We start from the raw sequence: 141,449 nt of genomic DNA, 5'->3' as shown, positions 1-141,449 counted from the left end.
TATATATTTATTTATTTATTAAGGATCTCGTACAGTCTGTATATTATATACAAGGTACAAAAGAACAATAAAAAAGTGGGAACAATTACAGATTTCACACTCATTTATTATGAATGCAGGAGGAGAGGGGAAAAATAATTAATTTCTAAAAAAGTAAAAATATGAATATTAAATAAAAAGTACATAAAAGAGAGAAGACATTGTATAGCTCCAACTCTACTTTCTTCCCTCTCTCTCTGCTTCTATGAACATTTTTATTTCTTTGTAAAGATTCAAAACCAACAATAATTAATTATATGCAGGTAGTAGATGTACATGTGAATAAGTATAAATTAAGAGTTGAAATTGAATGTTTGAATTAAAATTAAAGCTTAAATTAAAAGTTAAAATTTAAAGATAAAATTAAAAGTCAAATTAAAATTTAAAAGTCAAAAGGAGATAAATTTAAAATGTCTTTAACAGATCTGATAAAAATATGGTATTTACAATGTAATATGTCGATGTCACTAAAACTGTCATTATAGGTAATCTGTATTATTCGAAGAGTGCTATTTTTCATATATTTAGTCATTGAGTTAGGAATGTCAAAGAGTACAGATTGACGAATTCTACGGACAGGGACTCGATATGAAATGCCTCTTACAATTTCTGGGCTATCAATTAGGTTATTAACAATTTTGTAGAGAAAGCTCATATCCAATATGGTACGCAGAGTTGCGAGATTTTGAACCTTGTGAAAATTAGCGGACTCAGTCCTACTTGAAAATGAAACATTATTTTTGGAATCTAATTGTATAAGAAAATAGTTTTGAATATGTTCTATACGATTTTTGTAAGTATTGTATTGAGGATTCCAAATTGGCGAACCAAACTCTAGGACACTACGTACATACGAAAAAAAAGTTTTCTTGATGCGTCAGTTTTTGTGAATGGTTTGGTTGATCGTATGACAAACCCTAACATTTTGTAAGCTTTTTCAACAGTACTTTCCATATGTTTGTTAAATGTAAGTTTACTATCAAGTACAACACCAAGGTCACGGACTTCCGTATATGTTTATTATCTTATTACGCGTCCAGATAGCTAAAGAATTATACATTTTTTCCTTAGCAAATAGTATTTTCAGCATTTTTTGAGTGCCAATTTCCACTTACTGATTTCACATATTTGACTTCAAAGTCAAATAAAATGTCTTTTGTAAAATTTGCAAAATGGTCTACTGAACAAACAAAAACAATCTCAGCGAAGTGGTGTTGTCGATTTTGTGATTTCTAATAAACGGAACAATATACACATAAAATTTACACAGTTTACATCTTACAACATGTGAATATACTTAACATAATTTATGTTTACTGAACTTATAGATATGAGAGCCAAAATAATGTTTAAGTAAATAATTATGTATTATATTCCGTTTTTTTTTTTACATTTCAGATACAAATTCAATGTGATCAACTGCCTGGCGGGTTCGTTGCTATCGACAATTTGGTCATAAAAACTATAAAAGATGAAGACTGTCCTTTAAAAGTGACTACAGTTTCGCCAACCTTTAGTTCCCCAACTGTAACACCCGTCATAACTCCGACTGGTCCATCAGTAACAACTCCACATTCAATAACTCCAACAATAGCTCCACCCACAACTCTCTCAACAGGAACTCCGACTGGTCCATCAGTAACAACTCCACATTCAATAACTCCAACAATAGCTCCTCCTACAACTCTCGCAACAGGAACTCCGACTGGTCCATCAGTAACAACTCCACATTCAATAACTCCCACAATAGATCCTCTTACAACTTTCTCAACAGGAACTCCGACTGGAACACCTCCTACGAATCCAGTTCCACCTGTAAACCCAACCACATTGCCACCGTCTACCTCCGAAGATTATGAAAAGTGGAGGATTATATCTATCATTGCAATATCACTCGCATCGTGTGCTTTAGCTTTTTTACTAGTTCTGACCATCATTGTATTTTCGAGAGAAAATGGCGTCATTGAAAACACATCAATCATATACGATAACCGTAATCCAGATTACGATAATACTATTATGAGTGATAAAAACCAGGGGCCACTTCCAAGACTTCAAGTAATAAGAGGTACTTCTAAAACTGGTGAATCATTCGTTGAAATCACAGGAAATAGTTGATAATATAAAAAAATGCTTCTGCGCGATCAAAACAAAAATAACTGATGTTAGTAAATATTAGTATAAAATCACTTGTCGACTTTTCATGTCTACCGGTTTCGATACGTACCCGTCTCCTCATCAGGACACTTACTACACCAACATGCAAATACTAAAATGCACATTCAACTTTACCATCACCATAATATGCACCGTATTTACAAAAAAATACATAAACTTATAATATTATAAATCAAACACTGATTTGAGTCTACTGAACACTTTATTTTATTTTTACAAATATAAAAAATATAAAACAAAAATTTCGTGACAATTGTTTCACCTTGTTAAGGCATTTTTAAACTTTTACCATTATTTATTCCCTCAATTATAATTACTGTACATGCTATAGTTCATAAGATTATTTTTATTTTCTACTTAGGTACCTTGAATTAAATAACTATTGTTCCGGATGCGTAGTGTAAATTGATAAAATATAATCAAATAACTAGCTAGAATCCCAGGTATATGTACGACTGAGCGCTAGGCTCCCAATAAAGATAAATTATTCACTTTCGAGCCTGGCCTCAGTAATACCGGGGCAAAATATAACCGTAGAATATTTAAATAATGTTAAATATATATTTGTAATAATCGACTCATTTACGCCACCTGCGGCCGGCGGCATGTAGCGAGTGGTGGGGGTGAGCTACCCCCACCTCTCCCAGGCAGCCGGAGCGGGTGGGACGGCTGACTTACGGAGCCCGACGCGCATCGCTTTATAAGGCGTGAATTTTGTATCATTAAATTAGTCAGAGTTCCTAACTCTGAACAGTTCAGACGTGTTTCATTGTTCTCCGCCCTGTTCGCCCTCCTGCACTTCGCTCTTCACTCCTCTCTGCCATCTGACTGCCTTCGCCTCTCTACACCACTTGGACCGGGTGGAAAGTTCTTTTCAGGTCTATTGAGGTTGACTAGCGGTCGGTGCACTTTTGCCTACCTTTACACTTTGTGACTCTGTCTGGGAGGGCGGCTTCTCGTTTACGCCGGGAAGCCTGACTGCGGCAGACGCGGGTGATGAACCAGCGCACACACGTGGTAACGCGTACGTTACAACTATATAAGGACATTTAATCCATCTAATCTTCACATTCGTTTGAAAATGCCCCAACTAGGCGAAACAACTGTCACGTAATTTTTGTTTTAATATTTTTTTTTATTTGTAAAAATAAAATAAAGTGTTCAGTAGACTCAAATCAGTGTTTGATTTTTAATATGATAAGTTTGAATAATGAGTTCTACAATATATACACCAAATCAATCAATAAAAAATACATAAATAACATGCAGTTTACCAGGAGATGCAATCAGTACCGTGTCCGAAAAGCACTAAATTTCTTTTTAAAAATAATAAGTGTTATGTTGGAGAAAATGTGTGGGGGTTTGGGAAGGAGAGGGATTAAGAGGTTTAAAAATACATAAAAAGTCGGTAATAGGTTAAGTAGTAATATTTATTAACATTAGACCACAAAGTTAATTCTTTAAACATAAACACTAAAAAACACTGTTTTAAATTTATCTTATTACTTTTTTATTAAGCTTAATTTTAATTTATTTAATATAACAGTTATTTTGTGTTTTTGTGTATTTCCTAAGATAATGTTTTACTGTTTAAGCAATTGGTTTAGTTTTATGAATATTTTTTTACGTTACGTGTATTTTTAAATTATATTGTAATGAACTTTTATATTGAAAATATTTTGAGTTTGTCCAAATTTTTTGTAGACAATAATTGGATTTCACCCCCCGGGAAATTATCAACATAAACATACTAAACCAGAGATGGGTAATATTTTAGAGAATAAAATATTTTCCATCTCTGTTGTAATGTGTAAACTTTTATGTTTTTAATATTTCAAACACGGGCTATTTTCTATTTCTGTTTCATGTTTTAAAGAATTCAATAAATTACAAAACTTTCTCCCAACTTACACATACTCTATAGCTAAGCGCAAAAAAAGAATCTTGCATTGAAAAAAAATAGTTTTAAATTTTCTAAAATAAGTCTTAAACAAAAATCAGAGTAAAGAGATGTTTTAAAGTAAGTTTTAACTGAGAACATAAAATTATACGGTTTAAGCTAATATTATTTGGAGCAGTATTCTCAGAGATTCTAAGTACATATTTTTCTCTGATTTTGAACTTAATAATCAAACTTCTATAAATATTTTCCGTTAAAATTTGAATTCAAAAGTATGAATGGCACATTTTTGCTGTCGGTGTGCAAGTTATAACGACTTGTATGATATACATATTTTAAAAGAAAATGTACTCAATATGATAGGTTTTAATTATCATTTTGATAATTAAAGTCACATACTGTAGGAGAGACTGGAGCTTATGAACCCATTTTTAACTTAGTGACTAGAAAAAGGGAAAAACCCTCTTACTGATGGAATATTAATCGAATATTGTAAAACATACATTTGATTATGTTATCATACAATAAAAAATTTAAATCATCTGCCTATAAGCAAGCAATTTCGTTTGCAGAAAACGCTGTTCGGTGAGTCAAACAACCCCGGGAGTGGAGCTATTAGACTCATTGTATTGGATCAGTTGGCTCATTCCAAAATAAAAGGATAATGTTAGATGAATCACGTAAAAACTATTAAAGTGCATGATTTATATGTCGATCATTTATTCAATAAAAATTATATACTCACAGGGTGACAGTAAGATAAAAAAAAAAAAAAATTTACACGTAAATAATTTTTTAAAAAACCTCCTTTTTGGATTTTTAGAAAATGGTTATTGTTAAAATTTTATGCTTAAAAAAATAAACATCAGATATTGGTTGGAAAAGGATATTTCAATTAGTAGTTATTATGATTAGCCACTAGTTGTAAATAGCGTTCGCAAATTAGGTGAGTTAAGTAACCCCAATGCCACTAAGTCGACTAGCCCAAGTCATATTTTTCATTTGAAAGCATTTTTTTCAGTAAACGACTGGTCCGACGAAAAAAACAACTACCGCTGTTTACTCAAGAAAGATGCAAAATTAGCATATGCTATACGTATATTTGATATTGTTTACTTAGGATGGTAAAAAAAGATGAAAGAGAAGTAAAAAAGTTACTCAATGAGGTAAAATATTAAAAATCAGCTCTAAGTTAACCGATTTATGCATTGCAATACAAAAAAAACACAAATACTAATCTGCACCGACCACGTTTTAGACGGGAAAGATTTAGAACACCTATGTTGAGAACCGCAAGAGTTATCACCGATGAGTCTACTAAGGCCTTTAGTCTACTAACCCCGGTCTTCCCTATGTATGTTTTTTAAAATTTTATGAAAAACGTAACTAAGGTCAGAAAATAAGAATCAAAAGCCAAACAAAATATTCAAATGCATGTATTAATGACGTATCTCATAATGTACTTTATGTTTCATTAAGGTTGTATGTGCAAGCCTTATTATCTCCCCATTAAAGACAGCTGTTATTTTCAATTCATTTGGTTAATTCATATGAATTTTTAATCTGCTCTTCTTTTGACCAGTCTCTTTTTTGGTCGGCTGGAAGACATTACTTTTAGCAATAAGTCCGCCTCAGTACTTATTCTTTGTGATTGAAGATTTAAATACATATATAAATAAAATAGGATCAATTTAAAAAGTAGTCCTTTTTTACTCTCTATTCAAGATGGTTTACAATCAGAATATACATTTATTATTTACCAAGTACTTACGATTTACTTAACACATAGTTTATGTATAAATAAACTCTAATAAAAACCATGGAAAAGTTTTTTATTTATCATAATTATCCATCAGCATCATCTCTCACGCCCGATGGTGCATAGGGCAATGCATCGGTCATCCGTTACACGAAAGTCAGGTGATTAACCTTACACTTCAGGTGCCAGTCCAGAAACATAAAATATTGCAGAAAAAGCACTCCCTCCACATACCCGAAAACCGTTCTAAAGACCAAAAATCTTCGTATCGGTTTCGTACGTACAAAAAAAAATAGTCAAAATCGATTTTTGTCGAAAAGATTTTCAATTTTATTTTGGAAAACCAATATTTTAATTAAATTTAACTCTACCGCTTTCATTGCCCTTTCACTGTGAGTTTGACAAATATATAGAGGCTTATGTCGGATAGTGCTATTTTTTATCATGACCAAATTGTAAATGTTTTTTTTCGATGTAGAACTACCATTTTCATCTTTATTTCATGTCGACCTTCACAAGAATCAAACCCGGGACTTCGAGCATGGTAGGCAAACGTTTCACTCGATTTCCTTATTTAGGACTTTTATCTAAGAGTGGACATTAGGTTGAAAGCACTAGTTCGAAATTCGGGTTCTATTTACCATAGAACTGTATTTTTCATCCGCCCGGATACAGATAATACTTGGTAGAAGAAATTTTACGATATTTATCATTTCAAATTTATAATTGAAACTTGCGTAAGTATTTTACTGACTGTCAATAATTATTAAGTATCCGATTGGGGTATTCGAAATAAATTAAGTTTTGCTCCTCAAAAAACTCAATTCTCACTTTTAAAAGGTAATTTTGTGTGTCCTCCTTCAATCAAATTTCTGGGCACTTCTATTCGAGGGTCGGATTCGGTTTCAAACCTTGGTGTAATCCTTGAAAGAAATTTGTCTTACACTTCCCATGCTAGGAAAGCCGTGAATTTGGGAAAGATGGGTTTCCACAAAGTTGCACGCTAGGCCAGAGCCAGCTGGGGATTGTCTTTTGAAACTTCAACGGTCTAACATAAATCCATTTTCCTATGTATCGTATGCTATGCAACTGGCTGCTGGGCACACCGATGTGAGTTGCAATATTTCAGGCGAATTATTTTAAGCGGACAAAGGCAACCTCTTCTGGCTCTTTCTAGAGCATATAGGACATGCTCAACGGATGCACTCCCGGTTCTAACGGGCTTGTTTCCTTTAGATCTGGAGGTTCAGCGACGATCTGCAAATTTTCACCTAAAAAGAAGGCGTTCCTCTGGAATTGGTGGCGTCCGTCTACTCCCAACTGAACTAATGTCTTAATCAAATATTTAAAAAATGACTTTAAATGCTCTTCTTAATGCTTGGCAATCGCGATGGGAATCTTCCTCTTCAGGGTTACCTTTCTTTTTTTTCCTTCAATCCGTCAGCGCTTAGAATCTTCTTGGGTTATCCCCGATCACTGGACTACGCAGTTTTTATCAGGTTATGGTAAATTTAATCAAAAATGATTTGTTTTTAATATTGTTGACTCCCCTTCGTGCTGCTGCGGATATCCTAACCAATCTTCTGAACACATCCTGTGGTCTTGTCCCTTTCCCCTTCTCTATTATTACCGAATGGAGCTTCTCGCTACTATCCGTGGCCCTGTTATAGGTACAGATCTGGTGGCTTCTAAAAAGAATTTCAAGGCTTTTAAAAAGTTTTGTAATCATTTCGGCGAATTGATTATGTCCAATCAATTTAACCCCAGTCAGTGAAGAATTCACTTCCCTCTCTTCTCAATCCAATGAAGTACATATTATGTACTTCTGGATTACTTTCTTTCAGCACAAAGATGCTAAGGCTACCAGATATCAGAGAGCTCCTTCGGGCAGCTTTTCTCGTTTGACAACGAGCAAATTTTCCGTGTATGTGGGCACCGCCAAGGAGACTTATGTCCTCAGATGCGGTGTGCGGTATGTGGTGGGTAAGCTGTCAATAATTATGGAATCCTTATTATTTTTGCTTTCTAAAAGCTATTTTCCTATTACTTATTTTTGGCTATCAAAAGATCTTGTTCAGAGTGATCATCATGATTATCAGCTGTCTTTGATCCAACGGTAAACATAAAACAGTTAGCCACTGACATAAAAAAAAATGTAATTAACATGGACATAACATCAGAAAAAGAATATCAGAACAATATTACATACAATATTCCAAAATGAGACAAGGACAATCGAGATTATAAAAATTATTATTATCAACAACAGAGTATGAATAAAAAAATTATAAATTATTTTTGTAAAATTAATATAAAAATCCGTAAGGGTAAATAAATAAATGATCAAATAAAAAAAAAGGGTAAAAAATTAATTTAAAAAATTCTCCCCATTAAGTTTCCACATCACCCTATCCTGAGCCAACCGCATCCGACCACCTGTTTTATGTCATAAGACCACTTGTCTGAGGTCTGCCTGTTCTGGGTCGCCATTCCAGGACTTTTTTAGTCCATCTATAGTCTGCGGTTCTGGCTATATGACCAGCCCAGCTCCATTTTTGGTTGGCAACTCTGAGGACCACATCGGTGACCTTTGATCTCACTCTTATCCATGCGTTGGTTCTTCCGTCTCTCAATAAAGTACCCAGCGTTGTCCTTTCCATAGCTCTTTGCGTCACAGATTATTTGTAAAATTGTTTATTGAACACAAAAATTTCACAGCCATATGTCAGTACAGGGAGAAAACAAGCATTGAAAAGTATCTTCTTTATGTAATGTGGGTACTTTGGAGACTTCGAGATATACTAAATATGAAAGTTTACCAATGGCATCCCATACTAGACCTTTTCTTCTTTTTGTGTCCACCTGTCGATTGTCTTTCCGGAGCTGTATTTGTGACCAAGGTATTGGTATATTATATGCATGGCCTTACTTATTAGATATCCTTATACCAGGTTTACATTAAGAAATAACTATTCTCAGTTTAACTATTTATAACCCATATTATAAAAATATTTATTACCTGGAATAACAATTCACAGGTTACTTTATGCTTATTTTTTTAAACAGTCAATACTGATATGTGCGCGTGCGCAGTAACTTTTATAACAACAAACAAACGTCAAAGTAAAATCGACACTACTGTTGGTGTAATGGAGAACATGGAGAAAACCGTTGTAAAAACAAATAAAATTGAGAAGAAGAGGAAAACGTCAAACTAGTTCTTAAGTTTATTCGTGTTTCTTTTTTTATCACAATTAATTAAAATACAAACAAACATATACTATTAAAAATCACTTGAATCGCATTGAAAGGTCCCAAGACTTCAAAATTGTTTAAAATTAAAAAATTACTGATAAACAATTTATTTTGACTACCGAAAAATATTACTTTTGACAGATCGCGTGTTTATTTCAGCGTTCTACCATATAATGTGTAGGTATAATTTTCTATGGTCGCTATCCCAGATTTAAACTGAATTAAACTCTTTGCGAGGTTTATAAGTAATACTTTTTGCCATACCATCATTATTCTACCACTATTCTCAAGCTTAACTTTATTCCCGATTTGTAAGTAAGGCTCGTAGAGTGATACTATTAGGTGATTCGAAATTTTGTATTAAAATTCAATAATTTATAATAAATATTTCTCGAAAATATTCTAAATAAAATATTTAGTTCGTTTTTACTCTAAGCATTGACGATCCGATTAAAAATGTTAGGGATTAAAAAGATAATTAATAAACCTTAAATGATGATTGTAGTAAGATAAAGAAGTAGTATAATATAAACTATATCAGTCGAAACTGCGTATACTAAGCTCCACACTAGGCCATGATAGTGTTTAATTTTTTAAATAAAGTGGATATTTTTTTTATGAAAAAACCAAAACATTTTATTATTTATTCAAAATCATTTTTTTGTGATAACAATTAAAATGTTCTGTTTAAAAACAATTGTGGGTGTGATAACTATTCTGTTAATCAGAACTAAATGGTGTAGTTGCGCTCTGGAAGAATGTTATAAAGAAGATTTTGATGATGGAACTCTTGGAATATTTGATGGAGAGTGTTTCGGTAATGCGTTATTTGAAGTCAAAAAGTACGCAGATTTTCTCAACATCGAAAAGCCTCCAGGAGCCAATGATTTTTTCATCACGTCCAAACGTGAAGTTGACAATTGTATCGAAATAAGTAACTTGGATGTCGAAAACGGGACAGAGGTGCAAATGTCAGTTTTTACCATAAATCCGTCAGATTCAATCATTGCCATATTAATGGTTCTGGAAAGTTCTTCCGGTATCATCATAGGCCAAGATATTGTTAAAATTGACGACTCTAAAATATGGAAAACCGCCAAAATAGAAATTGCTAAATCTACAAATGCCAAGGTAACTAAATTACTTTTATTTATTTTTTTGATTGATATTGAATATGCGCAACTGAAACACGATTTCTTTATAAACAATTTCGGGAAAGAGGTGGGTGCTTTAATTGAATATTACTTTTATGAATTCATGAGAAGGGAAAAAATTTAAATAAATAAAACCATAAAAACAATAGGGACTCGAACACAAAATGGCTAAATGACGATTGAGGTACATATATTACTAATAAATCACTAATTGTCCTTCTACTAGATAATATTCGAAAGTTTAATTTAAAACATTAAAGAATTAAAATCAATTTGCTCAAGAGGGTTCAATAGTTTAACATTTATGAATCTTAAGAATTCACGTTGAACTGTTTCTAATTTATAAGGGCGAGACATACAAAATGGAGACCAAATTGTGGAATTATATTCTAAGTTACTAAAACTTAATGCAACAAACAGCATGTTTAATGAATTTGGTGAACTGAAATCTTTTGCTGTTCGTAATATAAAACTCACGGCTTTATTAGTAATTTCAATAGTATGAGGAATAAAAGTAAGACTTTCATCAAAGAGAATTCCAAGATTTTAAACTTGTGATATCTCTGTAATATCAACATTATTAATATTATACTGGTATAAGATAGGAGTTTAAGCTCTATAGAATGATATAAAATGACACTTATCAACATTTAAAAAGCGTAGATTTTCATTTTCATCCAATTTATTTAGATTTGACTGGAGAACATAACAATCATTTAAAGAAGTATTTTTTTTTGAAATTTTGAAGACATCAGCAAATAAAAGTATATCAACTCCTTCAAGTTCTGAGACAATATCATTTATAAATAATAAGAATAAAATTGGTCCCATATGGGAACCTTGTAGTACACCATTTGATGTTTCAAACTGAGAAGAAATAAAATTACCGATTTTTGGTGAAAATTTATATCTGTGAGATAACACTTGAACCATTTAAAGATGCTACCTGTGATTCCGACAGCATTTAATTTTAAATAGGTATTTTATGAAATATTTTATCGAATGCCTTGCCGAAGTCCGTATAAACAGTACCCGTTTAACAACGCTCGTCCATAGCTTCCACAATATTATGTTGATGCAGCAATAAATTTGTAAGGGTGGACCTGCTAGAAATAAATCCATGTTAAAACACAGACACTGCTCCACATTTTTATTTATTTTTAAAGACTGATTCAAATAACTTTGGAATGAATGATTGCAAACATATAGGCCTTTAATTTGTAGCGTTAGAAATATCAAGATTTCAAAGAATTGGAGATAGAAAACTAGTTTTCCAAAACAATATGTTTCTTTTTTGGGTGATACCGTGTGTGTTGGATTTGTCGACGTTTCGTCGACCATTGCAGGAGCCATTTTCAGGGTAAACTGAGTGTTTTGTAGAAAAAAGTATGTGTTTAACTACTAGTTATTTATACCGTGTCGTAGTCGGCAGTAGGCACACTTATATTCGTTTTTGTAGTAAGTAGTGCTGGGAACCATGTTATTGTCGATATAATATTATGTCATATTGTACCGATCTGAATTTTTCTATTTTTACTAAAAACCTTGTAATTTTGATCATCTGGCCAAAAACGATTAGGTGTAAGTACATGTTATTTTGATTGAATTGTTTGCATTCGATTATTTCGATAGTTACGAGTACTAACTTTGAAAATGAAATTCTTATAAATTCCTGAATATAATATTCATTAAAGGTCGTGAGTTCGATTTCTAGGAGGCCCAATATGAAATACTTTTACTAACGTGACGATACTTGCTATCTCCGCTGGTCAATCCCTGTTCTTTAGGGATGACTTTTTAGCTCGAATTAGTATAGAGTGTTATCTCTTTATATTATATCTCAATGCTTGCAATGCATTTTTTATGTGCCCATTGTTTACATGAAACACACTGAATCCACTCTTCTCCTGGCAAACTTTCATAATATGGATCATCATAACATTTCAAATAATTATTTATCTTCTGCCCACGAGGAACTAGAAATCATCCTTTCTTGTAGGATTTTTTTCTTCATAGGCGGATTGTTTTTCTAATAGTTGCAAAAATTCTTTATTCTTTTATTGCTTTTGTTCGAGAGCTGACTTTTCCGGAGTATCAGTCGAGATAGCATTTCAATGATGCTTTCTTTCTCTAGTTGTCACCTTTAGGGTGAGGTTTCACTTCCTCAGCAGAAAACTGATGATCTGATGTGAATGTACGCGGCACAGATTTGCAGCACGTTTTACTATACATATCTAATGTTGCACTGCCATGCTCGACGATAATATTCCAGAATAATATTTTATTACGTTTTATTGGAAAAAATGTAATATGTGCCTAATGCAACTTTTCACCCAAGGAAGGCTTTGAATATTAACATTTAAAATATTTAAATCTTTCTTAATTTGAAGTATTCAAAGAAGTACTAGCTTAAATATAATCAAATAAGCTATTTGATTATATTTATTATAACGCTTTTAAACTTGAAATCTATCCAAAATTCTTTGCTATCCAAAAAATATATTTTTAGGATAAAAAAATCTACACACTCGTGTGACCCTGACTACTAGAACCGATGAATTGTGACAAAATAAAAACAAGAGCCCTTGCGCATGTTGTAGTGTCGCATGAGAACAATGCATGTGCTTTGGAAGTGTACATTGGCCGAAATGCACAAGATGGCACTTCTAACCCACGCCAGTTTTCCACCCAACCTTTTGTTTTATGAGCAGGCTTGTTTGTTTCCAAAACAAATTATTTGTACCATTCAATACGTTCAAAAAATTATTTTGTTGTATTTTAAATCAAATCATTAGCGAGTATCTATAAAATTGTAGATTTATATGATCCAGTCAGTCCAGTCGTTAAATTTGTAAAATAGAATTATGAGATCAAATTATAACATTTTATTTTTTTCAGATCCGTTTTCAATGCGATGAACTTCTATCTAGAAATGCATTTATTGCTATAGATTACATTCGTATAAAAAAAGCAGACAGTATTGATTGTATAAACGTGACAGTTCCTCCACCATCACCTACTAATCCGGGAGTTACGGTACCACCATCACCTACTGATCCGGGAGTTACGGTACCACCATCACCTACTGATCCGGGAGTTACGGTACCACCATCACCTACTGATCCGGGAGTTACGGTACCACCATCACCTACTGATCCGGGAGTTACGGTACCACCATCACCTACTGATCCGGGAGTTACTGTACCACCATCACCTACTGATCCTAGTGTTACAAACCCACTACCAATTACAACTAAAACTACTACATTTGCTCCTACAACGAGCATTGGTTCAGATTGGGAAACGTGGAGAATAATTTCAATAATCGCTCTTTCGATTTCAATTTTTGTTTTGATATATTCGATAGTAATAACAACATTTATTTATAAAAATCAACCTTCAACAGGTTTGTACAAGAGTAAAAATGACAATGGAAGCATAGAAAGTGATTTACATTCGGTTGATTCGAAAATTCCAAGATTACAAAAAAGAACGTTGTTTATTGATGGTCAAAGTGTTGTTGATATTACTGGAAAAAGAGAATAAAAAAATCGAGACGTGCGAGCGGTTGAAGTAAGTCATTTTCTTGTTTAAAGTATGTTTTTACTTGTGAGGTTAATTTTGGCAAATAATGACAAAAAGGAAAATCAACAATTGTGTAACAATAATGACCATTTTGTTTTTTAACCAAAATTATGGGAATAAAATAATAATAGAACAAATCAGACACTTAACAGGTGTTTTAAAAGTCATAAATAACCTTTTTAAGCGAGGAAAACTGAAGTCTTTTACGAGACCTGTAGTTAAATCACATAAACTAGCAATAAAAGGTCTTCTTCTTTCTTCTTCTTTATTGGGATATTTGTCCGAAAATAATTTTATCAAAAACTTTTTTGGTCAATTAATTATTAATTAAGTCAATGGAGGAGCGATCTCGCAAATATATAATAACAATTATGTATCATTTAATCTTTAAATTGTTTGGTTAAATAAATAAATGATGTTTCATGGAAATGAATTAAACATTGATTTGAAATTTATTTTTGTATTCATTTTAATTGACATTGACAACATATTGAGAGTGTTTAATATTTTGGAAGAACGTATTAAGCTCTCAAGGACAAAAATTATTTTTAAGAAAGGAGTTAAGGACTGGATTTTTCTTAGTGGGAGGCATTTGAGTAGGAAACTCCTCAATGATTTTCCGAATGCTTGAGTTTACTGTTTACCATATTGATGTGCCATAAAAATGTTTTTTTAATTTTTTTTTTATGTTTTTAATTTTTCTTTTGTGGTGATATACTCATATGTCTGTGTCATATAATTGCTCGTCCTTTCACAGCACATAACTTTTTGTCCCATGGAGTTGGGACTTATTGCCTCAAATAATGTAAAATGAACTTATTTATGTAAATAAATAAATTAACATTTTTTTGTCGTTGTTGTGGCATTTTTGCTTTAGCATATTCTTTTTTTAAACGTTCCATAAAAAGATAAATAAATGTATAAATTTTACCAAAATTTTTTTTTTTTTTTATATAGTGGGGCGCAGTGCTATATAAGCTTCTGATGTTCCCGTGAATGAGTAATTTCAGCCCTACGGGAAATTGATTTATTAATGCGCAAAGGGATTTTACATATACAGAGATTATAAACAATTTACAAATACAAAAATTCAATTTAAAATTAAAATAATAAATAAATAAAAATACTAGAATCTCAATTTCAAAAAGTTTTACGAATAATTGGCTCTTGTTCTTTGATAAAAAAATAAAGCAAATACATTTATTTTTTGTTCATTAGTGTATTCGTAAATTGGATACAATAAATGTTTTCTTGCGCGCGGTAAAAATTGGAACATTAAATTGTATTGCAGTTTCTTGAAAATGTACCAAAAAAATAATTTAAAATATATTAATAAAAATGAACTACTTTGAATGACGTCACTAGTTCATATGAATCAACCAATGATAAGAGAGTTATTGAAGATTTCCGGTTTGCTAACTGTCAACGGACCAATGGGCCGACCTGATCGAGAATAAGCGGAAGGGAACCTCTGATGTCGCACGCTGAGTTATTTCAGATTTTTTAAAAAATTTTATTCAGATAACCAATATAAATACAATATTACTATTAAATACAATTTTTACATGAATTAAATACATTTATTTACATTAACGTTCCCCATAACGTAAAATAAAAAAACAATTCTTGTGTACATAATGGGGAATGACGTCTTACAATAGTTAGTTTAGAGTCAAGTTTATTTATATTTTATATCCCTGTATATTTTTTATGTTCAACTTCCCGTAGTGAACTTCCTCATTATGATATTGAATAATAATGATATTGTCCTCTCTCTTATGCATATGTAATGCTAAATAGGAGGACGTTTATTCTTCATATTTTAAGATAAGAAAAATAATATCGAAATCCAGAATAGGTACACAAATTTTACTTTACAAATAAGGTCTGAAAATGTTCATTGAAAGATTGAGTAAAATACAAATACGTCATTAAAAAGAATAAAAGAGATATATTAAGTCTTGTATTGCATGTAGACTAGTGTGACATTACAGCCACACAAGAGGAAAAAGCGTTTGTTTTATCTATCTTCTTCGGACGAAGTTTATACAAATATGATTTAACCTACTGTTCTTAAAAAAAATATTAAAAAAATCTTTAAATATTGAAAAATATTTACGAGTACATAAAAATAACATTTTTATATGTAAAAACTTACATGTATTTATTTGATATGTAATATATTTTCTTTACTAACTTTGTATACTTTGTGGAAATCTGTTATTAGTTCTGAGTTTATACACTATATCTGTTTGTTTACTATAAATATGTATGTAGAACTGTTGATTTCCCAAATAAAATAAAATAACTTTGAAAAAAAACTTTCCGAAACACGAAATTTTTTTCTGATATTCATTTTTTAAAATTCAAAATCGGTTTAGTATTAGCGTACGGAAAACGGTAATGCGAGACGTCGACATTGTCAACTTTAGTAAGGCATAATCGCTTAATTGCTTAGGGCGCTTAATTGTATCGGTAAGTGTAGCAGTGTAGCATTAATTTGGGTACCTGGACACTCAAACATCGACAATAACGAGGCAGCTGATGAATTGGCAAGGCTGGCAGCTGAGACAGCCCCGATAGGCCCTTAGCCCTACTGTGGGTTGCCCAAATGTGCTCCTCGTAACGAGCTTAGGTCATGGGCCAGGAAGCAGAGCGTTATGCTCTGGCAAAACGTACGTGGTCAGCACCATGCGAACTGATAAAAAGGTAATTGCAAAGGTTTGCCTTCGGCCTCATAAATCTTATTCGAAATCAAGTGAGGGTTATCACTAGAGCCCTTACAGGGCACTGCAGATTAAACAAACACCTTACTAGAATAAAATTTTCCGAAACTTCTAGATGTAGGTTCTGCAGTGCAGATGAGGAAACACCTACACACATTATTTGTGAATTTGATGCTTTACATCATAAAAGGAACCTCATCTTCGGGGGCCGCTGATTAAACCTGAGGATATTAAAGAGCTCGCCCTTTACCTAATAGCCCGATACTTTACGGATCTGGGCTTCGAGGGGGAGATTTAGCAAAATTTAAACTCTCGCCGACCAGACAGTAGCCAGGCTCTTTATAGACCTGGGCTTGGAGGGCGAGAACTATTCACGGGGACCCGTCACAATAGATCTTTACAGGTCACAGTGACGTCAGGAGCTTGAATAGCACTGACCCCTACCTCTAAGAATAAGAAAAAGAATAAGGCATTATCATCTGCGGTGCAGTTGTCTTTTTCGAACAGTATTCGAAAAGGTATTTGCAAAAGAGTGACACAAAAACAATATTTTAATACCAGTTTTTCAAACCGTTCTTTGACCGCATATTCTATTAACATGCTGATACTAGTGATTAAAAATAATGAAATTTGTGCCACGATGCTACGTTACCAGGTGAAGCAGGTGATTATTTGAACTTTTGTTTTATAAACGAATTTTTTTACAAATAAATAAATTAATAATTACGATTTTTAACATATTTTTCTTTTTATTAACGATAATACTATTATTTTTTATATAATCTTTATTCAATAAAATACACATGTTATTTCATTATAAGAATAAAAACATAAAGTATTAAAACATATTTGTTCTGATGAACTATTAAATATTAGTTTGTAATCTGGTACTCAGACATGAGTTTTTATTAAGATTCAAATAAAAGAGTACAGACATAATATAACACGCATAATAGACATATATTTATTTGGCTTTTGATGCTTTGAAAAGATAAAAAATAGCATTTAGATGAAGGAAAGAATAAAACTATATTCAAAAGCAGAAAAACAGGGAAAAAACTGATTAATTAAAGAATAATCATATACTTGAATATATTTGTAACTTTGAAAAAAAATTAGCAGGTTATCAAAAATGCAACCAAAACAAGATAAAAAATAAAAATAATATAACAGAATAAACCAAAGATTTTCATTTATATCTACAAAATAAAAAAAATAAAACAATCAATAAATTAAGGCCTAAAATTTGTCAATAAAATAAAAAAAGAAACGATTAAAAATACGGTAATAAAAATGCATTTTAAGAGTAATAAAAATACAGAGTTTCTTAAATGAAGTATTATAATTTCAAGACCTTACATTATAAACATTTTAATCACATATTCATCATCCATTTTCGGCACCCAACGGTGCATAGGGCACAGAATTAGTGAACAAAATGCAGCGTTATTCAATCGCCTATTACAAGAAGGTAAGGTGATCAGTCTCACGATTTAGGTGCCAGTCCAGGAACAATGAATGAGTGGAGTTCAAAAAACCTTTAAAGGAATCGTACCCAGGACTTCAAGAATGGTAGATGATGTAGAGCAGGTAGTGAAAATGAATTGGGAGAGAACAGTAAAGAAGGTAGAGTGGGATTTGAACCTCGGACCTTTGGCCAGTTAGTCCACAATACTATCACGGGATTGTCAACGGACCCAACATATACTAACACCAAATATAATATTTTATATCTTGAAATATTCTGCTTATATCAAAATATTTTTATGTTATCATTGTTCAAAACATTATTATCTGATCTCTCTAGGATAGTGTCCGTGTGTTGAAAATTTTATTATTTATTTTTTATACTATTTAAAAGTGTGAAATAAGAAGCGGCGGCATTGACAATCTGAAAAATAAAAGAGTTAATGGCAATTTAAATAAAAGTATCCAAAATATTCAGTACTTATGTGTACACATCAGTAAAATATACAGCTCTTCCAATTCATGAAAATTGGATGAAATAATTGAAAGAAATATGGATGTTTAAGCAAAGACAGAATGGCGAATGTTACACAGTGAGTAAAGTGGCTACTGCGCGTAATTTCCTGGACTTACATATGAACGTAGTTATGCAGAAAGCAGCCACTCCACAATTTTGAAAAAATAAGATATTGATGTTATCGGGTGCAGTAAGGTCAATTCTATGTTCTGCTAAATACAGCCAGACCGCTTTCACGCAAAAAGTTGTAATCAATCACCTTCTAAAAATGATGTCCATTACAAAAATTGAATTTTTCTATTTGCAGAAAACACCCACAGAGTGCTTTAGTAAGAAAAATTTTAAGGTTCTTTGAAAATCATTAAAACTGGTCAAGTACATAATTAGATTCTTGTTTGTCATGTAAAAAAAAAAACTTTGTTTTTATTGTTTATCATTTGTTAAAGTCAAAAACATTCTAACTGTTGTGTAGATTTGTATATTCACTATTTTTACAAAAGTGCTATTATCTCAGTTTCACTTTTCTATGGCTGGCTGCTTTCTGCATAACTACGTTCATATTATTTTCTTTGATATGTTCTCCATCTAGGTATGTTGTAAAATGTCACTATACAAACTAATTTTGTATTTAAAGTACCAGAAATATTTTCAGGTACATTTCAAAAATTTACTATGGACAACATAATTTAGTTTTTACCTTTGCAAAACTTTCTACGGATATGTAGTAAAAGTTTGAGGCAGTTATTCCTGTGGGTCTTTGCGCTCTTAGAATTACCAAAAGCAATGATTTTCGAAATGTGGGGCTGTAAGAATACCATTGGCATTCGTATGCCGCCTCAGCTATCTTCGAAGTCTGAAAATAATCAATCTCATATGATATTAGTACTTTATTGTTTCATTGCTCCAGTACTTCTTCCAACCAACAAAATAATTCATTGATACCGAGACTGCATAGGTAAGGTAACACTTATGGAACGGCTGCAGACATTCTGTCCAATTCTTTACCATCTTATAAGTCCACAATATCAAGTTTATTTGTAGCTGCTCGTCAAACTATTATTGACAATTCAATTTCATAAATTAAAAAAAAATACTTACTTGTTTATTTTCATTACCTTATACTTGTTTTTTATTTTTTTACTATTATATCAAATTGCATTGTAGTATTGGCAAATACGCATTTCATAGATACATATTTTTATTTCTTATTTTTTCGTGATAATATATGCTTGCTTGTTTATTAATTTAACTTAAAAATGTCTTTCTTGCTTACCGCAACACTTTATTTAATGTTTGCTTTACAGAATTTATGTCATAAGCTTATATCTTTGCATTTTTTGTATAAACAAAAAATGCTTACTGTTTTTTTTTGCAAACCTATGTTATTATTGTTTTTTTTTTTACTTTGTAAAACTTTTTATCATATCCTTTTTAACTAATTTCACAATTTTTTTCTGTATATTCTGTTTATTATTTAGTATGTTAGCATGTATTTCATTTTTATTTTTTGTAAATGCCTTTTGGGCGTTAATGAACAAAATAAATCAATAAATATATTGTTGTTTTCACTGACGTATACATAACACTGAAATATACATGTTACTCCTATACTAGCCACATCTAAGATATAACCATAGAATTAAGAATAGTCCAGAAACCGCATAGGAGCATCAAACAGAGGGTAATTAAACTACTCATAAATGAGAAGTTTTATGTTTGAACCCATTGGTTTCTTTGTAGACGTCGCTCAGTACGCAACTCCTGATTTGAATTCAACTATGCCGTGTTGTGTCCTTTTAAAGTGTAGAAATACTGCTAGGATCTTAAAGAAACAGGATGGGATAACATTTCATGTGTAACCTTCATAATATAAATATTATGCTAGTATTTTTACCTCGTTTATCAAACACTGCCCATACCAAGCAAAAAGGTAAAGTTGAAGAGTTGATCCAGATAAATAAATTAAATACTTGACCATTTTTCTTGAGTCTTCTATGTTCTAAAACAAACAATAAAAAACGTATGTGAATCTTGTTCAAATCTAAAAAAAAATCCACAGACTTAAAATATCGATGGTATATTTATCATCAGATGCTCAGTGAAACTCTTACTTTATTAGTAAATCACAAAGAAATGACCCGAGTAATATCTTCTGAACCCATCCTGTGGTCTTTGTTATTTTCCCTCTCTCTGTAAATACTAAATGTAGCTTCTCGTTGCTACCCATGATCCTTTTACAGTTCCTTTATTCTTCAATTTATTAAGGTACATATTACGAGTATGAACTTTTGGGTAACCTTCTGTCGGAAACAATGTGTGTAATATAAATGAATTAATATTGATTTTAGTAGTTGATTGGAAAAATGAAATAAACGAAGAGAGAAAATGAGAGATTAAATATGAGAAAGGAAATGTTTCTTCAGAAGTGATTTAAACAAAGTGTAGAAACGTCTTTAATAGTGGATGGAAAATTATTGTACAGTCGAGTCTCATAGACAGAATATGACTTTGAAAAATAAAATGAATTGTGCCAAGGCCACCTGATTACAGAGAGCTCCTTCCGTCAGATTATTTCGTTCGGTGACAAGCAATTTTCCTTCAATATGGACAACGCCAAGGAGAGTTAAGCCCTCAGATGTAGCGGGTAGAACTTTCTCGACATTGATGTGAAACGTTAAAATGTATTTATTTTTATTTCTGTTTGATTTTTATACTCGAATACTCGTCCAGGGTTCTGGTACTATAAGACACACACAACTGTACTCATCAGCCAACTGGATACTAAACTTAATTTTATTCACAGTATTTTTTAATTTTTCTTTATTTATTTATTTATACATAAGTTTATTGTACATTATTTGAGACATAAGTCCCAACTCCATGGTACTAAAAGTCCTGTGTTTAAATGGGACTTGCAATTAATTGACACAGACACATGAATACCTATATCACCACAAATATATGATCAGAAACATACATATATTTATTTTTTAATGCATATATACATATAAATGGCACACCAATATGGTAAACAGAAAACTCAAATATTCGGAAAATCATCAAGGAATTTCCTACTCAAATCCCTCCCACTAAGGAAAATGCAGTCCTTAACTACTTTCTTAAAAATATTTTTGTCCTTGAGAGCTTAATATTGAACACTCGTGGCGCGATAAATGAGAGATGTCTCTGAGCAAAAATCGTACGGGTTTTGGGTATGACATAATTCATGCTCTGGGAATTAATAACTTATATGTAAATCTAAGTTATTACATCATTACAATGGAATTCCATCAAGAATTGTCAATAAATAATTTAAATGAAATATTCTTGAAATGTTTATCAAACTGAAAGAGAATACTTACAAAAGTCATTTGAAACAAAATCAAACAAATCGTCAAGGAGCTTGATAAAAATTGTAATGTTGACTGATGACTGAAGATGTTCTCCAGTTTTTGGACGTAAACAATTATTTGGTCATGTCGATTAACGCAACTTTTTAGTTCTTCTGAAGCAAATTTCTCAGGTTGATGATCATCATCCTTATAGGTCCAGCTTGTTCTTTCCCCAATCACGCCAATATCTTTCACCTTGTATCGAAGGCTTTTGATATGTGCCAACACGTGAAGCGACATGGCAAAGAATATGCAGTCTCCTCCACTCACAGCAATACTTGACAGAAGTATTGAAAACAAAATGATGCATGAAATGATTGTGTGAGCGGGATCTTTGGTTGTATCGAATACATAGCTGGAAAAAACAGTGAAAATAAAATTAATCCGATACAATTTTTTTGTTATACCTAAATAAAGTGAACAAGTCGTAAAAAAATAATGGGCAATCGCAAAATAAATGTACAAACAGATCAAGACTCAAATTGTCATTTCAGTTTCAGTGCTGCAGAGCAGCGTTTATTTAATAATTATAAAATACATAAAAAAAATTGTTACCCACTAAGTCTAAAGACTTTTCGGTGGGACACGTTTTTTTTATGACAGGTTTAAATTACATTTATTTTATTTATATTTTACAAATTTATTTATAAACAGGCACTATAAAGTATCTAGAAGATATTTCTTCAGTTGTTTTTTTTTATTTGAAGATCTTTCGTTTTAATGATGGTTTGTGGGACATCATTGAACAATCTTGGAACAACGCAATTTAATGTTCGCTCGCCGAAGTTATTTGTAATTCGGGGAACAAACAGGGAGCCCTTAGTTTTCAATCTAGTGTTGCGAGTGTGAGAAACTCTTTTTTTATATTCCGGATCAACAAAGTGATCTACAATCAATTTGTAGTCACAAAGTTGTTTTACCGGTAGGACATTACAGAGTTTAAAATGTACACCTTCGCCCATATGTTTCGCCTCACGGATTTTGCTATCCGGTACAATCCCCCTCAACAGTCTCACCTGAATATCATAAATTTTACCCAGATGAGACTGGAAGGTGAGACCCCAGAGACGCACTCCGTAAGATATAATTAATTCAATGAGCGAGGTTTATATGTATCTTAACGTTTTGAAAGGTAGTATGCTTTTGATTTCATAAATCACCTTAAGCCAGTACCTTAATCTGTCGCAGATTCCATCAATATGAACACCCCAGCTAAATTTAGAATCAATAATTAATCCTAAATATTAATAATTATTTCAGAAACAATCTTCGGAAAGTCTTAAATAAATTAACGGGTTGCATGAAAATAGACCGATGAAGTAGCTCATTTAGCAATTTTAAAAAATTAAATGTTCATCATCATCCTCCAATGGGGGGCATAGGGTACTTATTTGGAACACTAAATGCAGCGTACCTTCATCGTCTGTTAAATAAAAATAGATCAGTATTCAAGTACCAGTGAAATAATCCAGTTTTAAATCATATTTAAAACAAATATTACACGTCAACCATGTCAGGAATTGAACCTGGGGCCTCAAGCAAGGTAGTCGAACGTGTCCACTATTACACTAAAATGCCTAATTATCCCATGCGATTTCATTTTTCAGGATTTTGATTTGAGAGCAACCATCGCGTCGAGTCGAAAACAATTGTATTGTAAGGGTTATGGTTTTATTTCTGGCTGTTATTGTTCATTCACCTGGTGACAGACATGCAATTTCGATGTTACTGGTTAAAAATCTATTTCTAAATCAAGTTAAACAGATTCGATTTCGTACTCAGCTTTGATGGGTAATTCAAAACCTCCACGAGTGATGCCAATAATTTTTTCGTAAGTTTTTAATATAAATGGTATTATCAAAAACGTTAATGACACTGCAGACATCATTGCCAAATAACCAACTGCGATCATTTGGGAGCTTTTATTTGCTTTCACCACAAACTTGTCTCTATTTCGGTAGCGAGTATTGAGAACCCCTGAAACAGGATAAAATTTTATTTGATCGGTTATAATTAGAGGTGCCACGAATATTCGGTTACTTTGCGGTATTTGGCCGAATAGTACGAGTAATCATGAAAAAACCACAAATAAACTATAAAAATAATTCTTGTTGGTTGTTTCATATAAATTAAATGTTTCTCATTGTTTGTTCTTTTTATATTGTTTTTCTATTTGTCTTTTAATTACGTTCATGTTTTGTAAAATATTGTTGTTGTAGGTTTATGTCAATTGTTCAAATGCATTTATATTTTATGATCAGACAGCTTTTTGTTAGGGAGCGACTAACAAACTTTTGGTCTTCAGTAAAGAAGAAAACCCAACAAAATATTTAAACAAAATGGGCAACGAGCATCAACTTTAGGGTACCTCATAGCAGAACTGCGCTTTTTTAGAAGCATTATATGGGCCTACCACACACTCGACGAGTGGCATGTAAAGTAGCGAGGAAAGGAGACAGAGACGTAGTGTGGCAACATTACTCGTCATGCCGCACGTCATGCTCCTCGTCGTGCCCACCGCTCCCTTTTTTGTCGATTTTTGAGCGCGTGTCAAAGGACCGGCAATATGAGCCCGAGTAGCTGGCCACACAATCGCGCGGTCGCAGTACATAACATTGATATAATTAGCTATACTAAGAATGCATATCGCGCACGCTGTCACAGTTTCATCGTCCATTGTATAGAAAGACAAATGACAAGTGCGGAGCGTCGCAATTAATTGCGCGAGTAGAGCAATGTGTGAGCGGAGAGGGCAACATCGGGCGAGAAGGCGGCAGCGCAAGGAGCAAGTGAGGAGCAGCGCAAGGAGCATAGTGTGGCGGGGCTATTATAGTATTAGGCAGCAGGGTTTTTAACGTGTCGGACCCTGACATAAATATGTCTGTCAGTTACAATGTATATAAGAAGATGGTGAGAAAATGGATAAAATTACGATTTTATGTTTGTTTTCAATTTTAAAATATCTCACTATTTTTTATCAGTTTTGTAATGTATGTTTTTTTCGACTTTTATTATTACAAGTATTAATATTAACGATTCATTTTTTATTATTGGTATCTGGTTACGCGTGAATGTTTACTGCCATTTATAAGTTTTGGTTTTCGACTTTTCCTTAAGAAGTAGGAACCTGAGCAGCCTGGCAGTACCTACCGCATTGCAACAATTCACAAATTCCATATTCAAATAAAACTGACAGCTGTTTTTTTTCTTCAAACAAATGAAGTCTTCCGTGATCCGCATGAAAAACTAACAACAAATAATATTCGTACCGCTATCTTGCTATATAAAGTTACCGCTAAAGTGTCAGCATTATTATCATCACCGCATCCAATATCCAAAAATACTGATGCACAAAGCAGAATAAGAAAAAACCTAACATCCGCATCATTCCCGCATGTATTATCTGGCGGAGCGACGGGGAACATTTCAAAACAGGTGAGTCGATTTCCATTATATATTAAGTGGCAGTAAACGTCCTTAATAACGTGTGTGTTGGCTGAGCTTGTTGGACCATCTTGGATCAGTTCATGCGCTCTCTAAGCTATCGAGGAATTAACTTTTGCGCCTCTCTCTCACGTCACCAGTACCTTTATTTTGTAATATACATTTATGTTTATTTTTTACTATAAATGATATATTTTCTAATTAACATTAATTTTACATTTTTAAAATATTAATATTATTGATATGAATTTTTCATTATTTGGCGAAACACGAATTTAACAAGCAAGGTCTCTCCTAAATACAGCGAATTCTTAGGACCTGAAATGGAAAACCTCTGTGTATTATCAATCAGTGAAATAAATAAATAAATAGTCATATATAACTTACTCGATTCCCATTCAGTTTGTAACACTTTCAGAAGATCTGAAAGTTCTCTTCTCTTGTAAAAAAGCAGAATATATTTGAGCATTGTTAGAACTGCACTTGTTGATGGTAGAATAGATTCTGTCGTATCCTTTATATCACTCGAGTTCCGATATATGTATAATAAATGTGGAAGAATAAACAAATTCATATTAAATAGTTGAATAAAAAACAGTAACGGGTTCCATATACCGACCATTGTCACCATTCTCGCGCTGTAATCTATTATTTTTCTTGGCAGCATTTTACGCGAAGATTTTTTTTACAAAACTTGGGGAGAAATTTTTATTTTACAAAATATAACCCAGAGTTTTACTTTTACAAAAGAGTCTAACAACAGTTTTACATAATACTCATAAAAACTTTATTTTAACAAAGTATCCTTTAAAAAACAGCTTTATTTTAACGAAATTTTCATCGAAACTTAACTTCAGCTTCCGTGGACTAACAACTAAAAAGCTAGACTTACGCAAAGATTCAATATTATATTTTTAAGCCTGTGTGTATTATGCTGTGATTAGCCACTGTAATTGAGCTTTCTGGTCTAATGTGGAGCAAAAAAAACTTCTAGCTTATAAAATATTACTATAACCTCGTTTTTACGAAATATGTCAAAAAAGTTTTGCGAATATTTAGGGATTCAAAGCGTTATCTTTTACACATAAAATTCCAAATTCAAAATACTTATTACTGAACGGTCTTCTTTTCTCTAAAATTATTTGATAAGTGACAAATATTTTTAGCCCGCTGCGCGCTGGGGATGTTATATATACATTATACATAGTTAGAAAATTACAAGTATTATAGAATCCGAGTAACCTTATAACCGATATTAAGGCACTTTTAATAATACGTAATTTGTGTGTATAATTACAATGTACTTCCCTGTTTTTTTTTTACTAATTTCCACTTTTTTTATTTTAATGATAACGAATAAAAAATAACGTGATAATACATTATAATGCATGAAATAAATATATAATAGAACCTCATTTTAATCACCATCATCATTTCCTTTCCACACCTAATGGTGCACAGGGCACTGCGTTGGTACACCAATCGCAGCGTATTTTGATAATTTTATTTTTTTTGTTACGTGAAGGTAAGATGATCAGTCTTAAGCTTCTAGGGACTATGAATTATTCTATAGTAATGACACATTTTAAAATCAATATTTCATGTCTACCATGTCAGAAATCGATTTTGAGACCTCTTGCATTATTATAGATGGTAAAAAAAGTAAAGGTGATTGATGAAATAAATAAAAATAGGACACAAAATGCCGAACGCTCTCAAAGTAGAAAGGAAGGTCTGATAATGCCTGTCAATAGTCGGGCTTCTCCTGTATGAGTTTTCATCACCGGATCCTCACACTAGTCAGAGAAATTTAAAGGAATATATCTTTTGCAGTTAACTCTTAAAAGACTGTGGTAAATAATCCTTTTGCGCGCGGTGATGTAACATCGTGTTACCACTAGTAAAAGACGGAATATTCTAAAGTTCAGACATTTGAAAAAAATGAAAAACATAGACATATTGTTTTATAATTCCTTTTCCACAATGTATGCGAATAAACATATAATTTGGCTCTGTTATATCAAATTAAATTAAAAATCACAAATACGCCGCTCATGCTACGCGCGTGCGTCCCCCATCATTGCCATCAACCGACTGAAGACTAAATCTGTTTTAGACGACACCCGCCGCAGAACAGCATTTCTGTCTTCCTTGTTATGACTTTTATATTCGTGCTCTCTTGTATAAAGCATCTGTATAGTTGTTTTGTTAAATTAGCGGACATTAATTCTTCGCATAGCAAGGATAAATATTTTTTGAATTAACATTTAGTATAGTTATACAAACTTTACTTTACAAATCAGGTGTGAAAATGTCCATTTGAAGATTACAAAAAACACAAATTCATAATTTTAAAACATAAGAGAGATATATTAAGTCTTGTGTCATATGTCAACTAATGTGACATCACAGCCACACAAGAGTTAATAAGCAATGCAAAAAATAAGCAACTCCTATATTTAAAAAAAAGACCTCTTGCATTCAAACCTCATTTTACTCAGAAGGTATCTCCTGTGTAAAATGTATGTTCCACACAGTACTGTATTCAATAAGTAAACAAAAGATCGATGAAATCATTCAAAGCTTATTTTTGTTCATAAATTTACTCGTAACTTGACATCAAAAGTAATTATGATCTTTTACAGAATATTTTCTTTTCTCTTTCTTAATAATAAAAGATATTATACCTGTCTTTTTATTATAGGAGCAAAAATTTATAAACATTTCTTGTATACCCACGAACAGGCCATGCCTTTGTGGGATTTTTTGTTTACTATTTTTACTGTTTATATATATTTTGTTGCAATGTAATCATTCTTAATTTTTTTGAAAACTCTGTTTTACCTCTTATGTATGTTGTAAAAAAACAAAAAAAAAAAAAAATAAAAAAAAATACTGTAATTCTGGGTTTATGTAAAATCTTCGGTTCAAATGGCCGTCGTGAAACGCCCCGTAAGTGTCATGGTGTGGATTGGTATATAATTTTTTGGAATCTCTAAGTTCAGTCATATCACTCCACTACTTCAATTGCACTGCCTACGTTTTCCACAGATGGTGGAATACAAACTCTGTTGGCTTATGTATAAGTCACTGCACAACTCTGCTCCAGAATATCTAAGGGAACTCTGCATTCCAGATGAACTAGCTGACAAACGTCTTACGCTTAGATCAGCTACATCGAGGTCGAAAGGAAAAGTTATTATACCTCCACGCAAACAGCGTACTAAATTTGGCGAACGAGCATTTGCAGTCGCAGGCCCTACGGCATGGAATGCTCTCCCAGCAGAAATCCGAAACTTTGAGAGTGAAGTGATGTTTCGGAAGAAACTTAAAACCCACTTGTTCTCTAAATCATTCGAATAAATTCTTAGCATGTGGTGACAAAGTACATTATTTTTCTTAAATTAAAAAGTTAAAATTGAATTTATATCTTTATATAATCACTTTGTAAAGCGCCCTTGAGGTATTATATTACGAAAATGGCGCTATATAAGTTATCCATAATTATTATTATTATTAAAGGCATTGTAGCCGACGTCATAGTCCATTATTTTATTATTGTATGTTAGTATAAATGTTTCAATTATTATTTTACTTGTATTAAATATATAACCTAGTATGTATGAGTCTGCGAGGCTAATTCCGTGTCTAACCGGCCGCTGCCGTATAAAGGACGAATTGAGCGGAGCGTGTCAAGCTAGCGGCCCTTTCACGTCCGCTCTAGTCGGCGCTCGATTGTGCAATGGAGGGACGGAGGCGGGGGTCGGGGCTTATACGTTGGCTAGGGGGCGCCTATTTACGTTGGCCGCTCGGGAGAATACTTGACAAGAGTGGGAGGCCGGCACCATTCCCATACCTAAGTTAACCGTAGGGTCAGATTTTGTAATCTTGTATAAATATGTGCACATGTGAGAAATAAAGACATCCATCGAAAACAGTAAACACTCTCTTTTAACTCTACTCTGCCCGATTACTTCGCCACTTCGTCTTCAGATCTTCACTGCATCTTTCCTGGACTCAGCCGAATCCAGAAGCGGATTTACAACCTGCTAGCCGCCACTGTCAGCCGACAGTATTTGGAATAAATATTCATACCTACGGGCTACTGATACCTATCGCAGCTCGCAGTAGAATACCAGCGCCTTGCCGAGATTTTTACAGTCTCACAATTCTTTATACGAAGCGGAAACGCGTCTCGTACAGGCATGGTGTTGGATCTGACTGTCATTGAGACTAATATCAACGCCAAAAAATATCAAGCTGTGATCTTGAAGCCAAAACTGCTGCCCACTATCGGTGATTTGTTCGAAGTGGATTCTAAGCGGTGCATCTTTCAGCAGGATGGTGCGCCATGTTACTCCACATGAAGTAACCAAAAGTGGTTCAGTGACCATCGTTTACTATCCTGCAGTGGCGAATCGTCCAAATAAGCTATTATGATTACCATTATAGTTGACTTTTGATAATAATGTTTTACAGTAACTGTGTTCATGGGAAAATAAATCAAATAAATATTGTATACACTAAATATGTCAACTTTTTATAGATTATAAATGATAAATGATTTATTTAATTTATATAAAATAACAAATGGCGTATTGGATGTCCCGAAATAAACTAATACCATCAGCATTACAGTACTTGTATGAAATATTCGGCAGCTAACGTCATTTTTTTAAATCTCCTGGCAGTCATAAATCTTATTACAATTCACCAATACCTAGACTACACCGGCTGGGTAATGAGTATAGTGAAGTTGATATAATATTTAGTCTGTCTTTATATAGTTTAAGTATTCTAAAGGCTTTATATTAATCTGTATAAAATTTATTTATTCTGTTCTTTATTCACAAAATTTTACAAAATGTTTCTTTATTTTTTATGTATCTTTATAATAATACATATATTTATGTGCATGTGTATGAATATATATATATATATATGTATGTATATGTGTGTGTATGGGTGCATATGGGTGTGTATGCATGAGAGTGTTTATTTATGTACGTCAATATATTAAATATATTTCTGTATACCCCTATATCTATGTGGGTACATTTCGTTTTTTTTAATTATTATTGTTTTTTTTTATTTTTCTTATGTTATTCTTAATTCTAATTTTAATGAGTACATACTTTTGTTACCCTGTTGCACTCGAATGTATTACTAATAAATGCAAAGGCCCGTTGGGGCGAATAAATAAATAATTGCTGTTCGGGTCTCGTATAAATTCCATTGTTAAAAAAGCTTACCAAATGCTGGGCTTCATTTTAAGAATTTCGAAACCTTTTAAAAAACCAAATACATTAAAAACTTTATACAACACTTTTGTAGGCAGTAATTTGAAGTTTGTGTCCGTTGTGTGGAGCCCACAATACATAACAAACATAGAAAGGATTGAAAATGTTCAACCAATTTTTTTTTAATACCTAGATTATACAAACAATAAAACGCTTTGTACTTACAGCCAATCTTCCAAACAAAATGGACTTTTTACTCTTGAAAATAGACGCACTGTATCTGAATCTGTTTATGTAAATTATTAAATAATAAAGTAGACTCTTTTAACCTACACTCCAAAGTTTATTTATTTATTTATATTTATTTACCTTTTTGTACATAATGTTATTATTTGTACATTGGCGGGCTTATTGCCAAATGGCAATTTCTTCCAACCCACCAATAAAATAAAAGTTTTATTTTTATAATTTAAGTTACAGAACATATTCAATAGAAAAAAAAAAGATTAAAATGTTAAAAATATATAAAAGTAGAAATAAACGTATTTGTTTATAAATTACCTTAAATCAAAACTATTACTCAATGGGAAAAAGGAAAAAAGAGGAAAGAGGAACAAGGAAAGGAGGAGAGATAAAGGAAAAGAAAGGAGATGTTTCTTCAGACGTGATTTAAACAGAGATAATGTAGTAACATCTTTGATGGTGGATGGGAGATGATTCCACAGTCGAGCCGCATGGACACTATATGAGTTAGAGAAGAAAGAGGAATTGTGTATGGGTATTAAGAGAGTGCCTTGAGAATGAGAACGAAGAGGTTAACCATGAACTGATAAGCGTTGAAATTTTTCACACAGGTATATAGGAGCGTTAGGACTATGAAGTACATTGAACAGAAGTGAGAGAGAGTGAGAGTCCCTCCGCTGTCTAATTTTGAGCTATTTCAGTTGCCTACGATAATCAGAAATGTGGTCATATTTCCTAAGACCAAAAATGTACCTTATGTATGTATTTTGAAGTCGTTCAAGTTTATCGAGTTGCTCACAGCTTAAATCAGTCATGGAAACATCAGCGTAATCTAGAATGGGTAGTAGTAATGCTTGTACAAGAGTGCATTTAGTACTAATGAGTAAGAATTTTTGCAACCTTCTAAGTGAGTGTAGACTGAACAATATTTTGCGGCTTAATTCATTAGTATGAGCTCGCTAGCAGAGATGTTCATCCATTTGTACTCCTAGATTTTTTACGGATTTCCTGTATCGAATATTGGTACCATTGACAATAAAAGGATTAAAGTAAATCTTAATGTTCCCTTCCGCGTGACAAGAAATAAGTATTTATTCCATCTGCCAGTCTGTAGCACTAACTATGCACAACATTCTTTCCTCTATCGTTCTTGCTCTTACCATAATGTTTTTTTTCATCTATTGATATATTTTACATACATCTCAATTTATTTCAAAATAAATTAACACTTATTATTTCTGGCTGCGATACGATCCCACTTACTATTTAATGATGCACACTCCTGAACACTTACTCCCACACTAAATCACATAAACACTCATCTACACTTACTCTCATACAAATACACATAAACAACCTTTGTTGTAACACAATTTAATAATATGTATGATTTTTATTAAAAACTTTGCTGGTCAGTCTTTAAACTGTATTTTTTTAAAAAATGTTATTATATCAGTGTCGACTGTTTGTTTCTTTAAAATAAATAAATAATTAAATAATTGTTATTTATTATAAATCACTACCGTAAGTGTTCTTCAGTGTTCGCAGTCCGTTCTTAATGAACGATAAAACTAGCCAATTACCTCAGCTTATTCCTCCATACAACAAAAGTGCAGCTTGCAGAAAACAAATATTATTTGAGGATTCTCTATTTGGAAACTAGTATTTCGAACATTACTTCCGAAAGTCGGGTTTTTTTCGATAGGATAGGTACCTTTGACATAATAATATTATGTAACACATTGGACATGTGGCGTTCGAAGTAGCCGTTTTTGGCATTCATAAATCGGCCAGTGCTAAGTGTTGACATTTAAATCTTAAGTATTTTTTAATAAACTTTTTACAGGTATTGTATTAAAATAGCGTAGAATATAGCTACGTATATTACGTGGTTAATACTAATTGTTTGATGAGTTTATTTTCATAGAACCACAGAAAAAAATGACATTTATAATTATATTACTTAAATATTATGTACTCATGTATAGGTATAAATAAATTAACATTTTTTATAGATCACGGCTCGCCGCTGCTATCCTGTCGTGGTCTGGCAATAGTCCTAACCTAGAAAATTTGTGGTTTAAATGTGCTGGTGTCACGTTTGAATCCAAGCAATAAAAGCGAGTTAATCCTGGGCATCATCTACTCGTAGTTCAGAGCTATCATACCCAAAGATCTCTGACGTTTAATGAACACAATGCTTCAAAGAATCGAGACATTAATAAAACCTAAGAGATACCCTACAAAATAATAGAAATTAACAGTTTTACCAAATGTCAAACATTGTGCCGAAATTCTTTGATAAACCATTCAGGCAACATGTTTGTGTGACTGATTCATTCTGTTTTAAATATATAAATCAATTTTGATGTTACATGTAATCATGAGCATGCCAATATGCCAAAGAATAATTATGAAACGCAAATGTTTGGATTTACCATACCAGAACAGACATCGATTATGATTACAATTATATCACGATTTAATCAAATGTTTCCACAATTAGTGACACTAGTGTATACGTATATATTTCAAACTTATCAAAAGTAAACATTAATATTACATATTATCATCATTACAATTTCCCCACCCGCTCCTAGTGGTGCATAGGGCGCTACGTTCGTGCTCTAATTGCAGCGTTGCTCAAATACTTTATTTATGTTTGCGACTGTGTACTAAAGATCAGTCTTACACTTAACGTGCCTCACTGTGGATCATAAGTGATCTTTACCAATGTTGCTACCGACACATTTCAATATATTTTAAAAATAGTTTCAGAGTCAAACTATAAAGTAATGTTAGAATTTTAAATTAACTAACTACAGGGTGATCTTTAAACCCTGTCACATCCGAAACCACGATGATCAGTATGAGCAAGAAGACATATTGGCACATAAAAATTTTTTTTTAGAACGAATAAAATTTACAAAAATAAAATATTTAAAAAAACAAATGGTTGTTTACTTCTGCAGGGGAGAAACGAGGGGGGAGTTGTAATCTGATATACCGTAAACAGCGCAGCCGCACCCTCCTCGCTTCTCCCCTGCAGAAGTAAGCAGCCATTTATTTTTTTAAATATTTTATTTTAAAACAAATTCTTCGTTCTAAATTTTTTTTATATGTCTTCTTGCTCATACTGATCATATTGGTTTCGGATGTGACAGGGTTTAAAGAACATTCTGTATAATTATTTTTTTTCAATGCCACAAACTGTATTTTTTTCCGGGAAGCATTTTCAATCTCTTTACTTCATCATTTTAAAAGTTCATTTCTTATAAAATTTTGGAGGAATAGATATAAAGTATCATATATATCTGAACAATTCATGTTTTAAATATTATAAAACTACTAAAACATTTTTATTTATTTTTTTATAAATACATTTAAATGATTTAAAAAAAAATAATATAAAAAAATAAAGTTCATCGAGATTTTGACAGTCACCCACGTCTCCCCGTGCTTTACGTTTAATGTTGTTTTAGAGTCTACGTATTTATAAAAAAATTATTTATAAAAATTAGCTGCCAAAATTTGCCTATCATGAAGTTATTGTGAAAAATGTAAAAAGTCCGAAAACCACTATCTACGGCGGTTTCAAATGTTGACTATTTATGAAAAGTATTTTTGAATTGGTTTTGTTAATTATCAAATCATTTATTGATATTATTGAAAGGTATTTGTCAAATAATAATAATAATAATAACCCATCGATATTATAATGATAGTTTGTATACATACCATTTTTTATGTTTTCAATGTTTTTTTTTAATATTTCTCTGTATGAAAATAAAAATATCGTAATAAAATTTATTTCATATTAACCCTTTTTTTTTTTTAATACCTTTAAAAATAAAAGAGTTGTTGACATTTGATCCGAAATCGACCTTTATTTTCCATAGTGTTCCGGTCTAGATAAAGCGAAATATTGCACCGTAGAATGTAGAACCACCTTATATTGGAATCGCCAGGAACCGAATCTAGGACCTCAATTTTGTTAGATGAATGCGCCAACCACTACTATAAGGCGGACTTATCTCCACTCAATTTCCGTTTTCAGGGTTTTTACCTGAGAGTAGCCATCGACCTGAAAACACTTCTCCAGTGTTGTGGTTCTATTTCACACATATAACTGTACCCTTCATCCGCCTGGATACTGGAAAAAAACGTAGATATACCATGAAAAAAAAAGCAATATAATCGGTTTTGGATTTATTTTTTTACGAAAATAGTACTACGCAATGTGCAGTATCATAAATACAAAAAAATAATATAATGGTAATCTTAAGTGTAAGAATCCTCAAAGCAAAGGATTCAGTTCCTTATAAGTTTATATACATAATTTGATTATACGTATTTATAAAAATAAAAATTATACGATTATATAGTAATCTTCATCGATTACGATGTAGTCGATAAACGTGGAATGTGATAAAAAGAGTATGTATAATTTACATATATAGCTTTGTTTTGTGCATTTAAGGATTAGATATAGTATCTAGGTTTTTATCTAATCTCTTCCATTGTTCAACTTTAGAAACTACTGGTGCCAAAGGCACTTCCGTTAAAAACAGTAGCTGTATTCGTATTTACTAGTATAACTATCTTAACTAAATAAACAAAAAAATGTCTACTCATAACGTCTTATATTTTATATTTTATTGTTTTCGTTTTACTGCAGTTTTAAATATTTTTATTTCGCATTTACAGAGCTTATTACCTGTCATTGGCTGTTTTAAGTGGCCTCTTTACGCACTGTGTAAAATAAACCATTCTTCCATTAAACCCTAACATTTCCTCAACTCTTCCATCTGCTGACTGTTGTGAAGTAAAATAGTTGAAACCTTTATCGCGTGGGTGAGATTCATCCGACGCCTGAAAACGATTGTTCAATCTTTATACTTGTTTTTATACCAGATTGTTCAGTCAATAATGTTTTAAGTATTTAATGTTTGTAGACAGGCTGGATTGTTACGCAGTGTGTGATGTGGCCACTTAAACCAGACAATCACAGGTCACAAGCCATGTACGTTAATACGTAGACTTCCAAATCCCCTTCTCAAAAAAGTTTTCCCTCTCTGTTTTTTACAAATTTAGATCTAAATGACTCTTAAGGGAGGAAATTCAGCCTTTCTACAAACATTTTGACATATTCAAAACATTGTTAGTAATTAACCGTTCATTTAGAGAAGGCCTGGCCCACCCAAATTGCACCATGGGCCGCATTGACGACTTAAAATTTTCCCAAAGGCCGCACATACAGACATTTTACAAAAGCATTAGATTTTTTTCCTATCCCGAATTTCATACTTATTGATTTTTTGTAAGTATGATTGTGAAGCGTTTTTGGAAAAAAACGCTTCTCAGTCATAAATTTTTGTACATTTATTTTAGAGCATCGCTTTTGCTTAAAATGTATCAATATCACTTCTATATGCACAAAAATTAATGTTTTCAAATTGCTGAATTTCAAATTCGGTCAAGTACCTTACTGTTCTGCTTCAATTTAGAAACTAAAAATCACAGTCACTCAATTTGAACAAAAGTGGATATGACCATTTTTGAAGATTATCTCCTGATTTGTGCATATTGTGTTTACATTTAATTGATAAACAATATCTAAACATAACAAATTGAGGTTATTATAACAATGTCGCGTTTTTTTTTATTGTTTGTGAACCATAATAATTAAATTTATAGTTTAATATCGATAGTTACTTTGTTTGTGAAGTTTTCTTTAGTAAATACCTAGAACTTACATGTTTTGCACTGTTACGTCTAAAAAAATATCCTTCAAGTAGTAAAATTATGTATTAGACCAATGCTGACATTACGCAAGAACGCGTATCTTTGATAACATTGATATGTAAAGATCATTATAGTGCGTGGGTTACTCATCTGGGCGGGTACTCTATATGAGGTAGTTACAAGGCTCTACAACTAGGTTAGTGTAGGATTTTGCTTATTATTACCTTGTTAGTGTTAGACTTTAGATGTGTCATAATTTGAACAACGATCGCATTAAAATCAAATAAAAAATCAAATTGATCGGCAAGTATCTACGAGAAGAACTGATTAAAAAAATATTCGGTAAAAATTAAAAATAAATGATAAAGTTAAAGCTATTATTGAATCAGTTTTTTGTGATTTGCTCAAAATAAAAAGAGACAGATTTTGCTGGAATTGCAAACAGTATTGTCAATAATGTAGAATTTTATTAGCATATAGGAGTTAGATTTTAATTCGCCTTGCAGCTATAAAGCGCACGGACGGTTGTGAATCTAGCCCCATGTACATTTTAGAAAAAATTGACTTAAGACGTATTGTTAACAAAATTCAAACGTTTACAATAGATTCTAGATATATCGAACTAGAAGACGGAACGGCAAAGTGTACGCACCGTATACGACAAATTCCTAAAGTACCTTAACGATTTAATGAAAATATTAGTAGAGGAGAGGCAGCACATTTGGAATACCATTTACATTATAAAATTCAAAATGTACAATAAAGGAGTTTTTATACATCAAACTCGACAAACAATTAGTTAAACTAATAGTTAATTCTAAAATGTCTGCGAAAATCTAATAAAATAATATTTTTTTATAAAAAACTAAAATTTGTAAAATAAATAAAATCGTGTTTTTACAAAAATATACATAATTCGGAGTACAACAACAACAACAACAAACCATCACGCCGTTCCCCCGTAGGGGTAGGCAGAGAGGATAGAACGCCATAAAACTCTATCTTGGCATACATACCTCGCTTCCTCTACATTCATACATCTTCTCATGCACGCACGCCGATTATTCCTACTTTTGACATGTCCATCTTCAAATATTTGATGGACTTGGTCGTGCCATGTCTTTCTCGGTCTTCCTCGTTTTCTGCATCCATCAACATTTGCATCGTAGATCCTTTTAGCCGTTCTTTCGCTGTCCATTCGCTCTTCATGTCCAAACCAACGCAGCACCCCTTTCTTGATTCTGTCAATAATGCATGTCTCAGCCTTACACACTTCACGGATCTCGACATTTGTGCACCTATCATACATCGTTTTACCACACATTCACATTCGGAATACAATTTTCCAAATAACGTTCACTTTTGATGATAAGGAAAAGTTATTTGTACTAATTCCACACAAGAGGCACTGAAGCCTCTTTTGGGGCCTATTTTATTTGTGATAATTCTGTGTAAAACGATGTAATGGAAACAACTGCAACATTTAGGGATAACATCCGATTAAAAACTTACGGAAAAAGTTTTGACAGAAACGATTCCACAAAATATATCAGTATTCATCCTAAATCAATGGAAGACTACTTTATCGACAGAAATCAGGGTTTGCAACTGTAGCGTGTAATATTTATAAGTATGGCCGTTAGGTGTCCCTCTTCAATCAAAAGTATTGGCGGTATTCCAAATTACCAACAGTATTCCAAATATGCTTCCTTTACTCTACTATGGATAATGTATGTAACAACATTTTAAGCTACACATATTGTATTCTAATTGTATCCAATATCTTAAACTTTTTTATTTGTTTTAATTTTTTAATAACCGGTGAATATTTTATACGTAACTAGAAAAAAATATGATTATATAAAGAAACAATAGCGAAAAAAATATTTAATTTCGGAGATTGCGATTTTTGCAATACTCAAGGTTGCCATGTTTGCGACAAACCCAATAACTTAAAAGTCAGATTCTCACAAATAAAGCCGTGCTGACATGTTATACTGTTGTTATAAATTGTATTTTGAATAAGTTTTAATTCATAACTCACTTTATAGGATTTTGGGTTTTGTCGGGTTTGCAAGTAATACCCTCAATTGAAACGGAGAACTGAATCCCAACCCAATATGTTTCTTTTTGGGTGATACCGTGTGTGTTGGATTTGTTCCGACGTTTCGGCTACCATTGCAGGGGCCATCTTCAGGGTAAACCGAGATGGCTCCTGTAATGGGAGCCGAAACGTCGGTACAAATCCAACACACACGGTATCACCCAAAAAATAAACATATAGATAACAGTGACCGTGAAAACCTTCGCACCTAATGAATCCCAACCGCCTACGTGCTCTGTAGCTGCAAGACGTTTTGAGATGTTAATTGTACAGCGCCCTTGAGGTGATTTTCACAAAAATGGCGCAGTGAAAGTTATCCAGAATAATAACAGTGTTAGATTTTCATGGCGAAAATTCTGATCAAAAACAAAAAAGAGATGCCAATTTGTTACAACATTAAACTTGCCGTTCATTTTTGTAGTCTTCGTAATTTGAACGGCAATCGAATCGGAAAACTCCGTGCAAGAAGCCAGTGTCATGGCCATTGCATCATATTTTTTAGACACTTTTATCGACAGTAGCGAGGACGTATTTTATCTCAGAAGTGACTAAGACTTTATCAATGTCGATTAAATTAGTTAAAACGTTTTTTTCATTACGTCACAGGTCAGTTACAACATTGCATTGTTTTCACGCGTTACAATGGCAGTCATTTCCTTGCTTATTTCATTGTAAAACACAATTCTCTTTACTTTTACGTATACCAATTTACACAAAAACGTATTATCCTTGAAAGGCATAATGCATTTGTTGAGAAATAACAATTTGTCTTAAATGGGGAGGAGTGTGATAGTCTGTAAATTTAAAAGAGATAACATGTTTTTTAAGACGACGGCGTCATACGAATTCATGTGAACTTTTAACATGACATAAAAAGTATTTATTTAAAGGAATTTTCTCCCAAGGACAAAATCAATGAGGAGAGGATCAGGAATGGATTTTCTTGAAAAATTCCTTCTAGTATTTTTTCAATTATTTGATTTGGTCGTTTCATTTAAATCAAAGGTTAGTTTGTTTTTTTCTTTCGATAATACTATGGCTTGGGTCTAGAAGAGCCAATGTCAGATTTCATATTTTCTTTCCACCATTTTGTAGAGGGTCGATGCCAATTCAATAATTTACATATTAAAATATTTTTTATACACATACATGTGCTGTATTTTTTTTAATAATATTTGTTATCAAATACTTCAGACAGTTCATTATAACGCCACAAAATATCTAAACAACACATCTCTCGTAATATTACGATTTACGTCATTGGCCCTTTATTTCTTATATACATAAATGAACTATGTGATCTTAAAGTAGAAGGAAAAATATTGTCATATGCTGATGACACTGCTATTATTGTTTATAATAAAACGTGGGAGTCAACCTTTAATGACGCTACAAAAAGTATTACGATAGTTAATAACTGTCTTGAAACAATTTTACTTTATTTAAATCAAGAAAAAAACATGTTTTTGCCTTTTCGAATTTCAAACAAAAGTAGTCCTTCACAAAATTTGACATTTAAAATCCATGATTCCAAATGTAATATTGATATCTGTTATAAGTGCTACAAAATAAGTTCAGGGGAAAGCAATAAATATTTGGGTATATGCATAGATTATAGGCTAAAATGGGAAAAAACATACAGCTAAACTAACGGACAAACTCAGATATTGTTCTTATGTTTTCCAAAGACTGAAAAATATTTATAAAGTAGAAATAAAAAAATTCGCTCAATAAAAATTGCACAGACAAATATAATAAAGATAATGTATAAAAAACAAAGATTATTTCCTAGTCATGAACTATACGTAAAAAGTGGACTCCTTAGTTTAAAACAATTATATTTATTTCAGTGCCGGAAATATATTCACTTAAATAGAGAATTATTTAGTAATAATTCAAATCGTATTAGCAATAGATCCGATAGTCTACTGTCAGTTCCAGGATGCAGAACTAAGTTCGCACATACGCACTCCTTACATGTTGGCCCAAGATCCTTTAATCTTCTAACTAAGAAATTACAAAACATTAAATCACTGATACCGTTTAAAGTAGCTTTGAGGTCTTGAATAGCATGGAAGGAATAGATATACACCTTCTTTAAAAAAAAAAAAAATAAAAATAAAATGAAATACATACTGCAAATAAATCCTGTTTTTAGTCTATCAGCATATGTTAATATTGTTTGTTTTGTTTTTTTTTCATGGTTTTGTTATACCATATTTGTATGCTACAGACTTATAAATCATTAAAAAAGAACGACTCACGCTCAGACGCTAAAGTCTTTGTGGGCATTTTTCCAAATTATGTTTATTTTTTAATGTTTATTTTTGTAATCAAAATTCTATGTAAATACATGTATGAAAAATAAACAAAAAAAAAAATTAAAAAATTGATCCGAGTCACAGAATTATGTGCTGTTATTAATTTATGACACTATTATAATATTATAATATCAATAATTATTGATGTTGTGTATTTGGGTTGTATTATATTATAATACGTCCCCACTCAGCTTTAGTCCCATGTAGTTGGGATTTGTGTTTCAATAAATGTAAATAAATCAATTGTGAATTCGAAAAAAAAAAAAATACGTGCAATTGTGTAGGAATATATTGGTGGCTCTCTATTAGTGCTAATAATTGTAATTATTATTATATTACACATTCAAACAGTAAATTTTATGATAAGAAAATGCTTATCAAATTCCTTTTTGTAATCCACAATTATTGCTTAGATTTACACGATAAATATTTGTGATAGCGCCATAAATTTATAGAAAGTACAAATTCTCTTTTGATAATCATCAGCATGTTTTACAAATTTATTATATATCCTACATTTTTTAACCTTTCCGAGTCTAAAGGTGAAAAAAATCCGCGAGCTCCTGAGAGGGGTATCAGGAATACCCCAGCTTAAAAGTTATAAATACGACTTTTAAAATAAATGTCTTTACGATTGTCACGGTAGTGTTCATAAAACTGCTGCATAGCATTTTTAGTTCTCTGCGAAATTCATACATTTTTTCATTACTTGTTCCAGAGATTGAGTTATGGCATCAGGCTGCTCTCTCTACGACACGTTGAACAAAACTGATCTAAAATCTTGCTATGTGTTAGCGTGGTCGTATGGCGGTGAGTTAAAACCGGGAATGCATGTAAAATATAGAGAGAGAAATCCGATTTTTTGTTGTTATGGCTGGAAATTTGTGCCAGATAGCAAAAATAACACGTCGTAACTGATCAGTTTATTAAAGATTATGAAAATTTAAAGACATGAATCATATTTGCTGTTTGCTGTTTGCTGTTTGCTGTTTGCTGTTTGCTGTTTGCTGTTTGCGAGTAGGAAAAGTATTTCAATAGTTTTGATACATTATGGGAAGGGATTATGTCAATATGATGATTAACAAAAAAAATATTGAAATAATATTCTACCTGGGGGCCCTAGATACCCCCCTTAGGCCCGGAAGGGTTTAAAAATGGTATTTACTTTTTTAAATAGGATGTTTTTATTTCATCGTTATTTTCCTATTTGATATCAGTGGTGCATAGGGCACTATATCGCTACTTTAATTCCAGCGAATCAGGATAAAAAAGCTAACGTATCTGGATTGAATATAATATGATACCTTGATACCCAGTTAAATAAAGTTGGTTGTATTATTTAAATACACTATTTATTGTTTGATTTATGACATTATTACAAGCAAGCAGGGGTCACCAAATTATACCAATTTTTTACCATTAATTAAGGGGTTTAATCAAATAAATAAGATAACGAAATTTAACCAACAACGGTATACTAACGAAACTACATATAAAAAAGATAAGATTACTGATGAGGAGAAAAACAGTATCTAATTCTACGAGGGTTTAAAACTGGATTATGAGTTACCTGAAGAAATAAACTAATTATTTTAAATCAATTTGAAAAAATAAGTTCTTGATAAGTTATGCTATAAATTGCGGTGTTATTAAAAGTTTGTGTTAGCCAATGACAAATCATAAGCCCTGTAAATGCTTAAACTTCCATATTCCCTTCGCTAAAATGTTTTCCATCCCTGTTCTAATTTGTTAAACTTAATGACTCCCTAGGGGTGTGAAATCCAGTCTTTTGTCTATAAACATTTGGACAAACTCAAAATATTGATTGTAATATTTTAGGTCTTATAAAATATCTTTTTCGCGACGAAAAAAACCTATACAATTCAACTACAAACTAAAAAACACTTCCCTTTCAATGGTTTCGTCTAAAAGGATCTTGGCATTACTTTGGATAGTAAACTCTCCTATCGTGAACACATTGATAATATTGTAAACAAATCTCTCAAACTTCTCGGTTTTATCAATAGAGTGACGACGGAGTTGGCTTGGCATGGATTAGCTCGAAGTCTTATGTCTTTCGTTTTTATGAATATATTGTATATTATTATCGTTTTGCCCTTGCTTATCTTTGCTACATAGTTTTATGTTCTTTTTGTTCAATTTCTTGCATTTATGTTTATTTATGTAACTGTTGCAATTGGCTTAGGCCGTATATATAATAAATAAATAAATAAATTTAACCTAGCACAAATAAACACAATATTTCAATACATCTTATAAGTAAGAATGCAAACAAATAATTATTTACTTTGTTTAACTTCTGTGTCGGCCAATGAATGTATGTTCAAGCTATCATTTTTACGAAAAAATACACTTTTTTATTATTTTGTATTATCGAATAATAGGTACCCACTAAGTTGAGCACCATTTAATCAACTTATCTCCACTCGTATTTAAATCATCATAAGGTAAACCTGGGGCAAACCGACAGGGGAGCATACCGACACATAGCTAATGTTTTGGACCCCTTTTCCTAAATCTTGCCGACAGTGAGCATTTCTTTAATGTCATACAAAATATACCTGCTGGCGCTATAAAAAGATTAATCGGCAGACGTCAGGTGTTGAAATATTATATTTTTATAGGTGTTAAAATAAATATTATGTATTATATATTTTTTTGCTATTATTTAAGACAACTGAACCATAACCTTAACTTTAACCTTAAGTGAGGTCAAAAGAACCCAACAGAATATAAACCCTCGTTCAGCAACACAAATTAACTGTATTGTCCCAACCGCCTTTGGTAAAAAGCAGTACAATGTAATTGCTCCAAAAATATTTAATGATTTATTGCCAAATATACGACTCAAATTGTAAAACAAATTTTAAAATAAAAATAACTGCACATATAAATAGTGTAGAGAGAGATTTTTTTTAAAAATATGTGTAAATCAATAAACGTAGTACTTTATATAATTGGTACACATGTTATTTATATTTTTATGTATTTCATTGTTTTTTATTTGTTTTATTATATATTATACCATATTATTTATGTTTAAGTAACATGTATTCTTGGCACATATATATACTTTATATTTGTATAATAATGATTCTTAATTTCTTACATTTGATTAGCTAGGCATTTATAATAAATAAGTTTTAGTTTTTCTTTTTTATGTTATTGTTTTATTAGTATACGACTGCTTACGCTCTAAAGTTAAAAAATCTCCATCTTAGAACAGGCTGTGCCATGTTAGATGGAGACTATCATAAACAGAGAACACTCCGTTTTCATTTTACATTAATTGGTTTTATACAGATTCCGTGTTATTATGAATGTTAGTAGGAATATGTATTTTTTTGCAATAAATTTATAAATAAAAAAAAATAATAGTGGATGAATGTTCATAATATTTTGAGATATTTTTTAAACTTCAATTGAAAGTTTTGTGTTACGAAAATTATGAATTTTGTGAGCTCAGATCAATGGCATATCTGCCTGACTCAGGATGATGATTAAAATAAAACAGCTAGTAACATCTTTGTTTCACCAAACAATATTTTGAGTTTATCCAAATGTTTTTTACACAAGGACTGGATTCAACTCCCCGGGGAGCTGTTCACAATAACATATTACAACAGAGATGAAGAACATTTTAGAGAAGGTAATATAGAAGTCTAGGCGTCTACAGGGCTAATGACCTTTTAACTTACACCAATTTAACTTCACAAACATCAACAGATGAAAGAATTGAATAATTATAGATGTTCAAATATGGGCAGATTGGTGAATGTTACACAGTGTGTAAAATAGCCACTTCAACCAGTCAATGACAGATCATAAGCCCTGTAGATGCCTAGACTTCCATATCAACTTCTCTAAATTGTTCTTTATCTCTGTTGTAATATGTTTGTTTCACCCCATAAATAAAAATATACTCCCATCTCTCATCTACGAGTACTATCAAAGATATTACTTTGTTTAAATCTCGTCTGAAGAAACATCTCCTTTCTCTTCTTTAACATCTCATTCTTTCTTCTTTCCTCATTATTCCTTTTTGCCATTGGTAATAGTTTTGATTTGGGATAATTTAAGTACAAATACAATTATTTTTATTTTTGTATATCTTTAGCTATTTTGTTTTTTATTGAATATGTATTGCATCTTGAATTACAGAAAACAAAACTTTTATTTCATTGGTTGGATAGGAGAAATTGCTATTTGGTATCAAGCCCGCTTATGTACAAATAACATTATGTACAAAAAGTTAAATAAATAAATAATACCGCCCGGGGCCAACGGTCACCAACAAAAAGGTGCAAATGGACACATGTTTGATTTGTCTTATACAATCCACACCAAGTTATTTTTTTGAGATCCATGGTACGTAATTGGACGAAGATTTTTCATCAAATCTTGGGATGTAAAAATTATAAGGTAGTAGAAGACAAATTAAATGCCTCCACTTACTGCTGCTACTACCTTCAATATACCGAGAAATACGTCCAGAAAAAGATCTGAATCCGAACTTTGTGGATTCTGCAATCAGAGTTTTGGAGAAATGTTGGTCCCGTGCAATGAATGCTCAAAGTGGTACCATAAAAAATGCGATCCAAATGGGAAAAATTCGCTGTACATTTGCAATCGGTGTGAAAATAAATTTTAGAATTAGACGTCATGGGGCAAACCGACACCATTCTCAATTATTTTACTAAAAATATTTATCAATTATTTTAAGTTGGTTTGATAAATTAAATGTGCCAATTTTTCAAAAATGTTTTGAGTCAATTAAAATTTTCGCAGAAAGGCTGGATTTCCTCCCTAGGGAGTTATTTAGATCATAATTTGTTGCATAGACAGGGAAACCATATTTTATTTGGAATATAGAAGCCAAGGCATTTACAGTGCTTATGACCTGCCATTGGCTGGTTTAAGTGGCCGCTTTACACACAGTGTAACATTCACTATTCTGCCAATGTTGAAACATCCATATTTCCTAAACTCTTTCATCTGTTGACTTTTGTGGAGTAAAAGAGCTGAAAACCATTAATATGTGGGTGAAATTCATCCGGCTGAACCAATTCTTACTAGGCAAAGCCTGAAAACCATTTTTAAATTTTTATACTTCCCCTCATATCAGTTAGTAAAATCATCAAGGTTTTGAGTAAGTTCAAATTTTTTTCAGACAGGCTAGATTTTCTCTAGACTTCCATATTCCCTTTTCAAAACTAATCTCCCTCTCTGTTGCGATCAATTTAGATCTGTCGCTTTTTCTTAATTTTAACCGACAATGCTCTAAATTATGAAAAAATCCACAAAATTGCCTTATGGTGTCAATGTGCCCCAGGGTTACCCTAATATGATTTAAATGTATCACGACTAGCCTATTTGTAGCATTCATTACGAAATTCAGAAGATTGGGTTGGAACAGTTATAATTTGATTGATTAATGTATTTTGTTACTGTATAATTTCTTTAAAATATATATGTATTTCAAGTAATTAATAATGTGTACAGTACGAGTATATTAATATTTCATATTCGATTTTTTTTTGAATATTTTTATTTTTAAGCACTCTTTATACCACATATATGTAAATGGCAGAAATGCCGTACATAAATAAATAAATAAATAAATATACTTATACGTGTTTTTAGTGGGTAACTCAAAAAATTTAAAGTTGTTTAATTGTAGTAAAAACCCCACGGTAAATAGAAGCACTTTGGCGGGCTTATTGTTAAAACAAATATCTTCCAGCCAACCAAAGTACAGAGTGGTAAAAAAAAATGTGCTTAAAATTATATATATGTATTTGTTCTGTTCTTCGGTGGGCAGATAATGCTTGTACATACAAACCCTTGAATACATATGTTGTTATGCACATTATATAATGATAAATAAGAAATCAGGTAATGAGGAAAAGGCTAATACCCGTATGCAGAGACAAAACTTAAGGTGAGGAAAGTACATTATATTGTCTTCACCTTCGGGTTATTCTCCGCATTTGAGATAAGAATGTACTTTCCTCACCTTAAGTTTTGTCTCTGCATACGGGTTTAAGGCTTGGAAAGACGTATTCATTTTTAGGTTTTAAAAACTATACGATTTCTACCGTTTATTTAATGGAAATCAGATTTATTGCAATTGTTTAGTGTGAACTTTTCTTGGTGCAACCGGCCCTAACTAAAATGAATGGTTCAATGACTTTGGCTCATGATGGTTTGGTTTCCTTCTATTCAATACGTTTGCTAGGTATTTTCGTCTGAACGAGACTCTTGTCCCATCCGGAGAATGAAGAGGGATACCATTGTAGGACACGACTCATCCGTAACCAAGGCGTCCTAAATATCACAAACTCTGACAAGGAGATAATCACTTCCTTTCTCAATATCATTTTGCGTTCAATATTCAGTTTGTTGTGTTTTAACATATTTTATCAAAACAAGCAGGTAAATGGAAACGCTTTTTTTATAGCGCTGCGTCTGCTTGATATATGACTGCTTGATTTATTTTTATTTTTTTACATATTTATTACAGCAATTACCAATGAATTATTTATATAACAAATTAATTAAGTAGCAAAAGTAAACAGATATATTTTTTATTTTTGCTGGTGGTTCATCTAAACTGCCTAACTAGGGATAGTTTTCCCGTTCTAAGGAAGTAAATGATGTATTTAATGATAATATTAAAAAGTAATTACAGTTTTATTATTATGTGTCCTTTTTAGTCTTAAAATTAAATATACAATGAAAACATAAATAATACCAAAATCTCTATATCTTAAGTCCGACGTCATTACTAATAAAACAAATATTAAATATGGTGTTTCAATAAATATAGGCAATACCTAAGATAATGGTTATAACTCCGTGGTACCTCATCTTCAACCGTTTAAGGACTACACCCGAGTATAGTTTATGTCATGTTTTTGTTATTTCATTGTGCGTTTTGTAATATAAATAATATAGATATACATTAATTAATTATAAACATAAATATGTAGTGTTTAAAACTGTCTGAACATTTTGTTAATTGTCTCTGTTTATTGTTAGTCTTATTTGTTTATTATCAAATGTAAAAATATTTCAAAAAAAGTGTTCTGTTAAGTGTCCTCGGCACGGGTAACCCCAGTGAGGTCACATTATTTTTATTGTTAATTTGAGTTTATAATGGAAAAAATATAAATAAATGTAAAAATAAAAAAAATACTCGGGCGGCTATTATGCGCGAAAATTTCCAGACCCGAGATAACTCGGGCAAACTTTATTTGCAGAAGAAAGATCCATTGCCGAACACACTCGGGTGAATATAAATAATGCTACGAGCTACGAGGTTTTTTCTAGTTCTTTGCGTTTCTTTGCGAAGAGTTGAGGAAATGTGGATGATTGATTACGATGCGAATATTGATGGATGCAGAAAACGAGTAAGACCGAGGAAGAATTCCGTGGTTCGAATCCCACTCTATCCGAACCTGATAACTATTTTTTAACAGTGAGTATTTACTTGCTAAAAATGGCCCTCAAAATGAAATATTTGGGAAAATCAAAAGAACGTCAATATTTCTTGTTTTTTTAGAAAAATGGTGTGGCATGAGTGTTTTTTTTGTTGTTGCTTTTGCTTAGCTTAGTCAATTTTGGGGCTTTTTAAAATGAGTTTTAAAAAATCTCAGTTTTAGAATATAGGGATCAAGTTGGGGAAGAGTGGGGTTTGAACCACGGACCTCTAATCCGTGAATCCGCAAAACTAGCTAGAGGATCACAACCCAATTAATTTCATGTTGACCTTTCCAAGAATCGAACCCGGGACTTCAAGTATGGTAGGTGAACGTGCCAATCACTGCACTACGAGGCGGACTTATCTCCACACAATTTCCTTTTTCGTGATTTTTAACAAAAAAAAATTTTTATCTATCGAGTCGAAAATACTCGTCCAAAATTATGGCATTAACTGTATTTTTAATCCGCTCAGACGCGGACTGAACATAAATATAAATACTTTGTAATTCGTCCCGATTGTAGAACAAGGACACATGTGATTTTTTTAACTTTCATGAGAGCGGTTTAAATTTTTTTGCCACTTTACGTCACAAATTAATAAGCATAAAAAGTAGGTAATTTGATACTTAGATTAGTTATATATATATATATATTTATATCTGAAATGTTAAGCCTTTAAAAACATTTTTAAAATCGAATATAAAAGAAAGTCAATGTCCCATTGTTTGTACATACTTCGTTGTTTTACGATCACAATGAAATGTCCTTAAATTCAAATGAAATTCCTAACATGTGATTAATTAAATATTCACTCAAATTATTTTCAAGATCTCATAACCTTAATTGAATCTGTATGAAATAGTATATGAAGATATAACAATGGACTCCGAAAAATTATACGATAACCTTGTATAAATTCACACGATTTTGGTGTCCGACATATTCACGTTGTGTAACAGGCGAGTTTTTTCTAATGTTACGTGGTCAACGTTATATCGTATATCGGTCACTTGTGAACGGTAGGTAGAGAGGTTTTGTTGCTGAATAGTGTCACATCGGATAGTGACGTATTACAAGGCAACGTGATGTCCCTCGGGAAATCACTTTCAAATCTCTAATTTCTTAGACATGTATTATGTACAACCACTTACCGACTTTCATAAGTTTACCGGTTTCGATATGTACGCGTCTCTTTATCGGGACCTTAATTATACTAATCTGCAAACCTCACGTTCAGTAGTTGCAAGAAAATATAAAACGAACGTGCTAATAGGACACGTGCTATTAAAAACATCAACATTTCTTCTACGTAGTACGGGTAGAATGACAAAAGTCACGGGTAAGTTGACGAATGGAAATATGTAACGGATTTAATTGAACATTTTTTTTTTTTTAAATCATGCAAATCAATTATACGTAGTTATGCAGAAGGCAGCCAGCTATAAAAACATGAAACTGAGATAATAGAACATATATGAAACAAGCGAATAATATTATCTACACAACAGTTGAAATATTTTTGACTTTGACGAATGATACACAATGAATACATTAGTTTTTCATATTACAAAGAAGAATCATTATGTATTTGACCAGTTTTAATGATTTTTAAAGTACCGTCAGATTTTTCTAGTGCTGTGGGTGTTTTTAGCGAATTGAGAATAACATTTTTGTTATCGATATTATTTTTAGAAGGTGATTATTATAGTTTTTTAAATGAAAGCAGTCTGGTTGTTTTTAGCAGAAAATAGTATAGAACCGAACAACACCAATATTTTTTTTTTTTTTCATGTGAACAAGCTGCTTTCTGTACAACTACGTTTGATTATACTTCAAATAACGCTGCAAGGAAGGTTCTGGTGTATTGAATTCAAGTGAAACTTTATTTCAACTAACACCATCGTCTTAAGCTCTTTCTATAGCCCCTTTTATATTCTCGGATCTTCACTCTCCAGTTCGTTTTTTCGTTTTTTTGTCATATTTATACCTATATCATTTTAGCTTAAACAGTAACAAAAAACATTTCATTTTTAATATTATGGTGATGCTCGAATTCATTAACATCATGTAATGGGTAAATTGCCGAGTTCGTCATATTACTCGTGCATTGTAAAAAAACGTTTCTCTGATATTAAAAGTAAATAAAACAAACAAAGATAGTTTATGCAACCATTATTTTAAAAAAATAATGAGTTTTAAGAAGTTTTGCATACCTGGCTTTTTTGCATGACGCTTTGTATGGGATTTTTAGGCTATTGAAACGGTGAAAGTTTATGCAATATAGACATGCTGACCAACAAAGTTTTTTTATTAACTATAAAACTTCTTGTCATAAACATAATATACTTAGTCTTGAGGATCGTCGTTTGATATTAGATATGGGGATTTTACATGACATTCTTAATGGACGTCTTGATAGTCCTGTTCTGGTTTCTGAGTTGGCCCTTAACGTACCTGGCTACCGCACCCGTCACACGAATCTATCTGTTTTCCACGTACCTACAGTTCGCACCAACTATGCACAGAACTCTCCTCTGATTCGCTTGACGCGTAATTATAATTTATTTTTAAATAACATAGACATATTAAACTGCAGTAAACTTACTTTTAAAACCAAAATTAAAAAACAATTACTTGAAAAAAATTATGTTTTTTTATAAAAAAAAAAAAAAAAATTTACATTATAAATTGTTTCTATTCACTCATATCAAACATACACTTACCCTGTCCCTAAACCTACCCTCACACCCATATACAATCACACACATATTCACATACCTACCAAAACCACACTCCACTTTTTTACACACGCTTCCTCACACAAAAAAAAACTCGCACACATGCACCTCTATGAATTATATCTAACTGAACTGGATTTTTATAATTGAATTTATGTGGAAAACTGATTTGGCTTTATCTTATGTAATTTGTTATATATATATTTAATAAAAATATTTAACTTCTACCGTTCCGGTAATCAAACTCATAATCTTAGGCATAAAACGAATACGCACAAACCAGTAAACTGCAAGGCGGACAAATTTCCTATTGTTTTTATTAAGATTTTTTGAGAGTAGGGAGTCATAGAGTTGAGACAATTTTTCCACTAAAATTAGTTCACCTTCCTTAAATATTTATATCGTAATTAATATATTTTTTAATTTTATTTTACGCACTACTATGAAAACAACGAAGTTCAATATTTTTGGGAGTTAAATGTTTCATTATAACTAGAGTATTCATATTATAGATGTGGTTATTTCAATCCTATACTTTGTGAATAACAAATCAATTTAAAAGAGGTCAATGACAGACGTTTTCAAATTAGTTTTGGGTCTAATGAGATCGGCAAAAAGCAATTTTTTAGATAAAAATAGCTACGGCGTATTGCTTTAAGTAGGGAAAACCGGGGCCAGTTGACACATTTTTAATTTAATACTGTTATTACTTATTTCTTAATCTTATTTAAAAATGTCTTATTGCACCATAATTAAACAGCGTTTCGTGCGTATACATTAAAACCACAAAATATATATAAATATATAAAATATTATTTTATAGTTAAAACGGGTTATTAAAAATAATAAATGTATAAAAAAATTGAACAAGTGAAAGAACTGTATTACATTTTCATTAGTATGAATGTATTATTATTTTTTGTTTTTCTTTAAATCCCCTTTGTTTTTTTTTCTCACGAACTCGTATATTTAAAATTATATAAACTCTAATAAATAAATAATTATAACAGTGTAAGTCACTCTCCGAGCACAAGAGTTAGTCTCTTTTATTGGAGAGTTACAGCGATAACATTTACTAGATGTATAAAAGTATTTGTATGGAATAAAAAAAACATAAACCATTTATGAAATTTATTAATAGAAAAAAAAAATAAAGTAAAAAAATTGTTTATTTTTAAAAATTTAAAATTCGAGAACCTGTCAATAATAATATTCCTATAAATTAATAACCAAATTAAACACTCGAATAAGAGTCCTTGACTAAAAACGTATACTAATTACTACTACTACTACCATCACGCCATTTCCCCGTAGGGGTAGACAGAGAGAATGGACCGCCACACACGTCTATCCTGGCATACAATCCTAGCCTCTTCCACATTCATACATCTTGTCATACATGCCCTTCGGTTCTGTCTGCTTTTGACATGACCAGACTTAAGATTTTGGTTTATCTGATCATGCCACGTCTTCCTTGGTCGTCTTCGTCTAACGCTGCCGTTCATTTTCGCCATATATACTTGTTTTACCATTCTTTCGTCGTCCGTTCGTTCTACGTGACCAAACCATCTCAGAGACCCTTTCTTAATCTTATCAATTATACTTGTCTCAGATTTACACTCTTGCCTGATTTCATCATTCGTAACTCTGTCATACATTGATATCCCACACATTCGTCTAAGAGATCGCATTTCAACCGCGTTCACTCGGCTTTCATCCTTCCTCTGCCAGTTCCATGTTTCACTTACTAATTAAAAATATTATTCAATTCATTACCTTAAGGGTGGGTGCTAAATTTATTTTCGATCATTAGCATGTCCAATTACATACTAAAGCATCCACCCAACCTACCTCCTATTCCTTTTCTGATAACTATTTGTAACTAGGACGAAAAACATTGAACACGTGTAATCAGATGATGTAGGTTCATTGTCCTGTTATTTATCTCCTTAATTTATCTGCTTTGTGTTATGTAATAATTTGTAATGTATGTATCATGAATTGGATGCATTATCTGTAATGTTCTTAGTATCGCTGTTAATAAATTGAATAAGACAAAGTATAAATAATAAATAAACTTGTAAATATCATTGGCTCGGTTAGGCGGCCACATAACACACACCGTGTAAATTTCACCATTCGACATATATTTGACAATCCATATTTCCTCGATTCTTCCATCTGTTGTTTCCATGTACCCTTCTTTGAAAAGCTTTTCATCTATGTTGGAATATGTTCATCTTAATTTTTTTTTTATTTTTTTTTAAAAAATCATATACCACAAAGTATTATACAAGTATAATACGTTGAATTACATTCCCAGGAGTTACAACAACTCATTTCGGGACAAAAATATTATTAACATTTAAAAAATAACAAGTATTGAGAACAACAAAGAAACAAAGCAAGTTTAGCACCTTTATAACCAAATATAGCAAAACAATATATACGCCAAAAACCTTTTCTATTGACTCCCTAGTGGTGAAATTCAGCTTTGTTTACATTTAGAGAAACTCAAAATATTACCGCTCAATAATAAAAAAAATTGTGTTCCAAAAACATTAAACATAAATTCGTTCAGGAATAATGTGGCCATCTTCAATCCAATATCAAAAATGTGCAGATTATATAACAGTATTGAAAGCACAGAGATTGTCATTTTTGACACTGGATCGCTTAGGTTTAAGAAGTGTTTACAAGAGGCGTTTTTACATTAATTAATTAATTTGTACGATAATTCAATTCTGATTATTTACATTGTTAGTTTTATATAAATGTATTATTTAAATAAAAGACGAGTGATACTTTAATCCACAAATTTGGAATATCAAGTGACCGGTTTCATCGCTTTCACGACATCTTCGAGACTGGTATCTTTATTAAGGAGTTCAATGTATTTATACAAAACAAAGGTAAGGATAGATAATTTAAAATCATATGAAAGTAAATTAAATAAAGTTTTTTTTTTATCTGAAAGCGATGAAACCGGTCACTGAATATTCCAAATTTGTGGATTTAAGTATCACTCGTCTTTTATTTATATAATAAATTACAATGAACTTCCATCAAAAATTCAATAATTTACTATGTTAAATTTATTTAAATGTTTATTTTATAAGTGTTTTCATGTATATACAAGATGCATTTTAACATTCATGAATTATTTTTTCGATAATTTAATTTAAATAATTTATTATAATTTTTTGTGTTTGTTTAAATGTCTGTAGATGATCAATAAATAAATTCTTTGACCAGTTGGTTGTTGACAATAAAACCAACTTACAATAAAGATTTCAGCTCTTTAACTTCAATAAAATCAACAGATGGACGAATTACTGAATTATGGATGTTCTAACATAAGCAAAATAGTGAATATTACACAGGGTCTAAAAGCCACTTAAACCAGTCAATTACAGGTCACTAGCCCTGTAAATTATTATTTGATAAATGTTTGGAAGAAGAAAAAATACCTGACGATTGGCAAAAGTTCTAACTAACTGATTAACACAAAAACTTGATTCTTATCAACCTGTAAAACAAGCAGGCTTTCGCAAAGGCTTTGGAACTAGAGACTACATCCAATCAATTCGACTACTCATAGAAAAGTCAACTGAATACAACATAACACTACATTTAGCTTTTATCGACTATCGAAAAGCGCTTGACTCAGTTGAAAAATGGGCTGTTATTGAAGCACTACGAAATGCCCGAGTTGATTCTAGATACATTCTTCTTCTTCACGTGTCATGTCGGGTCCCCCCGACGTTGACGATCACTTGGGAGAAAGCTTAGAAGCTTTTTCCCTAGATACAATTAATAAAATTCATTTATGACAACGCTACTATGGATGTGAGGATTAATGACGACACAAAAACTAATCAAATCAAAATAGAAAAAGGTGTCAGACAAGGGGACACAATATCGCCAAAACTCTTTACGCTGGCATTAGAGGATGTATTTAAAACCCTAAATTGGGAAAATAAAGGTGTAAAAATCGATGGCATGTACTCGAATCACCTCAGATTAGCAGATGATATAGTAGTTATGAGTAAAGACATGGATAAACTAGGCGAAATGATTATGGAACTACATGATGCTTCAATTAGGATTGGTTTGGAAATGAATATTGATAAAACAAAGATTATGAGTCCAACAGGACGAGACATTTTCATTAACGATAATAATATTGAAGTGGTTGATGAATACAAAGTCAAACTTGGTAAAGATAACCAGATAGCGGAGTTACCAAGAAAAAAAGGGCTAAGTTGGGCTGCTTTCGGCAAACTTAAATATATTTTTGAAAATAAACAAGTCCCTATATGCTTGAAAAGACAAGTATATGAATCATGCATATTGCCGGTGACAACATATGGACTAGAAACTATGTCTATAACACAAAAAAGTAGCCAGAAATTAAAATGCACGCAACGATCCATGGAAAGACAGATGCTCGGTGTATGTCTAAGAGACAGAATAAGAAATTAAGAAATAAGGCGCCGAACTGGAGTCGTGGATTTCATGGATCGTGCAGCGAAATTGAAATGGCAGTGGACAGGGCACTTGGCGAGACAAAATGATGGCAGGTGGACACCCAGAATAATAAAGTGGAGACCATGGGCAAACAAAAAAAGTGTCGACGACATTACCTCTATTGCCGGTAAAACGTGGATGATGAAAGCGGGTGGTAGGAAGGAATGGAGACGTTTGGAAGGGGCCTTTATCCAGCAGTGGAGAAAATAAGGCTGCAGAAGAAGAAGAAGAAGCCCTGTAAACGCTTAAACTTCCATATTCCGTTCTATAAAAACTTCTCGATTCCTGTTAAAATTTGTTAATAATTTATATTGTTATTTTTTATGTTCATTTTATTTGTGTTTACATTTCATTGATTAAAATAAGCAGTGTCTTTTTTTTATTGGATTATTTCTTTGCTTTAAAAGTTATTTTTTATTGTTATTAGACCAAATATACATATAAATAAATATAATTTGTAATACCAGAAATATAAAAAAAAACTTTTTCAATAGATTGTGTTGTTTTCACTTAGTGTTTATCATCCCAGTTTTGTAACTCATGGGAATTCAAACATGTGTATGCATCAAAATTTATTAATTATTCTTTTAAAAAACATTGAGGGGTATAGTAGACATGCTACGGGCGTGGGCAGATAACGAACTGTCAATTGTATACAATTAAGGTGTATCCTATAATCAATATTAAAATAACATGTGATTAAAAATCTAATTGAAAAATGTAGATTCATAAATCACGTAATGTTAGCCCAATTGTTTTGTCAAAAATTTTGTCTCGTATCTATAAATCGCGTTAGATTATTTTGCGTATTACAGATAATTGCAGGTTTTTGTAATAACAAAAATTACAACGTAAAAAAAAAGAATAGCTTGGCGAAAAGTTTATCATAAGAGAAATTGGGGAAAATTTATGATTTTCACGCAATATGTAAAATGGAAGAGCCATTTGATGAATATGGATTTAAAAACAGTTTTTCTGTCGCACGCTCGAAGATGCTTCTCCTATTACTGGCAAAAAACTGCAAGTCAGACTGATTATAATCAAAAGACTCAAGGTCCGGTAGTTCCATTTTCCGCACCCCAAAACTGAACCAATTTTGATTGATTATGTACGATTTCTTGTATCGTTTAGCATCTAAAATAAAGTTGACTTTTAGATAACATTCCCTACTCTGTCCAAATTTATACACTATTCAATTCATCAATTAAATTAGTTTTTGTGAAACACAAAAGTCTCAAGAGGCCAATATCTCAGAAAAGGCAAAGGAAATAATTATTTGATAGATATTCCAACTGAGACGAAAGAATTATTGAGGAATATAGAAATATAGGCATTTACATGGCATATAACTTATAACCCTTCATTGGCTGGTTAAAGTGATCAATAAACACGCTGTGTAACATTCATAATTCCGACTTTTGACGATTTTGAGATCTCCATATTTTTTTGCAGTTGTACCAATATCTTATTAATGTTTAAAGCGTTAGCTTTGTAGTCAAACATTTCAACAATTTTTTTTAAATATTTGTACATAATCGCTTACCGACTTTTCTGTGTCTACCGGTTTCTAGGCGTACCTATATCTTCGTCGGGACACTAATTACACTAACTTGCAAATCACACATTCGCCATAGTAGTCGCACAAAAATATAAATTAATTGTGCTGATAGGGCACCTGCTTTTGGTAACTAACATCTTCAAACATTTGGAAATACACAAAATGCAAAATATTGTAAAAAAGACCTAAACTTCCGAATTCCACATTTGCCTTTTAAAAAATATTCTCCTTTTCTGTTATTATCATTATTTTATTTTTCATCGCAACAGGGTGGGAGGACCAATAACAGTAGGTTATTACGGCACAAAACTCCCAGGCTTGAGAAAAATCCCTTTTTTTGTGTTCTCACAGGGAATCGAACCCGGAACCTTCCGTGCGTGCGTCAAGTGTCTTAACTACTAAACCGCGGAGGCCGCCTTTTGAAATCTATAATAAACGTTTTACTTCGTAATGTGGTTACATAGTTTAATTGCAAAATAGTTCCTGCAGATTCAACATGACGATAATACTAAATTAATGAATTAACGATTACATTATAATCCTTGCATAAAGGTCGTCTATTTTATTACAAAGAACATGACTGAGTCACTTGTAACAGTGACCTACAATGAAAAGATGCTTCCCATAGTGTGGGCGAAAAATAGTGTTCATTTTACCCATGGTCATGATATATTCTCGAAAAACGCTAAAGCTGGGTGCTGGTCTACAAGGTTAATTGTTAAAACTTTGCCGTTTGGTACGAATAACGAACGCACTAGAAATGTTAAGGTCAGGTAACGTAATTATTATGTCACTGAACCTTAGGTTGCACGCACGTTTAAACATAATACAATTTTAAATTGTATTTTTGTCTGATAAAAGTTTTTTGTCCTGGGCGAGTGTTTTCGACTCGATGACTGCTCTCACGTAAAAATCCTGACAAGAAATCTAGTGGAGAAAAGTTCGCCTCGTGGTTTAGTGGTTGGCGTGTTTGCCTACCATGCTTGCGGTCCTGTTTTTAATTCCCGGGGGGTCCACAAGAAATATTCGTTTTGTTCAATGGACATTTCTTAGACATCGTAACTGGAGATGCAGGAATACGGATCTCAATTATATATCTTCCTGCAAAAAGCACCACTTGCTTACTTTAGAAGATCGCCGTCTACTATTAGACATGGGGGTGCTTCATGAAATACTTAGTGGACGCCTTGATAGTCCGGCTCTTCTGTCGGAGTTATCATTAAATGTCCCCCGGCTACCGCACCCGTCCCACGTCGAGCTCTCTATTTCATGTGCCAGCAGTTCGTACGAACTATGCCTAGAACTCTCCACTTATACGTTTTGCTCGTGAATATAATTTGAACTTTCCCCTTATTGATCCATCGGATTGTAAAAAAATAACATTTAAAATTCGCGTCTTAAAACATACTTTTTTGTCTTATACTTAGTTTTAATAATGAAGTCTTATTTTACAACAACAACAACAACATCAACAAACCATCACGCCGTTTCCCCGTAGGGGTAGGCAGAGAGGATAGAACGCCATAACACTCTATCTTGGCATACAGACCTCGCTTCCTCTACATTCATACATCTTCTTATGCACGCACGCTGATTATTCCTATTTTTGACATGTCCATCTTCAAGTATTTGATGGACTTGATCGTGCCATGTCTTTCTCGGTCTTCCTCGTTTTCTGCATCCATCAATATTTGCATCGTCGATCCTTTTAGCCATTCTTCCGCTGTCCATTCGCTCTACATGTCCAAACCAACGCAGCACCCCTTTCTTGATTCTGTCAATAATGCATGTCTCAGCCTTACACACTTCACGGATCTCGACATTTGTGCATTCGTACATCGTTTTACCATACATTCGCCTGAAGGATCGCATTTCGACAGCATTCAACCTACTTTCATCATTATTTTTCCAATTCCATACTTCGCTCCCATACATTAGAGTTGGAACTAGAACTCCGTTGTGAACTGCTAGTTAAGCCTCCTGCGATAAACATTTGTTTGCCAAAGTAGATTTTAGTGCACCGTTCACCCTGTTCCCGGCACTCACCCTCCTTTCAATATCTTTATCGGCCTTTCCGTCCCTAGTAAACATACTTCCCAGGTACACAAATTCTTCTACCTGATTCAGAATATCTCCGTTCACGCTGATCTCACATTTAGTTATATTTTCATCCCTTTCAAAAACCATCACTTTAGATTTATCAACATTCATAACCAAATCGCTTTTCTTGCATACATCGTAGACTTTTGTTACCAAGAATTGAAGGTCTTCTTTGCTGCTAGCAAAACCACGGCATCATCCGCATACAGAAGACAGTTAACAGTTATACCATTCATTTTTGCTCCCATTCTTAAATCTTTCAGTTCTTTCATACAGTTATCGATGTATATGTTGAACAACCATGGTGACATTACACATCCCTGTTCGACTCCTTTCGGAATATTAAAACACGATGTGAATGACCCATTCACCCTCACACATGCTGTGCTGTCCTTATACAGTGACGCAGTAGCCCTTGTCAGGTTACCATTTACTCCATACTCCGATAAAACCTTCTACAATTTCTCTCTGTCAACTCTATCAAATGCCTTTTGCAGATCGACAAATGCGCAGAAAAGTTTTTGATGTTTAGCCATTAACTTTTCTGTCATATTTCGCAGAGCAAATATTTGATCCATACATCCTCTTCCATTCATAAATCCACTTTGTATATCCCAAACTCTATCTTTAGTCACTTTTCTTACTCTCTCAATCAGTATTCTGCCATAAATCTTTCCAACAGCGCTCAAAAGGCTGATAGCTCTATAGTTTCCGCAGTCCATCCTAGAGCCTCTTATTTTATCTTATTTTATTTAATTTTATTTATTTTTTTCTCTTATTCTTAATATTTTACATATATTTATATTTTCAACACTTGACACTTGTGCAATATTTACACACATGTCCACCCACATTTCAATATAACACCCACTCACCCAACCTCTCACTCACACAAACACACTAGTATGTATTGTTCGTGTATTGAATGTATTTCTGTGGATATCTGTCGTTGGTTTTATTCTCTGTATAATTTATTTGTTATATTTTTGTTACATGTATAACTGTTGATATCCTCAATAAATAAAAAATAAATAAAATAAGGTAAAACCGCAATATTTCACTGTCCTTTGACTGGCAACTGTAACGTTAGACGTTTAATCTTACCTTCCTGTGACACGTGATCTAGATAACACTGCATGAACTTTTCCAATGCAGTGATTATAGTTTAGAGATTATGATATTTTACGCAGTTGACTTTTTTGAATACTCTTTATTCTTTTTTATCATTTTGTTTATCGGGTTCGATAAGCATGGTGAGATCACCAAAAAAATGTAATTTCTTTCAAGTCTGGGTGTTCTGTGCTGTAATTCACGACTGTAATTGAATCTTCAGTAGCTCAACCACTATCAAATAACTATCGACGTGCAAAAACATGGTCAGCATTTGAGCGATCATTATGAATAAAAATGAACATTTAAATTATTTCAACAGAGAAGGAAAACACTTTTGAGAAGGGAATATGGAAGTCTGGGCATTTACAGGGCTTATAACCTGGTGTTTTTCCTCTCTGTTGAAATAAATTTTAACATAAATAACTCCCTAGGGAGGAAATCCAGCCAGTCTGCAAGCATTTGGACTTACTCAAACATTATTGAATAATGAACATGCTTAAGTTATCGCATTCATAAGTAAACGCGTGGGCAATCTCTAAGTCAACGCTCGTGTCGGTTTTTTTTTTGTTTTTCTCGTATATAAATACAGTTCATTGGCGAAAAATCGGCGTTAACTATAAAAAATAATACTATATATTGAATTTTCAAAATAGTAAGGAGCATATAATACAAAAAGAAAATTATAATTACAATGGCGACTGCTTTTCTTGACATTTGGCTTGCCAACCGCCGGCTAAATACAGTACCTAAATAACACGATAAATAAATAAATACGAGTAAAAATAGCAGTTCTGGAAATTTTTTAATATTTTCATAGATGAAATTCAAATATGTGATGGCGCAAGCAGGATTATACGTCGTGAAACGTAAATATTTTGACATTAAATATTAGGTGTCTCGGATGTTCCATTGTGATAGCGAATACGATAAGCAACCATGGTGAGAAATTGTTATCACGTCGCTTATTAGCACGTCGATAGTTATTTATGATTGAGCTACAGGCCTATTATTTTTCGTCTTCGTCTTCTTCTAGATCAGCCGATATGTTTTTCTCAGAATTCTCAGTCTTCAAGGTTGGTGTCGTCCGTAAAGCAATAATTTGGCTGCTGTAGACACTTATCTATCACTGCTTATTATTTTTATACGATCTCTCCAGAATATTCTTTGGAATATGCTCCAGTGCGCTATATCTTCAATGGGAAAATATCACCTTTTTTTTAATGTTGAAGTTACAAAGGTCTAAAAAATACTGTCCAGTAAAAAAATATTTTTTTTCTAATTATTAGTAGCATAAAAAATATTTTTAAATTTGTAATTTTGAATTCCCGCAAGAACGGTCATTCCATTGGCCACGCCCCTAATACGTCACGATTCATGTTTTTTTGTTCTTTGCCATTGAAATGTGTGTAGAACAATATTACGAATCTTGACGTCACAACAACCAAGGCCAAACACGTCGCGTTTTTCTACGAACTTATTTTTATTGAATTTCTTTTTTACATTTATGTATGAAAACCTTTTTCCACAATATCCATATTGATTTTGAAAATGGAACTAATTATTTTAAATCCAAGTCATATAATTTTGTTGGTATTCATAGCATATTATATTTCCCTATTGTGCACGTTTCCCTTATCGTCATCCTGGCATATCGCTATGCAAAAAAAAACAAAATTAGCTACCATTCATGGTATTTAAAAACACATATATTATTTTTACAGTGAAAAAATATAAACATTTGATTTACAAAGCAATTGAATTAAAAAACAATGCCTTAATTTAAATTTACCCACCAAGTACCTGGAAAAATATGGAAATGCGATCTCTGGCAAATCTAAAACAATGTATGATACTTAAACGCCGTTAAAGTATGCAAAGCAGAGAGAAGCATTATAGACTGGATTGAAAGGGGGTGCTGCTTTGGTACGTGTAGAGTAAAAGAAGGGAATTGGTGCAAATAGTGCATGTTATTGAATCTTAATGAAGGATTTTTATTGTATCGTCTGACCCATTTTTCTGGCTTATAGGAGGTTTTTTTTCTTTGTTGTGTTGCATTATGTTTCCCTTGTTGTTTATTTGACAAGGTAATATATTTGTGCTATTATTGGTGTTATTGCTTTTCGTATGATTTTTCGTGTAAGTGTTTTGTGTACTGTATAGCAGTTTACAATCACATCCCAGAACAATAACACAAATAATTGTGTCAGCGTTAGCACCCTCAGACACGACTTTACCTGTTTGTGTTGTGTGTTCTGTTTTTATATTTTACATGTTTGTGCTTTTTGTACCTATATCCTCTGTTTTCATGGGCTTGAGTTCAGCTTTCTGACATTCGTCCAAACGTTAGGGGAACCATGAGAAATCTTTACAGGAAAAGAGGGTATCTGTGGAGAAATTTGGAATAGTTTACATTTATTTAATATTGTTTTTACTACAGATTTTTAAGACAAGTATTGAGTGCCAGCCTCTTTACTTGTTCATGGGTCTTATTCTATCTATAATTGATTTAGCAAAGCTCATGAACATTCCGGAGAGTATACCGTTTTGAAGTACCTGTGAAAAATCGTCAAATGGAGCATTTAATCTCTTGCATTCTATTTCAAATGAAAATCGATCTCTGGCAAACACGGGGCAGTGAAACAACAGATGCTCAACGCTTTGCTCCGTCTGCGTCTGTGTGTCGTTAAGACAAGCTGAATTATCGTTCAATTTAAAACCTATGAAGATAAGAGAGTGTGGCTCCATGGCTCGTTAGAATTTGGGTTGACTCGAATGTAGGCGTGTTTGATTTCCGGAATTTTTTTCACTCTTCTAGTGTCCTGAAAAAGTATTTGGTTCCAGAACCAGAGTAGTGCTTGATTAGTGTCGCTCTTCCTATTCTGTTATACCCAAATTTCTTAATTCTTTTTTGGCGTAACTGAGTGGGAATTCAGAGTTTACATCTCCAACTGCACCAGCACATACTGTTTACTCCCCCGGCTTCAAGAACCGACCTGTATCTGGTAATGCTGATAGTCAGGCAACTGAACATTAACATTTTGGAGATCGACATCTCTCAGATCAGTGAAACAATGTCTAAGATGCAAATATTCTTCCTATTGGAGAGTGTTGTGCCTTCATAACATTAAGCCATAACTCGAAGGGTTCCTGTCCTTAAAAGGATTCCCAATTTAATGCCATGGATATTTATATATAACGCATTAAAGTCTGAAGAAGACATGGTATGGCCAAATTCAGGTAAAATGATCACTACGCCGTTAGTATAAACAAATCTGCTTATGCGCAGTTATTAAATATGGAAGTAGAATATTTGTGACGTCTGAGATGGAGTCACGCTGCATATCATCAAGGCTGATTTGACGTAACCTAAAAAATGACTGACAAGCGACAAAACAATGTGTTTTTATACGTTGGAATAATAAATACAAAATTGCAAAGATTGACAAACAAATAGACCAATTATCAATTATAGGGTATTAAAGTCTTATACCGACAAGTTTTTTCATTGTTAAAAACATTGCAAGGACAAAGTCCAGTAAGTTAGTCTTAACCTACATACGAAAAATAGTTATATGAGGTAGATGCTTTTATATTATTTAATTACACAGAAACTTGATGAAATAACACCGGGACCATAATGCTATAAATAGATAGAAGAGATGTTTATTGAATATTCCCGAGAAAAAACCTTTAAAAAAAATATATATATACCAAGAAAGGTTAGGTTAGGCTGAGTAAGTATGGAAAAGATATCACAAATGAGAAAATGTATTATTATGTTTTAAATAAACAAACCATCAAGCCGCTTCCCCGTAGGGGTAGACAGAGAGGGTAGAGCGCCGCATCACTATTTTTGCACACAGGCCTCGCTTCCTCTACATTTATACATCTTCTCATGCTAGCACGCAGGTTATTCCTATTCTTGACCTATCCAACTTCAAGTATTTGATGAACTTGATGGTGCCACGTCTTTCTCGGTCTTCCTCGTTTCCTGCATCCTTCAACATTCGCATAATAGATCCTTTTAACCGCGTTTTCGCTGTCCATTCGCTCTACATGTCTAAACCAACGCAGCACCCTTTTCTTGAGTCTGTCGATAATGCCTTACATAAGTCACTGATCTCGACAATTGTGCACCTATAATACATCGTTTTACTACACATTCGCTTGAGAGATCGCATTTTGACGGCATTCAACCTACTTTCATCATTGTTTTTCCAATTTTATACTTCACTCCCGTACATTAGAGTGGCACCAGAACTCTATCGTGAACTGTTAGTTTTGCCTCCTGCAACAATAATTTAAATGCCAAGGTAAATTGCAATGCACTGTTACCTTGTTTTCGGCACTCACCCTCCTTTCAGTATCTTTCTTAATCTTTCCATCTCTAGTAAACAAACATCTCAGATACACGAATTCTTCTACCTGATTCAGAATATCTTCGTTCACACCTTTTAATCATTTTTTTTTATTCATACGAATAAATAAATAATAAATACATGTGTTCTTTAAACCCTGTCACATCCGAAACCACGATGATCAGTATGGGCAAGAAGACATATTAGCATATATAAGAAAAAATTAGAGCAAATAATGTTTTTTAAAATAAAATATTTTAAAAAAAACAAATGGTTGCTTACTTCTGCAAGGGAGAAGTGAGAGGAGCGCGGCGCAGTATCAGACTCCCCTCTCTCCTTCCTTGTTACTTTCCTGCAGAAGTAAGCAACCATTTGCTTTTTTTGATGTTTTATTTTTTTTAAATTTTATTTGTTTTAAAAAATTATTTCAATGTGGTTTCGAATGTTACAGGGTTTAATGAGCACCCTGTATATAACGTATCCCTAACTCTATGAGGTCAAGAGTCCTATGTCAAATTCAAAATTTTCCTTTTTTTTTTAAAAACATGCACTATCCTGGATTCAAATAAAAGATATAAACTCTTTTTTCCTATGATTTATTTTGTTGCCCTTCAATAATAAGGAATATTTTTGTGTTTTTTAAAAATATTTTTTATTTCCTTATTTAATAACTAAAAAAAAGCCATACAATATTTTACAGAATATTTAAAAAAAAAAATTCTTTTGTTACTCAAAAATTATAACGGTCTATTATTTATTATAGGAGCAAAAATTTATTAACATTTTCTTGTATACCCACGAACAGGCCATGCCTTTGTGGGTTTTTTTTGTTTACTATTAATATGTATTTCATTGCTATGTAATTATGTTTTATTTTTTGAATACTCTGTTTTATCTTTTATGTTTATTGTAAAAAAATTAAATAAAAATAAAAAAAAATGTTGAGTTGGGATACAACATAATGGAAAGTGGAAGCATGCACATTTAAACAATAAATAAAAATATTGAATGTCGTAACAATTAACACATATTTTAACAAATATCTGGACAGTACGTTAATAGTAATTAAATCTATGCAATATCTCGCTCGTTGCAATACACTGATCTCACATTAAGTTATATTTTCACCCCTTTCAAAAATTATTACGTTTTTGTTTTGTTTTTCTATTGAAGTCCGACTTTCAATAAGCGTGAAGAAATTCATTGAAGAAAAATTAAATGAATAAAAATAAAAATTGCTCTCTTTCTCTGGAATATCATAATATACCGTGTTAACAGTCAACATAACAGCAGAACAATACGGAAGATGATTTAAAATTCAAGTTCCTATAAATAAAAGTAATGTACAGATAGCTTCCGCTTTTTCTAACCTCCTTGAAGATTATGATTTCCTAGTAATTATTACATAAAAATGTCCCTTACTCGACTCTGGTCATCATAAAACAAAGAAACGATGTAAAACATATTTATATTGCAAGCTTTCAAGGATTGAAATTACAATTTCCTATACTTATAAATATTTTAACGATGCTATCCGAATCTGGTTAACGATAAGGAAAACTTTGTAAAATTTGGTCAATGAACCCATTATTTTTATTAAAAAAGCAACCTTGTCTCGGGTTCGATTTCAGACATAAAATATCAATTTTAACTCTAGTGATGTCACATTAGTCTAAATAAAATACAAGACTTGATATATTTCTCTTTTCTCTTTTGTTTTTAAAGAATGAAATCCTGTTTTTCTGTAAATTATGAAAATTGCAGTGTTTTCAGTCCATCTCGTAGTGATGGTCAGCGCGTTTGCTTACCTACAAGAGGTTCCAGGTTCGATTCCCGACATGGATGGCATAAAAAAAATAATTAAAAAGGTGTATTTACACTAGAATATTTCATAGACCCTCGTTCCTTCTCTCTTTACCTCCTCTTCTCTTCATAGTATAGTATAGTGTACAGTGTAGATACAATTGTTCATGAGATACATATTTATGGTTGCATCATTCACCAAGAAGCGCTTTGTACGAAGACATTTCCTGAAGAAATTGTTCTGTTCTCTCTACTGGAATATATGTATGTATGTACTATAATATGTAAGATTAGTTTTTATATATTTTTATTTTCTTATTCTAATTACTTTATTTAATTTTTTTCTACTTTTGTGTAAAATACATCTGTTCTTTATATATAAATACATGTTAAACATGTAAAAGCCAACAAGGCGTTAAAATAAATAAGTAAACTAAATAAATAAATAAAATTCAATATTTTGGTTACAATATTTGAGTTTGTCTAAATGTTTGTAGACAAAAGACTGGATTTCACCCCCTCGGGAGTCATTAAGATTAACAAATTACAACAGGGATGGAGAATACCTTAAATAAGGGAATAATATGGAAGTCTAGGCATTTACAGGGCTTGTGATCTGTCATTGGCTGGTTTAAGTGGCCACTTTAGTGGTAATGAAACCAAATGGTCCAAGAAGAAGTTTAAAAATTGAAAAATTGTTTTCAGGTGTTGCCTAGTATTTAAAATAATTCAGTCAGATGAATCTTTTCTCAGCAATAAAGGTTTCAGCTCTTTGACTGCACTAAAATCAACAAATAGAAGAATTTAAGAAGTATGGATGTTCAAACATAGGCAAAATGGTGAATGTTACAAAGTGTGTAAAGTGGCCACTTAAACCAGCCAATGACAGGTCGTAAGCCCTGTAAATACCTAAACTTCCATATTCCCTTATTTAAGGTATTCTCCATCCCTGGTGTAATTTGTCAATATTTTGGTGTTGGTAATCAAAATTGTTAACAGAATTGGTCAATTATGGCCAATTCAAAGAATGTTTAGTTAAAATAGAGAAAGAATACGCAAACCTTCTACTCATAATAAGGCCCGTTGGCTTTGAGGAAACCTTTTTTATATTAAAGTTAAATTGGCTCGCAAAAGAAATTTCAATTTTTGCACCGCTGATATTTAGCTCGTTTGACTAATAAGTTTTCCAACCACTGGCATATTATATAGATGAGTGTTAGAGCTCTCAAATACGTGGGTTATATGTATGATATTTTATTTCTTTTTTTTGCACCACAACAGGCCAGGAGGCCCAATTACAGTGGAGAATTACATTACAGAACAACCAGGCTTGAGAAAAATCGCATTTTTTAATTTTTGTGTTCTCACCGGGAATCGAACCAGGAACCTTCCGTGCGCGAGTCAAGCGTATTGACCACTACACCACGGAGGCCGCCTATATTACATAAACATAAACCACGAATAAAAGGTTTAATGAACAATTATTTTAAAACTCAAATATGGAAATCTAGGATAAAATAATTAAATTGAAAATATAAATATACCAGTCTTCCCTAGTAAAGAGAACTTTTAAGTTAATTTTTCATTAAAAAAAAAATTACTTTGTTTAAAAAAACATATTACATATATATTAGTACTTTTAAAAAATATGCATAAAATCAATAAATAAATAGTTGATGTATTTTTCAATTTCAATTTCAGAAATCAATTAAAGAACATGAAAATTTATTGCGACATACAGAGAAATGTTACACAGTTTGTAATGTGATAATTTAAACTAGCTACTGACAGGTCATAAACTCTGTTACCCTACACTCCGAAAATCATTTTCAAAAATGTTCACCATCTTTATGGTAATATATTAGGTGTTAATATGTTGTGCCCGTCAATAAAATATATGTGAAGACCAAAAATAAAAAAGGAATATACGTCATTCAAAAGACTTTTTTTTATCTACATGATATTGTGTTTACTTTTGCGTTTTGTATATTATTTTATTTTATAACAAGCCTTCAAAATGGAATGCCATGTAGACAAAAGAGTGATAAAGCTACCAAAGTTGCTCGCGATAGTTGCGCAGTGTACGACGAAGGCGCTACAAATTATTGGCTTATTTGTTGTTTTCTTTTGTGTCTTCTTGTTCTCTTTTTTTTTAGAAAAGGCAGACACAACTTATGTTAAGACCCAATTTATCAACCTTTCGGCCTCGTGGTGAAATGGTTAGCGTGATTGCCTACCATGCGAGAGGTCTCGCGTTCAATTTCCGACATAGTTGACATGAAATAGTTATTTAAAAGGGTGTTTTTAAACTAAAATATTTCATAGTTCCCTGGACTGGCATCTGATGCGAAAAAATGGTCATCTTACTTTCATGGAACAAAAATGATCAAGATACGCTGCGATTGGTATACGAATTCAGTACCTTATGCGCCATTAGGTGCCGAAAGGGAATGATGATGATGATGATATCAACCTTTATAAACTCCCTTAATGGTAAAATCTAGTATGTGTCTACAAATATTTGTGCATACTTAAACTATTGTTCGTGTCGACAATCATATGGAAGACCTGGACGGACTAAACACATATCCGGACGAAGAATACAGTTCTGTTAGTGAAACTTTGGAAGAGAACCAGATTCCTCGACCAGTACGATTGACTCGATGCTACTCTCAGGTTTCCTGAAAAAGGAAATCAACTGGGGAAAAACTCATCTCGTTGTGTGGTAGTTGGCGCGTTCGCCTACATACTTGAATTCTCGTGTTCGATTCATGGAAAGGTTAACTGTTTGGTTTTAAATGCAGTACTACACAGCCGTAGGACTAATAATTCATGTAACAAATTATTTCAATTCACTGCGTTTTGTGAACATTGTAAAATATATTTAAATTTAATTAATAAATAAATCGAACCTTCTTAAATAAACTGGTAAAAAGGTATCTTAATTTAATTTTAAAATACATGTTTTATGGTCAAAACGTATCGCAATGGGAAAAACCCTTCGCCATACTTGATTTCCCCTTGACCTGAAATCAACAGTTTTGTATTATTCATCCACATAACACTTTTTGTTGATAATACGAGCGATAATGAATTAAAAATACATACTTGTAAAATGGCCAAGACTGGTGAAAGGTTGTTCTGTGGTCAAAAGTAGATCGAAACTAATTTTGATACTTATTGTATATTTAATAAGAAGTATTGATATGTTTAATGTACTTAAATGCCGCGAAATCGTTCTTTAGTAAGTGTAGGTAATTCTAGTCATCAAATTACAACAGAGATTAAGAAATTTTTTGAAAATAAAATATGGAAAGGCTTATAGACTGTCATTGACTGGTTTAAGTGTTAAATATTCATCATTTTGCCTATTTTCTAACATCCATATTTCTTTTATCTATTCACAAATTGCAGTGATGAGAAAATGTAAAATTTTCGTTGTTTTTTTTTCATTTAAAGGTTATATTTTCTCTAATAATATAATATTTTTCGAAAAAAAATTTAAAAGCCTTTTAGACCTGGGCCCCGATTACAATGAGAAGTTAACAGAGTTGTCTTCGACTAACAATAAAGTAAAATTGAATTTTATGTACGAAAATGTGTGAAAATTTGAAATATACTCAACGGAAAAAAAATCCATGTATGTTATATTTTTTATGCAGAAAACTCAATTTTACTTTATAGAAAAAATTAAAACTGTTAACTTTCTATTGTAATACGGGCACTGAATTACATTTTGAATGTTGGTGGTAAGTTAGGGTTCTATGGATGTTTTATAAGTACCGACTAATAAATTGTGAAAAGTAATAATCCGAGAATTTCGTATTTAACAACGTCTTTCTTCAACTGTGAGAATCCGTGTTTGCCGGTACTTCGGAGACGTTACCAGGCGAAAAGACAACATGTAAAAATTAGTCGTATAAGGACGAGTAGAGGGAACTCGATCTCGCTGAAGAAGTCCTTTAAGATCGTCAGTCTTGGTGATGGAAGCCACTGGCGTCTCTCTTCGTGAGGTCTCCAGAAACGCTGAAGACGGAAAAGGTTGGAGGCGGATCCTAACGACGCCGACGTGCTTTCCTCCTGCCAACGTGACGGATATAGGAAATTTAATCTCGGTTCTATTAACCCACCCTGTTCCTGTGATGTAACCGGCTATGTAAATTCCACTTGATTAATTAATATTTCGGTAATTACTATGAATATAAACACAAAATTTGTAATCTTCAAGTAAACGTTAACACATGAAAAAAAAGCACATATTTAAGTATATGAGATAATTTTAAATGAAGTATTTTGTCCATCAGGATCTCCAATAATAACAAAATATCGAGTACCCGGAGACAAATATATATAAAACATTCATTTGAAAAAAAGAGATGTAATATAAATAGATCATTTAGCAAGCAAACATATAATTTTTATCAGATGAAAAGAGACAATGGTTATCAGGCGATCATTTCCCAACCTCAAGTTTCCACACAGTTTTATATTAAAGATTCATATATCGCAGTGGTGCATATGGCACTGCATTCGTAAATCAAATGCAGCGTATTTCGATAATCTGTTACATGAAGGTAAGGTTATCGGTCATCCGCCTCAGATGCCTGTCCAGGAAGATTGAAATATTGCAGTTTGAACAACCTTCAAAATCAATATTTTACGTTCACTCAGAACCTCAAAAGTGGTAGTTTTAAATTCGCCAACTGCTGCATAACGAGACGAACTTATCTCCACTCGAGTTCCTTATTCAGGATTTTAATCTGAAAGCAGCCATAGAGTCGAAAACACTCGTCCAGGGTTTTGGTTTTATTTCACAATCAGTACGTTATTCTTCATCCGCATGGACACCTAAAATGGATATGTACATTGAAAATTAAGTTATATTATATCTGGTGTCTCCTTGGAGCATAAAATTTTAAAATAACACCGAATTCACCAGGCGAGCATAATTTCGCAACTGCCACTTTATTTCCTTTGGCAACGGAAGGTCGATGTTCATGGTCTGTGTCCAGAAAATTTCAATTTCAATCGGCAAATCTGCGGTCATTATCTCTCTGATGGGCGTGGGAACTATAGAAAATCATCAGGCATACGGCCAACACCAACTGAGGACTTAGCACTCCTTCTTCAGACTTTACACTTACCCGTCAAGGGAATGCTATCATTGTTGTTGTCCTTCGAGGAATCGCGAGAAATTCGCAATTTAGTAGGTCAAATCTTTTAAAACATTCAGGGCAATTGCAACTTTATTTTTATCGGTACAAATCGAGAAGGTATAAAGTAAAGTATAAAGAAAATGTGTTTATTTGTATGAACATTTCAAATATCTTCGTCGGTAACCTGTAATTGAAGATGTTTATAAAAGAAATTGGATACATATTGTATTTTTCAAACGAAAAACTAAATTTTACTCTAGGGACAAAATAAAAGATAACTGTAAACTTTTCATTGTAATACGGGCCCTAAATTAAATTTTAAATTCTAATGGCAATTCGTATCTGTAAGTAAATATCGTTGATTGATTTTGAAGAATAATTGTTCTGCAACTATAAGAGGTTATCCCCGCATAAATAAAGATCACCCGCATAAATAAAGGTTTCAGCTCTTTAACTTCACAAACATCAACGGATGAAAGAATTGAAGGAATATAGAAATTCAAATATGGGCAGAATGGTGAATGTTACACAGTGTGTAAAGTGGCCACTTAAACCAGCCCATGACAGGTCATAAGCCCTGTAGATGCCTAGACTTATATCACCGTCTCTTAAATGTTCTTCATCTCTGTTGTAATATGTTAATATAAAAGGTAAGTTGATTCAAAGCAAATTGGTAAAACTCAACATGTATCTGCTTACATTCAGATTATATATCAAAATTATAATACTTTCCGTGTTAATGCTACAACAATTTGTTTTTATTTTAGGTCAGAGAGGGTAGTTGTAACAAGAATAGGGGGGGGGGGCAAGTTGTTAGTGTAACAACTTGCTCCACAACGTTTCCCTTTTACTTCAAATGGCATATTTATATAAAATTATTAAACCATTGATTATTATCGTTAGAGATTTTATATAACGATGATATGGACATATAAAAAAAACAATAGAGGTGAAATTTCCGAGGAGACCTACAACAGAGCAGCTAAAAAAGTAACAGAAAAAATATCTGTTCGAAGAGCTGCCGAAGCATACCAAGTAAATTTTATAATATAAAATTGTTATATTACACGTCAAGAGAATGGTCCAACCATATATAACATAGTGGGTTACAACAAACCTCGGAAAATATTTTCTGTCGAACAGGAAAAGGAGCTTACAGCATACATAAACTTATGTTATTATATCATAACGTGTTATTATGTATATTCTACATATTATTGTTAACAATTACATACATGATTGAATTTGTTTTAGTTCGCAACAACATGCCACCTTGTAACAATTTGCCCCACATTGTTACAGTTTTAATATATTTTTTGAAATGCTATTATTATTTTTGTGGACTTTGTATGAACACATTTAAATTGTTTTATTATTTTTTAATATATGTACATTTAGATATAATCAATATGATATGTCTAAAAAAAACATTTGTCAGATATTCAAGTTTTTATTTTTTTGTAACATCTAGCCCCCCTTTCCCTACCGTGCAGAGGTTTGTATTGTTTTGTCTTTTCTATACTTAAAATACAACCAAAATTCTGGACGAAAAAAACACTGAAAACGGAAATCGAGTGGAAAAACTTCCGCCTTACAATGTAGAGGTTAGCGCGTTCGCCTTCCACGCTTGAGGCCCCGGGTTTGGTTCCTAGGAAAGAAGACATGAAACGTTTGTTTTTAAAGGTAATTTTACACTGAACTATTTTATTGTCTTTGAACCCTAAAACTGATCACCTTACCTTCCAATAACATATCATAGAGATATGTTGCATTTGATTTGACATTGCAATACCCTATGCATCATCGGGTGGAGACAAGGGTTTGATGATGACGATGATGATGTGATGAGGTCCATTTGAATTACAAACACATATTTTTTACAGGTTTATTTTTCTACTTTTCACACAGCTGTAAAAAACGACTTGCAAACTTTTTGACAACAAGGTTCAAACATGTAATATTTTATTCTACGCACATCATTATTTTCTTCTATTCATACGAACATGTTGAATGAATTTTTGGTCGTGCATAGGCGACCATGAGCAGATCCGGATTCGGAAAATGCTGTGGGTTTATTTTGTTTTATTTTATTTGAAGTAATTTATAAGTCTCCAATTTACTAACAAAATTAAAACTAAAATCATTTCAGTTAGCCTTGATAGTGAAGAGATAGTATCTAGAGAGAGGTCCTTAGTGAATTTTTATATTGTCTAATATACTTATTTATGTATAGTTACTTTACTATTTTTATATAATATATTACTTACAATGATGATCAGTGTCTATTTTAATGATTTTACAACCAATACAAGGCCAAATGAAACGATTTGAAAGGTTATAAACTTATTAAGATAATGAATAATGGTTTTTAACAAACTAAAAAAATTCAAATTTATATATACTCGTATATAGTACGAATAAATGATTGTTTTATTGTTTGTTTGTCCCATTTTATTTCTTTTTCATTTTTTTCCATTAAAAACAATGATTAATAATTAAAAATAATGTGTCCTTACTGGGGTTATCTGTGCCGAGGACACTTAACAATATACTTTTTTTAATATTTTTACATGAGATAATATAAAAAGAAGATTTTATATACAGAGATAATTAACAAAATGTTCAGACAGTTTTAAACACTACGTATTTATGTTAATATTTAATTAGTGGATATCTTTATTATTTACATTATAAAACGCACAATAAATACACAAAAACTTAACATAAACTATACATTTGTGGAGCAGTTGATTTGGGAGAATGAGACAATCGATTTTACTTCTACCTAGCTCCATTTCCCATTTTTTATAACCTTTTTGAACATTTTCTCGATACGAATTGTTTTAACGGACAGTGAAAATGGGTTATAGATTTTAATTGCATAATACTCAAAATCCCTATATCCAAAAGTGATATTAGTTTGTATTTGTTTAAGTTGTCTTTGTTTTGAGGATCAAGTGATTATATTATTTGTATGTGTTGTATTATTGGGGTTATGTCTTTCGTTTGATATGAGCTCCTATACGGTTCATCCGATTGCGATGGAACTTTTGTAGGTTGTTGACGCACGCCCACAAAGGTTTTTGAATACAACAAAATTCGATTAAAAATAATAAGATTCAGAAAATCTACGTTTATCACAAGGACAGATGCATGTGACTTGTTCACGCATCGGAAAACCTTCTGATTTATTCGTGTACTCACCAGACGGAAAAAACAATATATATATATATATATATGAATATGTTATGTATCCAAAAGCACTTCAATAAACATAATTAAAAAACGAATCCTTTTTTTCTTTGAGTGGCATTGCAACGCATGCCGGGTACTCGCTAGTATTGTACAAAATTATTTATGATTTGTTTTATAAATAAATAAACACGCCGATGTCATTATTGTACGTAATTTTATTAATTTTCGTTTTCAACAACCATTTCGAAAAGCGATAATAATTGAATCAACATCATACTTGTTACATATTTTACATATTTGATTGCCTTCATAAACGTTTTTATTTTAGATACTCACAAACTGTATTTATTCAGATATTAAATCCAGATTCTTGCAATTAACATTGGAAAACCTGCGAAGAAAGTTGCTAGAGATTGATAAAATGTATAATAAGATTTATAACCATTTCGGTTTTCTATAATTAAATGATCAGGTAAATTTAATTATATCTCATTTGTAACCGCTAGCATATTTAACTCTTTTTAAAAAATGACGGTTTATCCATATTTTTTTCGGGACTCTTTTATAAGATTTAATTATTAAATGAATAATCGTTTTTTTGTAAATATGTAACATATTACTTTTCGTATCTAGGTAGTGGGAATGTATATTTGATAAGTACTTAAATGTAAATTATAGATTTAATCAATTTAAGATACTGAAGTGGTGGATTTATTCATTAGGTGAACGTATAAAACTATTAGAATACAGACAACAAAATATTTTAAAAACACATAGTGACTAGTGACCACAAAATGAAAAATTTTACAAAGTTCATTTAGCGAATGATAGAGTAACATTAATAAAAAAACTGCTTTTCAAGGCGTCACTTTTATTTTATTTTAGAAAGTCCACAGAAATAAATTATTTATAAATCAAGTATATAACTTTAAAAGTACGTGAAAGTCTAATTAAGGGTCTTCTCATAATTACCATATTTAAAAACGTCAAACATGAACGTAATTACTTATAAGTTAGTACTAACTCTCAACAAGCTAAATTGTACACTGTAAATAATAAATAAAATTGGTTTACAAATTATTGATGTGTCGTTAGTAATATTTATTTGTTAGTGTATTTGTTTAATCTATAATTTCATACAAATTTGTGTTATTTAAAATAACAATTTATTTTGTAATTTAAATGCAGATACATACTATAAATGCCCTGACCTAGCGCATTCCCCAAAGTTATAAATTTGCAACGAGAATTTTTTATTTATTTTTTGTTTTTTTTTACAATAAACATAATAATTAAACAGTACTAAAAAAAATTAAGCATAATTACTTATCAATGAAATACATATTAATAGAAAAATAGTAAACAAAAAAGTCCCACAAAAGCATGGCCTGTTCGTGGGTATACAAGAAAATGTTAATGAATTTTTGCTCCTATAATAAATAGTGAACAGTTATAATATTTTCGTACGGCATAAGAAAGGAAAAATCAAATATTCTGTAAAAGATAATATGGTATTTTTTTTATAGTAATTAAAAAAGAAAATAAAAAATATTTTAAAAAAACACAAAAATATTCCTAATATTGAATGTATAATGTACATAGTGCGTTCAAAGTTAGTGTATGAGAAATATATTTTAATTAATTTAATTTGTAAGCCACTTGTCAAAATGGGCATGAAATAGTCATGGGAATTGATCTAAAAATAATAAATAATATGATTAAACTCGACCCTGGTGTTTCCCATGTCTTGAACCTCCAAACCATAAATATGCAAATCCAACTCTGGTAGGAAGGCAGTTTACTACTGCATAAATCGAGGTATAAAAGAACTCGATAGCTTTAGTTAGGATCAATCGTTACTAGATCCTTGAGTGCAACGTAGTGTATAAGGTTATTGAAAAATATAGTTGTTTTAACTGTGGATAAGATGAATCGATTGGTAAGCCCATTTATCAAAGTTATTCTTTATTTTATAATCCAACTGGGATTGAACGGTAGGAAAAAAAACTGAGACCCGATTATGGTTCATGATTTTTGGTGGCGCTACAAAAATTAAATATTTTTTTTTTTTTACTTAATTTTAATTTTATAGAGTCGGGTTGTGGTCCCGTGGCTAGTGTCTCGGACTCGCGGCTCAAAAGTCCGAGGCTCGAATCCCACTTTACCCCAACTTGATGCCCATTTTCTAATAGAGATTTTTTTACTCGTTGAAAATGGCCATCAAAATTATATATTTGGGTAAATCGTAAGAACCCAAATATTTATTTTTAATTGAAAAAAATAAAAACATTTTTTTTTATTATTCTGCACTTTGTATCTTTTACGTGTAAGGAGAAAACACATTATATTTAATATTTTTACAAACGGAGAGATTTAAGTTTTTTATAAAAAATTACTAAAAATCAATAAAAAATTTAATGGAAAACATTTTAGAGAACGAAATATGGAATTCTGGGCGTTTACAGGACTTGTGACCTCTCATTGGCTGGTTTAAGTTGTCACTTTACACACTGTGTAACATTCACCATTTTGCCTATGTTTGAAAATCTTTCAATTCATTATGATTAGCTGAAACCTTTATTGTTGTGAAGAGATTTATCTGATTAAATTATTTCACGTACGAGTACTGCAACGCCCAAAAACAATTTCCTAATTTTTATACTAATTTTAGACCGTTTGGTTTTATTACAATATTTTGGGTTTGTCCAAATATTTGTAGACAAAATACTGGATTTCTCCCCCTAGGTAGCTATTAAGATTAACAAATTATGTACAACATTTAAGAACAGTTAAAATATATCTCTGTTAAATTTTCTTATTTTTATAGCTCCCTAAAAGGTTAAATCTAGTCATTTGTCTACAAACATTTGTACAAATTCAAAATATTGTAGTTAAATAACAATTTAACTTTCATATAACAAAAAGGATCTGGATACACTGCAATTAGAGTTCCAATGTAATGCCCTATGCACCACTTGCGGATAGGGAAATAATGAACAATTTAAAATACTTCAAAATGTTAAGTATTTATGTATTGAATGAATATGGAATTGTATTTTGATAAAGAGTGTGAATAAATAAATAAATAAATAAATAAATAAATAAATAAATATAATGTATAAAAAAAATATCATAAATATGAAATTTAAAGGAAAACAGAAGAATCAACAACTGAAAAATACTCAAAAAATGATATGTATGGATTAATCACAATAAAGCAAACAAAAATAATTAAAGTGTTTTCTAGACAAAACAGTCCTCATAATAGTTCTTAATTTATCAATTGAGTGATTGAGTGATTGATCCATTCAAAATAAATCATTTTATTGTTAATGTTAACTTTAACATTATACAAAATATCAAATTCTAAAAAAAAACAAGTCTATTTTGATAAGAGATAAGAAATTTAAAAGATATTTTATGTTTGCGTATTTATTTTGATTTATTGAAAACAACATTTTTTAATTTGCATAACTAATTTTTTTGACATGCAATTATGTAGTCAGTGAACAATTTATTTTTTACATCATAAACAATAATAAATAATGAAAATAATGTGACCTCACAGGGCTTACCCGTGCTGAGGAAACTTAACAATATACTTTATAGCTAATATAACTAATATACAATATTTATAGATTATCAAAATGTTTTTAGACTGGATTTCACCCCTTAGGGAGTCATTAAAATTTCATACTGCGTTGCCTAGTATGTGAAATAATTATCTCAAATGAATCTCTTTACAAAAAAAGGTTTCAGCTCTTTAACTTCACTTAAATCAACAGATGGAAAAATTGAAAGAATATGGATGTTCAAACATGGGCGAAATGGTGAATGTTACAAAGTGTGTAAAGTGGCCACTTAAACCAGCCAACGATAGGTCATTAGCCCTGAAAATGCCTGGACTTCCATATTCCCTGCTTAAAAAAGTTTTCCTGTTGTAATTTGTTAATAACAAATATAGCTAGTATAATTTGATAGCCAACACCATAGTACTCGTATGTATAAAAAAAAATAACAAGGTGTTGCTAAGCTTTAAATTAATCATATTTGTTCATAAACGCATATTCGTCTTTTACAAAAAACATGTATGAATTATGAATAATAAATATTAATAATAAGTACCATACCAAAATAATAATATAGAATGGTATTACCTATCAGTTCTTAAAAATAAATAATTTCTTTCAATTTTAAAATTTAAATTTTATTTATTCACATACGAGTATATGTACATTACAAAATAAAGTATCTTTATTCATACATATAGAAATAATTAAAATAATAAGGCAAAATTAGGCATATATAAAAATAATACATAAGTATACATAATATCCAAAAGGATAATGTGTTAAAAAAAGTAAGAAATCTTGTAACGAAAAACTCCCTCAGAGTCGTGAAAAATGTCAATATCCACAGTAATATTGTTCAATATAGAGATTGAACTTTCAACGGACTTAATCATTGGCAGGTTGGTCCTGCATATTGGATTGTGAAACAGTCTATGCTGACGCTGTCCAAAGTAATTATCCGTAACATAAAAGCTAATGCTCCGCGTAATTTCAGGGTTTTCAATAATACCCATATATACCCCTTATGATTCACCCAAACACTTAATTTTATAAGGCCATTTTCAACAAGTTGTAGACAAATAATTAACCGTTGTAAAATTAGAATAAAGTTGTGGTAAATCGGGGCTCGAATCTTGGACTGATTCGTGAGTCCTTAACAATACTACAGGACCACAACCCGATTCTTTTGTTAATGTCCATTACATGGATAGTTTAGATACTCAATAAATACACTGAATCACATACAAAATGAAAAAAATATATAATAAAATGGGACAGGGAACTTACTCGTATGTGGCACAGAACAACGTTTCAGTGAAGTTAGATAAAAGTAAAAATGTTAATTATTATGTGTTAAAATTAAGTTGTGTCCGTTTTTTTCCAAATTAGAAAATGCGCACCAAAAGGTAAAACAAAATGGAAAAAATAATACTTCATTCGAAAGAAAAAATTTCACTCTACAGTAAATTGTGTTTCCGTTTGCGTGAAATAAATTATTTTATTTGAATTTGATTACAAATCTTGGAAATAAAATAACAAATAGATGAAAACAAGCATTATTGACACCTCCGTCTGTTCGGGTTCAATCAAGGGAATAAATATATTTGCGCAGTATACTTACGGTGAAGATGCTATTATTATTTATTCATTTATCAACGGACTTGGTCCATCAAAAAATTGGCAAACACAAATCTTTATAATAAAAGGCACAATTAAATAAAATACAAATAAAATAAATTAAAGCTTGGACAAAGAAATCAATAATAATTACTACTCAATTATTGACTATTTGTTGTAAAATAATGAAGGAGAATACATTATTGATAACTTTGTTGTTTTTGTATCGTCTAATTTTCCTTGCTTGGAAAAAAAATAACACAATTTATGTTAACGCCTAGTATTTTGTTTCATTGTACAAAAATTAATGCTCTTTCGGCATCATCCACAAGAGCACCCAAAATTACATGAATCATAAACTTTGCCATTAAAAATATCTAAAGTTCATTAAAAATATATAGGTTCTTATAAGATTTAATCTAACATTCACAATAATCCTTGGTCAGTATTAAGAAATTGAGTGCATGAATTCAGTGCTCAGTATTTATTTATTTATTTATTTTATTTTATTTGAGATTTTTACAGCTATTACATAAACAAAACAATTAGAAAAATCTTAACAATACTAAAGCCAATTTAAAAAATCCACTGTAAATATAATGACCCATAATATATAAGAAAAGAAGTTTAGTAATTGTATTTGTGTGACGTTTGTATTCATGTGTTTGTGAATGTGTGTATGCGTGAATGAATGAGGGAGAGGATACATGTGCGTGTGGGAATGAATGAGGGAGAGGGTGCGTGTGTGTGGGTGCGTAAGTATGAAAAAAATATTTGCTTAAAACTTGTAAATTGTATTAAAAATGGTACAATAAAGAGCTTAGTAAAAAGTAAGAAACCTTTTTGTTAAAATTCAAATGACGAAATGATATAAATTGTTTTTTTTATTTTTAAGTATGTTAAATTTCAAAACCATATTCTAAAAAAAAAGGGTTTTATTTTTTAAATTTAACTGATACACATCGAATGAATAATGTGCGACGAGTCCTATACAATTCGGTAATTAACCACAAAATGCAGTAAATACGAAATAATGACAACAATAAAATAAGGTTTGACAATACGCGAACGTTGATTCAAAACGATATATATATAATAACAACGTAAATTCTCACAATGTAAGACAGTAAAATATTATACCAAATATGTGTATTCTAGTAAATTAGATATAATATCACACAGGCTTTATTATATCACCGATAAACGAACCCAGAACCTCTGCCCATGAAATAAACGTCTTCGTCACTAAACGAAGACCGCCAAATTGCAAAAAAGAAACAATTAAAACTAATTACACCATATTTCCATCAATTAATCTAATGTTTCGTAGGTATTGTTTTCGTATTTTTCGTGGAATTCCGATTTTTCATAGCACTGTCAACCGTGACAATGTACTTAATAAAAACAAATACATTGCTCTATTATTTGATTGCACAATAAAATAATAAAAAAATATATGCAAAAATACTCGACACAACAAAAAAATAAGTACAGTGTGTATATTTGTGTGCAAGTATGTTTATTTATGCGTTTACATATATATATAGATATATGCGTGTAAATTTGTACATACAATCATACTGTTACGTAAAACTGATTAAATCAGTATACCCACGCACAGTATATGACTATGTGGGATTTTATTCTTAATATTTCGTACATTTTTTTGTATACTGTACTATCAACATATTATGTACTTTTAAGAAAAGAAATGTATCTTGATTGCATCATAAATAATAAACACCTTTATTTATTTTTTGCACCACCACTGCATACCTAGACTTGAGAAAATTCAAATATTAACTATCGTAATATCACTGGGAATCGAATTCAAAACCCCTGAGCGTAAAGCAAGCGTTTTACCCATTACTTTTTTTAAAAAGGAATAACTCGCTGAGTCTCTCATTTAGAGGCTTGTCAGCAGGTGGGAAATATGATGCGTAATTAAGTTACAAAAAATTCGCAACAACACTTAGACCAATGAGGAAGCTTACTGTTTTTTTTCGTTTTTTTTTAATACTTTAATAGACTATTAAAGTAAATTATTAATAAAATATAAACATATTTTTATGTATTGTATAATTAGCCAAATGATTTTTAATGTATTGTGATTTTAAAATTTCTCTACCCGTGACGTCACAAGTCCTCGCCGATGAGTTCTGCTGATTGGTGGAACATGGAAATCTATCACAACACTATCAATTATTGATTCGGAAGAATTTGTGACGTAGTTCATTTTTATTATTTTTTTCAAACATTTTCTAGAAAATTCGCTAAACCATTAAAAGCTCTTATTTTTACCGCGTGTAAGGAAACTTTTTTACATCCAATTTTCCTTAGCACTAAATAATATTTCTTGGATTTTATTTTTGCATCGGGAATGAGTCGAACCCGCAACAAACGCGCTTACCACTACCTACACCACAGAATTACAGTAAAATTACGATATACTAATAAATGCTTTGGCTACATATTTGAATTGATTAATTATATTAAATTTGTAATATCATAATACTAACCTTTTATAGATTATCTAGTTCAAGGTTAAATCCACGAAAAAAAATCATTAGTAAACTTTTACACCAACGATAAATCTATTTGATTCATTTCTTATATTTAGCATGGTAATTTATGGATTTAATTAACCATATACAATTTTCAGCGAATAAACCAGTATACTTTTTTGTTTTTGTTGCGTAATCCAGTGATTCTTAAACTTTATGAGTCGAATTTTAGAATTAATAAAAATAAAAATTAATTTCTCAAATAACTGTAAATTTCATTCCACTTGAACACGGATAAAATTCCTGAATCAAATTGAATATATATTTTTTTATATTTGCGAAAACGGTCGGGTTGAGGTCCGTGAGGGTCAAAATTGAAATATTTATTTGTGGCAAAAAAAAAAACATGAATTCGCCGCTCATAATTTACGCGTGCGTCCACTTCACACAACACCGGCTGCGGCGGCTACAGAACAGCGTCTTTGTCTTCCTTGTATGTGTTCTATCTTCGTGATCTCTCTTATACAGATGTATTGTTGTATGTGCGGACATAATTATTCGGGTAGCAAGGTAAAATATTTTTTGTATTAAAATCCAGCACAGTTGTACAAATTTTACTTTCCAAATCTGGTGTGAAAATGTCTATTTGAAGATTATAAAAAATACAACTTTATCATTTAAAAAAATAACAGAGATTTATAAGTCTTGTATCGTATGTCGACTAGTCTGACATCACAGCCACACAAGAGTTAATACAATATCGTGATGATATCATTTGTCAAATATTTTTTTTATCTCATGCATCAAAATACAAAGATAGGCATTGCAATTGCAATATAATCAGTCAGACATTGGGATAGAAATGAATCTTTCTGCAATGATAAAGCACGCACACTAATTTAATGGTTAATCATTAGAATTTTCGTTTCATTTTATTAAACCAATTAGAAGTTTAAAGATAATGAGATAATAAATATTTCAATGGTCACTGGTCATGTGCCTGAATTTTAAATGATACGAGTATTGTGTCAACACTAAAAAAATATCCGCTCTATGAGTAGGACATTTAGATCTTTTTTAAATGACCCAAACAACACACCAATTAATTATGTAAGAGTTTTTCGGTTTTAGACTTTATACTCAGATACTTGCAATTATCTAAGTAGTGAACCAGATAGACGTTTTTTAAAAAATGAAACTGCAAATTTATATTTGTATCATTGAGGATAAAACACAGGAGTCCACTTTTTGCCATATTGAAGTTAAAAATGCAGAAATTATCGCAATAAGCTATTTTATGCGCCATAAAAATGTTTTTTTAAGTTGAAATAAAAACCCGAAGTCCACTTTGTTTAATGTAAAAAACATAAGAGTCCCAGATAGCTATTTTAATACGTACTTTTAGTGTAAAAAATATCATTGTTTTACGTTGGAAGTTCTTTAAAGATTGAAATTGTCTCATTTGGTTCTAAAGTTAACAATTTTTTTGAAAATCGCTCAATCACAAAATCTTATTTCCTGAACATTTTGTACAATGTGACTCTTTTAACGAACAAATACGTATATGTGATTTTTTCAGTAGTTCATAGTTTTACATTTTTTTTTTACAGTATTCAGTATTGTTTACAGTATTTAATATTAACATATTACAACTGAGACGAAGAACAGTTTAGAAAAAGGTAATATATAAATCTAGGCATATCCAGATCTTAAAATGTCATTAGCTGGTTTAAGTGGCCACTTTACACACTGTGTAACCTTCACCATTCTGCCCATATTTGAACATCTGTATTTCTTCCATTTTTTCATCTGTTGATGTTTGTGAAGTCAAAGAGCCGAAATCTTTATTTATGCTGGTGAGATTCATCTGATGGAATTATTTCACCTACATACATTCAAGGCAACGCCTGAAAAATTGTTTTCAATTTCTATACTTCTTCATGGACCAGGTGGATTTATCAACAATATTTTGACTTTGTCCAAATTTTTGTAGACAAAGTCTGGATCATCTTTGTTTTAATCTGTTAATATTAACAGCCTCCTAGGGAGTTGAATCCAGTCCTTGTCTACAAAAATTTGGACAAACTAAAAATATTTTATTTATTTTGTTTATTTAACTTTTTGTACAAAATGTTATTTGTACATTGGCGTGCTTATTGGCAAATGGCAATTTCTTCCAACCAACCAATAAAATAAAAGTTTTATTTTTTATAATTCAAGTTACAGAACATATTCAACAGAAAAAAAGATTAAAAAGCTAAAAATATATTAAAATAGAAATAAACGTAATAAATTACCTTAAATAAAAACTATTACTCAATGGGAAAAAGGAAAAAAAGAGGAAAGAGGAAAGGAGGAAAGGGGGAAAGATTAAGTAAGAGAATGGAGATGTTTCTTCAGACGTGATTTAATAATGTAAACAGTATATAATATTTTTTACCGTTTTTAATATTATTACAGTATTTTCTATTTTTAATAGCATTTTATTTATCTATTTTCTAGGTGCTATGCGTGGCATTCTGCGCCGCAGCAGTCTCCGCCGTTGACGACAGACCCAATGACGTCAGCACTAAGAGTGGTGTCCAAGGCAGGACCTTCGGGTTGTTGGACCTCGACCTCGGAGGGGGTTACGGCGGATATGGGGGCGGCGGCCATGGCGGCTATGGAGGCTATGGCGGCTACGGGAACGGCGGTTATGGCGGCGGCGGTTATGGCGGCGGCGGTTATGGCGGCGGCGGCTATGGCGGCGGCGGCTATGGCGGCGGCGGCTATGGCGGACATGGAGGACATGGAGGACATGGCGGAGGAGGTTTGCATTTTTTCCACGTTTGCTATAGCATAATCATTATTATCAATGCTTATCCATTCTTTATTTAAGACAAAGAAACGTAGCTATGCAGAAGGCAGCCAGTCCACAATTTAAAAAAAAAATATTAATCTTATCAGCCGCAATAAAGTCAATTCTATGTTCTGCTAAAACCCACCAGACCGCTTTTATACAAACAAAACTGTATCAAGTTCTGAAAATGGTGTCGCTCATTTTTAAATCACGGCATTTTTCAATTTGCGGAAAACACCCACAGCACTAGAAAAATCTTACGGTACTTCAAAAATCATTCAAACCGGTCAATAACATAATAAGATTCTTATTTGCATTATAAAAAAAAACTAATGTATTAATTGTTTATCATTTGTTAAAGTCAAAAACATTTTTACCGTTGGCGTTGTCTAGATTTGAATATTTATTTAAATTTAACTAATACATAATATTATTTTATTCTTTATTTGGACTTAAATCAAGATTGAAATATCACTATCTAAATATTTGATTTGTTCCTTTCTTCTTCGTCTTCTTCTTTCCTTCCCATCTCCTCTCCTCTCTTCATAGTAAAGTGTTAATTTTTTTTGTAGGTCATAAAAAAGGCCTTGTAAATGCCTAGACTTCCAAATTCCCTTTTCTAAAATGTTTTCTCTCTCTGTTGCAACAAACTTAGATCCGAATAACTCCCTAGGGAGTAAATCTTACCTGCCTTAGACAATAAATAGAAACGGGTTGTGGTCCCGTAGCTAGTGTTGCGGACTTACGGATCGAAGGTCTGAGGTTCGAACCCCACTCTACCCCAACTTGGATTGCATAGTGAGTTATTTACAACTTGTTGAAAATAGCCACCAAAAATGAAATATTTGGGTAAATTATAAAAACGCTCATAATTAAATAAAAAAAACATTTGCAATTCTCAGAACCAGGCGACTCTAGTCGCGAATCCTACTATATATCCTTTAATTTATTTATTCTTGGCATTCTGGGAGAGATTGTCTTCAAGTTCTACAAGTTCTACAAGTTCAAACCCTGTACTATTTTTTTTAAATAGTACCCTCATGGGAGATTTTCATGATGCAAATGTAGTGTGACACATTTCGGAAGAATAACAGTAGGTACAGACTTACCAAAATGTGTTTTACTCTAGCCGTTCCATGATTTATTTGAAAAAAATATGTTTGGTAATAGACTATCAAACTAAGACAATTTCTTTTATGCATCTTATTATCATCGCTATGATAAATTAAAGTTTTGTATTTTTAAAACCACACCGCCCGCGACGTGACGAGTTCAAGTCGGTGAGTTTTTATGACACTTAAAAGTAGAACGCCGTACCCGTCAAAACACGCTCAATCTCGAAAAACATGGCTACCCGGAAACCAGAAATATATCACAACGGTATAATTGATTGGTTATTGTAAGCACGTGTTGATGTGAACATGTAACGTTACTAAGTAGCTCAGTTTTATTCTAATCATTTTTATTAATATTTTCATACATTTTCGAGAAACTTCGCCATACTTACAATTAAATGCTTTAATTTTTAAGAGAATCGGCGACGGCTTAGAAATTTGGATGAGTAAGTATTTAAACATTGTTTTCTGTCACTCTCTTGCAAACGCCTTTCAGATACTGTGCGTAAAGGACAACGGAACGTAGGACTGATTTATGTCCAACTAAAATCGACAAAATCAACGTTTCGCTGTCCCGTTTTCTGCACCGCAAAACCCAACCAATTTGGTTGTTTAATTCAAGAAAGAGTATCAGAATAAAATTTTCTGTCGGCATTTGTTCCGTTTTTCAAAGTTATTTATCATGTTTGTAAACTGTTCGTCCGAATACGGCAGACAAAACTGGGCGCTTTTAAGGATTTTTTTTTAAGTATTAGCTCCTATAAGATAGGAGGTTTGAGGTCTTGGATTAGCATAGAAGGAACAGATAGACACCCTTTTTTAAAAAATAATAAAATTAAAAATAAAAAAAAACTGTTTTTATAATATCAGCATATGTTAATTTTGTTTTTCTTTGCATGGTCATGACATACCATATTTAAATGCTATAAACTTATTAATAATTAAAAAAGGAATGGCCCACGCTCAGAAACTGAAGTCTTTGTGGGCATTTTTTGCAATTTATGTTATGGCTTTATTTTAAGATGTATTTTTTTAAAGTGCATTTTTGTAATTAAAATTATATGTAAATACGAGTATATGTATGGAAAATAAACAAGTTAAAAATAAATTTTAATTTATCAACAAAAAATGATAGGGATATACTAATGGTAAATATATAGTGTGTAAAAAAATCACTGCTCCAATCCATAATCTGCATAATCCAAAAAAAAAAAAGATAATAGAATAAAGTTAGACCACTGCCTTTCCTATAAACGCGTGTGAAAAATATTTTCTGAATCTAATTTCTCGTAGCATTAAACTTCCTCATTGAAACGGATTTCTACTCCCAGAAAAATCCTTAGTAGAAAATTCATTTGAATCAACCATTTTCATGGTGAGTAATACTTTTCAATTCTCTCTCCAACTAATTCGGTGGGAATGATCTTGAAAAGCCGATAATACCACAAGTCATCCATTCGGACGAGTTCTCTGACCTTCGATATCCGTTCTCATTTACAGAACTATGAATGTGTTCTATAAACCGTAAAAATTTGCAGTGACCACTTCCCGAAAACACGGATGGCTGAATTTTACGGCAAAAAAAATAACAGACAAGTTTACGGTAAATTTAACATTTTCAATGTGCATTGTTTTTTTGAAAATATTCACAAAAACACGCAGCGAATCCCCAAACACTTTTTGTCAATGTATATTTCTTTCTCTTTTTCTTTTCCGAACCAATCGCCTTCTGGGGAACCGTTAATAAGACGAAAGGATACAAAGACAACAAAATAAAATCATAAAACTAATTTACAACTTAACTTCTCCAACGACTGAACTGTGCGGAAAAACACGTTTGTTTGACATAAAACACTATAATCACGATAAAAATTGTACAAAAATAGTATTGGGAAACATACAAGACGTTGACATTACAGTTATTAGAAATGCTGACATACACAAATATAAAACCAGACAGCAACAACACTTCCAGTTTAAAAAACGGACAGATGCAGGACAATGAAAAATACAATACAATGGACTTAACACGACAATGACTAACCTGACTGCTTGAAAAATTATTTTATTTGGGAAATCAACAGTTTACATACATAAGCTTACATCGCCAATAAGGATAATTCATACATTTGCAAATGAATACGCAAATGACGTAGATATATTTAATATAACACTTGAATTTTAAAAGGCAGTGTATCAATTTACTATCTTCAAATTGTAATACCTAAATAATACTATGTTGATTTCAATTGTTTACGGTTTATTGACTTATATATGTATTCTAAATAAGTATTTTTCTAACTTCTTCTAATTTTAAGATTATTTTAATACAACTTATACGCAAAAATGTACTCCTGTTCTCCACTGCAATACATGTATGTATTATTATGTATCCTCATATATTTTCTACTAATATGTAATGATTTTAAAAAAAATATATATATATTTTTCTTTCTCTTCTTAATTCATTTTTTTTTTTCCTCTTTTCTTTGTGTAAAATGCATTTCTGTCTTCATATTTAAAAATGCACTTCTGTTCTTTCCACTTTTATACTAATATGTAAAGATGATATTTTTGATATTTTTCTATTTCTTCTAAAAATCATTTATATATTTTTTACTACTTCTTTGTAAAATACATGTCTGTCTTTCTATTTGTATATATGTATGTAAAACATGTAAAAGCCTAAAAGGCGTTTAAATAAAAAAATAAAAAAATACATATTTATAGTAAACAAACAGATATAGTGTATAAACTTAGAACTGATAACAGATTTCCACAAAGTATACAAAGCTAGTAAAGAAAATATATTACATATCAAATAAACACAAATAAGTTTATACATATAAAAGTTTTATTTTCATGTACTCGTAAATATTTTTCAATAGTCAAATATTTTTTTAATATATTTTTTAAGAACAGTAAGTTATAGTAAATTGGACGGGATAAGGACAAGAATGCTTGAAGAGAGGATAAGGAGGGGAAAGGAGATGTACATATATATTATAATAATGTCTACTAAGTTACATAATGCATTTTTAGTGTTAATTTTAAATCTGACAGAGTGATGTTTACGAAATCTATATAATTAAATTTTGTATTGTACACTGAAAAAGTCCTACGAAAAAAAACATTTTTAACATACGATGTTTTACTTATTGGTACATGAAACAGGTTTAGTTATACTAATCAAATGAGACATAACTAAACTTGAGATGGAATATTACATTTATTAAATACCCCGACGAGTTTTTTAAAATCAAAAGACTTTACACGCACTTCGGAGAGTAGCTTGGAATTTTAAAATATAAATATAAAAAATATTCAAACTTTTTGTTTTACTAACTGAGATCGATATATTCTAATCATGGGAATTGCCACTGCTACTATGATCGCGTCGTCTGCGTAGCATGTGATGTTAACGACTTTATCTCCCTTAGTCCTATATTTACCATTTCCTCCATTCTCGGATTCGTTTTTATACATTCATTTGGTTTGCGTAAGAAAAGTTTTTTGGCCTATATATTGTTGAGATATATTTAGTTAAAAAGATGTAAAACTTACTTTGTTTCTTCGTTGTACTGAATACGTGCTATTTTTTTAAAGACATGGTATGGCAATTTTTAGATTTGATCTTGCGGGCAATGTCTGTAATATATAATATTTATAACATTTCAAATTTAGTATTAAATACGTAGTTGCACAGAGAGTAAGTAGATATTAGATAGGTACCTATTGAAAAATATTGCGTATAAAATATCTTTACCGAAATTCCTATTATAACATCCAACTAAAATTCCTCCTACGTCAAGATGATAATCAAAATGTGTGATTGATAACAGATAACCTTTGATTATAGATAACATTATAGTAAAAGCATTTGACACTTGAAATAAATTCCTAAGTATATGTAATATGGACTCATTACAATATTATGTATGATGTCATACCTATTTTCGATAACAGTGAAATTAGTTTTATTTACGTTTGAAAAAAATCCTAAAAGTGACTTAATTGATAATACTTGATCTTCGACATGAAATTATAAAGTGCTTTTATTAATTTTAGATGATTAACTAATCAGGTAACTCCAAATTTTTTGGTACGTCATTATCGCGATTAGAAAAATGTGTTCTCGATATAATTAGACAAATGTGATTATGTAGGTAATATTTGAGAATCTTATAAAATGGAAAGTGCAGGAAATAGGGATACAGAACGCAACGATATTTTTATTTTTAACGTTAATAATATTTAAGAATTACAGTTCTAAAACAGTCGTGAAAACATTTTTTCTTATATGAAATACGCGATTTATTTTATTCAAAACTTCAAGTACAAAAAATAAGTATTTTGGCGGACTTAAAAACAACAACTTCCAGCCAACCAAAAAACAGACTAGTCAAAAGAAGAGTTGGTCAAAAATGTGAACTAAAAAATAAAAATATATATCATAAACATGCAAATAAAACAAATGATAAAAAAACCTAATTAATTCAAATGAACAGCTGTTTTTTTTAATCGGGAGATAAGGCTTGCACATACTTAATTAAAAAAATGACTTTGTTATACATATTAAAGGACGAGGAATGTTGAATAAGATAATGAGTTTAGAAGGAGAGAGAAGGAGGAACCAAGCAAAGAAAAGGGATAAAAATATGTATTTTAAAAAAAAAACAGTAAAATACAGGGATTTCATGATTCTGAGGATATATCGTGATGTTTCAGACGTTTCTGGAAGGTCACTAGATAAAGTGCATTTTTTATTTATTTATTTATTTTTTATTTAGGTAGCTCATTCCAAAGTCTAGCACGTTGAGTGGAAAAGGAATAGCTGAAAAATAATGCGCTATGTCGAGGAATGGAAAGTTTTCTCTCCTGAGAAGAGCGAAGTGAAAGACCATGATCAGAAAGGTAAATGAAATTCTCAGCAAGATATTTTGGAGCGCAAGGGTTGCGAAGAATATTATAAAGTGGTGAGAGAGATTGAAAGTTTATGCGCTGAGAAAAACAAAGCCACTCGAGTTCGGGGCGAAAAGGTGACACATGGTCATATTTTTTGAGATTGAAAATAAAGCGAATGTTTTGATGAAAACGCTCCAGACGATCTATGAGTTCCGTATTGGCGTGAAGATAGCAAATATAAGCATAGCACAGAAAATATAATAGAATACATAAGACAGGTGTTTTTGGTTGTGATTGGAAAAAAATTCTGAAGTCTTTTCAGTAAATGGAGGATACGATAAAACTTGTTTCCAACCTCAGCAATCTGTTCTTGCCACGTTAAGTGTTGGTCCAGAAAAATCTGGAGGATTTAAGTGTTTGATTTAAATTTAAATTGTTTTAATTTAAATCTTCAAGCACAAATAATAAGTACTTTGGTGGACTTATTGCTAAAAGTAATATCTTCCAGCCAACCAAAAAACAGGCTTGTCAAAATAAGGGTTCAAAAACTTGTACTAAAAAACAAATTATCTATCGAAAGATACACGCATGGAATATTCTAATTAATTGAAAATAACAGCTGTTTTTTCAATGGGAAGATAAAGCTTGCACACACAAACTTAATAAAAGCACATTAAGTTATACTGATACATATGAAAGGATAAGGGATGTGGATTCAGGTAATGAGTTCGAAAGGAGAGACGAAGAGGAACCAGGAAAGAAAAAGGAATCAAAAACATGTATTTATTAAAAAAAAAGAAATGTTTAAATATCATTCATTCCATTTAAGTTATTTTAATCAGTCAATCTGGAATCCCATCGTTTAAATTTGATACACATATTATATTAAACGATCTGGGCCCTGATTGCAATGGGAAGTCAAAAGAATTACCTTGCGAAATTTCTGTATGAAATATTTAATAGTTAAGTAATTATTTTTTAAAAACATCTTCAATGACAGGTTGCCGACGAAGGTACCTGCATAAGTTTATTGCACAAATACGAGTATACACATTTTCGTAAATAATTTTAATTTGATTTTATAGACATTATAATCATGTTGGAACCACATGTTCTCCAATCTCAATTTATCTAACTGAAGAAGGAAACGGTTGTTGAGCATGGCTCTGTAGCGCTCACCGTCCAAAGTAGTCGTTTAGCAGGCGGCGTTTCCAAAAAAATAGGCCTCATGACGCAGCTAGCGTTAACACCACATCATGCAGTAATTTTGAAAGGGTGTAATGGCTTTTCGTGAGTCGTACGCGGATTTTTAGTGCCCCAGAAGCGGTAATTCTGCTTATTCACATATCCACAAAGATGGAAATGGGCCTTGTCGCTCATGATGATTTTCAAAAAAAAAAAATTGTTTCTCGAGGTCGAGATTTAGATTTAGGGGTAGGTTACAAGCGCTTGGCGGTCAACGACTAATAGCTGATGCACTGTTTTTTTGTTTTTAAGGGAACATCTTCAAGTCGTTTACCAAAATTATATGTAAAGACAGCCGATTGATGCCCAATTGCTTGGCACGTCGTCTGGTCGCTACTCCGGTGTCCTTAGCGACATCTTTAGCCACAGCCACGATATTCTCCTTATAAATAAGCCTATTGCTCCTTATAAATAAGCCAATAAAATAAAAATTGAGGCGTCATAAAAGTAAAGTTATTGTTGGTACTGCAAATCTTATCTTATTAGCAATTTACTGAATTTGTATTGTCTATAGTATCTTTGTTTTGTTTTTTAAATTATCGGTCGTTAAAATTATCATAAACGCTTCTTTGACTAGGTGCCCTAAGTCAAATAAGAGACATTATTTACGAAATAAATACTTATGTAATATGCTATTATTTATGGTTGATGTACATACCTTGTAAGTTTACTTATCTCGAGTCGAAACGTAGTAAAATTATCCAAAATTTGATCAAACGACCATAAAGATAAGACAGTTAAACATAAAAAACATTTATTTTTTAAAATTGTTTGCGTCCACAATATTTATTATCTACTTGAGTTCTCGACTTTTCTTTACTTTTATACTTGTTTTATGATGCTTAGTGGACTTTTTATTTAGATATGTATTGTATATACCTATTATACAAAACGCATTGTGGTGATTCTCCATCCTTAGGTATATATGAAAGCAAAACCAATCCGTCTTCTCTTCAAACACCAGTACTGGAAAATAAATTATTAAACAGTTTATTATTACTCATGCTCAGAGCATTAACTTTGAGGTCAAACACAATGTTTTGAGTTTGTCCAAATTTTTGTAGACAAGGACTGGATTCAACCCCCTAGGGGGGTGTTAATATTAACATAATACAACATTTACATTTTAGAGAAGGGAATATAGGATATTTTTGTTCCCTATCCTTTTCCTAATCTTTTATTGTAAATCAAAGTTATGACTATTTTATCAGAGATTTATTTATTTATGTATTATATACATACGGCCTAAGCCAATTACAACAGTTACATGAAGAAACATAAATGCAAGAAACTGAACAAAAAGAACATAAAACTATTTAGCAAAGACAAACAAGGGCAAAACAATAATAGTATACAATATATTATAAAAAACAAATGACCAAAAACTTTGAGCTAAACTTTGCCAATCCAACTTCATCCCACACTGTTTAGTCGCGAAGAGATCTACGAAAAGCCGGAAGATCTATCCCAAAAAATTCCAAGTCGTGTGATGAATTGACTAATCTACACATTCTGGACATTGGGGCATAAAACCAAAGTTGCTCTTAGAAGATTTTATAAATGGCAGATTTTGACTTCTGATGACACGGTTGGGAACATGAAAAGAAATTGATTGCAACAGAGATGCTATCTCTGTTCGGTTTTTCTCAGTTTAATGCAGTTTAAGCATCTTTAATCGCACCCAGCGGCATATTTCTGCGTAGCGTCACATTTGCTCATGATGAAAGTATTTTAAAGAACGAAGACACAAAAGGCAATAAACCACTAATGGAAATGTTATTTTCTTCGCGTTTGTATCGTGTCCATTTAATTGTAAATTTTTCGTAATTGCTATCAAGACATTAGTAAATATAAAACATGCATTCCATTCTAGTAGTCATATTTGCATGAATAATATCACAGATAAGTTTTATGCGGTAAACGGGTATTGCTACTTCAGGAATTTTATATTAATCGTAGTAGTTTTTCGCAGAAAATCGATAAAACTTAATCCTGTGTTTAAAACAACAATATAAATTAATACTCGCAATGATTTATAGATTGAGATAAGGTTAACAATGTTCAGTTAACTATTCTACTGAAATGAGTCAGAAAATAATTGTTCACTTCTCTGAGTCCGGGCTGTGTGCGAAACAGAACCAGAATCCCGGATCAATGGTTTAATGTTAAATAAAAGGACAATATTGTCTGGTCCCAGCTCCGTGAACAGCTTCTGCTGCGCAGGACAGAACGCTGGGACAATACGACCATTTGGCAGCTGTTCACGCGTCAACGCTGCGAAAATAAATACACGACGAGCGAGTTCGCGAAAAATAAAATGTTTTTTTTATAAATGGGGGGGAGGGGGTAGGGATAATACTGCTCCGCGGAGATAGTCTCCTTGTCTATCGGTGACCTCCGTGGTGTAGTGGTTAAGAAGATTGACTCGCGCATGGAAGGTTCCGGGTGCGATTCCCGGTGAGAACACAAAAATATAATGTGAGATTTCTTAAGACTGGGTATTCTGTGTTGTAATTCACAACTGTAATAGGAAAAAATAAGTTTTTTTTTTTAATTTGAGTAATAAAGGTCTATGAAATACTGTCCGGTAAAAAAAAATTTTTTGGTTATTATTATTGGCATAAAAAATATTTTTAAATTTGTAATTTTAAATAAAAAAAAACGGTGATTCCATAAGCCACGCCCCTTATACGTCACAATTCATGTTTATTTGTTACTGCCATTGAAATTTGTGTAGAACAATTTCATGAATCTTGACGTCACAACAACCAAGGTTAAACATGTCGCGTTTTTCTACTTATATATTTTTATGTTTTTTTTTTTACACTTACGTATTAAAACATTTCTCTACAATATCCATATTGATTTTTAAAATACAATCAATAATTCTAAATCCATTTCATATATTTTTATTGGTAGTCGTAGTATGTGATATTTCCCTATTGGGCCTCCTGGCCTCTTGTGGTGCAAAAAAAAAATCTCTGACAATGTCTCGGAACAATGTCCTGTCCTACATATTACTGTTTATACGTGGACAATGGTCGGATCCTGGAGCATAATAATACTGCATTATCCACGTATCCCTAAATGATACATAGATATCTCCCACCCTATTCTCTTTTAATCCCAGCAGTATTTTGACACTTACAAACGACACAAAACGACATAATTGAATTCAAATCGGCAGTTGCATACCAAGCGACGTCTACAGAGTAACTAATGGCCAAAACGTAAAACTACTCATTTATGAGTAGTTTAATCGGCTTCATTTTGATGCACATATGCGGTTTCTGGACTTTTATAATTCTACGACCCGTGTATTTAAATATAAGTAATTATATCATTACAATGGAATTTTATCAAGAATTGTTACTAAATAACATAAATTGAGTCTACGCCCGCTAATGTAGGCAGAAAACGTTAATTTACGTAGTGGTCCCGTGGTCCTGTCGCAGACCCACGGATCAGAGGTCGGAGGTTCGACAACAGTGGATAATTTTTAAATTTCAATGAGCATCGAACCCGGAACCGAATATTTTATTGTGCCGACATTTAACAAAGACTACCCTAAATTATTTTTTAATATCATTTCAGGTTTTTTATATGGGCCAAATTATTACAGAGGATACTTTGAATTTTATTATCGGCCAGGTAATTTTACCATAAATATTATATTTTTGGTAGACGTGGTTACCTTTATAATATAGTTATAAGTAGTTGGAGAAATTTTACTAATTTTTAAAACCCACTAATATTTTTTAATATATTTTTGTCCATCTCGTGGTTTAATTGTTGATGCGTTCACTTAAAATGCAAAAGATCCCGGGCTCGATTCCTGGCAAGAAACATTTGATTGAAGGTGTTTCTACACGGCAATATTTGATTGGCATCTGAAGCGGAAGACTATTCACCTTCCCTTCATGTGACAGATAATCGAGATACGCTGCATTTGATATGCCAATGCAGTGCCCTACCTTTACTTTATTAATAGATAAGAGTAATTTATCAATTTAGAGTATTAGAAGAAAATCTCCATTAAAATAAATGCATTAAAAAATTATACTAAAATAAAGTTTTTTCAGACATTTCGTAAAGAAACTAAAGTCTTGGGGTCCAAAGCATCTGACCTGAAAAAAACTTTTATTTTGAAGTGTTTTCATTAGTACTTATGAACGGAAAAACACTATTCGGAAAAGATTGAGTACAATGTAATAACTGAATGTGGAACTTGAGCCCTACAGGAAATCGGAAAAAAAAATGTTTTCTAACACGCGGTAAAAATTAGAGCATTAAATTATAAATCCAAGTTTCTTGCAAACGTACAAAAAAAATATTATAAAATATTTTAGTAAAAACGAACTACTTTTAACGACGTCACTAGTTTATGTGAATCACAATAAGAGAGTTGTGGAAGATTTCCGGTTTACTTGTGCAGAACTAACCGAGAAGAAGTGGAAGAGAACTTGAGACGTCACACTCGGATTAATGTCAAAAACACAAAACATTAAAAAATAATAGCGCTGGTAATACGATATTTCAAAATTAAAAACATTTTTTGGCTTAGTTTAATAATCTACTAACAATTTTTTTTTTTTTTTTAAATCACTGAACTTCCTCATTATAAATACATCACCCGAGGAAAATTATAAATTTGAACATTTAAAGAAATAATATCGATATTATGTAAAATTGTAATTGAGCGTGATAAATACCTGCTTCTCTTCATCGAGCGATAAATTGTGGTAAAACGTATTATTGTTTTTATTTTAAGACAGGTCACAGCTGGCCTTCCTTTTGTTATTTAGTCTGTAAACTATAAACCCAAAACAGCAATACCAAAGCTTAAAAATACTATAAACGAATATGTTTACTTTTAAAAATATATAGGATTTATTGGCTGCACCTACAATTAACTTGATCTAACTTTGTTCCATGCATTTTTAGGTCATTTTATAAAAAGTTGTTGTTGAATAAATAAAATCAATATTTAAAATAAAATCTTTTTTTTTTAATTTTGAATAATGAGGTTATTCATTTTTCAGGTTACGGTTATTATCCATATGACAGACCCGGCTACGGTGGTTATTACCGACCAGGTAACCATTTATTAAATTCAGTAGATTTACACATTAACCTAAGCAAAGTAGAATTAAAATCTAACATATTTATTTAATATCACCAATGTATTGACAGTTAGGTGTCAACTAACATGCCTATCCCTTTTAAAATTATTTTGGATTATAATTTATAAAGACCAAGAAAAGAAAAGAGTATTTATATGTTTCTTTTATTGCTTAAAACATAGTGAAATTGTTGGTGAAAAAAACCATTTGTGTTTCTAAAAAGAAATCATTTTTAAAAATTACAACATAGATGAAGAACATTTTAAAGAAGGTAATATTTAAGTCTAGGTATCTACAAGGCTTATGACCTGTCATTGGATGGTTTAAGTGGCCACTTTACACACTGTGTAACATTCACCATTCTGCCCATATTTTAACATCTATATTCCTTCAATTCTTTCATCTGTTGATGTTTGTCAAGTTAAAGAGCTGAAACCTTTATGTATACGGGTGAGATTCATTTAATTGAATTATTTCACCTACATAGTAGGCAATGCCTGAAAATTTAGTTTTTACAATTTCTATACTTCTTGATGGACCAGGTGGATTAATCGACAACATTTTGGGTTTGTCCAAATTTTTGTAGACAAGGACTGGATTCAACTCGCCGGGGAACTGTTAATATTAGCATATTACAACAGAGGATAATATTAACATATTACACCAGGTGGATTTATCAAATATTTGGATGGATTTATATAATATTGAAAAAAGTCTAATAACGGTTAATAGAAATAAACAAAAGAAAACAAAATTATGTCTGGTGGGATAGAGCTTTGTGACGAGTGAGATTTCTAAATAGTAAATATGTGTAAAGCAATAGTTTCCATAGACAAAAAAGTCTTTATAATAAAATGATTAGAGTGGTTTCAAGTTGCCTTCTCGGTGAATTTTTCTGTCGGGGTTACCTAGTTACCTTTGCTTTGTTGGTTCGTTGTTGGTTCTGGTTCGGAGGCGCCAGAAACTCGCCTTTCAGCCTCTCCTTATCAGCTGTGATCACACCGTTATGAGTGTGATTGCATTGCCCGGGGTTCGCGACGTGGACGCTAACGAGTTGGACTAGTCGCTAGTGTTGCCAGTGGAATGCAACTGGGCATTCGCAGCATTTAATAAAATCACACCCTCCAGCAAGATGTGACTCAGATTTATTTAAAAAAAATACATTTAGCTATGTCATTATTAAATTAGAGGTGAAAAATAGATATTCAAAGTTTTCATAATTTTCTCACTTGATATGAAATGGCCCTAAAATAAAATATTTTGAATAAACCAACAACACTGTTTTATGGCAAAGTTAGGTAGAAAGAAAGTGTGCTTCACTACAATTCCACTTTTCCTATATTCCTGTACCTATCTTTTTGCATACTATTAATGGAAAATAACAGAATTTTAAACAGTATTAATTACCGTCCACATAATTTTGTTTTCAGGGTATGGCGGAGGTTATAGGCCCGGTGGTTATGGCGGATACAACCGACCTTACGGTGGAAGACCAGGGTACTATGACAGACCGGGATACGGAGGCGGCGGCTACGGGGGCGGATATGGGGGCGGATATGGAAGCGGCTACGGAGGAGGCTATGGAGGCTACGGAGGCTACAAGGGAGGAAATGGCGGCTACAAAGGAGGATATGGCGGCTACAAAGGAAATGGCTATAACGGATATGATAATTATGATGACTACGACAACTTCGGAGGTTATGGGAGAAGTGCCGGAAGGTCTGCTTCAGCATCCGCTTCGACAAAGTCGGCGTCAGTTTCCGCCAAGCACGAATAAACTCTGTGAAAAAAAGGAACTCATTGGAATGTACTAGTGAATTTAGTGATCAGTGCTGACATTTCTATACCAAAAATGATATTTTTTTAAGTATTTAAATATGTTAAGATGTATGTAAATTATGAAACAAATGAAATGCGTTTTATAGTAACATTAAAGTTAAGTTATATAAGTTTTCGATTGATTTATTATTCCTTAATAGAAGAGTAAATGTAATTCTTAACTCATATTATAATAGAGTCTCCATCAGTGGCAAATGGTGATTTTATTTACAGGTAAACACTTTTAAAAAAATCATTTATTTGTACCTACTATGTAGGTACATAATATAATGTAAGTTATTTATTGATTGCTATATTTTTCTGTGGTTCTGTGAGATACAACTCTCATATATGAAATCAACTCAAACTACGTAACTTCATGATATATTATCCATTAATTTAACACAAATCTTATATATAAGATTATAATTCAGTGGGTATTAGGTATTTTCATTACGATTGAAATGTTAACTGGCCGATTTGTTCTAGAAATGAATAATGCCAAAAACGACCGCGTCAAGCGCCACGTGTGTTGCGAGTCATATGTCAAAAGTATCATCCCAAAGAAATATTTCAATTTCAATTATTTTTATTAAAACCTCCTTGGTAAAGCATATTTTGTAAAAAAAAAATGTATGAAAATAAATACACACATAGACTGCGTTGTGATATTCTAAATTTAAACATTAGTAAATTTGAAATATACACACATTCCACATTACATCTGAGGGCATTGGAAGCAAAGATAGCAAACTCCCGTTTTGGTGTTTTCGAGAAAAATAACAAAAACTGCTACACTAATGCCAAAGAGTCTTCATGTTAGAAATGTTATTTTCACTGAATTTAAACTTTCAGATACTAATAAATTAGCTTAAATAGAAACACGAATTAAAAAACTTTCTTAATATTTGTATAGCACGGCCATTATGTAAATTTAAATATCAAGCCTGTCATTGGTCAAATAAAATGGCTGATGGATTTGCTATGCTTTCAAACATTATTTTCAAACCATCAGAAGTATGATTTTAAACTACATTTGCAACTCAACTCATGATTTTTATAAAAATAAAGTTGATAAACTACAAAATGACATCATAACCAAAAAAATGTTTTTTTGGAGGTTACTTACTATCTTTGCTTTTAATGCCCTCATCCGTTCTGATGATTGACACTGTGGTGTAATCTGAAAAAAGAGCTAACTTACAACATATGACAAAAGAACACAAATACAATACCAGTATTTGAATGGCCATCGGAATCTCAAAATGTATTTATTTTCGTCTGTTTTAGTGAGTACAGAACCCAACATTAAATAAAGTACATTGGGCTAAAGAAAGAGACTACCGGCCTAATCGGCCTTCGGCTTTGCAGAGCGTCGTCTTAGTCACTCATCCGTGATATAGATGCCGGACTTGTGTGACAGAGACGACGCTCTACAAAGTCGGCAGCCTCTCTCTTAAGCCCGATATCTTTATTGACTGCCGGGTACTGAACAAGGCTTGAAATGGAATCCAAAGATTTTTTATTCCGGAAGGGAGATCTGAATACTGAAAGATTGTCTGATGAATATACCAACTAAACTATTTTCTACGATTGAGATTTTGAAAGAAAAGGGGAAGCATGGATAGTAGTATAATTTATTAAAATATTTTTATTATTTTACAATAAACATTTCTTAAAAATGATTCCTACTAATAAACCCTATTTTACATAGTATTTCACCTCTGAATTTTAAAGTTAATTAATGTGATTGATAAAAATCATTTTAAATATAAGATAAAAGTAGTCTTCGAATTAAGACCTTTGCGACCTATGACTGTTCGACTTTATGACCAGAATCCGCGATTGGTTATCCGACTTCACTAAAAGTAGCGATAGCAGTCAAAGCATTTTTAAAACCCTTCCGGGGCCATATGCTTGACTTATTCGCCTTAAGAATCACATGTAACTTGTGTAAATTGACAGGTGACAGTATTCTTGAACCACCCATGCGAGTAAAGTTGATCAAAAGCCAGTTTAATTTATGATGTCGGTGTATCGAGAAATGTGCAAATATATCTACACATATTTTCAGTCGCTTCTTAAATGAGACCAATTTTAAAATTGTTTAATCCATTGTCGATGTCAAAATACATATTTGATATATGTGAATATTAAATAAATAATAAACTTTTAAAATCCATTAAACGAATAGATATTATATCGTGGATATACTGGCAAAAAACATTAACTCGAAAATATGCAGATTCGACTTAATGATGCAGTTTTGTAAAGTTTTTAATGCTCTACAAACTGGCAAAATACACTAAGTGATATTAAATTTCATATATCTGTAGTTTCAAAAATAAATTCAAGGTTAAGTCGTATACTCGGTATTTTATTCAGACAAAAGCTTTAAATAACTTAATAAAAAAATTAAGAAACGCAAAATTAAAAACATGTTCTTAAATGAGCACTTAACATCTTACTTTATTTAAATAAGACAGAAAATAGTAAAATTGGAACAAAACTTAAATGCTTGATTTCTCAAAACAGGAATTTGAAAGTTAAAGCTTTTTGCCAGTATACCCACAATATATTTCATATAACATGTCAATGTGTGTTATATCAAGCCAACAATAAATGTTGCTCTTTCAGTATTAACATTTTCTTTTGCCATAAAAGTATAACATACACAAAATACCCAAAGGACTAGAAACAATATATAGAGGAATAAAATTGAAGTTAAAAAGTGACACGAGGGGCATAAATACGTATTTGTTGGCGTTGCCACTTTTTCATTCGCTTTTTAAGCATAAGGCCCCCGGGGTGTATGCAAAAGGGAAAATGTCACAACCTGCCAAGAACCAAAGAATTAAATAGCGATGAGACCACACAGTCTTCACCGCACAATTGTAGTACTACTGTGTCGAAGTGAGTACTGCGCACACTTTTTATTGTGCAGACACTACAAATGTGTTTTAAAACAGTGTGTTATCAAACTCGCACTCGCACACATTATGATTGTGGCATATGAAGATTGCCCCAAGGTGTACATTCACATTACTAACCTGATCATTTTGTTTTGTGTGATAATAAATAATAATATTATGAATATTGCAGAAGGCGATTCGATATATAATTTAGCGGTTGCACTGTAAATTAAGACATGTGTATTTTGAAATGTTAAGAATCTAATTTAACTAAAATACATTGAAAAGTATAAGAAATGAAGTAATATCAACACATAGTTGCAAGAAAACAAACATAAAATTTATTCTCAAACGGTACCTAGATGTTAAGGTGGTAGTACTGATCAACACCTCAAAATAAATTCGTACCACAGTACGTTCTAGTAAACGACACCCTGAAGCTAACTTCACACAATACAATTTTAGCAAGTTGTATACCTTTAGGTGGGTCACTAGGTAAAGTAGCAAATTTTTTTATTTTTTTTTTTTTTATTTTTTTTATACGCCTCCACTCGTGTAAGTAGCAAAATTAGAACTGCACAATAAAGCTAATTTCAGACAAAACAATTTTATTAAGGAAAACACCCGCTAGGTAGCGCTGACCATTACACATTTGTAGACCTTAATTGCGTGCTATAAATTAGTGTGTGTGATAATGTGTGTTAAAAAGTGACACGATTTCACTTCACTTCGCTTCGATAACATCGCAGCTATTATTATAAAATACCATAGAAAAAGGGGATAAATTAAAGTGGCAATTCACGGACTATTTATAACAAGAACATAAAAACCAAAGACAAACTAGAAAAAAAAGTTGACAAGAAATCATAGGATTGCATTAGCCGACTTTTGACCAGATCTACTTACGACTAGTTTATCGGAACTGACTGGTCGAAGTCGACGATTGCATAATATATTTTAATAATAAAAATACTGTTTTTAGTTTACTCCACTTTTATTTATAATTTTCCCCTGTGACCGGGTTTCACAGTAACTGACGTCGTCGTCAGACTAGTGGGAGACCAAACAAATTCTTTTGTTAAATATATACAAGTAAAACCAGGGGTTTTAATTACGATTTTAATAATTATGAGAATAAAAGCGTTAAAATTAAAATAATTTAAGTGTGATGCAGTAATAATATTGAATGGAAGTATTGATTGAATGCATATAGTAAAAACAGATGCAAAAAGATTTATTATGAAGTTTTATGATAAAATTATGTTTGAATTTAACATAATTAAATTTTATAAAAACTATAACAGGGGCTAGTTAATGATTCCTTCGAAATTTGTATCCCGGACCGGGGGTAATTATGTGACTCTCTGAAAGCTGCCAGTCTGACGATGATGATCATGACGAAACCTGGTCACTGGTGAAAATTATAAACAAAAGTTAACAAAAATAATAAAATATTTTTATTATTATATTTAAAATGCAGTTCCACCGAGAAATGTCAGTAGAAAACTAAAACTACATATATAATATATATATTTCTATAAATGCATGGCCCCTGTGATTCTAATTTCCCCCGAACCAGTCGGAAGCCATGGAGCCAAAGAAAGCAGCGGCACCCGATCTAACAATATTAGAGGTATTTGATGCACTGTAAGTAGAACTGGAGGGTGTAGATGTCAGGGTATCAGAAAGTGATGCAGGGCTTTTACTCTGAACCAATGTGCCAGGTGTTTGTTTCTTCCGCTGAAAATAAACAAAAACATACAAATGAATTAAATTCATAATGATTATAACTTACGTAATATGAGCAATCAAAATGTCTATTGTTTTAGCAAACATATTGTTAATAATACAGAAGAAAAAATATGAAGATTACATTTTTAATAACAAGAAGAAAACAACTGAGCAGAGAATTTTGAAATCTAAAATGACCTTTTTTCTTATGCTTTTGTAAATCAATATAAATTGGCGTTTAATCTCTGTCTTATTTTTTGGCAAATGTACAATATATTTACTATAATATTTTGATTATGTGACCACATTCACCTTTGAGTAAATAACCGTGAAAAGTGAGAATTGTGTAAGTTATGATTATACGAGCAGAATTTAATTAAATAACAAAAAAGCAAGATTTGAACCAATTCTAAAAATAACGCGCTTCTCGAGTATTATTTGCGAAGTGCATGAAACAAACCAAGATAAAATCAATTAGTAAAAACGGTAGAAAAACAGTAATGTTAGGTAGAACAGAAAACTTATTTTACTGATAGAAGATATTCTTTCAGGTGTATAGCTAAAATGAATAATATTTTCAATCGTGTTTTAATTCTATTTAAGATAACTGAATCATTTAAACACATTCCTGTAAAAAAAAGACCTATTTTTTAATTATAACGTACATCGCACTGTGAGTGTAAAACTTAAGTGCAAATTTCTCGTTTTTGAGGTTTAAATGCAAAAAAATCACGATCGTCACAAGTTAAAAACCGTAAAAGGGAACTAAGTTTAAATTAAGACATGAACGGATAAAAAAAACATTTTCAAAACCCAGTTTTTCTCTCATATCTCTAAACTACAGTATATGAATACATTATGGTTTTACACTTGTGGTGAGAGAGATTTCATGTGAATTTATAATTGATTTCAATTTAAGATTCCAATTAGGTTACTATTTTAGGCATTAGTACTAGTAAGTAAAATCTTTTGATAACCGGTTATGGAACTAAACAGTATAAAAAGTAATACAAATTAACAATATTTTGAGTTTGTCCAAATTTTTGCAGACAAGGACTGGATTCAACTCCCTGGGGAGCTGTTTACATTAACATATTACAACAGAGATGAAGAACATTTAAGAAAAGGTAATATAGAAGTCTAGGCATCTACAGGGCTTATGACCTAAAGGTTTCAGCTCTTTAACTTCACAAACATCAACAAATGAAAGAATTGAAGGAATATAGTTGTTCAAATATGGGTAGAATGGTGAATGTTACACAGTGTGTAAAGTGGCCACTTAAACCAGCCATTGACAGGTCATCAGCCCTGTAGATGCCTTGACTTCTATATTACCTTTTCTTAAATGTTCTTCATCTCTGTTGTAATATGTTAATAATACAAATTATATGTATCAGGGTCAAAATAGAGTTAAACATAAAATAAAAATCACATCCACGGCGCTTTGTAACAAAACACATTTTTATGATTATTAGTTTCACAAAAAAATGTAATAGGATACATCGCATAGTTTAAAATAATTGTGCTATACATATTATTTAAATCAATTTCAGAGTAAAAATACAAAGTAGAAAAATAAGAAAGGTTTGTTTTCAAGAATCTCATTTGAATTAATTGTGTAAAATCAACATGCAGATGAGTATTAAAACAATGATTGATATTATAATAGACATACATATTTCAAATTTATGTTAAGTGACATAAAACGTATTCACTCATTGAACAAAATTGCAAATAAATACCATTTAAAGAATACTGAAGGCAGCTTCTTTAAAATACTGAAATACAAAGTATAAATAGATATATAAACAAGTATAATCGTAAATTAGGATGTGTTTATTTATCATAATACATGGACATATATGTGGAGTTCATAGTCAATGATTTCACCTGAAATATAGATCGACGACCGATGAAGCAAGTCATCATTTTATATGGAATACAATACAACATAATATGCAAGACTAACAGTATTGCACAGAAAATATCCATCTACGTAAGATCAACATCCTGCCGTTCATTCACGCCATGGAGACATGTAGAACAAAGAAAAGTGGCCTATAAAGAGACCACAAGGCCTGGTAACGCCCAGTCAGCCCAATAAAGTCACTCAATCGTGCAGCAAATCAGTTCTAGCATGTAGTCCCGGTGCAATCCCTCATCGCTGCTAAGCTAACGCTCCACAAGATAGTGTTGTACCTTATTCAACATGCAAATAATACACCTTGGAACACCAACATCATTTCTTCTGTTAACTTCCAATTGAGGGAGAGGATCACCACAACCCTCAACAGCATAAATCCTACATATATATTTTAATATTATTAATATTTAAAGCATTAACTTTGTGGTATATAACCATTTACCGACTTTTCTATGTCTACCGGTTTCGAGACGTACCCGTCTCTTCGTCGGGACACCAATTAAACCAACATGCAAACTAACATGCAAAACCTACTATACTCAATCAATTCAATCAATACTCAATCAATTCAATCAACTCAATCAATCAATTTAAATAATGACTTTAATAAAAATACAGGAGTTAAAATCTTACATACAAATAATAAAGGGTTAAAAGTAAATAATATGGAAATATTCGATATTAGGAAATCTTTAAAAATAATGTTCCTTTGATCAATAACCAAACAAACTTCCAATATAGTCCTTTATACGATGTTCCACTGTAATGGTCACCCTATTAAGCTTACCCCCTCTACTTTTTTCTCTTAATTTAATCAGTGCATGTTTGTTCTAATCGGTGCATGTGCTTATTAAAATGCATGTCGTGTTGGTTTTATATTTTGTGCAACAACTATGGTTAAGGTGTATAGTGGGTTTTGCATGTTGGTTTGCATGCTGGTTTAATTGGTGTCCTGACGAAGAGACGGGTACGTCTCAAAACCGGTAGACATAGAAAAGTCGGTAAGTGGTTATATGCAAATATTTAATAACATTTAGTATGTATATTAAATTTGGATTGATTAAAAAAATACATGAACAACTCCTAGGGTCTCCAATTACACTTAGGAACATGCTTAATGTTATATTAACCCTTTTAAAATGCCCACAAGGCATCAGAAAAATAAAAGCTATCTGAGGTAGTGGGAATTGAATTCAGAACTTGAATCTTGAGTTCCTAAAAGTACCAGAATGTCCACCACTTATTTATTTACTTCAGATTTTTATACACAGAGTTAATACGCTCATATAACAGACATACTGTGATGGAGATGCACGGAGGCAGAGCATCCTCCACACTTGCCCATCCACAAACCAGATAAGCCAAGAACCTTCCATGCGTGAGTAAAGGGTCTTAACCACGGAGGCCGCCAAGTATAAGGTGTTAGTGTGTATAGAAGAAATAAAGACTATTGCAAATGAGCCTTTTTTCACACAGTAAACCTTAATATTCCAAGAGATCAATTTGTCACTGGATATTATAGGGTCGGCTGTCTATTTTTACTTGTCAATCTGAGGGTGTTATTTTTAACTCTTACTTGTTTTTCTGCCTGCTTTCTCGCGGTCAGTGGAGCAGTAACAGGAAGCAGTGGAAACCAAGACACAGCGGTATTGGCTTGTCCCGTTAGTATGAAAGCATTTGGTTCTTTGTCCGCTGTTCCACCAGAGACTAGTGGCTTGGAGCCAATTATGGAGTTTAACTGATCATGGTTGGGGATTATACTGCCCAGTAGAGTCTGAAATCGACAATTGAAAAATAATAAATTGATAAATCTTCTACTTTGTAGTAACAATAACAGGATGAAATTTAAGCTTAATAAAATAAATGATTTTTATTTCCAGAAGTTTTTTGTAAGGTTTTGTATTGTTGTGTTTAATCCTATATTTATTAAAATACAGAAGTTTAAAATATATAAAAAAATACTTATATGTATGTATGTTATATGAACCTGAAATGGAATTTATAAAGAAATAACAAATACATAATAAATTTTGTCGCTGATACTGCAATACCATGTAACTAGTTTTTTTTTTTAAATGAAAATGTTCTTCGAAAAATTCATTAAAATTTACCTCTAAATAAGAATAGTTTTTCTGATACTCTTGTGTCATTTTTGGAACGCTTTTTAGTATATTAATGGAACACTTTTTAGGTTCCGCAACGAAAAAATTCAAATGATAATTACGTGGTATTGCAGTAACGCCGACGATATTATGAAGAATGTGAAATACAAATGTATCATTATTGAATAAAGAAAAAATGATATATGTATCTTTTTTTTGTTTTCATGTATTCTGTAAAAGTACACCTGTAATGAAAACCATAAATAAATTTAATAAAATAAATGAAGAATAAAATTAAATGTGAAATAAAACTTTTAAGGTATTTTTTGTATGAAGCTGAGTCATCTAAAACTCACTTGCACTCTTTGGACGGATCGTTTTGCATTTGTCTGCAGTCTGGGGTAGAAGACATCGTAATCGAATGGATCAATTTTCTGTTTCAACAAATCGCAAACTTCGTGGCTATCCGCTAATGCCTTTTTATTTTCTCTAATCACAAGCAGCAGCGTCAAATGTCGAACGTCCATTAATATCTGCAAGGCACATTTCTGATTGATCTGACTAGATTTCTCTCTCACGATTCTCAAGAAATACTGGAGAATACGCTCTGCAACGGAATCCACAAACAGAGTGTGAGTTTTTTTTGGCAGAGTATGCGGAATGATTTCGTCGAGGATTCGACTGACAGAATATAAAAGCTGCTGGAGTTTTATTGATGGTCCAGCCGGAATCTTTATTGTCGAAGTTATAGGATTATCCTGATCGTCTTTTTCTTCAATGGTGATGGAATCCCATTGCTGAAATAATTAAAATTATATTATTGTTCAGAAACGTCACGACTATATGCGATCTCAGAGAAATTTGATGAATATGTATTTTTTTTATTTATTGAAAAAATTGTGTTCAAAATGAGAAATGCTTTGTACATACACAATTAATAATAACGTTTCTACCCTCTAATAATATAAACATGTAATAATTTAAACATAGTTTTTCTGTCACTCTCGCAGACTTCTCCCTGATATTGTGCAAATAAGACAACTGCACGTCGGACGCATTGTGCCTAACTAAAATCAACAAAATCGAGGTTTCAATGTTCAGTTCTCCGCACTTTAAAAATGAACCGGTTTTGTATGGTTATTTTTTAAAAAATATTAGTGAAATTTTCTGTCGGTATCTTATCCGTTTTTTAAATTATTTATTATATTTGTACACCGTACACTCAAAACGCTCCTTATATGAGGTTTATGGTTGAGCCAATTTTTTTCATTTCGGAGGCCATTTCCAAGTTATTAAGCAATATTAAACAATAGTAGGATCGATCTTTGGACCTCAGATCAGCGAATCCATGACGCTAGCCACAGTACCACAATCCGGTTCAATTAATAATCTATTTGAGTTCCACAATTTCATTCAAATTCGTAATTTATATTAAAATATATTTATTTATTTATTTATTTAACTTTTTGTACATAATGATTATTTGTACATTGGCGGGCTTATTGCCAAATGGCAATTTCTTCCAACCAACCAATAAAATAAAAGTTTTATTTTTATAATTCAAGTTACAGAACATATTCAATATAAAAAAAAGATTAAAAATTTAAAGATATATAAAAATAGAAATAAACGTATTTGTTTATAAATTACCTTAAATCGAAACTATTACTCAATGGGAAAAAGGAAAAAAGAGGAAAGAGGAAAGAGGAAAAAGGAAAGGAGGAGAGATTAAGGAAGAGAAAGGAGATGTTTCTTCAGACGTGATTTAAACAGAGATAATGTAGTAACATCTTTGATGGTGGATGGGAGATGATTCCACAGTCGAGCCGCATGAACACTATATGAGTTAGAGAAGAAAGAGGAATTGTGTATGGGTATTAAGAGAGTGCCTTGAGAATGAGAACGAATATATGTATTCTTAAGATTTTTATCTATGCTTAACCAAATAATACCAATATATTAAAATATACTTACGACAAGTAGATAATCCATGTTCGCAGTGACAGTAAATTCTTGAGGCATTTCTAACAGCAATTCATCTATTTTATTGATTGATATTTCAATCCACTTTTCCCAACAAACGTGTGAATTTTGGCTCAGAAGTTTGCAAACATCGCCCCATGATCTGGCAGCACTTGTATCAACAGAATTCACATCCTCAAAAATACTAGATTGTTTTTGAGGAGGGACAAAGCATAAACATAGGTTTGGAGCCAATTGCGGCAAGGCTAACAGTAATCTTGCTGACAAAATTGCTGAGGTTTTTTTCTGCACGTCAGATTCCTTTTTAGAAATGCAATCTTTGTGGATGTAGTCGAGAAAACTGAAATAAAGTGTTATGTATGAATATAAACATAATGAAGTGATTTCTGGTACTATTATATTTTAGATGGAAGCAGAACAAAAAACAAAAGTTCTCACTAGTTTAATAATAAATATACAGCAAAATATAGCTGATTTTAAGCCAGGCATGGGTAACTTTTTACCAGTGAGCGCCCAGATTACCAATTTCTCTCTGAGTTGCGGGACAGAATATCAAAATAGCCATAAACACATACAAAACATACGCAGTGCATTTAAATGTTTATTAACTCTATGTTGATGTGTTGGTGACAGAACATTTTCAAAAAAAATATTATTGTGTGCGAACTAACAAAAATAACATTGATATATTTACATTTGAACGCATGTATAGGTTCTAGTAGTCAGCGAACGCCGTATAAAAATGTTTTGCAGTAATTAAATCAAAATTAAAGACATATGATGCACTTTGGATTGAAATTATTTTATTGATAAATAACCGCAATCCTATTCCAGCTTCGGATTGAAATTATCCCAATGTTCCGAGTGCATTTATTAATTTCCTTTAAAATCGAATTTCACGCATTTAGTTAAAAGCTGTATCTTGTTACTGTTGAATATGACATTTGATGATAATAATGAAGGATAATTTATTAAGAACCATTTTTGTAAAAAAAACATCAATAAATCACACACACATTAGATGTTTTGAGTTTCTGAATGAATTTGTGTATGATCAAAACTCCACATTTCCGTGGGCTGGATCGAAACGTCCATGGGCCAAGATGTGTGATATATACGAATGACATGAAAACATGACTACAGAGACAAGTTTTTTCTTATATTTAGATTTTTTTTAAATTAAGAGTTTGAATTATATAGGTTTTCCTGCGCTACATACAGTGCACATTTTTATACACCTATAATATTTATAGTACGTTCTGTTTCATGTATGAAACATTATTATGGTTTTATATATGCACATACCTGAGGCTGTTAAAATTTTAAAAAATCAATTTTACAAGAAATATTATAAGGTCAAGTCATGTTATGTCTCATCTGGTTAGTGTAGTCATCATTTGATATTTCAGGTTGATTTTAAATTTGCCTCCCGTGCAATTTTTCTGGTAATGAGGTAAGTCATTGTAGTGATTAAGTCCATCGTATAGTATTTTTGTATGTCCTATGTTTATCTTGGTATTTGTGTATGTCACATACACATATAATTATGTTATATAACAAAACAAGCTGCAGAGAACCACTGGTTAGATCTAAGGATGTTAGATCGCTCGCCCCCAACTTATAGCCTGATATATTAAGGACCTTAACTTAAAGCGGGAGATTTTTCAATAGATATGAGAGTACCTGCCCTCCACTCAGTAGCCTGACTCTTAAAAGACTTAGATGGCGAGAGTTAATTTATGGAAAAACGCCACAATAGATTTTATAAGGTTGCAGTGGTGTCAGAATATGTATTTAAAAATATAATAGAATGTACATACCTTACAATGTTTTCCATAGAGCACTGTCTCAAATAGTTTTCAATCTCACACGTGTCTGAATGTTGTAAATCTTGTTCTACCTCGCGATTTTCTGTCTTATCAAGTAAGAATTGCTTGACTTCATTTTCAAACATGGAATTTGATCTGCTTGGACTAGACTTTTCCAAAGCGCCATAGAGATAGATCTTTAGATCACCCAGCATAGTACCGAGATTAAGATTGAAATTTTCACATAGGTTTTCTAGATTGGGAGTAAGACCTCTATCTTGCATTGTCATGCCTAGAAATTTCAACATAAATATATAAATTAATGGTTTTAATATGAATACTTTTTCAAACATAAAATTACAAATTGCATGAAAGTTGTCAATTTGACGACAAGTATTCAATTAACAAGCAAGATTTACTACATAAAATTTATGTTTGAAGCACTTACTTTACGGTTATTCATTATAAATAAAAATAAAAATCAAGTGACTGTTTTTAACAACATATTTTTTACAAACCTGTTTTGAAGCAACCCAAGCTTCCTTGTCAAGGTTTAATTTACTAATGAATATTATCCCATTTTAATTTTAACAGTGGTATTGCTACTAAATATTACGCATGGAGGTAATAAGTAGTCTTTTTATCAATAAGTGTTTTGTCTTTGTAAAGGTAGAAGATGCGGGATGAGGGGGGTTCAATCTTTATTACTCTTAGACAGGAGTAAGGAGGAGACCAGATGTAGGATCTGCACTGCAGATGATGAAACACTATTTTACCACATTCAATGTAAATGTGATATTTTATATCACAAAAGAGGCTGTACCTTCAGAAATTGAGCAAAATGAGAACACACACCCTCAGTAGCCAGGCTATCTAAGTTTGGAAACCAAGCACTTATTTATGGAGACCTATCACAATAGATCAACACAGATCGCAGTATCGTCAGGAGCTTGAATAGTCCAGATCCCCATTTTTCAAAATAAGAATACACATACAACCTAATAAAACTAAAACAAAAATAAATTTATGGAACAAACCTTTCATAAGAGTATTGATAGATTTGATGATATCTTCTCTTGAATCGATGGAAGATTGTCCAATCAAATCGCTCCAAACAAACCAGTTTAGATTTGATTCCCTCTCCCGGAATCCTGGAGTGCAAACAGTCGTCAACAACCCATCCATACTTTGAATTAGGCTCGTGAGGATATCCGTCCATTTACCAGATATTATATCCTTCAATCTTTTAGTGAGTAGAGGCTGAAAGTGTGAAGACCAAATGTTCATCTTCTGTTGATCTATCCACAAAGAACTACAAATCTTTTTCCAGTTTGCTGGAGTTTCTGAAAATTATATAAGCAACTAATATAAAACGTTGTTTGTTTGTATTTAAAACATAAAAATATGCAATATTGTATTGTTTGATTAAAGATTGTACTTTGTAGACAACACTACATTATTTATTTGAGCCTACCAGTTTCTTAAGCCAGTTAAGGCATGATTACATTGTTGTGGAGTGGTGATAAACGTTGAGGGCTCTTTTATCATTTTTACTGACCATTCATCATGTTTGCTTAGCTTGCTAAATGTTTTTGCGTAGCTGTGAACAGTGACTCAATGCGATAAGGAGACGTTTCTAGAAACACATTGTTGTGGTGTGTTGTGACGCGCCATAACTCCACTACATCACTCTGACGCAGACTTAAAAATGGTTGTAACCCTACCTTGACACTTGTTTTCACTTAGTACAGGGATACATAATAATGAAATCAACATATTATATGAATTTAAAAACACAAATGTAATATGATAACCTAAGTAGTTTTTCTTCCAAAAGGCTATTTCCTACTTTTAAAAGCCACTTTCTAAGTCGAATGTTGAATTTACATTGAAATTGCATCTCTTTCAGTATAACAAATACATACTATATATTTAGAGCAGATTTTTACGATTCTAATGATAGAACTCTCAATGTATAAAAACAAGGTTTCATTCACAATTTTGGGGTTTAAAAATAATCATATATAAAACGGCTAGCGGTTTTCGAATTGCATACAACTTAAGCATAATATGGGGAAAGAAATGTACGTGCTGTTTGCCACGTAGGTCTCGAAACGTCTTGTTTTCAGATAACTCATTTGATAATCATTTCAGACAAATGTGCATATTTTAAACCATTGTGAAAAAATTATCCGATGCCGCAGGCAAAAGTTAATAAACAGTTGCCACGGTAATTTTTTGCTTACTTAAATAATAATAAAAAAATGTTAAAAGATCCCATTATAAAATGTGATTTTTTTAAACCTGAGTGTTGAATATCATGTATCTGCACAGTATTTAGGCCCCGTGGCCTGTTGTGTTGCAAAAATAAAAAAAGATAAATGTATAGTTATGAATCCATGAAAAATGTAAGTACCAATCTTCATGGCATCTTCCCGGATGGTGTTAAGGGATTTAGCAGTCTTGACATATTTGAGAAGAGATTCTACCCTCTCCCCCGTGAACTGCTGAACCCAAGTCATCCAAGTACGTACACACGCAGTTACTTCTTGTTGACTCACGGGGCGAAGTTGAGATGGCGCTGATAACCTAAGACCAAATAATATACCATTAATAATTTCGCCCAGAAGCATGTTGATAATTTGGAGGAAGAACATTTCAAGCTTTGGAATGGGCGATTAAAGGTCAGATATTAGAAACGTCACTTTAAATTATTCCAACAGAAGCAATATTACTGATAATCGAACTGTTAATTCTATACAAATAGTGAGAAGTAAATGCAGGAACTTACGAAAAAACATGCAAAAATGCCCTTTCTGTCATGCGCCGTACGCCTGTTACAGACATTTTATAAAAAAATCATTTTGAAGCCACTGATAAAATAAATTAAATAAAACTCTAAATCAGTGGTGTCAAACCGAATTAGCACCAAGAGCTATTTTGAAATCATTGGCATCTTCACAGGCACCGCCTAGTTTAACTTCAATCTTAACTACTCAAGGCTCGTTTTATTCCTGCATTGTGTATTCTACTAACTGATATTTATGAATATATGAACTTAATATTACAAATAAAATTATTTTTTACAGTTAAATAAAAGAAACTTCATAAAGCACATTCGTTTTATATACAGAAAACATACAGAAAAAATAAATTTAATGTGATATTTGACTATTTACATTTTTGGATAACTTCCTAAAATCCGGTTGCTCTGATGTGCATGCCAAAATTGTGTTGTTTTTTACATGCTTGTCAGTCAACATGTTTCTGTATGTGTTTTTTATTATTATAATTTGGGAGAAAGCCTGTTCACACAAATAGGTTGACCCAAAAAACGCTTTGACAATTAGTGCACAGTTGTGTATGTAATTCGATATAAAGTATTCTTCAGTCCATCTTTTTGTTTGTGGGTGCCTAAAATATGGGTCGCGAGCTACCAGGTGCCCGCGAACTACAGGTTGGACACCACTGCTCTAAATGTATTAAATCCACTTCAAATTAATCAAATTTCAACTATGATTCAATCAAACTTTGAGAAGGTTTTGAACACTTGAGTCGCCTGTCTCAATAGAAATATGTATTGACACGGCCGGCAGCAGCGAACATAATAAAAAAAGGAATTACTCTGTCCAAACTTAACAAATTAAAAATTATTGACTATTACGTGAAAAAATAAAATATATACCTGAATTCTGCCACAATAGGAGGAAGGAGCTTTAACCCGAGAGTATCGTGAAACTTCACCAGATTAATGAGAGGAGGAGAATTCTTTTGAAATAATTGGGTCAAGTTTTGAAGAATAAGTCCATCACCATTTTCTGAAATCAGAAATAAGACATTTTACATTTTTATGATTATTATTATTTATTACAGGCAGGCAGCCTTTCCTGGTGTGTCTATATCTCAGAAACAAACAATTTATTCCAGTCTGAAACCACTTTGCCGGAAAATAAGTTTTCCATGAGATTAGGGACGATAGATATTCCAGTTATGACCCCGTAAATTGGTGCTGAGATTTAATTGATATATCTTATGCAGGGGGCGATCATAGTAATAATTTGGTATATTTCAAGTTTCTATCAAGTCTCCTCTCTTCCGTCGTTCTTCCAGGGATGTAAGTCTTATTGCTTTGAATCTACTGTGGTAGTGCACCCTTTTGAGTAAGTTAGGGATTTTAATAGCACATCTTTGGACTTTTTTCAGTAGCTCGATTTCTTAAGTGAAGTAGAGACTCCATGCTCAGTATCCATATTCTAACAGAGGCCTTATATGGGTAATAAGTTTCATATTGTTGGATTACCTGTGTCCGGGTGGATTGAGAAAACAGTTCTTTGTGTGAAATAAAACCAGAATACTGGATGAGTGCTTTCAACTTGATGGCTACTCACAGATAGAAATCCTGAATAAGGAAATAAAGTGCCAACCATGCTTGAGGTGCCAGGTTAGATTCTTGGAAAGGATGACAGGAAATATTGATTAAAAATGTGGTTCAACATATTATATTCAATATTTCATGACCTTGGACTGGCAACGGATGCGTGAGGCTTATCGCCTTACCTTCATGTAACAGATGATCGATATACATTGCATTTAGTGTACAAATTAAGCGCCCTGATGGTACAAATAGAGGGTATGATGATGGTTGGATTAAGTTCATCAAAGTTTGCAAATATGGTCCATTACTTTAGATACACATTTAATGTTCTAATAATAATGGCTCAGAGATACAACTAAATAACAGTTTAATCTGAGTCATTGTTCTTACCAACAAAGCAGCTATGGAGTAGTTCAATAGTTCTAACAATCACTTTGACACTTGTAGCAATCCTATCTTTGATGTCATTCTTCAAGTTTCCTTGGCTAAGGTTTCCCTCAATGTCAGCTGTCAAGATATGGGAGAGACTGTTGGTGCTATGCAGTGCTATAAATGTATTCATCAGATCTAGCAGATTCTTTTTACTGTCAAGAAGTAACATACTAGCTAAACATGAGGCAGCAACCTAAAACAAATGGAAGAAAAAATATTATTTAATCTACTAATTTTGAGCATGTCAAAAAAAAAAGAAATATTAGCATTTTATAATTTATCCAAATATTTCCATTTTGGTGGCCATTTTCAACGAGTGTAAATAACTCATTATTAGAAAATGGAAATCAAGTCTGGGTAGAGTGGGGTTCGAACCTCGGACCTCTGGTCCGTGAGTCCGCAACATTAGCCACGGGACCACAACCCGATTTTCTTAGACAAGTTAGCAGAAAAATTAATAATTCAAGTAAGTAAATGTCTGGACTCCTATACTTCTTTCATAAAGGTTCTCTTCAAATATTATTTGATCCTTTTTATTAATTTAACTTGACAGCTGCTTCTTGGCAACCACATAGGATTATAACCACATAGGATATTATTATATATTCAAATTAGTTTAAAATGCAATCCAAAACAATGACACACTGAAAACAGTATTTGTCGATTACTAGAGAATATGTTAAACAATAAGCAAGAAAAAGTAAATAGGCAATTGGTTAAACCTGAACATTTTAGAGCGTTCGCCCTTTACCTAATCGCCCAATACTTCTGAGTTTGGGAGGGGGAGATTTAGCAATGTGAGAACACTCACCCTCCACTCAGTAGCCAGGCTGACCTAGGCTTGGAGGGCGAGAACTAATTTACGGAGACCCGTCACATTAGATCTACAGCAATGTCAGGAGCTCACCGTAGTAAATGTTAGATTTTAAGAAAATTCCAGAGATAGCGCCGATACATGGAAGGGGGCTACCAAGCGGTATCGGCCCGAGAAGACGGGCACCACCTCGAGCTTTCTCTGATTCCAGCCTTAGCTCAGCTAACATGAAGGATTTAGTTAGAATAAACTTCTCTGTAATACTTGGTAATAATGTATTTTATTACTCGGTCACCTAAGATCATCACACTTACATAGCACTGACCTCTTAGTTTTTAGAGTTTATGACTGAAGCATTAAAAATGTGGTGCTATAGAACAGTGTTTTTTAACCATTTTAAATATGTGAACCTTTTACGAGTTTAAAAAAATCTTGCTACCCCCCTCCGAGACTTTAATTTTATTATGCTACGCGTATGTCTACAATTTTCATACAGCTGATTTAATTGTCTTTCTATTGAGACTATAATATTATTAATTGAGAAATTAAGTGCAAGGTAGGAACAAGTGCAGCGGGCCGTTAGCAGCATGGTTTGAAAATCTTACAGAATATGCTGCTGACAGCATGTATAAAATAGAATTATATTCGCAAGATGGATTGATGTCTTTTGGATGAAGAGAAAAGAAGAATATCCAAAGTTGGCAAGGGAAACTTAAAAATCATTGATAACTTTGGTTATTTGCATCTCAAGAATAGAGCCACGATTTGATAAATAGTTAAAAAAATTAACAGGCACTGCATTCTCACTGAAATTATTGTATTTAGGATGTAGTGTAGGACCCAAAGCCTTTGCTTTTTAATTTTACTTTGTTTGCGACCGTGACCCCCCAAGCAAGGCTTCGAGTGTTGCGATCCCGACAGACTGAAAAACATTGCTCTAGAAGAACGCTCAAAATATCATAAGTAGACCGAATTTGCAACGAAGAAGTATTAAGAAAAAACAAAAACTAAATACGAATGAGAAAAGAAAGCTAGAGTACCATAATGATCTATTTTAAATATCTTGTTCAAAAGAAATGCACTTTATGCAGGGAGAGAAGTATGAAATAGTTTTTATCATGTTATAAGGAAAAGTTGAAGGAAAACAGTGTAGGAAAAAATGTATCTCCTGGCCTAAAAACTCGAGCGAGTGGTTCCATCATAGCTTTAAATCCTTATTCAGAGCGGTTGCGGACATGATAATAATTGCCAAGATGATTACCAACCTCCACTGTGGAGTGGCACTGTAAGAAGAAGTGGTAATGTTAAATAAAATAACAGTAAAAAATCTTAATTTCCAATTAAAATTAAAATAATGCAGCCAGTTCTGATAATGTTACTAATCAAAAGTAATAAATAGTTTCGGTTGAACCTACCTCAGCTTTCAAATCGGAATTTCCTAATTTGTTTTGACAAGCATCCATGAGAAAGTTATTAAAGTTACTTAATGAGTTCCACTGTCTATGAACAACGGGCATCAACGCTGAAATATTCTTGTTATTACTTTGTCCACCAGTTTCTAATTGCAATCCTGCAAAATAAAAAAAAACTAACAAAATAAATAATTTCTTCTGGATAGGAAAAATACAAGCCGTGCCGGACTATTGAGGTGTCCGTTTTATAACATGATTATAACAATTGAAATATAAACTTGGCTGGAATGTAGTTTTCTCCCATAATACATATCAAATAAACATATTAATATTCATCTGAGTTTAATTTAAGATAACAATTGAAAATATATTTCCGTGTCCGGGGGGGCACAGAACACAGTTCTGTGAGTGAAATACAACTACGGATGGATGTTTTTGACTCAATGGTTGCTCTTAAGTAAAAATCCCAATAAAGAAAATTACGTTGGCAATAATTCGCCCGGTAGTATAGTGGTTGGTGCATTTGACTTCCATGCTTGAGATCCCGGGTTTGATTCTTGGCTAGATGTACACTAAATATTTGTTTAAAGGTGGTTTAACACTGCAATACTTCATTATTTCTGGACTGACAAATTAAAATTAATATAAATTATCCAAATATATATAATTTATATGGCGCCGTTTTTGTGAAAATCACCTCAAGGGCGCTGTACAATAAATAAATATCCCGGCACGTCTTGCAGCTACAGAGCGCATGGACGGTTGGGATTATAGTTCCTCGTCCCCAATGAGGAACTTCAGCCCTACGAGAAATTGGATACAAAAAAAGTTTTCTTGAGCGTAGTAAAAATTAGAGCATTTAATTGTAAGGAAAAATTTCTTAATAATGTATGCAAAAAATAATAATAAAGATTTTAATAAAAACGCACTACTTTGAATGACGTCAATGGTTCATATAAACCGATCAGAAGAACTGTCATAGAACAACCTCTGACGTCACACGCGGAGTTATTTCAGAAATACAAAACTTTAAAAAATCATAGCGCTGATAATACGATATATAAAAATAAAACATAAAAAATGTTGGCTTAGTTTAGTATTCCATTAACAAATAAAAGAATAAAAAAAGACACTGAACTTCCTCATTATGGTATATAGGAGCTAGATAACAACACGTCTGATAACCTTTTCAGGTAACAGATGATTGAGATATGCCACATTTGGTGAACTAGCGCAGTGTCGTTTGAACCATTGGATGTGGATAGGATATGATGACGATGATGAATAAAAATTTTATACAAATGGGCATAAATTTTGTGGAGACATTAAACTTACCGGTGTAAATATGTCTAGCAAAGAGATATAATTGAGTGGCAGTGAGAAAATCTTCGATGTCTATATTGCTCCAAATCTGCTCTGGAATAGCCATGAGAATTTTTATTTGAATCGCTATACCATGAACCTGGCGGCTAACGATAGGCCTGTAAATAAAACATAAAAAGTTGAACTTAAGTCACTGATTACATTATTATTATGCATAATTTAAATAGTGCCATTTTTGTGAGAATGTGGTTTGAGATTGACTGAAAAAGACCAGAAAATTATCACTGAAGTCGTGTAAAAATTCTGTTTACAAACTACAGGGTATAAATTTTTTCAACGGAGAAATATTTCAAAAGATATCAGACCATCAACATACTTAAACAGGTAAAATTTAATTACTTTTCTACATTTGAAGAAGCGAAATCAGTCTTGAATCCTATTAAATGGGTGTCATGTAAGTTGCGACACGTTAAGGTCATATTTTCGATTTGTTTTATGCAATTTTGGGACATGGATTTCATGTCTCCAATTGTGTCGGCAGCTTCAATTAAATCTCTGTATCTCTCTCTGTAATTTGATAAAAGTTTAGTTAATATTTTGACCGTAAATTCAAGCTAGTAAGACATTACAATATGAAAACAACTTACCCAACCATAACCCTCAATTCTTCTCTTTTTCTTTCGATTTCATGAAGGAGTTTTTTTTGGGTGTCATCTATTTCACTTATTGTGTGTTCTTCGAAGAGAGCATTTGGATTTATGCTCAGTAAGTCTTTGGTTGGCATTTTGTAGGTATAAGATTACAACATACCAATGCAATCCGAAAATTCAACTCAGGAAGCCGAAGAATGAAGACGTATCAAAAATCAAAATTGTTTCCGATATTTTGTTATGGTTTGACAGTTGTGTGTGGTGTTGGCATGCTCGATTATTATTTTTTATGATAAGTAGGCAAGTGAACATTCGAAAAATTATTACTCTATGGCAGCATCGGTAGCATTAAAAGACATCTGTGTATTTTTATTGTAACTTAATGCACAATTTGACATTAATTGAAGAAAAGACAAACGGATTAATTGTGATTCGTGGGTAGGTTGTGATTTTATTATTACCTATAATAATACTTAATTTGAATCAAATTATGGTTCATTACTAACTTTATTTAATAAATGCCATCTCGTGATTTTTGTTAAGTATTATTTAATTTTTGTAAAGTTCGTGATCATTTTTTTACTTTGGTAAATATTTCTGACTATTTTTTATGTGATTAATTAATCCATTTTTGATTTTATAAAATTTCTAATCACAGTGATTTATGTGTCCAGACAGAGGAAAACTACAGTTTTGTGTACGGAATATTCTTATATTATTATTATTCCTCTCTTGAGGAATGATACGATAATATTGCAACAAAAATAAATAATTACCTATGAAAGGTGTGGGTAAGTTTTTTTTATAATGAGCGGCTGTAGTACTTTAATATGTTTCACAAGATTGTAAAATGTCATTATTTTGACGTTATGTAGGTATTTCGTGTATTTTGCTATCACGTTTTCGTACCAACTTCCGAGTTATTTTCAGTATTCTTATGATTGCCCTATGCACCATTGAGTACGGATAAGGGGATGATGCTGATACTTAATTAATAATGCTTGAGATTTTAGATATGCAAGCCCAGTTGGTAACAATAAATATTGTTTTGTATTTTTTTATGCCGCACAACAGGCAGAAATGAATTAGGATGCCCATCAATGTGGCTAATCACAGCAGAGAACATCAATTATTGTGAATAATAGACAGTAAAAAACATATAGGTACTTATTTTTTTTCAAATTTAAAATGTCGGCATCTAACTGAATAAATAGGTAAATTGGCAATCCTTTTTGTTCGTGTGGCTTTAATGTTGTTTTTAATACTAATATTTAAATCAATGTAACCTGTTTTTGGTCGATGTTTTCATATTTTAGTTGAAAACTTTAATAAAAGAAAAAAACAATGTTTTGATCAATAAGTAAATTATAGTATAAAAATTTAAAAAATGTTTTCAGGCATAAATTCAGCCAGATAAATCTCACCCCCATCAATAAAGGTTTCATTTTTTTCTTTCAAATGGAAGAGTTAAAGAAATATGGATGTTTAAACATAGGCAGAATGGTGAATGTTACACAGTGTATACAGTGGCCACTTAAACCAGCCAATAACAGATTATAAGTTTTGTAAATACCCAGACAATATTAGTACCTTTTCAAAAATGTTTTCCTTCTTTGTTGCAACAATTTTTAATGTAATTATATTATTTGAGAGGAAACGCGGTTTTGCTTTTATTCATACAAACGCATTCCCGTACTTTCTTTTTGGATTATGGCACAAAAGAAATGATTTTTGAACACTCAAGATATTTATCATTGGCGAGTCTATCATTTCGGTTTTTTGATAAATTGGTATCTTCGTAAAATATTTTTCTATTCCTAGGTGGCCGTGAAAACTCTGTGTCCGGACAAAGGAAGAATATAATGTGTGTAAAATAGAACCAGAACCATTGAATACGTCTAAAATGAAATCACGTCTGAAGAAATATCTCTTTCATCTTCTTTAATCTCTCCTCCTTTCCTGTTTCCTCTTTTTTCATTTTCCCCATTGAGTAATAGTATTGATTTAAGATAATTTATACACAAATATATTTATTTTTATTTGTCTTTATAATTTTTTTAACTATTGAATATGATTTGTAACTTTAATTTTAAAATCTTTTATTTTATTGGTTGGTTGTAAGAAATTGCCATTTGGCAATAAGACCGCCAGTGTAAAATTTACATTATGTATCTCGATGACCAGAACCCCCACCCCGGACAAGTGTTTTCGATTTGATGACTGCTCAGCTCTCAGGTAAAAATCACGAAAAGATAATAAAAGGAGATTCTAAATCGCATTAGATATAATATCTTTGTTCCTAAGCTAGCCTGAAGCGTAAGACGGATCATCTTAATTTTATGTAACACATGATAGAGGCACGCAGCATTTGGTATACAAATACAGTACCCTTTGCACCACTGGGTGTGAATAGGAAATGATGATGGTCAGTAAAAATGAAAAATCGGTAATTAGGTATTCAATAAACTTTGACCTAATTTAGTTGGGTAATTATTAAATTTTAAGTTGAATGTGCACATTTGACTTACAAGAAATAGTAATTTGGCTACTGGTTTTGTTGATCTTCCCATAAATAGTGATCATGCTCGGTGGCGGTTTTGCATTTAACCCCCTCAATTACGCAATAAACTTATCCGCTTTGACCTAAGGCTGTAGTCAGATAAAACGAACGCAAAATGAAGAAATCATAAGATTTTGAAATTTTAAAACGAATGATTTTTTTAATAGCGCTTTAATAAAAATATAAAAAAACATGAATTACATTAAAAAAATAAATTTTTGAGGTATTTCTGTTAAAAAATATTTATAAGTTTTATGTAACTAAAATATAATTACTTTTAGATCGGCAGATAACGCCATTTCAAATTTGGACAAAACTTAGGTACCTGGGAACTTAATAAAGACTAGGTATTGAACTAAAATTTGGCCGAGGCAAAATTTTAATTTTTTGATTTCGAAAAGAAATACAAGCAATCACATACTTTTTTGTAACATTTTCTTTTATTTCTACGTAAAATTATGTCTTCGGTAATAGTTTTAAAAAAATATATTGAAATACTTTGAAACCTTTTTTTATAGAATTGTATTCTCTTTTTTAAAAAAAAAGATAATTCTGGTTGTAATATTAATCTATAACAATATCTTATTTACGTTTTTATGACCTTCAGACCTGTAATTATCGTTTTCAATGGGAAAATCGTATGCTTTTTTAATTTTGCGTTCGTTTTACCAGACTACAGCCCTAACTTATGAGGGAAATTATTACCGAGAGAAAGTAAAAAATCAGTAATTATGTAATAAACTTATTCGTTTTGACCTAACTTAGGTATATAATTATTATCGAGTGAAGGAAAGAAATCAATCATCACGCAATAAACGCATAAATAAAATAATAGAAAAAAAACTAATCAAATTTGAGTGATTTTGTCCAAATAAAAATAGTCCTCAGCCCTCTTACACGAACATCGTATAAACGCGGCATGTACCTACGGAATGATTAATGGAAGGAAAGGTCAATAATAATTTTGAATATTCGTTTAGAAATCTGGAGTTATATGAACATGTGGTTAGGATGGGCACTTTTGGAAATGAAGTCATTTCGTATTGTGAATTAGCTCTCTCATTGTCACAGCGGGGTGCCGTATCCCGGAGCATTCGTAAACCCGGGGTCGCTTTAATGTGAGGGCTCGTCATATTTGCATATGATATTGATTTGATTTCTGACGGGCAGGAGCGATTTATGGATGGAGAATTTTTAATCCCAATCAAATAATATTTCGGACGTCCTTTGATCTCAGTTATTGATTCGAAATAAAACGTTTTTACCAAATAACGAACCGTTTTTATAAAATGAGAAAGTTCAGTGGTTTTTTTATACATATTTTTTTGTTAATAGACTCTTTAAATAAATCAAAATAATATTTTTATTTTTTAAATATTTTATTCTTTAGACAACACACAGTCGTACAAAATAAACAAAAGTCGCGTAGTAAAAATAAATTGACCAATTAAGTTTTCATAAATTCCTTACATATCTACTTATACAAAACAAAAATACAATTAAAATGATACGAGTCATGAGCTAAAAGAAAAAGCATTGATATTTTTTGAAAATTAAAAAAAATATATATATATATTTATACGTCATACAAAAAAACAACAATCGCATATTGAAAATAAATTGACCAATTAAGTTATCATTAATTACTGGCATATCTTTTTTTTATTTATTTTATTTAGGTATCGTATTAATAGCGCGATGACTTTTTAAACGTTTTATTATTTTGTTTTACACAAGTACTCTTCGGTGAGTTGTCTGATATGTGATTTGGCTTCCAGATAACCGGAAATCTATCACAATACTATCACTCGTTGGTTTCGGAGAAGTTGTGATGTCGTTCAAAATTAGAACTTCTTTTGCTCATAGACAGTACTCCTGCACAGGACAAAAGCTGTATAATATCATGCCAGAACCATGGAAACTTTGCAAGAACCACAAGTTATGGATTCTAAAGACGTTGCTGACTACTTTTCCCGGTGAAATTGGTCGTGGAGAATCTGATATGTTGATTTTGGCTGTTGGATGGCCAACACATCTTCTTATTTGAATTGTAATTACATATTTATATTTTCTTATTCATTGAATATTGGAAATACTCATTACTTTTTACTGTGTTATTACTATATTTTTTTACTTTGTCTTTTTCTATGTTTTATTATATGCCTTTTTACTAAGTATTTTAATATGTTTTTTTACTATGTTTTTAAATACTTTTTTATATATTTAAAAAAAGAATAACCCGTTTGGCCTCTATTTTGAGGCTTGTCACCAGGTAGGATAGAGGGGATATGGAAAGAGGTAATGAAAAATACACCACAACACCCTGACCAATTGAGAAAAAAATATTTCTTGGTTTTTTTTTCTTGCAACTGGCGGGAATCGAACCCGCGACGCCAGTTTAACTGCGCCACGGCGCCGGCCGCATGTTTTTTACTATATCTTTTACTACGTTTCTTACAACTTTTTTTCGCAACGTATTTCACTGTTTCAAACTATATTTTCTACATTTTTTCTAAAAATATTGTTTTAAATTTACTTTTTCTATGTATTAATTACTGTTTTTATATTTTGACTCTTAGAACGGGACAAATAACTAGTTAGATAGTCAAAGCAAATTTACATAAATGTATAATTTCATGTGCAAAAATAAAAGAAGGCGCCTAAGAAAACTTTTTTAAATATTTAATTTCCCGTAGCGCTGAACTTCTTCATTTGGCGGCAGTGATATTCAGTGCCCTATGCACCATCATGTGCAGATGGCGGTGTAGTGAAGATCTAGATTCCAGGGTAGGCAATAGGCAGGTACACAGAAGGCAGGGCAGGAAGGGAGTCGAGTCCTAATGATGGCGCTCACCGCTCCACTTGAGCAGTAATGGTGCAGCTCTAGATATGAAGAGGCAAATGGATATCTCACACCACTTGTCCTTCTCGTTCCTGTGCCGAGCGATGATCAGGGTTGTAACCACTGACGTAAAATAAATTTGGCACGTTATTCCTTCAATAGCTGCATCTCATATTTAGAAAATATTGCGTTTCCCCTAACAATTCGAAAAAAAATTGCGAATCTCAACACGCAGGCAAACATTCGTTTGAGAAAGAGAAATTACATAATATTACTTAGAATATCATTTCTTCTTGACTCGTTGCCACAGCTACGACACTGACTGTCAATGTTATTATTTATGTACCTTAAAGTTGTTAAAAACGTACCTAAAATATTACTTTCATCTACCTATTTATTTATTAAATTGGGTTTTAATTACGAATGAAACGATACGAATATATTTATATCTTCGAAGCATTATCTTTGTGGTCAAACATTTGAATTAATGTTAGTAAATATAAGTATTTAACTACTTACCGACTTTTTATGTCTACCGGTTTCGAGACGTACCCGTCTCTTCGTCAGGACACCCACTACACCAACATGCACATACTAAAATACACCACCACGTTTACTTTCACCGTAGTATCTATACATATGTAGTATTTACAAAAAAATACATACATTACATGCAGAGTTAATAGGGATGCAAATACCACCATGTCTGAACATGCACTAAAATTAGGTTCGTAATTAGCGATACGTCGCAGGATTTGTGGGTGGAAGAGACTGGTACGTCTCGAAACCGGTAGATATAAAAGTCAGTAGGTGGTTAAATACTAATATTTACTTACATTCCAGAGTTGCCGTGTAATTAAAGCATCTTCTGTGAGTTCTGCTGATTTGTGAATTGGCTTCCCGGTTACCGGAAATTTATCATCATACTCTATCATTGGTTGATTTAAAAATAAAAAAAATAATTTATCAACCCTTACGGATTATTATATTCATTTTACAAAAAATAACATAATTATTTATATATATTCTGTTCATATACATAATATTTTTTACATCTTTTGAAAAGTTTGTCTGAGTCTTTTGTTTAGTTTTGTCTGGTAGTTTATTGTACAACTTCAGTTCCTGGTTTATTAGTCTCGACTGTCCTTGTCTCGTTTTAGAAGGTTGTACATGATATGTTTCTGATATTTTCGTAATGTGTCCATGTTTACTACAGTTTTTAGTTTTAACTCTGAATCGCGAATTCCTCCGCTATTATTGAATTATTATTCAGAAGAAACTGATGACGTCGTTCAAAGTTGTTCGTTTTTATTTAAATCAATTTTATAATTTTCATTATATATTTTCAAGAAACTTCGCCGTATAATTTAACGCTAATTTTTACAGTGCGTAAAAAAAGATTTTTTACATTGTAACTGAATGTAAATATTATTATACGAGTATAATATCAAACTAATTAAAAATGTATTCTTTCTTAATCTTTTACTTTTTTTACCATACTTTGTTTACTTTTGATAATTTCTACTTTGAAAACAGTAATATGAAAAGGCAACCCTGTTTTGAACACCCTCTGTAGAGAAATAGTGAAGAACACCTTCGTTCGCCCAGTTGAGTGGAAGATCACAGATGTCATATAGTGTCATCAGACACCCATTTGCTTCCCCACGAGATGCATATAGCAATTAGGAACGGGAAAAGTGTCATAGTGAACATAGTACATACATATTGTTCACAGCTTCTAAAAATTATTTGATTACTCAGTGTTTAAAAAATGCTTAACTATTTGCAGACACATATCAGAATTATGAGCATATGCTTTGCCAGACAATTTTGATAAATAGGTATTTGAACATTGGTTTTCTGTTACTCCATCGTATATTCCTTACCGATTCTGTGCGAAAAAGACAACTGCACGTCGCGTCAGACTGATTATGCCTAACTAAAATTGACGTTTCGCTGTGTCCCGTTTTCCGCACCTCAAAACTGAACAGAATTTCTCGTTTTTTTTAGAAAAAGTATCGGAATTAAATTTTCTGTCGGCAGCTTTTGCGTTTTTCAAAAACAGTGTTTTTATATTTCATTATATACAGTTTAATTATTTTCTTTTAGACCCTTTCTTTTCGTTCTTCTTATTTTATTTGCATTTTTTAGAACTTAATTTAAATAGGTATTTTTAGTTATTTTTTTTTTTTCTTTGTTTATGAATTGAAATTTTCGATTGTCTTTGTTTTATTTTTTATCTTTTTTTGGTTACATTTATGATCACCGACTTTTTACACATGTATATTTATATATTTTCTTATGTTTAAACTTTATTCAAGTAAATGGCTATTCTTTAATTTTAATTATATTATTTTTCTACATTTTCCTACTTTAAAAAAATATTTTAAACCATTTTATTTAGTTTTGTTGAGTTTTTTTCTTTTCTATCCTCTTAATATTTTTTATTTTATTTTCCAAAGCATAAAAAACAAAATAATTTAAAGGTATGTTAATTCTTTTATATTTGTAGAATATTATATCTGTACTCTTTCATTTCATTCTTAATTATAACTAATGTCTGAGCACGCGATGACAAACTACTATTTAATGGTGTATCGGGACAAAATATGATTTAATACGTTCTTTTCTTTTTATAATGTATTTTTATTGTAATAATGTGTATCTTATTAAAAAAAGACTGTACGTTCGTAGACGGCGGATAAAACTGGGCGCTTTTTGGATGGTTCTTGTTCCTATAATAAACATTTTATCAAAAAAAAAAAATAAGGACACGTCAATGATAAATATGCATAGTGTATTAAAAAAAAACATTGGTCTAGAACCATATTTCCGGAAAAAAATACGCGACTGCGTTCGTATAAAGGAAAAGCGAGACCGCATTTTCTCTTAACTCTCGAGGGAGTTTATCAAGATTGAGCTCGTTTATAGAGCATTAGTACCAGACTTAATGTTTAGGAGTGGTGTATGGAATAATTGGGAGACAAGGATGAAGTAGGCTGAATGCCATCGAAATACGACCTCATCTTTCAGGCGAATGTATCCTAGAACTATATATAACTAGCAGACCCGACAGGCGTTGTTCTGCCCGAACGTTGGCTCGCCTGCTATTACTTTGGAATAATACTTTTCATTGATAAGTAGGTACTAAGGAACTTGTTTATGGTTGAATTTCATAACATAAAATAATTGAAATCTAGAATATTTTTTGCAAATGTCAAACTCAGCTTTTCTCATTAACAGGGGTGCACTTTATTCATGAATGCGATTTTCAAAAATGTATTGAATGCCTGTTAATATTATTTTAGTTTTACCAAAAATCCAGTAAAAAATTAATAAATTATAAGGAATGTAAGGAAATAATCTGATTATGATTCGTAAAAAGTGAATTTTGTTTGTAAACATTCAAAAACAATCTTTTTTTGAACACAAAAAAACGACAACTATCCATTTTTTTTGTACATGCATTCTCATTTAATGGAACCCTGGTAGGTCGATGAAAAAATATTTATGCTTCCAACTTTAAAATTAAAAAAATCTACCAACACGCGCAGTGCAAATATCTACATTTCGCTAAAAACCGCACGTAAATCGGTTAAACCGTGTAAGAGGAGTTCAGTGACAACTGACAACACGAACAGAAGAATTATATATACATATATAAAGATAGGTGCACAAATTATCATGATAGTAGAACAACGACGCATGTGATTTTCTTCAACTTAACATAAGAACGGTATAAATGGCTTGACACGGGCTACTACTACTACCATCACGCCATTTCCCCGTAGGCGTAGGCAGAGAGAATGGACCGCCACACACGTCTATCCTGGCATACAATCCTAGCCTCTTCCACATTCGTACATCTTGTCATACATGCCCTTCGGTTCTGTCTGCTTTTGACATGACCAGACTTAAGATTTTGGTTTATCTGATCATGCCACGTCTTCCTTGGTCGTCCTCGTCTAACGTTGCCGTTCATTTTTGCCATATATACTTGTCTTACCATTCTCTCGTCGTCCATTCGTTCTACGTGACCAAACCATCTCAGAGACCCTTTCTTAATCTTATCAATTATGCTTGTCTCAGATTTACACTCTCGCCTGATTTCATCATTCGTAACCCTGTCATACATTGATTTCCCACACATTCATCTAAGAGATCGCATTTCAACCGCGTTCACTCGGCTTTCATCCTTCCTCTGCCAGTTCCATGTTTCACTTCCATACATAAGTGTTGGGACTAAAACTCCGTTGTGCACTGCCAGTTTAGCTTCGATTGACATATTTTTATTAGAAATTACTGTGCTTAGTGCTCCGTTCATTTTGTTGCCCACGTTCACTCTTCTTTCAACATCTTTTTCTACTCTTCCATGCTTCCCAGATACACAAATTCTTCTACTTGCTCGAGACATTCGTTGTTTACATTTATTATGCAGTCAGTAACCTCACTATCCCTTTCAAATACCATCACTTTTGACTTACTTTCGTTCATCGCCAATTCGCTCTCCAGGCATACATCATACATTCTAGAGACTATTTGCTGCAAATCAGCCTTGCTGCTTGCTAACAGAACTGCATCGTCAGCATACAACAAGCAGCTTACTGAAAAATTATCAATTTTTGCTCCAATACCCATACATTCTATCTCTTTCATACAGTTGTCCATGTATAGATTAAACAACCATGGTGACATTACATATCCCTGTTTCACGCCTTTTAAGATCGCAAACCAAGATGTAAATCCCCCATTAACTCTTATACACGCTGAACTCTCCTCATAGAGAGACGATACTGCACGTATAAGTTTATTGTTTACTCCATACTTTTCCAACACGCCCCACAATTTCATTCTATCTACTTTATCATACGCATAGCCTAAAAAGCCCTAATAAGTTCATAAATATTTAATTTTGTAATTTTGAATGAATAAATAAATAAATGAATAATCAAATATTTTTTTGATATTTTATGTCAACACAACTTCAACAATACAAAAGCACATTATTTGATATTTGGGTTAAGTGTAATATTTATATATTTTATTAAACCTGGAATATAAAGCCTAAAGTGTTTTCATTATTACAAAAATTTCCAAATAAACCAACCAGCCGCGTGATATCCGACGGAGAATAGCCCATTTCACACATATCATATTAATCTAAACGGCACGGTAAAATTATAGTTAACTGACATTTATTAGTTTCGTTTGTACCTATTTAAATTTGATAATATTTATGCTTTCCGTTTTTTTTAGACTCCACAGTTAATGATTTTAATACAAATATCAATAAAAATGCCTCGGTTAATATGTTAAATTTAAAAAAGAAAGATTAGTGATCTTATAATTTACTCAAATATATCAATGTTGGCGACCATTTTCAACGAGTTGTAAATAATTCACTTTTGGAAAATGGAAATTAAGTTGGGGTAGAGTGGGTTTCGAACCTCGGACCTTTGATCAGTGAGTCAGCAACACTTGCCACGGGAACACAACCCAATTCAAATGTGAATGTATGTTTTAAAAAAATAAAAATATTAATTGGGTTATGATCCCGTGGCAAGTGTCTCGGACTCACGGCTCAAAGGTCCGTGGTTCGAATCCCACTCTACCCCAACTTGATTCACATTTTACTATAGTGAGTTATTTACAACTCGTTGAAAATGGCCCTCAAAATTAAATATATGGGTATATCAAAAGAACGCAAACATTTCTTTTTTCTTTAAAAAAAAACAAATACGTTATATATTATTTATTTATTTATTTATTGTGGATAACTTATATAGCGCCATTTTCGTAATAAAATACCTCAAGGGCGCTTTACATGGTAATTCTATTGTTAAGTTAATTTAATTGAAGCTTTTAAATTTGTAATTTAATTAAAATAATTTATTTTGTTGTCACGTGCTACGGATTTATTCAAATGATTTAGAGAACAAGTGGGTTTTAAGTTTTTTCCGAAACATCACTTCACTTTCACAGCCTCGCACCTCTGCTGGGAGAGCATTCCATGCCATAGGGCCTGCGACCGCAAATGCGCGCTCACCAAATTTAGTGCGCTGTTTGCGTAGAGGTATAATAACTTTTCCTCTCGCCGTAGACGTAGCTGATCTAAGCGTGAGACGCCTGTCAGCTAGTTCATCTGGAATGCATAGTTCCCTTAGATATTCCGGAGCCGAGTTGTGCAGTGACTTATACATAAGCCAACAGAGTTTGTATTCGACCCTCTGTGGAAAACGTAGCCAGTGTAGTTCCCGAAGTAGTGGAGTGATATGACTGAACTTAGAGATTCCGAAAATAAGTCTCGCTGCGGCATTCAATACAGATTGTAGGCGAGTCATATGTAATAAGTTTTGTAAAAGGCAGCTTAGCCGTATATGTAAATAAAATAAAATAAAATACATAAATAAATAATATATTTAAAATGAACAAAAGATATTTAAATGGCAGTTTTATCAAAATCATTATTTAAATTTAGCGAGTACTCTCAGGTAAAAATTCTGCTAAAGGAAATCGACTGGAGATTAGTCGGTCTCATGGTATACTGGTTATTGCATTGAATAAATAAATAATTGTTAAACAATAAATTTCGATCCACCCTATTGTATTTTATCATGGCGTTTAGATTTTTGCCGTGAAATGGGCCAGTCATGCGATATCACGCAGTGGGCTCGTGGTTTGCACGTGCACAGCGGTCCAGTCGAATGTGCGGTAGATATAACTTTTTCAAGATTAAATATAAAAGAAGATCAGTGTGGCATTTACGCATCCGTCGTTATTCTACGATTACGACGAATGAGATCCTTGGAGTATGCTTAGCTGTGGTACGCAATACCGCCAAAACAAATAATGAGGAGCTGCGTTATTTGGAAATACATGCAAATTTTTATGGCATTACCAAATCCGATAAAGAGTTAAGGGTAGACATGTCGAAAGTTGAAATAACCGGCGTGCGTGCATGAAAAGATGTATGAAGGCATATGAAGCTCGGTCCATATGCAGACAAGAAGTGAAGAAACATGAGAAGTAGGTAATATTCGACAAAATATATTACCAGCATTAAAGTTTTTACATACTTTTTAAAAATAAAAACCTTTTTTAGCATAAATAAATAATACATTCAGTAAAAAAATGGAACACTTACAGTTGAACTTGCCAAAAAAGAGTCTGGCTCTTGTGTTTGGCAAGTTTACAAAATAACATAAAAAATAAACAAATAATGCAAAACAAAATAAAAAAAATTAAACAATTTTAAAAGTTGAGAAAATTTAACCCAACTAATAAATAAATACAAACACAAAATTTATAAATTGATATACACAGGCACATATGAAACATACATCTTTATTTTAAAAATACGGTTAATGTTAATATGTACCTATATAAAATTCGTAGATATTTAGGGTACCTCCCCATTGTAATTGGGGGCCGATTTTAAAGATCTGCTTTTCTAGAGCTAGTGTTGCGATACGTGGTGTGATAAAATCACTACTTGGTATAAAGTTATATTACTTTAAGGTGTAATGCGCAAGGTCACCAGAGGTTATTGTGGGCGTGGCTGAGGTGAAGGGCGTCCAATCAGGCGTCGAGACGCCGCTCTGAGTGCGTTTGGCGTCGTGACCTCTCGACCCCTCCCATCTTCTGTAGGTACTAGGCACTGCCTACCTTTCGCTGTCTGGAATCGATTTCCGCCAGAATCGGCAATTTCGAAATATGAATAATATTTTGGATTCAGAAATATGAGTCATAAGTTTATATGAAACTAGTTTACTATGGTAACTGGTCTATTTAGATAACTAGGAAAAATATAATTTGTTTTATTGTATTATGAAATTTTCTTGCATTGATATCCGTGCCCGGGCGGATGAAGAATACAATTATATTTGTGAAATAGAACCAGAATTTAACATGTGCTTTCGACTCGATAGCTACATACTTACATAAAAATCCTCAAAACGGAAATCGAGTGAAGATAAGCCCGCCTCATAAAGTAATACTTGGCGCGATTGCTTGCTTGCTTTACGTTCCGGGTTCGTTTGGTGTATTAATGTAGTGCCACGTGCACCTTTGGATGTGGTAAAAAGTATAATGAATTTCACTGTAAAATTCGTGCAGAGTGTGTGCGGACCAACTACTGCTTTACAAAATTATGACTGAAATAGTTGACTATACAGAACTACTTAGTTTAATAACAATACATGTGCCAGCCAGGATTTGTAGACGGTACCACCTGTTTCATGTACCAATAAGTAAAACATCGTATGTTAAAAATGCTTTTTTTCGTAGGACTTTTTCAATGTACAATAAAAAATTTAAAAATATAAATTACACAAACATCACTCTGTCAGATTTAAAATTTACACTAAAAACGCATTATGTAACTTAGTAGACATTATGATAATAAATATATACAACTTTCTTCCCCTCTGTATCCTCTCTTCAAGCACTTTTGTCCTCATCCCGCCCAATTTACAATAACTTACTGTTCTTAAAAAAAATATAGAAACATCTTTGATTATTGAAAAGTATTTAAGAGTACATGAAAATAACATTTTTATATGTATAAACTTATATGTATTTATTTGATTTGTTATATATTTTCTTTACTAACTTTGTATACTTTGTGGAAATCAGTTATTAGTTCTGAGTTTATACACTATATCTGTTTGTTTATAAATATGTATGTAGAACTGTCGATTTCCCAAATAAAATAAAATAATATGTTTAACCTTTAACATGCTATGTGTTCGGACCTTTTCTCAACCTAATCTATACCTACCTACCCGTCCTTCCTATTTCCTAGCGCACTCCATGTAACAATAATTCTACGTGTGAGTGCCGGAATAAACATTATATAATCTGTACAAATCTAACAGCGTCTCACGACCGACAGCTTCACCAGGGTTCCAGCACTCATCACGCCTCATCATCAGCAGGTTAGTGGAGTTGCGCTACCTTCCTTCCCCAACAATACAGTCCACTGTCTAAATTTCCCTCCTCCTAAGACGAGTTATTCTTTACACCTCGTCCATTCCTCAAAAATTGAAAAACAAAAAAAGTGAAAAATCGTGGTAATGTTCAAAGTACATAGTTGCAGAGATGTTTATTAATTAAGTGCAATTTGTAACACCTGTGACATCATAGGAACGGGCGGGTTAATTCAAACAAATAAATAAAACTGGTCCATTCGTAAATAAATTTCTCAAAAATGTCGTGGCTGACAAATACCTACTAGACTTTAGCAGTAAGACCCATTTTACATGTATCGTCCAAATTTACATGGTACGGTAAATTTAGGATGGATTGACATTTGTCATAATATTTTGTATTAAAAAAAAAACATTCAGCCTGAAATCTTGAAAATCGGGAAATATATATATTTTAAAATTTTTGAAGTAATAAAGGTCTATTAAATACTGTGCAGTAAAAAAATTATTTTTTTTACTTGTTAGTAGCATAAAAAAATATTTTAAATTTGTAATTTTTAATTCCCACAAAAAGTGTCATTCCATGTTTAGTTGTTCCTGACCATCCGAATTTGTTTAGAACATTGTCACAAAGCTTAACGTCACAACTATCAAGGCCAAACGTTTTGCAACTCGCACCTCAAAAGGTACAGACAAACCTTATCGTCTTCAAAACTTTTACATCTGTATTTATAGAATTCATCAGATTGTTGAAAAAATTGAATCCTTTATTGATGTAGATCATATTCTTCCTTTTTTAAACTAGAAAACACCTGAAAATAACAGAATTTATACAATATCTCTTCATAGTATAGTGTTAATTTTGTTGTACATTTTTATTTTGTTAATCTTTGTTTTTAATTTTTGTATAAAATTGTAAGATTTAATATGTCCATGTATTTGTAATTTTCTCAAACTGAACGGTTTGGGTAGGTAGCGAGAAATTGCCTTTAGGCAATATGCCCGCCCTTATATGTACATATATTGTATATGTATAAAAAGTGTTAAATAAATAATAAATAAACCAGCCAAAATCCTTCTGAATTCTAAACCGAAGATATGAAAGTACTCCAGACGATCATAATAGTTAATTATGAATGAATAAGTACTAATGCAGTACCCTATGCACCACTTTTTTTTTTGCACCACAACAGGCCAGGAGGCCTAATTACAGTGTTGAATTACATCACAGAGCACCCAGGCTTGAGAAAAACCACATTTTTTAATTTTTGTGTACTCACGGGAATCGAACCCGGAACCTTCCGTGCGTGAGTCAAGCGTCTTGATCACTACACCACGGAGGCCGCCAATAGGACGATCGGCCTCGTAGACTAGTGGACGGCGCGTTTGTCTACCATGCAAGAGGACTCGGGTTCGATTCCCGACATGGTTGACATGAAACTTTTATTTTTAAAAAGGTGTTCTTACCCTAGAATATTTCATAGTCCCTGGACTGACACCTGAAGCCTAAGACTGATCTTCTTACCTTCATGTAACATAAATGATCAAAATACGCTGCGGTTGGTGTACCAATCTAGTGCCCTATGCACCATTAGGTGGGAAAAGGGAATTTATTATTTATTTATTTATTTTACGGACTTATGCAGTCCAGTATTACGATGGTAAAAACAATTTCTTATAATAAATACAGGCACTAATAAAATAAAATAAAACTCAATAAAATGAAAGCTAGGACAATGATGATGATAATAGGACAATTTTATTTATTTGGTTTTGTATTTTAATGAAGGCAAAAATAAGTTTGTTAAATATCAAATTCGCATTTATTCATACTGTCGTGATGACGATACATAAACAATTTTTGTTACTTATGAATTTATTACATATTTTGCTGTCTACATTTTTATAACAATACTGGTACGTCTCAATTAGTGCATTATATAAATATATTAATAAATCTCTATCTTTACGCTCAATAAAAGCTTCATTATCAAAATCAATCGTTCTTTATGAGGGCAAAATAAATAAGTCGTATATCAAAATCTCCCTTCCTTTATGTTAAAAAAGTATAACGTAATCTCCCTCATGAATTTCAATTATTAAAAAAATGTGGGAGATGTACTGTGGTAAAGAATTCAACCACCATACGTGTCTTATGCAATATGGAAATAAGGGTCGGAATTGCTTAAAATTCCACAAATCGACTTGCACAACTTTTTTCCCAGGAAATGCAATCATATAACTTTTGTCCTTACACGCGCCATTTAAAAATACCGCCACGGAAGTTACCGCTGTGTTGCTAGCGGAAGAAGTGGGGTTTCAAATTCAATTTTTAAACGTCATTCGAACGTTAAAAAAATAAGAGAAATCTGGATTCTTTTGTTTTAAATTATGGCCGTTTATTTTGCGGAAATGCGCGCGAAGGAGTCTCAAAACGCGGTAACATATTTTATTTTAATGACATTTAAAATGTCGCCAAGTTATCTTTGTCTTGTCGAATTAAATTTTATTGTTGGTAGATAAATATTTCAAAACATAGTTTTAAAAATGCAATGCCCAACCAAAAATTGCCGGAAGATAATAACCCAATTTTTAAATAATACGGTAAAACTATGTTTATCCAAACCCCAGTCATCCAGACTGCCAAATATCCGAATCGTTATCAGGAAATAATACCTCGAAATAAAGCTGATGGTTGTATATTTTTTTATAAATTTAGGTAACATATAACTTGGTAATCATATGAATCTTTACCAACAAGCCACAGAAAGCGGCTTGGTGAGATTTTAGTAACTTTAGAAAAAAATAAAGAAAAAATTAATTAAAATGTTAAAATGAAAAAAAAGTGATCTTAGAATAGATTATGCGTTTTCTATTGGAACATTGCTTTAATTTAATGGTTAATCCAACTTTTAAGTTTTCTGCATATCCGGATAACGTCTGGCACACATTAATCTGGATAATTGTAGTTTCGTTATTTCGTCATTTTAACTATAAGTTTAAAAAAACTAAAAACTTAATGGGATTTTAAAAAAAAAAAAGGTGTTTTTACAGTAGAACATTTCATAGTCCCTGGAACGTAAGACTGATCATCTTACCTTCATGTAACAAAATGATCAAGATACACTGCGATTTGCGTATCACTGCAGTGTCCTATATACCATTAGGTGCGGAAAATAAATGGTGATGATAATGATAAAACTTACTATCTATGACATCTAAGATTTAAGGCATTTACAGGGCTTATGACCTGTCTTTGGTTGGATTTAGTGTTATAAAACCGTTTAAAAAGTTTATTCTGTTTCTTTTAATTGCCTTCACAATATCATCAAACCTGTATATTATATATGTATTTATAAAGTTACCATTTTTATTTTTATTGATTGTTTTATTATTATTTGTATACAAATTTTTTTAATTTTTTTTAAATTGTTAAATTACAACAGAAATGGAGAACATTTTAGACAGCAATTTGTAAGTCTAAGCATTACCATGCCTAATGATCTTTAAGTCCAAGTGTACAACATTACTTTTTTTCTAAAGATGTTATGTATTTTGAAAGATAGATAAATATGGTATATCAAACTTATTTTGTTTTGCCGTCTTTGTTCTAGATAGCTAAATATAATATGATATGTTAAACATACGTCTTATTTTGAGGTCTGTTTTTTTTGTTGATAGCATAATATTTTAGAAAATAGCGTTAAGTTCTGGAGAAATAAATGTTCATTGCATCTACTGACACTAGAATAAAAAACCGGTTTTTCTGAACCAATCAAACTTTTAAATTGCTTTCATCAAAATTTATTAAAAGTGAATGATATCATCTTTCCACTAAAATAACAATTTATCTTAACTGTGAATTTACTTATTTTTTAAAAGAAATTTAACCTTCCATCTCTGTTGCGATATTTCTCAATCACATACCTGCTTAATGTGTTCTTATCATTTTTATTCCTTCGAAATCCACAATATAAAGAAATTATCTTAAGCACGTTCATAAGTCTACTACTGAATGTATTCTGAACGACACAAAAGTAAAATATTTCTTGTGAAATGGATCATAAACTCCATAAAAGACTCATAATGCGTTTCAAACCACCCTTACTCAATTCTAAAGAAACCCTTCCTCCCTTATTGTATAAATGGGGGTGTTTGGTACATTTATCTGATTTAGACGTTCCTTTAGTCATTTGACTTACTTTTGATTTAATAGAGGCATTTTATAAAAATACACATTTAATATTTTCTCTGGGTCCAGGTGGATGTAGAATACAGTAAAATTGAACCAGAATCTTGAACGAGTGTTTCCAACTTCTGAAAGTAAAAGTTCTGAATAAGAAAACCTAGTGGAGATGGTTAACGAGTTCGCCTATCGTTATTGAGGTCGTGGGTTCAATTTCTATCAGGGTGAACGTGAAATTTTAGTTTCCGTTTGACGTGAAAATGACATTTTAAAGATTACAAAAAAAATAACTTCATAGTTTAAGTAATTAAAAAAGAATTATCAAGTCTTGTATCCTATGTAGACTCATGTTACGTCATCACCACATGAGAGTTAAGATAAATATTTAAATTATTACTTTATTGCACGCATCTTTAAAGTTTATAACTGGTTTTTATTTTGATGAATCTACATACACCTGCGTCTGCAAACCTAAAAAAATTGGGGAAAAGCACCAGTAATACATTTAGTGCATTTCACTTTTTTGAGTTCGACCCCTGCAGCGAAAAAAATCACTTATGCGGTAGTAACTTCTCTTTTATTTCGTTATTTTTCTGCTAAATTTCCCCATTCGGAACCGATAAATAAAATTGGAGCACCCCTTACGAGGAAATAAAAACTCTGCAATGTTAAATTCGATTTCCTTCAATCCATAAATTTTACACCAGAATAAAGAGATATCTTAAAAAAGACTACTTTGATTTATAACGCACCTAGATAAAAAAAAAAGTTACAATATTTTATTTGTTTTATTTAGAACCCTGGTACTTTGTTATTAACATAGTCTATTACTATATATATGTATCATTAGCATCATTAAATACTTATCCGCACCTGATGGTACATAGTGCACTGCATTGGTGAAGAAAATGCAGCGTATATCTATTATACCATGCTTGAGGTGCTGGGTTTGATTCCTGGCAGGCTTGACATGTAATATTGGTTTTAAAGGGATTCTACACTGCCATTTTTTTAGAAACCCTTTTCTCACTTAGCATCCAAAAATTACACATGATCCGAACGGGGGGACCAAACGACCCCAGCGCCTACTTATATATAGCGACGCGAGAATTAAAAGTTGGAAGTGTTTATGATCGTGCAATGATCCACTCTCAACACAGGGCTTTTAGTCTTTTAGTCCCATGGAGTTGGGACTTATGTCTCAAATAATGTACAATAAACTTACGTATGTAAATAAATAAATAAAAAATATTAATGTTTTCACGTACACATATTTTACGCATTCGTGTATTTTATTCATCTTTGTTAGTTTGCCGAATGCTAATGCACATAAAGTAAAATCGACGTTTGTATTATTTACGTCTTTTTTTTGTTTTAATATTAAACGATTTGAAAATTTAAAAGCAAAAATAGGAAAATGCTTATTTCTGTTATTTCACGATTACAAAAAATGTAAGGCAAATAACTTTAACAATACTCGAGTTATAGAATTAAAATCGGTCTATGGGGGATTCAGATCCCCTCTTTGGTCCGGCTAAGTTAAAAGGTTTAAAAGTTGTTAACGTATTCGATATCGATGAATTGATCTTTTTGACTAATTGGTA

At 32.0% G+C, this 141,449-nt stretch overlaps 3 protein-coding genes across 5 annotated transcripts; 1 reads left to right on the top strand and 2 right to left on the bottom strand.

The window, feature by feature from the left end:
* Positions 1 to 18,430: 18,430 nt before the first annotated feature.
* LOC148278848 (4-vinylanisole receptor-like) lies at positions 18,431 to 20,558 on the bottom strand. The gene is made up of 3 exons (XM_088230802.1): positions 20,475 to 20,558; positions 19,278 to 19,433; positions 18,431 to 18,487 (listed from the first exon to the last, which is right to left on the bottom strand). Exons 1-3 carry the CDS (start codon positions 20,556 to 20,558, stop codon positions 18,431 to 18,433), a joined length of 297 nt encoding a protein of 98 aa, XP_088086928.1.
* A 56,430-nt stretch (positions 20,559 to 76,988) lies between these two features.
* LOC148278847 (uncharacterized) lies at positions 76,989 to 100,892 on the top strand. Of its 2 annotated transcripts, XM_088230805.1 has the most exons (4): positions 76,989 to 77,065; positions 85,322 to 85,628; positions 97,966 to 98,019; positions 99,477 to 99,932. In XM_088230805.1, exons 1-4 carry the CDS (start codon positions 77,054 to 77,056, stop codon positions 99,821 to 99,823), a joined length of 720 nt encoding a protein of 239 aa, XP_088086931.1. In that variant the 5' UTR covers positions 76,989 to 77,053; the 3' UTR covers positions 99,824 to 99,932. The 2 variants fall into 2 exon arrangements, with proteins under 2 accessions (XP_088086931.1, XP_088086932.1); XM_088230806.1 differs by lacking the exon at positions 97,966 to 98,019 and having other exon boundaries at positions 99,477 to 100,892.
* Positions 100,893 to 101,485: 593 nt separating this feature from the next.
* Positions 101,486 to 121,579, bottom strand: Cog1 (conserved oligomeric Golgi complex subunit 1). 2 transcript variants are annotated; one of them, XM_088230804.1, is made up of 14 exons: positions 121,328 to 121,579; positions 121,080 to 121,247; positions 120,693 to 120,838; positions 119,361 to 119,515; positions 117,090 to 117,324; positions 116,010 to 116,142; positions 114,741 to 114,913; positions 113,362 to 113,667; positions 112,337 to 112,616; positions 110,508 to 110,856; positions 108,890 to 109,330; positions 108,008 to 108,205; positions 106,250 to 106,285; positions 104,409 to 104,516 (listed from the first exon to the last, which is right to left on the bottom strand). In XM_088230804.1, the coding sequence occupies exons 1-13, from the start codon at positions 121,462 to 121,464 to the stop codon at positions 106,253 to 106,255; spliced, it is 2,754 nt and encodes a 917-aa protein (XP_088086930.1). In that variant the 5' UTR covers positions 121,465 to 121,579; the 3' UTR covers positions 104,409 to 104,516; positions 106,250 to 106,252. The 2 variants fall into 2 exon arrangements, with proteins under 2 accessions (XP_088086929.1, XP_088086930.1); XM_088230803.1 differs by lacking the exon at positions 106,250 to 106,285 and having other exon boundaries at positions 101,486 to 104,516.
* Between the last annotated feature and the right edge of the window lie 19,870 nt (positions 121,580 to 141,449).

This window comes from Micrasema longulum, unplaced genomic scaffold (genome assembly GCF_059751315.1).
Source record: "Micrasema longulum isolate JH-2025_06_02 unplaced genomic scaffold, ASM5975131v1 h1tg000819l, whole genome shotgun sequence".
Lineage (NCBI taxonomy): Eukaryota > Metazoa > Arthropoda > Insecta > Trichoptera > Brachycentridae > Micrasema > Micrasema longulum.
This window is presented reverse-complemented; position numbering and strand designations above follow the sequence as displayed.

Coding starts and splice junctions, on each gene's coding strand:
- Cog1 (XM_088230803.1), bottom strand. CDS start 121,464: ATGCCAACCAAAGACTTACTGAGCATAAATCCAAATGCTCTCTTCGAA. Junction 116,143..117,089: donor ACTCCATAGCTGCTTTGTTG/GTAAGAACAATG, acceptor TTCTGATTTCAG/AAAATGGTGATGGACTTATT. Junction 109,331..110,507: donor ACATGGATTATCTACTTGTC/GTAAGTATATTT, acceptor TAATTATTTCAG/CAATGGGATTCCATCACCAT.
- LOC148278847 (XM_088230805.1), top strand. Junction 85,629..97,965: donor TGGAGGACATGGCGGAGGAG/GTTTGCATTTTT, acceptor TTCATTTTTCAG/GTTACGGTTATTATCCATAT. Junction 98,020..99,476: donor CGGTGGTTATTACCGACCAG/GTAACCATTTAT, acceptor TTTTGTTTTCAG/GGTATGGCGGAGGTTATAGG.
- LOC148278848 (XM_088230802.1), bottom strand. CDS start 20,558: ATGGTCAAGTATTTAATTTATTTATCTGGATCAACTCTTCAACTTTAC. Junction 19,434..20,474: donor GGCAGTGTTTGATAAACGAG/GTAAAAATACTA, acceptor GATTATTTTCAG/ACTTCGAAGATAGCTGAGGC. Junction 18,488..19,277: donor CCGTAGAAAGTTTTGCAAAG/GTAAAAACTAAA, acceptor TTTATTTTTCAG/ATTGTCAATGCCGCCGCTTC.